At 32.9% G+C, this 102342-nt stretch overlaps 12 protein-coding genes, 1 long non-coding RNA gene and 2 other non-coding genes across 34 annotated transcripts; 6 read left to right on the forward strand and 9 right to left on the reverse strand.

Moving 5' to 3' along the window:
• Positions 1-15500: 15500 nt before the first annotated feature.
• LOC7463687 (U-box domain-containing protein 4) lies at positions 15501-17778 on the forward strand. The gene is made up of 2 exons (XM_002307860.4): positions 15501-17120; positions 17260-17778. Exons 1-2 carry the CDS (start codon positions 15747-15749, stop codon positions 17347-17349), a joined length of 1464 nt encoding a protein of 487 aa, XP_002307896.2. The 5' UTR covers positions 15501-15746; the 3' UTR covers positions 17350-17778.
• Positions 17779-20598: 2820 nt separating this feature from the next.
• LOC7458517 (inositol transporter 4) lies at positions 20599-23897 on the reverse strand. Of its 2 annotated transcripts, none has more exons than XM_024604413.2 (7): positions 23633-23897; positions 23046-23251; positions 22830-22900; positions 22388-22723; positions 22199-22306; positions 21439-22044; positions 20599-21242 (listed from the first exon to the last, which is right to left on the reverse strand). In XM_024604413.2, exons 2-7 carry the CDS (start codon positions 23179-23181, stop codon positions 20760-20762), a joined length of 1740 nt encoding a protein of 579 aa, XP_024460181.1. In that variant the 5' UTR covers positions 23182-23251; positions 23633-23897; the 3' UTR covers positions 20599-20759. The 2 variants fall into 2 exon arrangements, with proteins under 2 accessions (XP_024460181.1, XP_024460180.1); XM_024604412.2 differs by having other exon boundaries at positions 23046-23235; positions 23633-23896.
• A 1400-nt stretch (positions 23898-25297) lies between these two features.
• On the reverse strand, positions 25298-28454 carry LOC7463688 (inositol transporter 4). The gene is made up of 6 exons (XM_002308762.4): positions 28102-28454; positions 27925-27995; positions 27503-27838; positions 27302-27409; positions 26236-26841; positions 25298-26028 (listed from the first exon to the last, which is right to left on the reverse strand). The coding sequence occupies exons 1-6, from the start codon at positions 28238-28240 to the stop codon at positions 25558-25560; spliced, it is 1731 nt and encodes a 576-aa protein (XP_002308798.1). The 5' UTR covers positions 28241-28454; the 3' UTR covers positions 25298-25557.
• A 5177-nt stretch (positions 28455-33631) lies between these two features.
• Positions 33632-33712, reverse strand: TRNAL-CAG (transfer RNA leucine (anticodon CAG)). The gene has a single exon. It is a non-coding gene; the product is annotated as a tRNA-Leu (tRNA).
• Positions 33713-36755: 3043 nt separating this feature from the next.
• Positions 36756-39915, forward strand: LOC7463689 (ras-related protein RABA5a). 5 transcript variants are annotated; one of them, XM_024604564.2, is made up of 4 exons: positions 36761-36976; positions 37997-38061; positions 38322-39076; positions 39303-39915. In XM_024604564.2, exons 3-4 carry the CDS (start codon positions 38737-38739, stop codon positions 39638-39640), a joined length of 678 nt encoding a protein of 225 aa, XP_024460332.1. In that variant the 5' UTR covers positions 36761-36976; positions 37997-38061; positions 38322-38736; the 3' UTR covers positions 39641-39915. The 5 variants fall into 5 exon arrangements, with proteins under 5 accessions (XP_024460333.1, XP_024460332.1, XP_002307897.1 ...); XM_002307861.4 differs by lacking the exon at positions 36761-36976 and adding an exon at positions 37477-37707; XM_024604565.2 differs by lacking the exon at positions 37997-38061 and having other exon boundaries at positions 36756-36976.
• A 530-nt stretch (positions 39916-40445) lies between these two features.
• Positions 40446-41921, forward strand: LOC7458518 (putative yippee-like protein Os10g0369500). Of its 2 annotated transcripts, none has more exons than XM_052454197.1 (3): positions 40446-40767; positions 40874-40982; positions 41581-41715. In XM_052454197.1, the coding sequence occupies exons 1-3, from the start codon at positions 40592-40594 to the stop codon at positions 41629-41631; spliced, it is 336 nt and encodes a 111-aa protein (XP_052310157.1). In that variant the 5' UTR covers positions 40446-40591; the 3' UTR covers positions 41632-41715. The 2 variants fall into 2 exon arrangements, with proteins under 2 accessions (XP_052310157.1, XP_024460335.1); XM_024604567.2 differs by having other exon boundaries at positions 40529-40767; positions 41657-41921.
• A 9078-nt stretch (positions 41922-50999) lies between these two features.
• LOC7458520 (heterogeneous nuclear ribonucleoprotein 1) lies at positions 51000-55231 on the reverse strand. Of its 7 annotated transcripts, XR_008059478.1 has the most exons (7): positions 54898-55231; positions 54673-54792; positions 54500-54570; positions 54172-54394; positions 51988-53182; positions 51427-51546; positions 51101-51276 (listed from the first exon to the last, which is right to left on the reverse strand). XR_008059478.1 is itself a non-coding variant. In XM_052453863.1 (6 exons), the coding sequence occupies exons 4-6, from the start codon at positions 54391-54393 to the stop codon at positions 51263-51265; spliced, it is 1431 nt and encodes a 476-aa protein (XP_052309823.1). In that variant the 5' UTR covers position 54394; positions 54500-54570; positions 54673-54792; positions 54898-55228; the 3' UTR covers positions 51000-51262. The 7 variants fall into 7 exon arrangements, 3 of the variants coding, with proteins under 3 accessions (XP_052309823.1, XP_002308799.1, XP_052309824.1); XM_052453863.1 differs by lacking the exon at positions 51427-51546 and having other exon boundaries at positions 51000-51276; positions 54898-55228; XR_002982569.2 differs by lacking the exon at positions 54500-54570 and having other exon boundaries at positions 54898-55230.
• Positions 55232-62657: 7426 nt separating this feature from the next.
• On the forward strand, positions 62658-65296 carry LOC18099758 (thymidine kinase). Its single transcript, XM_006380835.3, has 4 exons — positions 62658-63143; positions 64118-64262; positions 64542-64663; positions 64824-65296. The coding sequence occupies exons 1-4, from the start codon at positions 62827-62829 to the stop codon at positions 65077-65079; spliced, it is 840 nt and encodes a 279-aa protein (XP_006380897.2). The 5' UTR covers positions 62658-62826; the 3' UTR covers positions 65080-65296.
• A 519-nt stretch (positions 65297-65815) lies between these two features.
• Positions 65816-69894, forward strand: LOC18099759 (pentatricopeptide repeat-containing protein At5g64320, mitochondrial). 4 transcript variants are annotated; one of them, XM_024602734.2, is made up of 4 exons: positions 65816-68732; positions 69208-69271; positions 69556-69584; positions 69656-69894. In XM_024602734.2, the coding sequence occupies exon 1, from the start codon at positions 66174-66176 to the stop codon at positions 68346-68348; it is 2175 nt and encodes a 724-aa protein (XP_024458502.1). In that variant the 5' UTR covers positions 65816-66173; the 3' UTR covers positions 68349-68732; positions 69208-69271; positions 69556-69584; positions 69656-69894. The 4 variants fall into 4 exon arrangements, with proteins under 4 accessions (XP_024458502.1, XP_024458499.1, XP_024458503.1 ...); XM_024602731.2 differs by having other exon boundaries at positions 69556-69894; XM_024602735.2 differs by lacking the exon at positions 69208-69271.
• A 328-nt stretch (positions 69895-70222) lies between these two features.
• Positions 70223-70312, reverse strand: LOC112328060 (small nucleolar RNA SNORD96 family). Its single transcript, XR_002982711.1, has one exon. It is a non-coding gene; the product is annotated as a small nucleolar RNA SNORD96 family (small nucleolar RNA).
• Positions 70313-70355: 43 nt separating this feature from the next.
• LOC112327851 (uncharacterized) lies at positions 70356-73120 on the reverse strand. Of its 2 annotated transcripts, XR_008059507.1 has the most exons (4): positions 72725-73120; positions 72399-72619; positions 71671-72303; positions 70356-71552 (listed from the first exon to the last, which is right to left on the reverse strand). It is a non-coding gene; the product is annotated as an uncharacterized LOC112327851 (long non-coding RNA). The 2 variants fall into 2 exon arrangements; XR_002982261.2 differs by having other exon boundaries at positions 72399-73120.
• An 844-nt stretch (positions 73121-73964) lies between these two features.
• On the reverse strand, positions 73965-77250 carry LOC7463691 (uncharacterized). 3 transcript variants are annotated; one of them, XM_024603352.2, is made up of 7 exons: positions 76995-77250; positions 76193-76586; positions 75961-76119; positions 75677-75784; positions 75506-75610; positions 75280-75383; positions 73965-74267 (listed from the first exon to the last, which is right to left on the reverse strand). In XM_024603352.2, exons 2-5 carry the CDS (start codon positions 76542-76544, stop codon positions 75519-75521), a joined length of 711 nt encoding a protein of 236 aa, XP_024459120.1. In that variant the 5' UTR covers positions 76545-76586; positions 76995-77250; the 3' UTR covers positions 73965-74267; positions 75280-75383; positions 75506-75518. The 3 variants fall into 3 exon arrangements, with proteins under 3 accessions (XP_024459120.1, XP_002308801.1, XP_006380899.1); XM_002308765.4 differs by having other exon boundaries at positions 76193-76547; positions 76995-77244; XM_006380837.3 differs by lacking the exon at positions 73965-74267 and adding an exon at positions 74642-74988 and having other exon boundaries at positions 76193-76547; positions 76995-77244.
• Positions 77251-77927: 677 nt separating this feature from the next.
• On the reverse strand, positions 77928-82091 carry LOC7463692 (scarecrow-like protein 13). 2 transcript variants are annotated; one of them, XM_002308766.3, is made up of 2 exons: positions 81977-82091; positions 77928-80026 (listed from the first exon to the last, which is right to left on the reverse strand). In XM_002308766.3, the coding sequence occupies exon 2, from the start codon at positions 79777-79779 to the stop codon at positions 78139-78141; it is 1641 nt and encodes a 546-aa protein (XP_002308802.1). In that variant the 5' UTR covers positions 79780-80026; positions 81977-82091; the 3' UTR covers positions 77928-78138. The 2 variants fall into 2 exon arrangements, with proteins under 2 accessions (XP_002308802.1, XP_024459119.1); XM_024603351.2 differs by having other exon boundaries at positions 81968-82035.
• Positions 82092-92759: 10668 nt separating this feature from the next.
• On the reverse strand, positions 92760-93736 carry LOC7463693 (NADH-ubiquinone oxidoreductase 20.9 kDa subunit). Its single transcript, XM_002308767.4, has 2 exons — positions 93190-93736; positions 92760-93093 (listed from the first exon to the last, which is right to left on the reverse strand). Exons 1-2 carry the CDS (start codon positions 93482-93484, stop codon positions 92930-92932), a joined length of 459 nt encoding a protein of 152 aa, XP_002308803.2. The 5' UTR covers positions 93485-93736; the 3' UTR covers positions 92760-92929.
• A 6690-nt stretch (positions 93737-100426) lies between these two features.
• On the forward strand, positions 100427-101346 carry LOC7463697 (glucan endo-1,3-beta-glucosidase 4). The gene is made up of 3 exons (XM_002307866.4): positions 100427-100593; positions 100677-100928; positions 101038-101346. Exons 1-3 carry the CDS (start codon positions 100521-100523, stop codon positions 101070-101072), a joined length of 360 nt encoding a protein of 119 aa, XP_002307902.2. The 5' UTR covers positions 100427-100520; the 3' UTR covers positions 101073-101346.
• Positions 101347-102342: the final 996 nt, after the last annotated feature.

Consider the following 102342-nt stretch of genomic DNA (forward strand, 5'->3'; position numbering starts at 1 on the left):
TGTTGTCAGTTCTTCTTAAGACCATTAATTTTGTTATTAATTTAATTCATAAAACCATGGAATAATTGTTCTTCATGTATAGAAATATGGTAATGTGAGCATGATGTTAACCTTGCGTCACAAATTAAGCATGGAGAGGTCACCATTAAAGCAAGGAAAAGCTACTATAAATTGTTTCCATATTTAATAACATAGCTAGCAATCCTGCCAAGATACTTTAATTTTACATGTTTAAATAAATTTCAACCGAATGAGAACAACTGCATGTCTTTGCCTTCAACAAACACTTTGATCATTCTTTATAATTTGCTAGACTATATACTATATATTATTTTGGGAGAGTGACATATATCGATCGATCATCCATGGAATTCTTTAATTACTTTAAGGTGTGAAGTTTGAAAAGAGATGCATACCATCATCTCTTAATTTAAAGTTTTATATCATGTAGTCACAATCACTTTCCTTATAATTTATTACTTGTCAAATCGGTGCATGGACCTTCTAGGGTTTTCAAGAACAATTAAAGTTTAAATAAACAATAGAAGAGACATATAACACTTTTTTTTTTTTTTAGAAAAACAAAGATAAATTATGGTTTACTTTTTTACATGAAATTTCAATGTACATTATGTTATGTTTATCAGAAAACTCTATTTATAAGTTTCAGAAAATTTTTATAAATCCTCTTAAATATAAATTCTAAAATTTGAATTTAAAAAATAAAAAATAATTTATAAGTTAAGATTGGCTAAAATTGTACGAGTGGTCAACCACATTAATACTAGCTAGTGGTTGGCATGGGTTGAAAATTGAAGTATGTATTTAATATGGTGGTTGTATATAAAATAAATTTAGAAAAATAGATCTTCATGAAAAATAATTAGCTAACCGAATAATATTTAGAAAAATAATTTGCTTATAAAATAAATTAAAAAATAGATCTTCATGAATAAAAAGAATATGTTATTTGAACTTTTAAAAAGTCAAAGTTTGAAACATAATTACATGTAAAGTTATAATTAGCTAACCAAATAATATTTTCTTTATAATTAGATAAAAAAAATTAAAAATTATTATAATATCAAACATTCTCTTAATCATGAAAAAAATCATTACAGGGACAAGCGGTTTAAATGTCGACGGTTCAAATCATTGTAGTTTTTATAGTAAAATGAATTGATTGTATTTAATGTTTATTGTAGTATATTTATTTAATTTGGCTTCTTTTATGTTCCAAGAAGTATGATACTTAATTTGAAGTTTGCAAATCTAAATTTTTAATTAAAAATCAACTAATCAAATTTTAATTCTTCAAATTAGTAGGATATATATATAGGTGGGTAGAACATTTGGTTATTCTATATTCACAGCCCATTAATTTGAATTTCATAAATATGATATAATGTCTCAATACAGATAAATCCACTTTCAAATTTTAATTTTAAGAACAATTATAATTGTATGAGTCATATATATATATTCCTTTCTTCCTTTAAAAAGAACAAGTTGTTGTGGTTAGATAAAATTGGAGCATGTTAGTAGTTTGGTTTGGTACGTAGTGTAGTTATGTTATTTTAATACATGAAGTTTGAAGGATCAAATAGAGTTTTTACATTTTTTTATAAAAAAGACCTTTATTTCTTTTAATTATATCATTTTTATTTCTTCATCTCTTAATTTTCTTTTTAAAAAGTTGAAATTCTATTTTTATATTTAACGCTAAAATATTTAACTTTAACGGCAATGGGAAAAAAATAGACCACACATATTTAAACATATAAAATCATGAAAACATTACACCAAAGGATAAAACTAAAAAACAAATTGGTGATTGAATTGTAAGCTTTGCAAATTACAAGAACCAAAAGGTAAAAATAGGCAAAAATGCACTCTCAATAGCATGATTGTAATTAATGATCATTTATTTAATTATTTATTTAAAAAGAATAAGATGATGTGGTTAGATAAAATTTGAGCAAGACAATAGTTAGGTTTAGTACGTGGTGTTGTCATGTTATTTCAAGACATGGACCATTAGGGAAAAGCCTCGTAGGAAGATACCAAAATTGACAACTTTCATCACACTTGTAAAAACACCATTATAGAAGAAGCAAAGCCTCCACACAAAAGCAAAATAGATTGATGAGTTCATCAGATTCACAAAATATTGACTGAAATATTTTTAATTTTATTGTGTGGTGGCTTACACACCAAATACAAACACAATCTTTTCAATGTAATATGTGAGATAACGTGTAAAACTATGCATATACAAAATTGTGAGGGTTAATCTTTTGGCATTGGTGCGTCAATCTTTACCAAGGTTGGTGAGATCATGACTAATGAGAGTCTCAATTAAACTAATCTATAGGTTAGATATACATTTTAAACATAGTACATATACAAAATTTCCCTTATTATAATAAGTGGGTTTGCTCTCCTATTATTGAATTCAATAAAAAAAAATTACAAAGAAAAAGATTCTTGTAAACATATCTATTTAGATATAATTAATTTGGCAAAAACTCAAAAGAAAAGCATTTAGTCTTGTTTTATGAAGATTAGTTGTGAGTTGTAATATAGATTGAAAATTAGATATTATTTAGTTACCGTTTCATAATTAAAGAGACATAATTAAAAAGTGTAAATAAAAAAAATATATTTTAAAAATTACAGAAACTCATTTAAAATTATACAAGAATTATTTTTAATTTTTATATTTATTTTTATCTCTTTAGTCAAACATATTTCCTCTCTTTTATATATGTCTCTTATGTTCTAAAATACTACCAAATAATTATATTTCTAAAATGATAACATGTGTACGTGGTTGAAAAGCCAAATGACTCATTATTAAATAATTATCTCATCCAAAGTTTAAGCTATTAGGTGAGATCTCAAGATATAATTTATATAATTCTTTAAATATATTCCTTCAAGTGAAAACCTTTTAGTTTGAAACTTTCACATACACATATTATCTTGTATTTAATTTTTATCAAATAAAATAGGGGAGATGAGATTCAAACTCGTGATCGTTTTATCAGCAAGACTCTAATACCATGCTAAAAAACCAACTTACCAGAAAACTTAAACTATTAAATAAAAATTCATGATATAATTTATATATTTCTCTAACACTAATGATGTGTGTTACGTAATGAATTTTATAGCTAGTGGTCTCAATATATATAGATATAAAATTAGAATTGGGTTTCCGTACAAGTAATATGCAAGTCTTCAATTCTCTAACTCTTAATCTAAACTAGATCCAAACCCTTCAACAACCTCGTCTACTCTTTCTTATAAAGGTCAGCCTTACTTTTCCATTATTATTTTAAACAGGTCTAGAAGCTATTATGGAAACATTAATTTTCATTGAGATTACTTTTAGGTCCGACCTAACCATGCATGCTTGCATATATTTTCCTCTAAATTGCTTAGCATAAAGAAGAATCCATGAAAAGAAGAAAGGTCCAAAAATTGCATGCTTGACTTCCTTGGATTATGCTTGACGGGATTGACGTTAGATGATGTAAAAAATTCAATTCAATTCAAAATGGAATTGAAGATGGAATATCATTATACAAAGGTCAAAACACAAGCAAACCCAGGTCTATTGTGCACAATACAAGCTTTTCAAAAAGCTGCAAAACCAAACCCAAAGGGCAAGGTGCTTGGTGGATGGGCTTGAGCAAAGCTTTTCCATCTTTGTCGGTTGTGCAATATCATTGATTTTATTTTTATATTTATATGGGGTGTTTGGGCTAGTTTACGTGTATCTTGACTAATTCCTACAGACCCTGAAGTTAACGACCAGGTAAGCTTTTAGTCGCCATCAATATTAGCAACCTCATGGCTCAAATCTAAAAATATAAGGGAAGCAAACCTTTTAATTTCAAGTTATCACTACTAAACTGACTACTAGATAGTTGGTTGATTTCTCTTTTAATTGGAAGGAAAAGCACCGTCATTTGTTAATATGTAAAAAAGGGGAAAGAGATAGAAATCCTTAATCTCTTAGACGAAGGAGAAATATGGAAGTAAATTCAGTTGTAATTGCGGGCATAGTTACAAGATTTCATTCCAAAACAAATTCAAAAAAGGATATAGGTTATTGGATCTTTAGATTAATATGGGTCAATTATTTTTATTCCACGGCATTTTGTTCCTCACAACGTGATCTCCATCAATAAGTGATGCGTCTACCAAAATAATCAGGTTTTGCTCCGATAACTGTTCTTTTTTTCCTTCCTACTCTCTAATTTTTTCTTTGATTTTTTTTTTTTCAGATTTGATTTTTTTTTTCCTTTTTCTATATTAAATATTATATTGAATTGAAATTTTCTTCTATATTTTTTTCTTTCAATTTAATTTTTTTTTTGCTTTTTAAATTTAGTCCACATTCTTTTAATTATTAAGGTTTTTTTAACCACTCTCTTAATTAAATTATTTTTTCAATTACACCCCTTGATATTTTATACTATTTTTTTAATTGAATTATTTTTTTAGTTGTATCCTTTAATATTTTAGTTCATTTTATTTTATATCAGATTTAGTCCTTATTCTTTTAATTATTATTAATTTATTTTTTATCTATTTTTATTGGAACTTTCTTTTTTTATTTCATCCTTCAACATTTTATTTAGCTGGATTTTGTTAACTTTTTGGGTCACCGGTTTAAAAGATTGGACCGGGTTTGCTTAGGTCTTTTTTTTCAGGTCTTTTTTTACAATTGATTTTTTCTAATTCCATCATTCTATGGATTTATCCCCAATCTAATGTGTCAGGTCACGAGTTTTGCATATTAACTCATCTTAACCATGCCCAATATTGTTTTATTTATTTATTTATTTATTTTTGTTGTCATTCCTTATTGTTTTTTATCATATTATCAAGTTAATTGACACTTACTTAACTCTCGGGGTCCTCTTATTTCTATAAAACACAATCATCACCCAAATTTTTTTCTGTGTTAAAAAAACTTTAGCACACCAATCTAGTCCAGTGTTGATTTACTAAAATCCATCACAAATCCACAGGCCCACCCATAAACCAATTAATTTCCCAAAGCCCATTCTCTATGATTTAGTGAGAAGCAAAAGCCCAAATGTACTGAACATACTGTTAAAGTTTCCCAGGCAAACATGATAAGCTTAGCCTAGCTTGATCCAACAGTGCTAATGGCAGCTACAGTAATAACTTATATAATTGGCTTGGCCCTAACATACTCAAGAATCTTATCCTAAGAATTCGATCCAATAAGAATGATCCAACAAGTCTTCGACCCCTAATCCTGATAAGAGCCAGCTTTAGACAAGGTGAGTCTAGTGGACCCAAGCCAGCAATGAAAATTAATGATGTCTCTTATCATACAGTGCATTAAATGTATACTATATAAAACAAATTCCACGCAAAAATATTTAAATGCAAACGTTTACAACTTGTTCTTTTAACATCTAGAAAAAATCATAATCTCAAAAAATAATATGTACATATTTAATTAAATAAATCAAGAATTATTAATAATAATAAATGTAAAAAAAATCATCGATAATAACTAAATATTAAATTAAAAAATTAAAAGATAAATGTGTATCAAGATATACTAATAAGAACAATAGACTGGATATATTGAATAGCTTTATTCTTTAGAATCGATTTTTTTATTGAATCAGATAATCATAAAAAAATATGCAAAAGAAAACATGTCAAATTAATCTTTTTTTTTTCAAACACAAAAAAAATATGCAGACATTGTTAATGTATTTAATAAGAGAACAAATATCTAAATATGAATTCCAAATCTAACATATATTGGATGATATTTATATAAAAATCTTGAGACAACTATATATTGTATCAAACTAGGTAAACCGAAGTTAATCATCTAAATTTATGACTCAAAATATAAAATCATGATAACCTTATAAAAAGCTAGCCGAAACAAATTATTATGCTCAATTTCCAATTAACTTAATATCGAATGACAAAATTAAAAATAAAAATATTCAATTATAAAGGAAAAAAAAACTCAAGTTAACTCGGATTAACTTGTTAAACCCGCAATTCGAGTCATGCACCCCCATTGATTAACAACTTTTTATTTTCAAAATTATTTTTTATTTAATTATATACCCACTATGTGCATGAGATCTTTCTATATCAAACAAATTTTTTTTCAAGAAAACAGTTTTCTTCAAGTAGGAAAAAAAAGCTTTAAAAACATACAAATGATGAAATGATGTATATATAATTTTTTTAAAAAAACAAGGGGTTGAAAATATATTAAAAAAGAAAAACCAGGTAAAAAACGTGGACCTATCCACGTGTTTGACCCATACAAAGGTCTCGCTCACACGTTAGGTCCATGAAAAAGGCTAAGCTCGCGAGCCAGGCCTTTTCCCAATATTAGAGAGTGGACGATGTCATCCATCCTCTTATTAAAAAAAATTATATAGATAATGCGTTGTCTGCTGTCATAGTTTTCTACAACGTTTAGTCACTAAAAAATCTAGCCTTAGATTTGTTTTCTCAAAAATTCTATTTTTAATTTATTTTTTATCCAAAACATCTAGAAAACACCATTGAGACCTTGATAAACTCATATATAGCCTCAAAAAACCCAAAAATCCAAAATCAACCAACAAATAAAAAAGTTTTTTAAGCTCGGATCTACCATCTTAAACAAGGGGAAGAGAAAAGAACACTTGGACTAAAGTTATATCATCAAATGAAACTCGTAGATAAAAAAAATTAATTTTTTTATGGTTGGAATCGGTATCAAACAAGATTTTCTCTCTCAATCACTAGAATTTAGCCACTTTCTTTTTCCTCTCTCATACTAGGGATTAAATAAAAAGAAAAATGGAGTTTTAGATTAAAATTAAATTTTCAAAATGTTGAAAGACTTACAGTGCGTCATTTAAAAAGTAGAATGACCAAAATAAGCTATTCAATTCAATTTCAAAACTATCACTTTTTTATTATTATTTATTATGATCCTTTCTTTTTTTAATCTTGTCATTTCTATTTGAATAAATTGAACTTTAATTTGGCTTAAAAAAAAACTAAATCACGTTTGAGGACCAAAATAAAAATAAACTAACACAGTAAATTATGTCATTGTCTATAGTGAATGGTGACTATGGTGTTTTGGCCACACAATTTAGAATTTCGTATTATAATATGATTAAAAATCACAAAAAGAAAACATTGTAAGCATCGGATATACTTTCCTTGTTCACGCATGCTAAAGCCAGCCGAAAGGTAGGTGCCAACTGGGAGTTGTCGATGGAAAGAATTGTGTGCTCCTCGTTGTTCATCACCGATATTTTGAACCCAATTAAGCATAGAATTATGCACCAACTTATCCTTTATTTCTTTTTCCATGTAATGTGATCCAAGTGTTTGTGTCCCCAGCGCTGCCCTACATCATCACCATTTCTATTTAATAATTATTAATTCTCATTTTCATCTCCATCACCTCTCTTTGAAAACTATAGGCTACGAGAAGTACCTCTCAAGTCACTGCTCCTAGTCCCACTATGAATGGAGCCACCAATTTGCCTAGAATAGCACCCCATGCAAAGTTCTAGGTTTTTCCTTTTCTTTTCTTTTCTTTTCTTATATATTTTGGGTTCAACTAATAGGGTAAGAATCTTACTCATAACATATTATTTATGTGGTGTAAGGTTTTTTTTAATTAAAAATATATTAAAATAATTTTTTTATTTATTTTTAACGTCAGTACATTAAAACCATAAAAAAAAAACATTTAATAAATCAATTTAGTAATTTCTCATGTAAAAAAGCAATTTAAATTAAGACATGATTAAATCTCATGCACAAGTTGCTGTCAAGAAAAGAATTTTAGCACCACACCAAAAAGGAAAAAAGAAATACAAAAAGAAAGAAGAAGAAGAATTGTAGCAAAATAATGCATCTTAATTAGTATTTGCTTTCACTTCTACTAGCTCGACTAGTAAAAATTTGTCTTTGAAGTGATACGAATCTGGTGACAAAGAATCCTGCCGACAAAGGAATTGTTAAGATGATATATTTAGGTCACGTATTTATTTAGGAATGAGTTTTCGGGGAAGAAATATTATTGATGCAGAATATATAGACCTGCCGACAATATATATATATATATATATATATATATATATATGCCAAAATATATAGTGTTGAATGCCTATGCCAAGAAATTAACTTTTTACACTAACATGTAAATATAGTTAATTACGGGATATGAATAAAATTGTGAAGTCATTCACCAAAAAAAAACAATTGATGGCAAATTTGTTAGAAGAAAATGAAGACGTAACAACGAAATTTTTTTGTGGATTTTGGTATTGTTTAAACAAAATATTTTTTTATTTGTTAATAAAAAGTATTTTCAAATTAATCCATGCATTGTTAATCAAATTTTTATTTTTTATATATGATTTTAAAAACGTGTTAAAGAATCATCTCAACCCAAAAGTTTAAATTGTTAGGTGAGGTCTCGGGATATGATTTATATTATTCTCTAACACACCCCTCAAGTGAAAGCTCTTTGGACTTGAAACTTGCACAGACTCACATTATCTTATGCTTAATTTTTATTAAATAAATGGGGGATGGTGAGATTCGAACTCGTAACCGCTTGATCATCAAGACTCTGATATCATGTCAAAGAACTATCTCAATCTTATAGTTTAAGTTTAAGTTGTTAGGTTAGGTCCCAACATATAATTTATATTATTTTCTAACAAAGCATATCTCTTATATCATCTATATCATCCTACTATATTTATAAAAGTTTAATAAAATTTCTTAAGTGTTAATCTCAAAATTTAAATCCATAAAAACAAAAAAACAAATCCTACCTTCTTAACAACCTTTTATATTAAAATGTTGAATTATGTTTATATGTCTTGAATTCGATTTAGATTTATTTGAAAACACGGTTGCGTCTACAGTGTTTGTAATCATCCCAAACATGACCTAACACGCGGTTGCATCAACACTGTAACCCCAAACATAATCTAACTTTTGTGATTTGACAAAAAGAAAAAAATGGCATTTCTCTTTTAAATTATTAACACATTCAGCAGCAGCATTATTGTTTGAAAACTATTTTGGATTCAAACTATAGCTGATCCATGTCTCATTCAGTGCATGAAAAGAAGTGACAGCAAATTCAATTCTTTTTTTTTTTTAAAGTGTTATTACACCCAACAGTGAAAATACACAGGACCACAGACATTGCCATATGCATCTGGTATAAAGTTGAGTCTAAATTCTAGGTTGCTTGCATCCAAAGTATATGCAAAAAAGCCTCTTCACCCATTAAATGCTAAGGTGACACTTGTTTGGTGGCTACCTTGAGTATTAGGTCATGGGGTCTAGTGAAATTGGAGGACCCAGAAGTGGATCTAGAAATTAATTCTGTTGAAAATGACCTTACCCAATTAAATTCAATAATGTAAGATCAACCCTAGAGAAGTTTTGATTTGTCAACCCTTTTTAATTCATAAAGTCCATTTGGTTGGTTTGGCATTAGCTGTGGATTGCGAGTCTTGACATTGAACGTATATCAAAATGTGAGGTTCATAATGTAGATGCTTTGAGTACCGACACAATATCACGATAACTAATTTTGAAATTGAAAAAAAATAGAAACAATGTGTTTAATGGTTTAGATTGAAGTATTATTATACAAGTCATCATGCCAGCAATACCGGACCTAAAACCTGACTTCCCGTCTAGGTAACGAGTTAGTCGAGTCAATTCATTAGTTGTTTGGTTATCCTAAAATTATATTGTTTTGTAATTGTTTTAAAATAAAATAATGTTGTTTTTATATGAAAAAAAATCTAATTCAAAATAAAACCGATTCGAGATAGGTTCTAAAATCAACGAATCACCAAATTAACATGAATTAGAATATGTTTAGCTCAAGGAAATAAAGACCTGTCATTTTATAAGCATCCACTTCTTAATTTCTTCAATGATATTTACGTTGGGGACATTCCGTAGTGCTAGTTAGAATCTCGAACACAAAATTATGAGGGTGTGTTTAAAAAGTCAAATTATTGCTTGCCAAGCGAGATAAATCCACCAAACAAACACCAAATGTGGTTATTGTGGATGCCATTAATTCTCTTCAAGCTTCAAGCAATTATCTAGAAATGGAAACTGAACCATAAATGATAAATCCCTGGATCTGCGAACATTGCAGAGCAACAACTGCAAGATGTTAATGAATCGATCGACAGCTTGTCTTCTTCATGATCACATCTTGAGCCCGGCAGCCTCATTGCATGATGTTTATCATTGCAAGTCACATTCTAAATTCACAAGTCCCTGAACCCATCACGAGTCTCATGAAATTTAACCTAGAAAGTAGTGAAGTAGAAATGAAATCCACTGCTTATCTTAATTAATTAATTAAGATTATCTTTAAACTCCCACTCTTTAGGATATTAAAAAGGGCCTACAAAACTATTTGCAAGGCTTTACATGAACTTGCAACGAAGTGGATTGCACTCTGCTGAGGGTACCTTTCCTTTAATCCTGTCAAACGCGTGATCATGAAACTTGCATTCTTAAACCTGAGTTTTCCATATATAATGATACTTAATGGAGTTAATGAATCCCAGTGTCATTTTGTCTATCATAAGAAGGAAAAAAAAACCTAATTTCATAATCAATACCTTAAAAATGTGTTTGGTTAATGTCTTATAACATAAAAAATAAATATATAAAAAGTAAAAACATATTATAAACTATCTTCCTATGTTTTATTCTAGGACAATAACTAAATTCCATCTAAAAATATAAATATTTTAGGATTTTGGAATCATGTGGATGTAAATTACATGTACGGAAGTTGAATCTAGTTTTTTGAAAAAAAACTAATAACCTTAACATACCACCAAGTTGAATCCAGGTTCGAGTCTCTATGTGCATGTTTGTCATCCCCGCGGTGCCTTACCTGTCTATTGAGCTTGCAGGGTGTTCAGTGGGTTCGGAAATTAGTTGTGTTGCGCGTAAGTTAACCCGAATACCCCGGGTTACACACACGTACTTCTATAAAAATAAATGGGGATGGCCCTTAATTAACATTTATAAAGAATGGTGTGAGATGTCCTTCATTGAATCTATTATTCACTCACCTAATATGTTGAAGGTTGTTCCTTAGGAGGGACAAATACGATATTTTCAAATTATTTTAAGGACAGTTAGGGTGCTAAACAACTCAGCTTGTTGCTTTATAAAAGAACGTACGTAGCAAACATTAATAAGAACGTACTATAAAATATTAAAAATAACATAAATATATTGCTCTAATTCCTTGTAAGTATCTCCATTGCTTGGCAGTTTCCTTTGGCTTTACACATTTCTGGTTGTACGTGGAAATTAAATCATCAATATTGATATCATAATGTATGGAAAGAAAGTGTATGAAATAAGAAAAAATCATGATCAAGAGAAAAAAAAAATCCATTAATAATGATTGCATATCCGTAAAGAAATTAAGAGATCCCACAACCTTAATTCATAGTTTTAAAAATTGATAATGGGTGGATCCAGATTATGGTTAGAAAAAATCAGCTTAGGTTAAATTGTTTTAAAAAATAAAATTAAAATGATATTATTTTCATTAAATATATTTTTTAAAAAAATTCAAAGAAATTTTTATTAAATTAATTAGATTGCGGTCGAGTAGGTCGAGGCAAATCTAAATTTTTAACATAGTCAAACAAAATCATTTTTTTTTTAATTTTTAGCTAGAGTCGAGCTGGTCTAGATCCTAGACCGCGGATTTAACTTTTATAATTATACATTATATTACTAGGAAGCCAAAAATAACACACACGTCTCTCCCAAATTATTTGCACCTACCTACCTAACTTTAACCTTGACATAACATATTTTGATTAAATTATGATTATAAAAAAGACTATGATTAGTGACTGAAAAAAAGGAGTCCATGGGAATAGGAAACCATAGAATATGACACTTTCAAGTTGAACTTAGTTGACCAGATAGAAACTTAGAAGAAAAACAATGCTTTCGAAGGGAAGCATTTTTTTAATTTGACCTTTCCCTAAAGTCTATACCAACCCACACTCTCTAATGAATTTGTTAAATGTTTGACGACAAATAATTGCTTAGAAAGTTTTTTCTAGAACAAATCTAAAGTAAGTTTCTTCTAGCTAGGTGGATTAAAATGTTGATAATTTTAAGAAAAATGTTGGATAATTAAAGAGATGTACTCTTCTAAATACGTGGACAGATAACAAATATATGTTTTTTAATTATTATTTTTTTAAAATTTTTGTTAATATATAAATTAATTTGAAAACAAGTATATCTATCAAATAATAAAAATAATCCAAACATAGATTATTGGGTTCAAGTCTCAACTATAACAAAATTAGTGTTGGTACATGAAATTTGGTTTGAAAATACTTTTCAACATATAATTATTAAACTCCATTTGGTTTAATGAATTATTCTAAAATTTAAAATTTAAAATTTGATTTAGTTTAAATCAATTTTGGTATTCATCTAGCTAAACTCCTTAGATCAAGTTGGATTAATATGTAATCTAATTAACCTAATCAAACTCACATCAACACTATTTAAAAAAAAATATTAAAACAATATTGTTTTTATATAGATGATATATTCTAAATTCAGGTTTGACAACTATGCTTTAAAGTACTTTTAATAGGTTCGTCTCCCAGCACGTGCGACTGATGTGGCTTTCCATGCAAATGTTTCAGGTTTTTAGAACATGTTTGTATTTGCGGTGGAAAAATATTTTTCTTCAAATTAATTTTTATTTAATATATTTATATTGTTTTAATATGCTGATATTGAAAATAAATTTAAAAAAAAACATTTTAATAAATTTTTAAGTAAAAAATATTTTAAAAAATAATTCCTATATAATAACAAACTGTTCCTTAATAGCTTTAACTGTTTGATCACCAATCCCGCCAATAGAATCCTTTGTTGAACGTTAGATATTTGATCGGACAGATGATAATCAATAATGAGCATTGGCTAAGCTTTTTTACCGCACGTGTGGTCTGTATTGGAGACCTACAATATAAAATTGTTTAAAGAAAAATCACATAAATAAACCATTATTCTTGCCTTGATCATTTAGGATATTTTATCTTTGAAATAATAAAATTAAAAATTAAAAAAAAATGTTTTTTTATGATTTTTTTAATGAGATGTAAGTAGTCTTTGCTATTTTTAAAATTATTAACTATTTTTTTTCTAAAAAACCAAAACAAAAAACAATTAAAAAAATAAAATTTATAAAGTAAATCAATAAATTTTTGTTATGTTTTCTTCAAATAATAATTAGTGTTTCTCTACTTTAATCCTTCTAAATACACTAAATTAATTTAGGTTAATATAAATTCCAACCGATGTAGCTAGATTGAAAGAAAAATGAAGGTTCTAGATAGTTAGATGGAGACTTATCATAGGGATATGTTATTAACAAATCACACAGAAAGCCTAACATATATATTTATAGATTAGTAAGACAAAGTTAAGCTTCATAAAAGCTTGATTGTGTCATACCATCTCAACTCAATAGTTTAGGTTGTTATGTGAGGTCTCAAAGTATGATTTATATTATTCTCTCACACACCTCTCAAGAAAAAGTCTTTTGGGTTTGAAACACGTATAGCCCCACACTATCTTGTGCTTAATTTTTATCAAATAAATGGGGATGATGAGATTCAAACTCGTGATCACTTGGTTATCAAGACTTTGATATCATGTCAAAGAACCATCTCAACCCAATAACTTAAGCTGTTAGGTGAGGTCCCAAAATATAATTTATATTATTCTTTAACACCAACAACTTGGAAATAAAAGGTTATTGTTACCCATCTTGGGACCTCGCATAAATATACAAAAAAAAATAAAAAAGGGTTCGAAAAAAATACATTAGTGAAAAAAACATGAAAAATGTCCAAAACAATTGTTAAAGATTGGTTGAAGAAAATCAAAATACCCAAAGTTGAAAATTTGATAGCTCAATTTTGACCTATAAAAGCCCTATTAACAAGAAAAATTTAATTCGGGAAGAGAAATTTAAAATTGGATGTTTAATAACTTAATTGAAATTTTGCATGGTTTAATTAAATTTATTAAGGATTTAATTGCAAGAAAAATTGGTTTTCAAATTCCATTTAGGCTCTAATTGGAAAAAAAATGAAGTTCAGGGGTTGGATTGCACTTTTGAAAAGGTAATTTAGTCAAATCGGAGGCTTAATTGCATAAATATTAAAGTTAAATAGGCAATTAAAGACTTGATTGAAGAAATTCAAAATCAATGATCAAACCATAAAAGACACGAGACTTTAGAGACTTAAATCAGCAAACTTAAGGGCCAAATTGAAGACAATTAAAAGTTTTATGGTCAATTGAGAGTCAATTTGCATAAATAAAAAATCAAGGACCTAATTGAAAAAGATGTTGAACTTTATGGCTGATTATTAAGTTTGACAGGTGCGAAACTGCATGAGATTAAAAGTTTTTTGGGGTTTTAATATTATGATTTTGGTTTTTGATCCGAGATCCATTTTGATGAAATCGTAATTTGTGAGTGCTAACCGAAGTGAATGGATGTCAGATTCTTTATCCTTAAATGATTTCCAACCTTTTTATGCTTTTGGTTTCTTGAAATCTAGTCCGGATTAGAATTCTTGTTGCTGGAATTGGTTTGAATGTTCTTCGGTGTTCTTGATTTTTTTGTATTTAATCTGTTTTTGGTATAAAAAAATTGTGTTTTTTTATTTTTTAAAGTTTGATTCATTTTAAGCTTTAATTTCAGTTTTGGTTTGGTTTTCTAGTCAAATCAATGTTTTTTGTTCGGTTTATGGTCGAGCTAAAGATTTCAGGTCAACCCAATCAGGTCAAAGAGCTTTTAAAATTAATTTTTTGTTTAAAATTAATTTTTTTCTGCTTTTAGATCATTATAATATATTAATATAAAAAATAAACTTTAAACAAATAAAAAAATATTATTTTAATATATTTTAAAATTTTAAAAAAATTAAAAACAATTATTACCACAATTTTAAATTGTAATATAACAATATAAAAAAAAATTTCAAAAATAAAAAAATTATTATTTTAATATATTTTAAAATTAAAAACTTTAAAAACAATACCACGATTTCAAAATCCTAATTCAAACTCAACGTCATTAATGTCCTGTAAAAAAAAAAAAAATTTAATAAAAATAATTCACTCGAATCGATCGGATTGATTGCTTGTAGATATTATCCATCAATTTAAACTCGATCAGTCCCTATATCTTGTCTGACAACTCTGCAGCAAAAAATTAAGAAATTTTTATCATCAAGTAAAAGCCATTCTTGATTCTACGTTACTTCGAAAGTTAAGAACTCGAATTGACCCGATGATGTATGAGTTTAAACCGAGTAATCTAACAATGCCCTCTAAGCTATGCAACAAAGGTTGTATAAGCGCTCAAAGCGCGTCCCCCTGTGACCATGCAACTTTATCATCATCCCCTGGACAAAGCAAAAGCGATTCTCCTTCATCACTCTCTCTCTCTCCCTCTCCCCACCATGAAACTTTCTTGAAACTCCAAACATCCAATTCCATGGCAATTTAATTTCATTCGAGGAGGAATTGAAATAACTCAAAAAGAAAAAGAAAAAGAAAAAGAACAACTCTTTTTCCAAAATATGGTTTCCCTTCAAGATTCCCACTCTCAATACTCCACTCCAAATCGCTTCCCTTTAACCTCAGCCTCTCCTTCCCCTATCAAAATCCACCGACACGCCGGCCGTTCCATGCGGACCATCCGCTCTACTTTCTTTCAGACAAGCTCCAGCTCCTTCGCTTCACTTCCCAACAACTCAGCTGCTTCAACTCCCTTCGATTCTGAAAACTTAACTGAGTCTGTCATTGACATGCGACTCGGCGAGCTCGCGAAAACCTTAAACCAAAATAGCAATGGCAATCATGGCAGTTTTAAGAAAAAGTTGTTGTCGACGTCGTCTTCCTCGGAGGAGGAGTTTCTTGATATTGCAGAAGCTTTTTCTGATTTTTCTGGCTGCAGCTCAGATATTTCTGGAGAACTGCAACGTCTTGCATGCTTGCCATCGTCTCCAATGCGTGATGGTGAAGTGGAAGGGTGTAAGGAGAAGAACCCATCAATGGAAATTGTAGCTGAGCCTTGTCATGGGTTCTTACAAAGGGAATCTTTTTCCACGGAAATCATTGAAAGTATTTCTCCGGAGGATCTTCAGCCGACGGTGAACATCTGTGTTGACGGGTTACAGTCTCCGTCGATTACTGTTAAAAGATCTGCTGCGGAAAAGTTGAGGTTTTTGGCAAAGAATAGAGCGGATAACAGGGCGTTGATTGGTGAATCGGGGGCGATTTCTGCTTTAATCCCGTTGCTTAAACAAAGTGATCCGTGGGCGCAAGAACATGCGGTGACGGCCTTGTTGAACTTGTCATTGTACGAGGAGAACAAGAAGAGGATTACGAATTCGGGTGCGATTAAGTCTTTTGTTTATGTGCTTAAAACTGGGACTGAAAATGCTAAGCAAAACGCGGCGTGTGCGTTACTTAGTCTGGCTTTGATTGAAGAGAACAAAAACTCGATTGGAGCTTGTGGAGCGATACCGCCATTGGTATCGCTTTTGATTAATGGTTCAAACAGGGGCAAGAAGGATGCACTGACCACATTGTATAAGATTTGTTCGATAAAGCAGAATAAAGAGAGGGCTGTGGCTGCTGGGGCAGTTAAGCCATTGGTGGGGATGGTGGTGGAGGCAGGGGCAGGGATGATGGCGGAGAAGGCAATGGTGGTGTTGAGTAGTTTGGCTGCGATTGAAGAAGGGAGAGAAACAATCGTTGAAGAATGTGGGATTGCTGCACTTGTTGAGGCTATTGAAGATGGTTCTGTTAAAGGGAAAGAGTTTGCTGTTGTCACTTTGTTGCAATTATGTAATGATAGTGTTAGAAATCGCGGCTTACTTGTCAGAGAAGGTGCAATTCCTCCTCTTGTTGCGCTTTCGCAGAATGGGAGCATTCCCGCCAAGAACAAGGTAAATTCTTGTTGATTCTGATGGTTTCAGTACTAGTTTTTACAGCTTTTCAAGTTAATTTTGATCCCAGTAGTCATTAGTTAGAGTTATTAATGTTTTGATTGGAGTGGTATTGATGGTGGGGGTGGTGTTGGTGCAGGCTGAGAGGCTACTTGGGTACTTGAGAGAACCAAGGCAAGAGTCTGCTGCTGCTTCATCTTCAAGCCCTCAAAGAGGTGGTGGATTTTGATCTTTTTTACTATTCTTAGAGGTAATTACTAGTACTGATTAGAATGAGTGGTTGGCTGTTCTTGGTGTGTATATATATGTAGTGTTTTTTGCATGGTTTGTACAGTGTGGATGATAAATTGGATGGAATGATTAGTAAATGGGAAATTAGGGGAAGCTAGGGAGAAATACTCATAGACTGACTTGGTTTAGATGTACGAGTTTGACTTGAACTAAGTTTTGGAAGTTGGGGGGTTTGTGATTCTGATGGAATTTCCACAGGAGGATTACTTGTTTGATTTGCGGGTTTTGGTTGGTTGATGATGGGAATTTGGGCTTGTTCCTTGTGTATTGTTTGGATGACCCAAATTCTGTTTACTGATTGTTCTTGTTTAATTAAACTAGTGAAGATAAAAGAGCGTGCTCCTTCTTGCAGCATGTTTTTATTGCATCTTGTAGCTTGGATTCCATGTATGTTGTGTTGATTTCAGCTTTGCTAGTGGGCAATCTAGATTGACTAGATCTGAAGATTGTGAACATTTTCTGTTCTCTTGATCTCTCTCCTCGTGGCACTAGATCTTCTGGGATTTTCACCCAGCATGGTGAATTCTCCCTTAGAGATGTCTCTGGTATCAGAAAAATGCAATCTTGTACCTTGTATGGTCATGTGCTTTCTGTCTGATAAAGAACAGGCAAGAAATCTTTAAAATCTTATAATGTTGATAAGGCCTCGTGCAAGTTCACTCAGTCAAGAATTACCCCAAGTGAATGATTTTGCATCGGCAATCTGTGTTCATTTCCTCCTTTGATTACCATTTTTGTTGCTCAGAATTTCTGCTACCAGAAGGAAGGCAATGGTTTCATGCCTTCACCATTGTTGAAGGGTTTGAATCTAAGGTCAAGAGAAGAGTTAATATTTATTTGATGGAAGCGCATGAATATGTATGTCATGCATGGTAGGCCCCTTTGATCTCCTTGTCTTTGGTGTGGAGTCGTTTTTTGTGCTATGTGCTTTCCATCCCCACCTATGTGTCTGCTGTACTTCCTTTGATGGGAGTACACTGTTGTGTGGTTAAATTGCGTTTTGCTGCTTTCACAGTTTTAAAATTGTTAGGTTAATCAATATGAATCATAGTTTTTAAAACTATCTTTTCAAATCTTAGAAGAAATCTTTATTTGTATTTGCAGTTGAAAAGTGTTTGTTTTTAAAAAAAATTGATTTTTTTTTGTTTTGTTGATGTTAAAAATAAATTTTTAAAAATAAAAAATAAAAAATAATTATTTAAATATATTTTCAAATAAAAAATATTTTAAATAATAACTATTATTATAATATTAATCGAGTTTCATTGTTTGATTGTTGTGATAGTGTTTATTGTTTGAATTGTTTTTTATTTAAAAAAATATTAAATTAATGCTTTTTATATGAGTTTGAAGAGCTTATATTAACAACAAAAAAAAAATCTTGAAAAATATAATTTTTTTATATTTTCAATTCAAAAACATCTTTAAATATCACTCTCCAACATAATATCAATATCAACACTGTCTTTGGGATAAAATTGTTTGGGATAACAGTAGAAGTAGTTTTTTAAAAAATATAAAAAATAATAATTTTTTATTTTTAAAAATTTATTTTTTATAGCAATAAATATTTAAAAATTAAAAAAATATATATTTTAAAAAAGACTCCCCTCTCAAACACCGCAAAGTAAGTAGGATGGCGGTGCATCGCAACAAGAGCATAAAAATAAGCCTCGGAGAAAGCCACCAACCACTGAAATCGCACCATGGATTTCCTTGCAGCATTTTATAAACTTTCCCTGTCGTTGTTCAATGTGTAGCAGCTGGCAGAGCAGTTATGTGTTGTCCTGCTACTTCCTAGGGTTTTTGATATTTTATAGAAAACGGGCTCAAAGGGACCAAATTCTGGGCGCTCACTGACATGATTTTTTGTTTGTTCTTCTTCTTAATGAACAACTTGCTTATTATGGAAAGGTTAGGCAGGCAGCCATCCTCTCACCAGCAACAATCCTTTGCTGTTGAAGTATATTTCCCCTCGAGAGTAGCACAGCTGAGAAAAAAAACTTGGGAAAATATCATACAAATAAGAGCAACAAGTTGAAATTCAATACATTATTCTCAGCAGTGTAACCTTAAAAGAAATCAAAGGGTTGCATGCAACCTTTAAATCCTTTTTTTTTTTTTATGATTTTAATATACTAATATTAAAAATAAAAGAAATTTAAAGAAATTATTTTAATTTATTTTTACATGAGAAGTAATTTTAAAAAATTTCATGCGCTAAATTACCAAATACCGATAGAACTTAAATTTTACCAGCTGTGTTATTTTTATATATAAAAAAAAGCCTCTGGATTTGGACCAATATATGTGAGAGTAGTGAAAAAAATTTCCTGTGTGTTTTGACCAGCTAATCAATTGCTAGATGATTTCTGAGGAAAGGGATGCTCTTATCCTATCAGTTTCTGCTGCCGCCACAAACTTCCCGGTCATGGCAAAATATAGGTTTTTAATGAAGGGAACAGCCGAAAATCAAGACCCTTTTTGGGCTTCAAGTATTTCGTTGCCAAGGTTGGCTCCCATGTCTGCAAAATGGCAGTTTGTGAAAATGAAAAAGGATATTATAGACCTGGAATTATTGCTGGATAAGGACCTGGAGAAATTTGATTGAGTATATCGTTTAATTAACATTTATATTATTTTTTTCTCTCAAAAGATCTCAGTTCAAACCGAGCTCGATTTAGCAGGTTGACCCTGAAAATCCATAACTCAAAGCATTATCCATTATCCAGGTCGAGTTAAAGTTAAACACGAAAAGATATTGACTTGGTTAATCTGGCTAGATTGACTCGTGATCATTGACCTAGTTGAGTTGATTGTGAAACTAGAATGATTTAGCTGCAAGATATCATTTTAATAAAAATAATCCAGCTATCTGGACATTTTTCTGAATCAAACCCTCTATTTTCGAAACAAGAAACGACAAGCCCACTTGAACATTCCTATCTTCACTGACCCAAGTGTGAACTTCCCGAGGTAGTCAGCGAAGTTCATGTCCAGCCGTTTCATGGCCGCAATCTCAAAGCTAGTCCAAGGTAAGTGAAGATTGAACGTAGTCAAAATAATTAAGTGTCGGTTCCTCCTTCTTATCCTTCCACGCGGTTGTTTGCTGGGTTGCGAGCCGATTTGAAGCTTTGTAAAACACGAAGGGTTAGTACTTTAAGCAAATAACTAACTCCACAGGAAGTTGATCGAGAAAGATTCATTGTTATAGCTACATGGCTCATGCATCATTCAGTCAATTGGCAACAACATGCTGCCCTAGTTTTATTCATTAAAGTAACAATAGAGCTGTTTAATTGTAACTAACATATGTAATTGCAACCTAGGGTGTTAAAGGCAATTCTTTTATGCAGATTCAACTTGGTACTTGGATTTTTCTTTCTTTCCTCTAAATAATCTTGGTTTGTAGCCATCCTCTAGTAGCTTTTCGACCTCCTCAAATTGCAGGCCTTTAGTTTCAGGCACTAAGAAGTATATGAACGTGAGGCTAATGGTAGAAATTCCGGCAAATAAGAAGAATGTGCCACCGGCACCAAGAGCTTCGGTGAGAGATAAGTATGATTCGCTGACAATGAGATTTGAACACCAATTGGACACAGCAGCAATACCTCCACAAACACCTCTATATCTCAATGGATAGATTTCTGAGTTCACAATCCATGGCACGGTTCCCATTCCAGGAGAATAGGAAATGATGTATAGTCCGAGGAGTATGACGGCAAGAAATCCGAATCTGCTCGGGCAACCCTTCTCGAAAAAAACACGTTTTTCTGCACGGCAGTCACCCCTGATAGCCTTGGTTGAATCCAGGCATGCTCCAGGATGGATCTGTTCATGTAAAAAAAATCATTATCGGTGTCAGGTTGATAAACTTGTACACTTCAAAATGTTATTAAAGGATATTATAGTATGATCAAATTAACAGTAACAACTCACTGAACGTAGCAAGGGTTCGTGTAGAAAAATTAAGTAATTCAGCATGCACAATGTATAGCCAAACAATTGAGAAAGTGAAAGAACTAACTTCACTGACTGCATTAGCACAGAACCCACAATCAGCTTTCAAACAAGTCATGCAGCTCCACCTTGATGCATCCGAGGCTGTCAAGAAACGCGGACAAGTAGAGTTTGTTCCAAAGTGGGCTGTCTCAATCCCACTAACTTTAGGAGCATGATTAGAAGCTTCAATAAACACAACAGATAAGATCACGAGGAAGGAGATGATTCCGATCATTGAAATAATCATCAACCTTCTCCTTCCATATCTGTCGACAAAACACATGCTAACAATGGAGCCAACCGCATTTAGGCCAGAAGTAATGAGAGAGAGTGTCAAGGCAACTGAGTTCGAAGCAAATCCGGCGAACTGAACTATAGTTGGGGCATAGTACATGACTGTATTTATACCCACAAACTGCTGAGCAACTTGAACAGTGATACCTGCATAGAGTCCCCTGCGAACTACCTTGTTTTTAAATGCACCCATCACTTTAGTTATCATGCCCTCTCCAATAGCAGCTTCATCAGCCTTCTCGGCTTCAACGGATGATTTCAAGGCATTCAACTCCTGTTCAACTTCATGAGCAGGATAGATTTTCTCCAAGATTGCCCTTGCCTCATCTACCCTGTCCTGAATATCAAAAACACATTGCAGTAGCACAAAACATCTTAGAGTGGAATGACTGGTCCATGAGGACATCATCGTTTTTGCGAGATAACAAATTTCAGTGTTTTATAATAGATTTAAACATGTGGGGAGTTTCTTTAAGAAGCATGATCATAACCTTTCTGTAGAGCCATCGAGGAGATTCAGGAAGTGATAGCATCAACACAAATTGAACCACAGCTGGGACTCCAGCAACTCCAAGCATCCATCGCCAGGTTCCAGGAGCCTGAAACATGATTTTGAGACATTAAAACTTTGTTTGACTTCGAGAGGTTAAGGAGCAAGTAGTGATTGTCAGAACACATACCTTGGTGAAACCAAGATTGATAAGATAAGACAGAAATTGTCCTCCAGTAATTAGCAATCCATTTGTGCTAACAAGAGCGCCTCTAATTCTTGCAGGTGAAGCTTCCGAGATGTAAAGAGGAGCAGTCATGGATGCCATTCCCACTCCCAAGCCAACAAAAATCCTTCCGATAACAATCACCCAAGGTTTTGGAGCTACAGCCATGACAACTGCACCAAAAAAGAACACAACATCGGCACCTAAAATTGCCACTCTCCTGCCCCACCTGTCATTAATATATCCACCAAACGCAGCACCAACAATAGCTCCCGCGACAGCCATACTCACTATGGTTTCCTGCCGATATGAAACAAACTTATCAAAGCGAGAACATAGATGATCCCAAATATCTCTTATCTCTTTCTCTCAAGAGAACAACATAGTAAAACATATTTTAACTCACCTGCAGCCATGTTTTTCTGTCAACATCTTCGAAATCGTCACGAATGTACAGCAATGCACCAGAAATAACTCCTAAAAATTGCCATAACAAAAGACTCATTACTATGTTTTAATAAATCACAAAGACCACAAATTAAAGCAAACTTATAAGAGACAGACAGTCTTGAAAACCCATCCATGCTACTAATAAAACCTATCCAAGAGTTGAATTTTTTACCTGTATCGTAACCAAACAGGAGCCCTCCAATGCCAGCTGAAAGTGCAAGCCTCATGATATAAGGAGTCTTCCATACAGTCCTCCAGCACTCTGTAAACTCTGTCTTGTCAGCAGTGGCAACACCTCCTTCCACCATTTTTGCTGATGGAAGTAAATTTCAGAGGAGCTAACTGATAAATTGAGATACAATCTGCAAATTCACAGCCCTGAAAATTATCAGAACCTCATAAACACCTCTTTACAGTAAAGTCAATCGACGCTGACAACTATTGACACAAAGCATCAAATTCCTATGAAAAAATAAGATAAAACCTCGAATAGATCAAATTAAGAATCTTCACTATCTATAATGCCAAGCAGACTATTAATCCTACATCAAACAACAGATCAAATCTATCTAATAAACAAATGTAAATCAAGAATCCTTCATATATTTACACTCTCTCTGTCTTACTTCCTTGTCTCTGGGAAAAAAATTAAACACAAAGATTCTTTCAAATTATGCTTTGATTATCTTAATTATAACCACGCAGAGTACATTCAAAACAACCCAAAAAGAGAAAAAACAAAATGAAACCTGTTACTACCTTCACTATAGACTGTTTATCTTCTTCTTCTAAACCCTTTTCTGGGTGCAAACAATGATGCCTTCTGTTCAAATGGATATGCCCATAGTACTAGTCCTAAATATACACTATACTTTCATGACACGACACGGAAAGAGATAAAATTTGGTAATGTTGATTTATCAAAAAATAAAAAAGAAGAAGGTGATATTGACTTGGTTTTCTTGATTTTTGGATCATGTAATTAATACAGTATTTAAGGATTCCTAGAAGAAGTCTGACACATGTAAATTTTTTGACAGGGTGATGTTATCTTGTAAACAAATTCCCTCCTATAAATGGATAAATTATGTGTGTATGTGAAATTATATCCTTTTTTGTGAAATTACCTTCCAAAATCTCAACCGTTAAATTTGTGAAACCTACTACTGCAAAACAAAGATAAATAGGTGAGAATCAAAATAAACGCATTGAATAACCAGGGGTTTTTAAAAAATCGAGTAACCAAAAAAAAATTAACTGAAAAAATCAATCGAGCATAAAAATCATGAAAATTAATTAAAAAATATTATTAAAAAAAACATCTTGGTTTAATTTGGTTTGGTTTATATCCAAACTGAACTTTTCGTGTCTTGAATTTTTCTCTGTTGTAAGCCTAGAAATGCTTTTATTTACAGATATGTCTAGTATTTTGCTCTCACCATGTAAAAAAACTATCATTTCTAGGTTTGATGTAATTTAAAAAAAATAATAATATATGAAAATGACATTTGAAAATCACATCAACTTTTCTGGAGATACCTCCTTCCGTGTTTGAATGGTCATAAACTTTCTTAAAAGGAAAACATGTGTTCTATAAATATTCTCTTGATTAAATAATTTTAAGAGAAGAATCTTCTCATTCATGACAAACAAAAATGGCCCCACACCAGCATCAAGTTTGGCCGAAAGGAACGTTTCCTTTTCCCCCCCTCTTTTTTTCTCTCTTTTTTTTTTGGTTTCCACGCATGAATCTTATGGATAAGTAGTATTGTGGAAAAATTGGTGTTTTAGTCAAAATAATAATATTAGTTATTGTGTTATATCATGGTTATTACGGTAATAAACAGTGTTATTGACCTAGAAAATTACTGTATTTGTTTTTTATAGCCCCACATAACCATGCATTAGCCATAGAATAAGTTGTGGAAACAAAGCACTGCAAATTGTTATCTTTCAATTGAATATTATATCAAAAGAAATCAAAGAAAATTTCAATGAAAAATATGATAGTTCCTAAAGGGACTTCCTTTTATGTGCCCTAAAAGTGCTGTGAGTCCAAAGTTGTGTGTTCTTCTCAATCTTCTGCAGATAGGAGGCAGTGGTCTGCATCAAGAACTTCCTTCTCTTTACATGCATACAGACCATGGAGTTGAACCTGCCTCTCTGCTTTCTTTGTTGGCACCTTGTCAATGGATTGGGATGAGAAAAAGTAATGTCAGAGCTTAATTGAGATTTCAAGGATGCCCTTTTCCCATCTTTAGAAGATTTTTCTAATTTTGTGCTCATGCTTCTCTCTTATCTATCGATTTTGCTGATTCAAATTTAAAACCAGAAATCATGAGGTAGCTTTTGCACCAAATTGTGAACAATACTAGTAAAATCCCTTCATTTTCGTGGAGACAAAGGACATAATTCACATGGAAATAATAAAATCTTGTTTGGGCTGTGCTTTGATAATAGTAGAGCTCATCAGCATGTTCATAGTAGCAAGAACTTAAACTAACATGGAAATTAAAAATGATTACAGAACAGGAGGAAACCATTATTACAGATACCCAATGAGATACAAAGAAATGCATCAGCAACATTAAATAATGTCGATGGCAAAGCACTGTCTGAGATAATGTGGCAAAGCAGTCTAGCTATATAATGCTAGAAAAGGGTGTTTTTTTCCCGCGTTAAATTCAGACAGAATCGGCTCCTTTTGTGTTTTTACCGAATAGTTTTGGTCTGAACCCAGACTTTAGCATCTTCTCAACCTCCTCGAATTGTAGACCTTTGGTTTCAGGTACCAAGAAGAAGATGGCGATAAGTGCAAGGAAAGAAATTCCAGCGAATAGCAGGAAGGCTCCGGCAACGGTGAGGGTTTCAGTGAGTGTTAAGAAGGTTAGACTCACAATCAGATTTGAAGTCCAGTTCGCCACTGCTGCTATTCCTCCACCTACACCCCTATATCTCAGTGGATATATCTCCGAGTTTACGATCCACGGCGCAGTTCCCATTCCAGGCGAGTAGGAAATAATGTACAAGCCGAGAAGTATAACCGCAAAGAATCCAATTTTGCTTGGGCAGCCTTCCTCAAACCAAACGCGTTTTTGCGCAAGACATGAACCTTTTAAATCCTTTTTTGAAACTAGGCAGGCTCCAGGATGGTACTATCACAGAAGAATACACATCAAATTAGTGTTAATAAATCTTAATCCAAAAACTTTCAATTTGTAACCGTTTATTCAACAAGTTTCTGATAATTAAAATGTTAACCAGTTTAGGTGAGGTTCTAGGAATAAGTTTATATTACTCTCTAACATTTAGTATCAATTTCAGAATTGGCCAAAAACAGGGCGAGGGATGAATAGACTTACTTGGTTTTCAGCATTGGAACAGAAAGAACATTGTGCTTTCAAGCAACTCATGCAGTCCCATTTATTTTTATTTACATTAGAGAAATAACTTGGACATGTAGAGTTGGCACCAAAATGTGCAGATTCTACTTGACTAATCCCCGGAGAATGGATGGAAGCTTGTTGAAACACGATCGCGAGAACCACAAGGCAAGTAATGATGCCGAACATTGAGATAATCATCAACTTTCTCCTCCCATATCTATCAACGAAAAGCATACTGATGATGGAGCCGAGAGCATTGAGGCCAGAAGTAACCAGAGAAAGGGCTAAGGCCACTGATTTTGAAGCAAATCCAGCAAACTGAACTATGGTCGGGGAATAATACATGACAGTATTGATGCCCACAAATTGCTGAGCAACTTGAACTGTAATGCCTGCGTAGAGTCCCCTGCGGACAACAGGGTCTTTGAAAGCACCCTTTACTTTAGAGAGTGTGGTTGTTCCAATAGAATCTTCAATTTCCTTTTCTTTTTGAACGGATTCTTTCAAGGCATTTATCTCATTCTCAACTTCATCAGGAGGATATATTCTCGCGAGAATAGTTCTTGCCTCATCAACCTTGTTCTGTAGGGGGGGGGGGGGGGGAATGAAGCACAAACAAACGACTTTTTTAACAAAAAAAAATCATATATTTTAATTTAATCTTTGTATCGAGCTAAGAGTTTGCTATAAAGGTTAGCTTGTTTTTGTCGGCTAAGGCTGTTTTCATATTCAAGTTCGGTTCAGAATTTAATGTTGATAATTTTTCTTTATTTTCCTATTTATTTTAATAATTATTTCTTAGTTAGGTTTCAAAATTTTAATTTTAATTGGTTTTAATTAGATATATCGATTTTAGCTTCTATTTAAACATACTCATGTCTTATTTTTGTTCATATTATTCAAATTTTATAAAACATAGAGATTTATTTCTATGTTTGAAAAGCCCTGCTTTTCCATTCTTTTGCTAAAGACTATGTCAATTGCTGTCTAAAGATTGAAACAAAGTACAGACAAATTTTGTTGAGAAAGAAGGAATTATTACCGCTCGGTAAAGCCATCTAGGAGACTCAGGAAGCGACAGCATCAGCACAAATTGAATTAGAGCAGGGGTTCCGGCCACCCCAAGCATCCAACGCCAAGTTCCAGGAGCCTGAAACATGCATGAAGCCATGACAGATTATAACTTGTTATCAGTTTCAGAAAGTCGAAGCTAGCAAAAAGGTTGTGCTTCGAATTACGTCACCCTAGTGAAAGCCAGATTGATAAGGTAAGCCAAGAACTGTCCCCCAGTAATCATCAGGCCATTCATGCTAACAAGAGCACCTCGAATTCGTGCCGGTGAAGCTTCTGATATATAAAGAGGGGCAGTCATGGATGCCATTCCAACTCCTAAGCCAACTAGAAATCTTCCAACAATAATAATCCATGGATGTGGAGCAACAGCCATGACTATTGCACCGACGAAGAACAAAAAATCTGCAACTAAAATGGTTTTTCTCCTCCCTAAACTGTCACTGCAAAATCCACCAATTGCAGCACCAAAAATTGCTCCTAAAACACAAGTACTTACAATCAATTCCTGCAGAACAAGAACATGAACATAAAATCAGCACAACAGGAAAAGATATCCCTTTTTTGTGATTCAGAAAATGGAGAGAAATTCACCTGTAGAAAGGTGTTTCTGCCAACAGCCTCAAAATCCTCTTTAATGTAAAGCAAGGCACCAGAAATAACCCCTACACCCCATAAACAAATACATGTTAGTACTGAATTTTCTATGTAACCAGAAACAAAACACAAAACGTTAATCTGATTCAAAATCAAATGAATCTATATATGTACCTGTATCGTAGCCGAAAAGAAGACCTCCAATTCCAGCGGAGAAAGCAAGCCTCATAATATAAGGAGTCTTCCATGTTACCTTCCAACATTCTGTGAATTCTGTCTTGTCCGCTGCTTTCACAACACCTCCTTCCACCATTATTTTATTTTTTCAGTTTTTCACACGCCTTAAAGTCTCTTATCTGAGTGAGTATACAGTGCAAAGAAACTAATTAATGAAATTTTTTCAGTTTTTCAAAAGGGTTTTGACCTAGTGAATTACCATTGATTTATCAAAAACACTACTACTTTTATAGGAGGAGATAATAAACACTTATGGAAACCATATGATTTTATTCTAATATTAATTATATATGATTTATAGATATCATTATTTTTATTTTCAGATTTTAATTAAGGAAATTGACATAAGGGAGTCGCATTATATTTTTTATTAGTCATAATACATCACCTTTCCTAATCAGAAAAGTAATGGATAAGTTTTGCTATCTTTTTGGGAATGATATTTAAGGTAGCTTTTGGTGAGGGATAAGATAGACATTTTTTTATGTTAAAAGTAAATCAGTTTTTGATTTATCTGAAAATAAGAATTGGTTGACCAGTTAAGTTAGCAGAATATATTTACTATTTAGATTAGGATTTTCTTTTAGTAATTTAATTCATTGTTTATCTAGGACCTGAGGCTTATAAATAGACTTGTAATCAAAAGCACAATTTAATGTGTGCAGAGAAAAATACACAAGAGAAAACACTTCATAAGATTGTTTTCCTCTCAAATCTTCTTCTTGTTCTTTAGTTTTACTATCCATAAACACCTACCATACCTAATTTTCTTCCAACAAATGGTATCAGAGCTTGTTTTTTATTATTCGACATGGCCAATACAAACTTTCCATTTTAATGTCCTCGTTTGAAAAGGAATAATTATGAAATTTGATGTATTGATGTGAAAGCTTAGCTAGGTTCCCAAGATGTATGGGAAACGGTTGAAAAGGGCTTTGACGAGCTTATAAAAGGAGTAACGTTGATTTTAGCCCAAATAGAGGTTGTGCAAAAGGTATAAAGGAAGGATCAACAAGCACTCACAATCATCCACCAATGTCTAGATAATGTCATTTTTGAAATAGTGGCTAATACAACCACCGTCAACCAAGCATGAGAAGTTTTACAACACTCAAACCAAAGAGGTGACAATGTCAGAAAGGTATGCCTATAAAAGTTATGAGGTGGCTTTGAAAAGTTACATATGTTTGAATCGGAGAGTATTTCAAATTACTTTGCTAGAGTACTAACTATATACAATCAAATAAAAAGATATAAGGAGAAGATTGAGGAAACACGTATGGTATAAAAGATTTTACGCTCGCGACAAAAAAAGTTGCATTATGTTGTGGTCATGATAGAGGAGTCATAAAATATGATTTTTCTTACAATTCAAGGACTCATTGGAAAACTACAAACCCATGAAGAAAGAGTTAATGACATTCAAGAAGATAAAGGGGTACACACACTCTTTTCAATACACTATTCAAAAGAGAAGCAAGATGGTTCTGGATATATCCAAGGAGGTAGAGGGTGTGGACAAGATAAAGGAAGATGAGGAAGAGGTAGATTTGGAAGAGGAGGTCGAGGCAACATCAATAGGTCAACTGATCGACCGAATAAAGCAAATCGGTTGACCGGTTCATCTGACAGTAGCAATTTAAGATTCGAGTTTGACAAAACAAAAGTTAAATGTTACAATTGTGAGAAGATATGTCATTATACCAAGGATTGTTGGAATCCAACTTGAAGGATTGAGGAGAATACCAATTTTGTTGTAGAAGAATAGAAAAAAAGCCGCCTTATTACTAGTCCATAATGAACGAATACAAGTCAAAGAGAACATAAGGTATCTAGATAATGGTGCTAGCAATCACATGTATGGAGATAGAGACAAGTTTATAGAGCTTGATGAATCAATTAAATGTAATGTCACTTTCGCAGATCATTCAAAGGTTTCATCAAAGAAAGATGTATAATTCTAATAAAATTGAAAAATAGAAGTCATCAATTTATTAGTGATGTCTATTATATTCCTACTATAAAAAAAAAAGCAATATATTAAGTTTGAGACAATTATTGGAAAAGGGTTATCAGATTAAGATGAAAGATCATACCTTGACATTACTTGATACTCATGGAGCTATAATTACAAAGGTAACCATGACAAAGAATAGAATGTTTTTGTTAAACATAGAGACTTGTCTTTGGCATATGAGACTTGAACATGTAAACTTTGATAGCTTGAAGATGACGGCATAAAAAGAGATGTTGAAGGGTCTACCACCTATTATACATCCAAATTAGTTGTGCGAAAGATATTTAGTAGACAAACAATTCCACAAAAGCTTTCCAAATGAGTTTACATATAGAGTAAGTCAACCTCTACAAAAGATACATGCAAACGTATGTGGTTCTATTCAACCATGCTTATTTGGTGAAAATCTGCATTATTTACTTTTTATTGATGATTATAGTAGAAAAACATGGGTATACTTCTTAAAAAAAAGTCTAATGTATTTAATTATTTTAAAAAATTTAAAACATTAATTGAAAAAGAAAGTGATTATCTATAAAATCACTTATAACATATATGAGGGATGAATTTTGTTTTAATGAGTTTAATTAGTTTTATGAAGGTCAGGGTATAAAGAGACTCTTAATAGTGCCTCGATCACCACAACAAATAGTGTGGTAGAGATAAAGAATAGAAGCATCTTCAACATGGCGATAAGCATGCTCAAAACCAAGAAGATGCCAAATGAGTTTTGGGTTTTAGCTAGAGATTGTCTTGTTTACTTGTCAAATAGATGTCTTACAAAATACTTGAATTGCATACTCCACAAGAAGCATGGAATGGAACAAAGTCAAGTTTTACTCACTTGAAAGTGTTTGAAAGCATTGGTTATGTGCATGTAAATGATCAAGTAAAGATCAAACTAGATGACAAGAGCAAAAAGATGATCTTTGTGGGCTATGATCAAAAGTCCAAAGGATACAAGCTTTATAATTCCAATGAAAAAAAAGACGATGATTAATAGAGATGTAAAATTTGATGAAGAATGAGTATGGGATTGAAAGGTAAATGATGGTGAGAACTATGATTTTTTATCAGTTCTTAATGAAGAGAATGAGAGATATGAAGATCATCAAGAACCTATAGCTACACCTTTATAATCACCAATGAACTCAACTTTATCTTTATCTTTCTTTTCTAGTGGAAGTTCCAGTAATGGCAGCTCACATAGTCCACCAAGAAAGATGAGGAGCCTTGATGACTTATAAGAGGTAACTAACCCTATTAATGATAATGTAACACTATATTGTCATCATGCTATATGTGATCCTATAGTGTTTGAAGAAGCAGTAAAGGATGAAAAATGGAGAATTACTATGGATAAGGAGATTGTATCGATTGAGAAGAATGACACATGAAAATTGATTTCTAGAAAAAAAAAAAGAAGAAGTTAATAGGTGTCAAGTGGATCTACAAAAAAAAAAAAAAAAGGCTAAAGGAGAAATGAAGAGGTACAAGGAAAGGTTAGTGGAAAAAAGGTTATAGTCAAAAGCATGAGATTGACTATGATAAAGTGTTTGCTCTAGTTGTTAGATCAAAGACTATTAGATTAATCATTGTCACAACAACTCAACATAATTGGAAGATCTAGCAAATGGATGTCAAGTCATCCTTTCTAATTGTTTTTTTTTTAAGAAAAGGTCTACATTGAACAACTTATGAGTTATGAAGTGAAGGGACATAAAAAAAGGTTTTTAAGTTAAACAAAGCCTTGTATGAATTAAAGCAAGCTCCAAGGATTTGGTATAATAGTATTGATGATTATTTCTTAAAGAACAGATTTGTAAAATGTCCCTATGAATATGTTGTCTATATAATAAGAGCATCCACATACAAACAATTAAATGAGTTGGTCGACCAGTTCAGAAACAGTCGACTAGTTAAGTTGGCATAATACGTTTACTGTTCAGATTAATATTTTCTTTGAGTAGTTTAATTTCTTATTTATCCAGGACTTGAGACCTATAAATAGGCTTGTAATCAAAAGCATAATTTAGTGTTCTTCAAGAGGAATACATAGGAGAAAACATTTAATAAGATTGTTTTTCTCTCAAATCTTCTTCTTGTTCTTTAGTTTTACTTATTTTTTTTTGTTATTCATAAACACCTACAACACCTAGTTTTCTCCCAGCACCTTACATTTTTTTAACTAAAAATGTTTGTCGCTCATATATTTGTTTTTATGTTCTCAAATACAATATATATACATATCTATATATTATTAAAAAAATTCATCTATAATATTTTTTTCAGATACAAATTTCAAAGAAAGTTGAAATATGGAATATGGACCACATGGTGTTATACTTAATTTTGAATAATCATTACATATCAGCTTACAAATCAGAAAATTAATAAATTAGTTTTTTTTAGAGGATAGAGACTTGTATTTATAAATTACCAAACATACCAAAAATTTGGTTTGAATAATATATATCTGATTTCCATTATATTAAATTTCTCTTCTAAACTAATTTATCTTTAAACCTTTATAATCTCTTTTCACCTCAAATTAGGAGTGCAGTCGTAATGGAGATTGGCAAAAATTCAAAAAATATTTTTTGTTTTAAATTTTTTTTATGTTTTTGGATCATTTTGATGTATTGATATCAAAAATAAATTTTAAAAAATAATTTATATATATTATTTTGATGCATTTCTAAATTAAAAAATATTTTAAAAAACAATTGTTACTACAATTTCAAACATTCTATTTATATAATCATTTCATTGTCGGTCCAAAACATGCCATCTATGGTATCTTTAACTATCTTGTTTATGTAGCCCTATGTTATTTTGTTATAAGACTAGATGTAGGTAATTAAGTTGAATATCTTCAATTTAATAACGTTTAGCACTTTTTTCTCCATCCAGTCTCTATCAAGTTAACATATTTAGTACTTTATATATATATATATATATATATATATATATATATATATAAAAGTTAACATATATATATAATGATGCTATTTCTCAAATATATTTTATTTTTAAAAAGAAAAAGAAGAGTCTTGGTCATTAAAGAGTGGATAATTGGTAAAATCTATTAGCGTGATATATCTTAAATATCAATAGTTGATATTATAGGATAAATCAATAAACTTATTTGGGTAATAGGATTATAATTGATCATGCTTCATTAATTAATTATAATCTCTTGTGGACATGAGATAGAGACGATCATTTCACATATTTTAATGAATGGATAAATAATTGATTATGTTCCATGATTTTATCATTAATTTTAAATTCAATAATCTAGACCCAAATATAAATTAATAGTAGTAAATGTTTTTACTTTTTGAAAAAAAAAAAACAGTTTACATGTTCAAAAATCATTAATTTTACATGAAATTAATTTAAAAAAATAAAGAATTGAAATGTTATTATTATGAAATTAAAAAACAATGTCAAGAATGGGATTCGAACCCATGCCCTTTCGGACCAGTACCTGAAACTGGCGCCTTAGACCAACTCGGCCATCTTGACATTTGTTGTGAGGCTTCGTGGTGCTTTTAATTTATTAAATTATAAATTAAATGGGCTGAGCAGCTTCAAGCCAATCCAACCTTCTTGGTGACATGCGCTCGTAGCCCATATCTCAAAACCAACTTGGTTAAGAGTTTTTAATTTACTTGATTTTTGGTAGGGGAAATTGATCCATATTAACTCCGAAAATAAAATCTTAAAATAATATTTAAAAAAATATATATATATTCTTTCATTAAACCAGCACAAACCAAGCCTCACTGCATTATGTTATTAAAGACCTGTTTAAAAATGTTGCAACTATTATATTTAAAAATATTTTTTGTTTTAAAATGTATTAAAATAATATAAAAAATTAATTTTAAATAAATAGCATTTTAGCCCAAAACATCCAATAGTTCATGATCTTATAACACAGCATACAGCAGCTCAACAAAGCAAACCTAATTATAACTCTTTAAAATTCCTGAATAGTCAAATCAAACATTGAGGTCTTCACCTCGAAAATATGTTCTCTCCTGTACTTCACAAGTTTTTTTTCGTGCGATCAATCATTTATGTTGGAGGATTCTTGAATGTTTTTTTATTTTAAATTGTATTAAAATAATATTTATTTTATTTTTTAAAATTTATTTTTAATATCAAGAAATTAAAATAATTTTAAAATATTAATTTAAAATAAAAATAAATAAATTTTAATTAAAAAAATTCAACATCACGCAATCTAAGAGAGGAAATATATGGAAGGTGGGGTCCTTCTTTCTTTGGATTGTAGCTATACCTAACCAGAAGCTCGTATAACCCTTCTGCTAATGCCTTAAATGCTAGAGAATTGACAATGCAATATCAATACCATAAATTAGGTATAGTATATCTGTCAAGAGTTTTTTTTTTTTAATTCTTTTTTTCCATTTTTGTTTTCTGCATTCAAATTCAAATTCATGATGATAAAATAGAGTATATTCGTTTATTGATGGAGGTAGGGATGTAATGAAGGGTGAATTTCGGTTCAAATAATTTGATTTTTTTATTTGTAAAATCAGAAATCAAAACCAAAACCTAACAGAACTTATTTTTAAAATATTTCAATTAAAATTATCTGGAATTTGCAGAAAATCATTTGATTCGGTTTACTTTAAATTAATTTTATGAATATTTGAATAATTCAGTCAATTTCATCATTTCTAGAGTGAGTGTATAACTTATTAGGGTTTCAGTGAAAACAAGATAGAAAATTAAAAGATATCTTGACAGTAATGGTTCACATTTATGTCTATGGCCCGCTTTATGCTTTTCAAGAATTCTTATAATTTGCTTGTTTAGCAGTGATGGTAATATTAATGGCGACATGTTGATAGGAAAGGCTCACCATGTAAAATTAATGTCTTCAAAATAGGGTCTCGAAAGGGTTTAGAATCACTAAATTATTGGATCAACCTTAGGGTTTCGGGTCAATCTGGATACTTCATTTCAGTTTTTTAAAATTCCTTCAAGTTTTTACCTAATCGATATTAGACCAGATTAATCAAATTACGAGTCAGTCCATTGAATCACTTAAATTGATAGAATTAATATTAAAATCAATTCAAAATAAATATTAATTTGAGATGAATTCTGTATCGTGGGTTATTACAAGGGAATGAATTTAATAATTATGGAGTTTTCATGGAACATGATTCAAAATGATACTATTAATTTTGATTTTTTTTAATGGTTATTGTATTATTGAATTCGTTTTTATACATCAAAAAAATATATATTTATCCAATCCAAGCTAATTCTCTATTAAATAGGACAAAGGTATCCATAAAAGATTTATTTCTAGTTTATTGCAAAGTACACTCAATTGCACACATTTTGTTTGAAAATCTAAAAATGGTTGAGGTTGTTACATCAAAACATACATGAGTTCTGGTATGTTTGGCAGTGTGGTAGTGGTTGTTTTTCAAATAACTTTTCGTGTTGAAATATATATCAATGATATTTTTTTATTTTTTAAAAATTATTTTTAATATTAACACATTAAAACGATTCAAAATATCTAGAAAGTGTTTGATCTAAACACATGTTGTATGATCCATGTTTATGGTTCATCAATATGTTTTTTGACAAAATATGCACGAAGATTAAGATCTTGTTAGGTCTTTTCTTGTTTCTTCTAGTCCTGTCAAATCACATTAGGGCTATGATGTGAATGCTATAAGATTGTCTCATTAGTGAAAAACATTATAATCTATTTATATTTATATTTATAGTGAATGCTATAAAAATATATAATTTTTTAAAAAATATATTTATATTTTAATTAACAGTAACATGCATGTGAGTAGGGGAATAATGACTTCACCTCGTCAATTCATTATTATTAATTTCTTAAAAAAATATTAGATATATTAGAAGTTGTATTTTATTATGTTATTAATATATAAAACTCATTATAAAAAATTATTTTTTAAGACAAGAGAGAGAATGAGCATATTTAATACTCAAATTCCTCAAAATTAAAGAAAATCAAACTTGATTAAAAAAACCCAAAATAGTTTTGGATATTTTTATCAACCATGCTCAAATCAAAATTGCACTAGATAAATAATTTATTTGTATAATCTCATGAACTCTTTTTTTTCTTCACCATACAACTCTAATCAAAACGGCACTAGATTAACAAAAGTTACAAATATTATATATTTATTTATTTATTTATTTTGGAGAATAATATTCACAATCAAATAATAATATTCTTTTATGGTGAAAAAATGGGTGTATTTATCATATATTCAATGAAAAAAATTATATATTTTTAAAGAAATTTAACTACCGAAGTCAAAATTTATAATTTATTTATTAATGACACTAATTAAATGGAAATATATTATCTTTCTGAAAAATCATTAACATGACTCGAACTTAAAATCTCAAATAGATTGGATATTCTTAAGTCAACATTTACACATTAAAATTAAATTCATCTCTATTTATCACATTATTATTATAATTAGCTCATTAATTACATGGCCTAAACGGCTAAAACTAGACATAGACAGACACTCTGAACAAAAAAAAAAGAAAAAGAAAAAAAAAGCCCCCCCCCCTCTCTCTGCCTGTCTCCTGCCGCGACTCTCTGTCGTTTGCTTCTCTTTCTAAAATCGCTTGATTTTTCAAGTAAACGAACGCCATTGTTAAATAATTTATTTTTCTTAATATCCCACCAGATCCATTTCGCTATTCAATTTCGTGATTTGATCTTCGGAAGCCATAAAAAAGGTACTTTTTTCTTATTCTCTTTGTTGGCTCTTTTTTTGTTCAATGTTAATTTTTGCTGTGCTTCATTAATTAGTAGTTGCTTAAAGAATTTAGGATTCTTCATTTTTTGTAAAGTTTCCATCTGGGGTCTCAATACAAATCGAAAACGTGGTGGAAAATCGTATTTTTGATGTTATTACATGATCTGTAATTTGTTGTAATGTTGTTTTTTGGGTTCAACTTGGTCTAATCCTTAATGGATTTTTGTTTAAATTTAAGGTGATCGTGTTTACAGCTTAGTTTTGCATGTTTTGTTTTGCTGTAATGACTGCTTTTGTTGACTATGAACATCACTGTGCATAAAAATGTTGACTTTATGTGCAGCTTGTAGTGCTTATTGTTTACAATTTGACAGGATTGGAAAAAATCACGGCGCTTGTCTGTGGAGTCTTTAACATTGAAATTACTTGTCTATGTAGTCTTTAAAGGTTGATTGAGTGGAATTTTTGTTTTGGATTTCTTACAATGTTTTGAGTTTTAAAGTTGTTGGGTTGTGTGCTTCTTTTTTAATATGTAGTTATCGGCCTCTGTAGTCCAGAGGTTTTCTTTCTTCCTTGCTCTACCTTATGGATCTTAGGCTTGTCTAGTGCATAATTGTATGGTTAATGAGATCATCAAGCTTTGATTGTACACAATGACAATTGGTTCATTTGTGCTAGCCATGTATTTATGGCTTCAGACGAATGGAAGCAGTAAGTTTTTGTAGAGCAATAATGCAAATAATTCTATGGCTATTTAGAAAACATAATGCAGAAGAGAAGTAGGTACCAGGAGACAGTAACCTTTGAGTGACGAGTAACAAGAGTATCCTTAGGTTTCTTCAGGGAAGAATTGCAACTTGTCCAAAAAGATGACATTAATTTTCTCTTTTGATTTGAATTTTTTTTTACCCGTTTTCTTCTGATTTCCATGTCATATCTGTGGTTAATATGGTGTTACGAGATCATAATGTGTTAACTCCATGAAATTTTTTTTGGGTAGATTGCTAGAAGGATCTGGCCACAACTGTGTGGTCCTGTGGTGAGCTTAGAAGCACGAAACAGGAGGTGAGATGCAGTTGGATTAATATAGAGGGAGAAAGGCTGTTAATGGAGTCAAACAAGGGATAGAGGAGAAAGGAACCCCTTGTTATGAAAAAAATTATGGCCAATAGAGTTAGCTTAATGCCAGAAGAGAAAGTGTTGCTTTAAATTCTCTAGCTTCTGGCTCCATTACACTTGATCTTCTTCTCTTTACTTTCTTTTTATAGGGGTACATTATCTTAAACTATGATAAATTAGATGCTGATGCTTTCTTGATATTGCAGGGACTGTAATTCTGATTTTGAAGAGCAATACTGGATTCCACTAAGAAAAAGCATCTGGTAGAATTACACAAGTGGCAGGAAGCAGAGGATGGAGTAGATGTTACTACTTACTACACTTTCATGAGGCCCGCCAACTTTAGCTTCAGAAGATAGATATTTCCTTGGGTGCCAACATGTTCTATTTAATTACTTAACTGTTGCCCTTGTCCTGTTATATTCCTTCCCTGCCTTTCAAGTTTCCTTTGTATTCTGCCCTCATTTTTGGATATTCTAATTCCATTTCCTCGTCTTGTATAGGGGAGCTTTTGATCCTCCTTAGGTAAATATATAAGCTCCCCAGAAAAGATCTGCACTTCAGAAGGCTAGTCATTATTGATATGCTTCTGTAGATTGGCAATTCTGTAAAAGCTGAAAGATGGCCTTTTACTCTGAGGATGACAAAGCAGATGATTACCTTTTTAAGATTGTTTTAATTGGTGACTCGGCTGTTGGGAAATCAAATTTGCTTGCAAGATTTGCTAGAAATGAATTTTACCCTAGTTCAAAGTCAACAATAGGGGTAGAGTTCCAAACCCAAAAGATGGATATTAATGGAAAGGAAATTAAAGCACAGATCTGGGACACAGCAGGTCAGGAGAGATTTCGGGCTGTAACTTCTGCATACTACAGAGGTGCAGTTGGAGCTCTACTGGTTTATGACATCAGCAGGCGCCAAACATTTGACAGCATTGGCAAATGGCTTAACGAACTTCATAGTAAGTTTCATAACAACATTGGCTGAATATTTGGATCTTGTTATCTTTCCTGTACAGATTGATGTTTGGTTTGACCACTATTTGGTGATAGTCCTTCTGTAAAATTATGATTATGACGAGCTTTGCATACTGATTTGTTGTTTGAACCTCTATGCCTACAACAGTTATTTTGGTACTTTTCCGTTCAAATGGAAGATTGATTTTTGATTGGTTTTCATTTGCGCAGCTCATTCTGACATGAATGTAGTAACAATTCTTGTCGGGAATAAATCTGATCTCAAGGATGCCAGAGAGGTATCGACAGCAGAAGGCAAGGCCTTGGCAGAGGCGCAGGGTTTGTTCTTCATGGAAACTTCAGCGCTCGATTCCTCCAATGTTGCTGCTGCCTTTCAGACAGTTGTTAAAGAGATCTACAATATATTAAGCCGGAAAGTTATGATGTCGCAAGAACTCAATAAACCAGGTGCTCCCGAGCTGGGAAATGGGAAGACCGTGGTTTTAAAGGGAGATGGGGATCAAGAAGGCAATGCAGGGACTAAAAAAGGATGGTGTTGTTCATCTTAGCAATCAAACGATGCCCAATTACTTCTTTTTGCTTGTTTCTTTCTCCATAGCCTGAATTTGCCACTCATGTTCCATCCCAACTTCTTCTCCATCTGTTCAGTTCCCTCGTTTTGGTCTATCTAGCAGAATGCTTTTTACTTGCTCCTCTAAGCTAATGATGGTTCAAGAAGTTAAACTGAAGTAGCGAATGTAAATGGCAAAAGAATTACTACATCATACATGACAGCTCTTGTCTTCAATTTTTTATTCGTGACCTAAACCTTGGTTTCATGACATGATTTAGCTCTTGTTGTCTTAGTGGATTTTGGTTAAATTTTATTTTTAAAAAAAAAATTAATATTTTTTATATATTTTCAAATCGTTTTAATATTAAAAAATAAAAAATATTATCTTAATTTAATTTTTTAATAAAAATCATTTTAAAACACTGCAATTCTCATGTGTAATAAATACATGACAACTCTTGTTTTGGGCTTGGTCCGTTTTTATGTGCGTTCGACATTTCAGTACCTGGTTTCATATCAAAGAAATATCGGTCTCGTGCTTGGTTGCTTTATGACTTGGTTAGAAAAAGAAAAATATCGTTTTTTGAAAATAAAATTATTAACTCTATAAAATTTATTAACTCAATGATTCGAGAAAAAATCTAATAAACTCTAAAAACAAGTGTGGTGAAATTTATATTTTTGAAAAAAAAACAAAATAATTATTTAAAAAAAAAATGTCCGAGGACGGTTCCGTCTTCGTGGAACATAATTTTTCAACTGCTCACGCTGCCAATCAACGAGTCAGAGAAAGAATATTCCAAACGACGGCGTATGTTAAGCAGATCAGAGCGCACTCATTAAACGACACGTCGTCAAGTCCCTTCCCTTTTATATACAACACAACTGCAGTTATTTCTCTAGCCACGCCTGCCTGAATCATTTTTTCTTAAAAAAGATTAAAAAAATGGGGAGATTATACATAGAGACGGTGCAGAATAGCGGCGGAGAAGGAGGAGGAGAAGGAAGAGTAAGGAAGATCTTCAAGTGCAAGTGGTGTAAAGTTGAATTCGCTTCTTATTACGATATCCTCTCCAAAGATTTTCAAGGCCGCTTTGGCCGTGCTTATCTCTTCAGAAACGTGTATGTCTTCTCCTCTCCTCTCCATTATTATTTTTTTAATTATTTGGATGATTTTTAATTATTTATTTTAAAAAATATTAATAAATTGATGATATGGGGGATGCAGGGTGAATATTTCGCTCGGACCCAGCGAAGAGCGATTGCTAGTGAGTGGATGGCATACCGTTTGTGATATTTATTGTACTTCTTGCCAGCAAATTTTAGGTTGGAAATATGTGAGTATTTTTTAATTCATGTTCATTTTATTTTATTTATATTTCACTAGGCTGTGATTAAGCTGTTGATCAGTATTAATTTATGGATTCTTAGTTGATTGATTTTAATGGAATCAAGAGAGATACTTGCCAGCAGCATTTGATCATGGGGAGGTTGATGCAGGAACAGTCTGTCAGTTGCTTCCAAAAGCTTAGACGGATGGTCTTGGGCAAATTTATTCTCATATCCCACTAGATCTTAGTTGGAAATTAAATGGGCGTTTTGTGTGGGTTATCTTATCGTGGATCCTTAGTGGTTTTGTGCGGGCTGCCTATTATGGGTTATCTTATTGTGGATCCTTAACGCCTTTGTGCGGGCTGCCTATCGTTTGTCCCAACACCTAGGATTTCCATACCAAGAGGAAGAGGATGCTCAGGCATAAGAAGTAATGGCCTAGGTTTGTTTTGATTTTCAAAATAAAATCTTCTTTAATAGCAATCCCCATCACCTCCATGGATAGGTAGCAATGCATGATAAAATGTGGTTTGATAGAGAATGTATGTATTTATATATCTTTGTAAGACAATTTCTCATTTGGTTGATGATAATGCACCTCAGAATTCAGATTCCGCGAGTTATGTTTCGGGAGCCCTGTTTTTCTTGCATTGATCCTTGCTGATGGTAATGATTGTAGGAGAAAGCTTATGAAGAGAGCCAGAAGTACAAGGAAGGGATGTACATTTTGGAAAAGGAACGGATGTTGAAGGAGGGCTGGTGATGTTTTGAAAAGTAAGCATAGAGTTATTGGTAAGCATTAGTAAGAAATAGGATTTGTAAGAGGGGCATTTAACTGCTGCATCTTTGAGTAATTTCTTGGATTTTTGAACAACTCGATACTAGAACATGTAATTTGAACTCCGAATTATCTATCAATGAACACTCTTATTGTGTTTGTATCACTTTCTTGTTTTTCTTTGCCTTTAATATTTGTGTTTCAGGTTAAAGTTGTAGAGTTCATTCAGTGTAATTTGTGACATCTAAAGACATAGAACATGGTTGTTAATCCCACCAAAATCCATCCAAGCAAGAGCAAGATATATGGAATGGAATGCAGGTTGGGCTTCTATCTTGAAAATTGCCCTCCAAACTATTCCTGTCCTATAGTTTTTACTAGTCACGGTGACAGCAGTGGGCGGGATCAAAAGTCAATTTCAGCTATGGGTTTGAAAACGTGGCCTGTATGTTTAATAAATTTAATTAATAATTATATGTGATAATAAATGGTGAAAAAAGTCAGTGATGATAAACAAAGACTGTACCGGGATGTTAAGCAATAGATACAGATAAAAAAAACATGATCTCAAGTTGTATCATGCTATTTAACATTTTTATTTAATTGACAATTTTTTTTTGAAAAATAAAATAAAATTTTGAATCGAAAGCCGTTGGCTTGGCATGACTTACTCAACTCAATGGATCCAAATATGATTTCATTGACTCATTTAACACTCGATACATCTCAAAAAAAATAAAATTCAAGTTGTTATTGTTTTAACCTCTATCTAACCTAATTAGGCTTAAATGTGAAATGATGAATTATTCAAGGTTAAAAAGTTTTTTAAAAAAATTGAGAGTGAAATGAAAATACAACGATATATTAGATTGATTAAGGTTAATTTGTGAAATTTATGACCAACTTTATCAAACTGTAATAACCTTACAAAAAAGAATATAAAAACAAACTGTAAATGTAAACCTCAAGTTATAATTTTTCTAGGTTAGTATAAAATACAAGAAATTAACTCGATAGTAAAGTGGACTAAATTAAAAAAAAAAAAAACTTAATCATGATAAAAATGGTTAAATTAATGAAATGAAAAGATTGTAGATGACTAAATTGAAAGAAAGAAAAATTTTATGGGGACAAAATAAATATGTATAAGGAGGTTAATGTGTAAATAACAAAAGATTAGGGGTTAATGTACAAATGATTAAAAAAAAGTGAGGGTTAAAGTGAAATTAACACAAGGATGGCTCTATTAATATCCTTCTATTCTTTCTCTCTTGCCATGGACTTGTAAGAACAAGAGAGGGGTTAGAGTTCTTTGATTTCTTATTCTCATTTCTTGATGAAATCTTCACCAAAAGGTTAACTTAGAGTGATTAAAAGAGTCAATAAAAAATTAAAAAGAGATATTTGGGTTGTCTAGAGAGTTTAAAGAGCAGCTAGAGAGAAGACATATTGATGACATAAAACTTAGGCAGATAAATCTTTGTTGTCCACTGTTGGATTATGATGAGTTATGGGTATGTTGTTTAACTCAATGTCGTATACATTCTCATAGGGGGGACTTTCAATATTAGTCTCAATTGGAGAGATATCACCGAAAGAAAATTTCTGGAAAAAAACACTTATGAAGAGTCTCATTCGCTGACCATTTTCTCCTCCTTCCACCATTGGATTGGGCTAAAATGTGGATATGTTGTTTGTCAGGATGTGATCAAAATCCAAAAGGGTGGAGAGCAGAAAAAAACACTCCGAACAAAAAATCTTCTTGAATCGTAGGTCTATAATTTTTAGATTAGTTAGGTTAAACCTCATTTTCTAGTAATGTAACTGTTGGATGAAGATGATATTTGAATATGTTATGCTTATTATGATAACATATGATTTGACCGTTGGGAGTGTCTTGAATATTATTCTTATGTTAGTTATGGTTATTTAAAACGGCTGGCAGAATTGGTTCTATGTGAACCTGAAACGAGCTAGCCGTTTTGAGAAACGGCCAAACCAATTCAAAAAATGATCAAATTATTTCTCAAAATGGTGAGATTGTTTTGGCTGCTGTCTAATTTTGACTTAATTATGTGTTGTGGTCTTTTCTTAGGTTTCTTTGGTTCTTTTGAGGTGGTTACAAACAGAATTTGAAATGTTGTTTTTCATGAAAGATGTAGGTATAGATGTTACCTTTCAAATGGAACTAACCTTGCTTAATTTGGAGTTGTATAGCTCCATATATGATCCATAAACTGAGTGAAGGTCTAAATCAACGAAAATCTAGACATGTCTCGTATGCTACTATGATTGTTTAATTTGAACCTTAAAGAGATTTAATTTGGAGTTAATTTCTCTATAAAGATTGTAGGTGTAAATGCTATCTTTCAAATGTAATTGACCTTGATTTAATTAGAGCTATGTAACTCTAGATATGGCTTAAAAACTGAAGGGATGTCAAAATTAATCCTTGCTGAACAGATTTCATTAAGTATGATAACAGGTAAATCTAGGTATGTTAAAGGCAAAACTGAGTTTCTTGCCCTTCAGTAAAGTTATAAAAAAAATCTCGAGTCAACTTAGGTTAACCTGTCAAACTTATAACTTGGATCATGAGATCAAGATAATCTCATGGAAAGTAAATCAACAAAAATTACAAAACTCAATTCTCAACTAACTCACTTTTAAAGAATAAAATTGAGAAAAAAAAAATCAATACAAAAGAGTAAAAAAAAAAATGAGTCTAGGCAATTCATATTAACTTGTCAAACTCACAATTTGGGTTGTAAGATTGTGATAATTTAATAGAAAGTAAACTGAGAAAAATTACAAAACCTTATTTTCAACAAACCTAGCGTTAAAGGATGAAATTGAAAAAAAAAAAAAAACTAAATCCATGAGACCAGAAAAACTCCATAAAAAACAAGTTGAAAAAAAGTTACATAGACCAATTCTCAAACAATCTAATATTAAATGATAAAATTTTTAAAAAAATAACTAAAAAAAAAAAGAAGATTTGGTTGTTAAAGGATGAAATTGAAAATTGATCATTGGGCTCAGGCAGTGATGAAATCTTGGGAACTATCAAATAATCATTGTCCAAAGGAAAAAAAAAAATGACTTGGGGAGTTGTGTGAGAATGTTCACCATATTGGGGAGGTGCGTGCAACTTTCTCCAAGCTTTGATTGCGATCTTTCTTGGTACAATTAGAATTGTCTTGACAGGGGCTTCCTCTTAGAGCAGTGCATGGTGATGAAGTTATCTCTAATATGGCTCTGATGATCCATTTTTCTTTCCTTTCTTTTTTTCTCTCATCCTTTTTGTTTTTGCACTTATTTTATTTTCTTGTTCTCTTCAGGCATGAAAAAGAAATGCATTTTTTTTTCTAATAACAAATTAGATCCCTGCATCTTTAATTTTTTCTCAAGTAACAAAAATACCTTTTCTTATATAAAATCGAGGATAAACCAAATGTCAAGGTGCATCATGGCCACTCTAAATATCCTATAACAAGCCAAGCAAAACAATTACTTAGGCTCCAATGTGAAACAACTAACTATTCAATAATAAAATTTTAAAAATATTTAAGGGTTAAATGAAAAAAATGCAAAGCCTTCAAAGAAAAAAATATAGTATGGTGGTTCATAGTGTTTTACGAGGAGCCATTATGAGAATTATTTTTTTATAAAATATAATATAATTATAATATTATCAAAGCTATGATCGGGAGGTGTCTTAAGTTATTTGTAAGATCATCAATCGTTCAAAATATATATATATATATAAATAAATAAATAAAAAGAGGCTATTAGAATTACAAAATTGAGATAAGATTAGATTATCAAACCAAAATTATACAGACATGATTATAAGTTTATAAAAAAATATATAGTCTTTATTAGTACCTACCAACATATATAATCTTTATTGAAAGCTAAACGTCATGCATGGAGCTTTTTGTCTTGGTTTTAGCAGTAAGAATACTGTTTTTGAGCTATATATATATCTTTCATGGTTTAATTAATGGAGTTAAACTCTCATGTATATCCAAGTGAACCCTAATTTCCACAGAGATAAATATTTACCTGCGTATAAACTAGAGGTCAGGCAAGATGATAGCTATTGAAATGCGATATATTTTCTCACACTCTAGTTTTAAACTAGCCATCTACAGTACGTAATAATGCAATCATTACACAAAAATGGCGTATTCATATAATAATAATAATAATAATCTCACAGCCTGCTTTAAATAATAACGTGGAGAGCAAATCCACCTAGCAATGAAGCTAATCCTCCAATGATAGAAAGGTATAAATCTATATAAATAGTCGTTTACATCAATATTACCAACGTAAAAATTGTGATGAATTCATCGGAGGATTTTTTAAAAAGATGATCATTATATATATCCTTTTCTTGATTTTTGTTGTTTTTAATTAAAGTATTCTAGCAAGCCAGGAATTCTCAATAAAAATTGTGATTTGACTAGAGATTTTGATCATAAATCAATTGTTTGCACGGTAGGTCATCACCTATAAAATATAAATTGCATAAAATACTTGGAAGATATTGTCTTAAAAAGCATTAAAACACCAATAAAACTTTAATTATCAACTAAAATCCCATTGTTTTAACTTTTTAATTAAAACAATTATCCATATACATTATAATAATTATAAAAAAAATAAAAATATTCTTTTTTTCTTCTATTCTTGCAAGAAAGATGTGGAATTGTTTTATATCAACATATGTTACAAAAAAATATATTTCTAATTTTAAACATGCAGGTAAATAAATAGATGAAGTTTTTAAAAAAATTATTATTATTATATATATATATATATATATATATATATATATATATATATATAGTTTTTATTTCAATGCAAGTATATAAAATCTACTTATATGTTTTAAAAATAAAACAGACTGAAAATATCAAGTTTTATATAAAATTATCCATGGTATTTTTAAAAAATATATTTTAATTTAATAAATACCAATAACATTTACTTTAAAATAATTTAAAACAACCTATTAGAAATAATAATAATAAAAATATTATAAAATAATAAAATAACACGCATGCAGAGCATATGCCAAAAACTTAGTATTATAAAAATAAGTATAAAGAATGATGTGCAGTTTACATGACGGCATGTATACTTTGCCCTAATTTAGGGAATAAGTTCAAAACGACCTTGGTTTAGGAATTAACTAGCTAGTTGTGCCGTGCTTTGTTGCTGCAGGTGGGAGCAAAATAATATGTAGGTATTGCTGATGCATGCTAAATTATTAAAATAACTGAGATTACATAACAAAAAATAAATGCATGTGTTTACGTAAACAGAGAAATTAACATATGCATTAAAATAATAGTTTTTTTAAGTCATGTTATTTTTATTTCATTCAAACCTAAGTCGATGTGATTCAAGGTGATATTTTTTTAAGATTAACACGGTAACATATGAGACTAATCTTGAGCACCCTAAGTTAATCATCAAATCCGCAACCCAAGCATAAATACGATCATATTGCGCTAACTCGGTGGGCTAGCTATCTCTTTCCTTTTTTCTTTTCTTTTCCCCTCCCAATATCAAGCCTTCATTGAACTTGAGTTTGATGATATTCGAGATTAAATTGAATAATTATTAGGGAAGTATGGACTAAATTGAAAGAAGAGGTCTTAAGTTAAGGTGGAATTAAAATCATAACTCAATTGAGAAGTTATTATAGATTTAGGGACTAAAGTGAACAAAGAGGAAAAAAAAAGGCTAGCGTGTGCAAAACACAAACAAGAGAATGAAAGGTGGCATCACACTTTGAGCGGTATATGAGGCCTCATACAACCTTTAAAATGAGCTTCTTTGATGTTGTTGGTATTTTTGCATCGTCATTGTTCTTTCAAGGTGGGTCATGTCTAAAATGGAGGTCTATTATGGCTAGGACGATTATTTTTTCTTCTCTTTTTTCTTTTTTATTTTTCTTTTCCTTCCCTTGTTTCCCACACATGAAATTTTTTCTCCTTGAACGAAAAGTGACTTTTTTTTTTTGTTTTTTTGTTAATTTTCAATTGTAATCTCTTTAGTTCTGTTGTTTGAAAACAAAAAAATCAAAATAACTTTTCACAAAAGTGAGTGTTAATTCAAAATCAGTTTTCTTTTTCAAGGTAAAAACCCCATATTAATTTAAGTGAATCAAACTATAAATTCAGATCTTAAAATCAACGAAATGTGGAATGACGTCCTAATAAAAAAAAAAGACAAAGAAAAGAAAAGATGAAAAAAGAAAAAAAGAAAAGAAAAGAAGAAGCAAACAGTGAGTCTACAGTAAATAAAACAGTAAAACACCTAGTTAAATTAGTGTTTTGTAAGGATTAGGGTTTTATTATATAAATTAATAGGAAAAGGAGAAAAAATTTCTAGGTCTGTTTCCTACCGCCCACAAGCTGCATATATATACCTAGCTATTTCTCTATCCACAATTACTAAAGCAAAAACCTTGAGCATGGAGATCTTGAAGGATGGACAAAGAGACTGGACTCAGGTTCCTGCCGATATTCTAGAGTACATAGCAAGCAAGGTAAGTGTGGCTGGCTATCATCGATTTTTGTTGTTTTGCACTGCATGGAGACGCACAACATCAATGAGACCTCCTTTTTCTCATCTTCCATGGTTAATGCTCTCCAATGATAGAAATAAGAAAACTCGTGGATTTTTTTGTATTCATGATTCAAAATTCTACCAAATCCCATTACCAAGAGTGGTGCGTCGTAGTTGGTGTGCTAGATCATCTTATGGTTGGTTTATAATGGCTCATAAAACTCGAGGAGATTTCTTGTTTAATCCTTTTTCTGGTGTTAGGATTCCATTACCAACCCATTATAACCAACCTTACTCTTTTGTACGACCTGCCTCTAATCCGTATTTTATGACTAAAGCTATCCTATCTTCAGAACCCACGCCAGAGAATATTGCTGCCGGTCATTGCTTGGTTGCTGCGCTTTTTGAGGTAGATAGTTTAGGTATTTGTCGACCAGGAGACCACGCATGGACCTGCTTTACGATTAGGTCCCTTATGGCGAGGGCGAGGGCCAGGAAGAGGAGGAGGAGGAGGAGGAAGGCGAGGGTGATGATCAAGAAGAGGGAGAGGGAGAGGAAGAGAGGAGGAGGAGGAGGAGGAGGAAGGCGAGGGTGAAGATCAAGAAGAGGGAGAGGAGGAGGAGGATGGGGGATGTGCATGTGGATATCCCATTAATAAAGGTGAATTTAATAAAAAAGATGATGAAGATGATTCAGAACTGGAGGAGTATGAGTCAATTAAAGGAGATTATGAAGATGTCCAAGAGATAAATGATGATGGGCAGGCTGAGGAGGATGACAATGAGGAGGAGATAGAGGAGGGCTTGGATGATGAAGATGAAACGGTAACAATAATCACTGATATCACATTTTATAGAGGAAAATTATATGCCATGTCATATTATAATGCAATTTATATATGTGACGAGGGCAAGGGATGGTAGTATTGCATGGAGGAGATTAGACACATTACCTTTGAACCTAAAGAAGAAAGAGAGAGGGCGTTGTGATTTCAGGTATTTAGTAGAATCTAATAATGGTGAGCTTTTAATGGTTGTAAGAGTAAGGGATCATGGATTTACCATACAGTTCATAGTTTTTAAGCTTGATGATGAAACAAGTGATCCTGCTAAATGGGTTAGGCTGGAAAACATAGGCAATCAGATTATATTCCTGGGAAGAAATCACACCAAATGTGTTCCTGCCATTGATTTTCCAGGCTTTGAAGGGAACTGTGTCTATTACTCATGTGACCTATGGAACCATTTTCGTGTGCTTCCTATGGATCAACGTGACTATGCAGACATGGGAGTATACGGTTTAGGAAGAAGAGGTAAAGAGGAGTTTTTCCCGGAAAATTATGGAGCCTTCATGCCGAATTCAGAGCATTCATTCAAGTATCCACCTATATGGATTACACCAAATCCATGGTAAGAAGAGAGTGGGCTGTTGAAGGAGAGGGCCGGAGATGTTTTGAAATTGGTTTTAGAAGAACCAGATATATTAGGCCTTAATGATGGTCCATCCGACATTGATAATGATTCTATGCTAATATATCTGCCATTGATAACAGAAAAGTTGAATGCTTGCTGAACTTTGCTAGCATAATGTAAGTTCTTTTCTTTTTCTCAAAATATTTTACACTCTTTGCCTCTGAGAAGTTGGATTGCCTCTGATTTACTAGAGGTTTAACTGAAATTTCCTCCTCGGATAAGAAGGACAAGAACAACTCAACAATTTATTTGTTTCCCCCCTTTTTACATGAACTTGTAAGTTTTATTTGTCGTTGGTTGCTGCCAAATGGATTCAGCAACTCATGAGAAGCTCACCGAACCTGCAACGAAGAGATGATTCAGCTTTCATCATCATACATATATATGATCAAGATGAATCTGTAGGTGGAAGGGAAATTGATTGAATGCTTCTCTTCGGCATGATCAATTTGCTCTTAGCACTATTTCCATGGCCATGTGATATAATTTTCGGCATGTATTATAAAAAAGACAGATTCATAAGAGGTAAAAATATATTTAGTTGGGGAAGAAATTTAAAAGTGTTTGGTTGGAGGTAAAAAGACAAAATATTTTTTTTTACCACCTCATCATATAATAATAATAATAATATAATGTTATATCATTCTTAAAAAATATATATATATACAACGTTGTACTAATTTGGATAGTTGCACGTGATTTTCTTCAGATGTGGAATTACTTTAAGCGTGATATAATCACATAATCGAATAAGTTGTATATCCTAAGTCTAGTTAGATAGGTAAAGCATATTTATAAAGCCCAATCCAGAAATTAACATCCAAGGCTTGGATTGCAAGCTAATCTTTGTCAATTTAATTTATTTTTTTTTTTTAAAAAAAAAGGGTTTTTTCACCAACTCCTTCTAGGTCACCAAATTGACCCATATTCTCCTGTTTCCTAGTTTTGGCTTCTAAAACACTTCGAAGATCACTAGTACAATTGACTTAAAATTAATTTTTCTAGAGGAATCTTTTGAAATAAGCCAGGTTATTACTCACAGCAATCACAAAATTATAAACAACTATCAAGCCAAGATTTTCCATACTAGTTATCGTACACAATAAAAAAACCCTGAAAAAGAAAAAGAAAAATGAAGAGTTGACCCAAAAACAATACTAACAAGAAGAAGAAAACCCCAAAAATAATGCTAAAAAATTGTTTCCTTTTTTAATATAGCTCTCACCAAAGATGCATCATACAATCATGTTGAGTATACCCCACAATGTGATTTTACATCTTAATAAAATTCCAAGAAAGAAAACCTATATTAGAAAAATCTCAAAAGCTCAAACCATACACAGATTTCCTTGTGACTGCTCTATATGATGAGCAAAGTTGAAACATGATCATCTGGACAAGAAACATGTACGAAATTCACTTCACCGTCACCTATATCATAATCATCCTATGCAGCAATTCCTGAAACAGATGAAAATCAAGAAGACCATGTCAGTTCCATAGAGAATAGTGTTGCTAGTGTAAGGTTTTCCAAGAAAAGAATTTAATCAGCCTTGGTTACATGTACCAACCAAGTTGAAAGTAAGAACTAAGTGATAAAGAAGTACGGACTCAGACAATCTCCATCAGATAATTTGCACATGATAATCTGGATAAAGTGAATGTATCGAGTAACGTTCAGCAAAGCGCCAAGAAATTCGTCTCATGGGTTATTTTTATTCCTACACTTTTCTGAAACAGGATGAAATGCAATTTTCAGGACTGCAGGTAAAGATCAAGTACATGTTCAAGTATTTCGGCAATTATTGAAACAAGTGGTACATTTGAAACACATTTACTTCATACATGGCAATTAAGGAATATGTAAGCCAACCAAAATGACCACATTCCTAATGATCAATATTCATATCAATGACAGTGAGAATAGTTGTTGAATCAATTAATCAGAACAGTCCGTCGTGATGTTGGAGAGTTGGAGTACTACTATACAGTTGCAATGGGGAAATCCACTGCAAGAGACTAATGCAATTATATTCTGCAATTTTGCCTATGTTAATCATATTCTCCCGAGTTATGAAAGCTTGGTAATAATATAAAATGTAATGTTGTATGAAGATAGGCAGCGTGGTGATCAGAGAAGAAATCAACAAAAAGAAGGGGCAAAACACTTACCTCTATTTGATTGTCTATTAGCAACACTATAGCCACCAACATAACCAGCAGAATTTTTAGTCATAACATCAGAAGTTGCATTTCCAAGCCCAAAACCAAATGAGCCAGACACATCCAGTTCCGAAGGTGAAGATTGCCAGGTATTATCCCCGTATAATGAGCCCTTCTCATAAAAGTCTGCATAAGCCCCATCATAACCACCATTAGATGCAGCATGAGATGATGCTGGTGCAACACCTGTCCTACTGTTCCTTCCATACCCTACCCCTTCTAGACCAATATCAAAATCTCCACCACCAAAGCTAAGATTACTGCTATTGACTGCGCGAACTCCTCCACCTTGTTCAGAATTAGCAGAGGAACCCCAAAGTGCTCCCATACTGCTAAAAGAACCCATTCCTGAGCTCCCAGTTCCAGAACTCATAAAAGAACTGGAGTTTGTGGTGTTAGAAGCATGATTAATACTTCCATTTCCCCATAAAGAGTGGGCAATTGGATTTAAGACAGAACTACTTCCTCCATTGCCTCCACTAAATCCAATGGGGTTGCTGTACCTGCTTGCATTTCCACTATATGAAGGACTTACTCGTCCATAGCCAGCATTAGAACTGATGTTTGAATTTCCCCCATAAACTGGGTTCAACACCTGCTCAAAATTCAATCCCATCCCATAACCACTACCAAATGGAGAAAAGTTACTCCGCCCAGCAGTAACAGGACTAAACCTGCCATCCATTCTAACGCCATACCCTCCAACAAAACTTGGATTGTATCCCTGAGTGTAACCATTGAGGAAGCTACTGACTCTACTAGGACTATAGTTAAACCCCCCTAACTGGTTCCTAGCTGGTCCTGGAGATAACTCTTTGGGGACAGCCCGCTTGACCTCAACCATTTTACCGTTGAGTTCATGAAAGGTTTTGTGCAATACTCTATCCACTGCTTCCTCTGAATCGTAGGTGATGAATCCAAAACCTCTTGGCCTTTGAGTGTTGTGATCATACATGACCACCACATCTGTAATCACCCCAAACTGATCAAAGTACTTCCTAAAGTCACTCTCTGTAACTGTAGATGCTAAACCTCCTACAAATATCTTCTTTGTTCGGGCAGGGCCAGGTGAACCATTAACGCTGCTACTGTTTTTGTTCAGGGTGTTCTGATCCTCTCTAGGAACTGCCTTCTTTGCCTCAACCTGAATGGAAAGATTGATTAGGACTATGAAAGTTTACATAAGTAATAGTCCAATGTTTCATAACTCCTTAAAAAAATGATGAAGAAAAACATTTTCTGCTTGTCAAATGTAAGCAATGGGCACTTGGAATTGAGAAACTGGTCAAAATTTTTAACTCCGCTCTTTTCCTAACGATGTTGCAAGATTTTGCATTCCTCAGAATGCTCTGTTTGTATAGAAAGCAGGTACTTGCATGAGAACTGGGACAGTATATCGACAAATTTCATCTCTTTACTTTGTAAAATTTTTCGTTCATATTGCATATTATTTACAGCAGTCATAACTTTTCCACAGCACAACAAATTATCAAAACAAGTATCTAGCAGAGACTCGACTTTATTGTAGATAAGCTTCTCCTCCCTCATTTTTTTTATCAGCTTCAATTTTTGCACCAATGTTTTTTTCCCATTATCATCAGCGATTGATGAGGCATTAATTACAGTTTGTCTTTTTTATATCCTCCAATCAACCTCACTCTCATGGAAGCCATTTCTCATATCCCTAAGCATGTGTACTTTTATTCTAAAATAAAATTTTCTGAACCATCTAGCAGTGCTAATAATGGAATATTCGTATCATGCTGTGAAATTCTAATCTCCGATTGCTGTTTAAGTTTGCCAAGAGAAAAAAATGAACTATAACATCGAGTAATGCCACCTAGCTTTCTAAATATTTAAGCTCTGAGCCTTAACTGAATTGTTCAATATTGACACACAGAACAAAAAAATTCCCCATCTACCTCCCAAGGAAAAGAAAATGTTTATTTGTTTAGACATTACACGGAACAATCAACAATCCATTGTTGTCATCTACTCTACACCATCATAGATTCACGAAGATGAAATTTATTTTTCTCATAGCATAGAAATTTATGATGATCAGATTAAACCAGTAGTAAATCAGTACCGGTCAAAATCCAAATTATTGAGAATTAAAACGTAACAACTTACATTTCTACCATCTATAAGGTGCTTTTCCATCACAACTCTCTCAGCAACAGCAGGGTCTGCGAAAACAACAAAACCAAATCCTCGAGCACGACCCGTGGCCCGATCCTTCATTATGACAGCTTCTAAAACTTCCCCAAAAGCCCGGAAATACTCCTTAAGACGGTCTTCGTTCGTGTCCCATGAAATCCCACCAATGAACAACTTTCCAAGCTCCATTTCCATTCTACACACAAATCCCAACAACAAAGTCACCAACAAGCATTAAAAAAAAAATCAAAACATAAAACTAATAATCTCATCAAAAAATAAATCATCTCCAATCCTATACCAATCAAACACCAGATCTTAATTCTAACACAGAATTGGACACCACTACAGCAAAATACAATCCAATATTCACTGCCACAAAACATCTAAGTCAGCATAGAACACAATACTATGTTAATAAAAACAATCAAACACATGATGTCGTAATGCAGATTAAACAAAGAAAAACAATACCTTGTCAAAAATACAAAGCAAAGCTTGGATATTTACAACAAAAGGTCACTCTTGGATTTAATCCAAAAGTAGAAACAACCTTTGAGCAATCAAATATCAATCAAAAGCAATCCAGGAATCCTGACAAACAAACAGAAAGATACCAACTTTGATAAGAAAATGAGTACAAGATCCAAAACCCAGAATTCATTACAAAAAAGATTGCTTTTTTTATTGGAAATTTACCAGAAAAAAAAGAAAGAAGAACCCAGATAGGAAACTGAAAGAATCTAAGATCTGCGAGGAGACATAACAATAAGAGAGGGTGAGAGAGACCCTTTCTTTTTTGCTCTCTCTCCTCCCTCTTTCTCTCTTTGCAAGTTACTGTTGTCGTTGTTGTTGATGATTAAAATTTATCAAAGAAAGACACAAAGACAGAGAGAGAAAATGGGTTTGTTTCCAACAACAAAAAAATGGGTACCTAAGTTTGTGTCTTGTGTGTGTGTGTGTATATATATATATATAGCGAAAGATAGAGAGAGGTTTGGCTATCCTCTCGTGTAAGAAAGTTACAAAGGAGACGATGGGGAGGATGGTGACTTTCCAAATTTTGATTTAAACAACTAAAAGAATTAAATTTTGCCACCTTTACCTTTTTCTTTAATTATTATTATTATTAGTAAGTTTTCACCATTGTACTTTCAAGCCTTTTTCAATTAGGACCCTGCTGTTTTGGGGTTAACTTATTTGTTTTTGTAAATTTTTAGCAAGTTTTTTTGCGTGCGTGAGTGAAAAAAATTTTAGGGTTGGTAAATTGCTTGAGCCTTGAGGTGAGGTGTTTCTTTAGGTTATATTTGGTATTTCAGTGTTGCCCTAAAAGTATGATTTTTATATTTCTGTAGTGAAATTGTTTATGATGCCTCACAATAATAAATGAACACTTAAATAATTTATGGTTTGATTTTTATATTACTATATTAAGTTAAAAAAAAATTTATGAAGGGGTTTAAATTAAATTGGAGTTGACAATGAAGAAATTTTTTGTAAATATAGTTATTTGAGTGAGGATGATTTGTTTAAAACTTGATTGAGAAGGTACTGATTTGATGCGAATTTCTCTATTCTTTTATAACTTACTTTATTGGAGTAATTACCAGACTGAAACCGGGGTGAATCGATAAAAAACTAACGTTATTTGAATTTGAAATGTAAAAATGTTTTCAGTATTCCTAGTCTTGCTATAAAAAAAAAATATCTAACTATTAAAATGTAAGTAATGATTAAAATTGATTCCCTTTTTTTTTTTTAACCTTCTTTGTTATTTTCTTTTAATTGAGTTGTATTTTAAATTATCAAAAAGGTGAGAAATAGTTAAAGACTACCATTAATCATCCCATATCTTAGGCATCTAAGATCTTTATAAAGATGAGATTTTTGGCTACTTTACTTTTGGAGAAAGAAATGGTACTTTGTTGTGTTTTTATATTGCAAAACATGTTTTCTATATAAAAAAAAATTAATTAGATGAATATTTTGTAAAATTTAGAATTTAAAGGCTTCCAAAATTGAAAAAGAGAAGACAAAAGCTTATTACAAACATTAATTAACTAACAAAAACCAATTGAATAGGGAAATTTACTCATATAAGTACTCCCCATGCAAGTATTGTACATTTGAATAGTGCTTTATTTTTTATAATTTTAGTTTTTTTATAATTTTATCATTTAATATTAGATTTTTTATTCTGGTCTCATGACTCGGGTTTTATTGTTTTATTTTTTATTTTTTATGAGATTATCCATATCTCATTATTTAGGTTACAGATTTGGCGAGTTAAACCAGATTGACTTGGATCGTTTTTTTTTTTCTTATTTTTTTTTAATTTCATCATTCAACATTGGATTGATTGGAAAATAGGCTTCATAATTTGTTTCAATTTTATTTCTATGAGATTATCTCAGTCACATGATCCAAAGTATAAGTTTGGCAAGTTGACTCAGGTTGACTCGAGTTGTTGTTTTTTTCTAATATTTTTTTAATTAATTCTTTTTTTCAATTTCAACTTTCAATATTGGGTTGATTAGGAATTGAATTTCATAATTTATTTCAATTATTTTTTTTATGGGGTTATTATAATCTTATGATATAGGTCATGAATTTTGACAAGTTAATCTGGATCAATTAAATATGTTTCGTCTCAATATTTGAAAAAAATATCTTAGAAATTTATTTTAGTCAAACTATATTTTTAACAATTATTCAAATTATCTTTAAAACCTTAAAGTTGACCGGGTCATTAAAAAGCCAATCCTTACACTATTTAAACTTTTTTATATTAAAAAACATGATAATAACATCTAAAAATTCTTTTTACATGAAAAAAAATTAATCAAATTCACACGGGCAAATGATGTACCATATCCCTAAACCAGTGTTAGTTAAGAGGTGTTGTAAATTTAGTCCCTTCATAATCCTTTCAATTTATGATGCCAAAGAAACATCAAATATGGTTGTTTTGTTCCACGTAAAAGGATTGTTTGATGCAGAGGCAAGGGTTTGAACTATTCATCCTAATTCCTAACCCATTACATGTTCTTGGAAGAAAATATATATATATATATAAAGTGACTTTGAATATGTCCATGAGTTGATGAGTGATGCTTAGAATGAATGTTTCAATAGATAAGATGGCTATTTCTTTCTTATTTCATGAAAACAACTTTGGGCACAACTTTTAATTATAATATTCGATAAAGCTGGAGATGTGTGAAAGACAGAAGGGATCCCTTGTCTTCCCACTCATCCGAAGAACAGATGGATGCATCAACATTAATACTCATTTGGTGCCTACAGCCTACATATATATATATATATATATATATATATATATATATATATATAGGATTGGTGCACATGCATGATGTCATTGGATTGCAATTCCATTGCCTTACCCTCCACTTGCCTTTTTCCTTGATCAACAATATCACAATAAAAAACCACCTCCCGAGCCATTGATTATGCTTAGCATTTCCAGCACCACAACTCATATATATATATATATATATATATATATATATATATATATATATATATATATATATGTATTACATATTGCTATCGGTTATAGGTAGAAGATTGTGCATCTAGTGATCTAATCACTTGCAATTTCCAAGAACTTGGGTTTAATTCCTTACTGTTTTACCTAATATGGATAATAAAGGAACGCCGAGGTTGAAAATCTTAATCAACATTTATTTACTTTGGTGCCAAAGAGCCATCAATTGAGAGGCAATGGACAAGACAATCTTGGGCAAATCTCGGATACATGAAATAATTTTTTATTTATTTTTGAATAAATACATGAAACTCTAAGTTGTAAATGACATAAAAATGACTAAGATAGGATAAGTTTTCAGGACTGTTTATTTGGCTAAAATTGATTTTACATATATGGTTCCTCGTTCGATCGAACTGATCTGATATTTTTATTTTTAGTTTGATAAAATCAATCTCTACTTACAATTTGAGGTGATTTAAGCTCTTTTCTCCAACTCCATTACTAACTAAACAGCAAATTCATGCCATTTTCGCCACCTATTTCATGTTGGATAATCTCAAATTGCCTTTTATGGGTAAATCAGGGATTGATTTGATCAAATTTAAAGTAGAGGGTTTGATTCAGCTAAATATACAAACTAATAGAAACATGCATGATTTACCCTATAATTTGTGCTTAGGGTTCGCAAAATAGACCAAGCATAAATGGGAAAGGTTTGAACTATATTTACAATGAAATTAATGGCAAAGAAATACAAGTTTGCATTGTTAGCATCGATGTGAAACTACCAAATCCCAATCTCTCATATTTGGTTTGTTGCTATCATGGTGGACCAGATGATATAATGAAAGAGCTCTGCTATCTCTTTGAAAAGTCTCCACAAAGGGAAAGGGAAAAGTGAAACCAAAAGGTTATCTGATTTTAGGGGGGAAAGGGTAAGTGATTAGGGTTTCGTTTGATGCACAACTAGGTGATTGCAATAACAACAATGAAAAAAATTTAATGTGTTATGTTTTTTTTTTTTGTTCATTTTTAAAGAAGATCAAATTAATACACAAAGCCTTGTTGATATAAACTACATCTGGTTTAAATTTGATTTTAAAATATTTATTAATTAATTTTGCGAGATCAAATATATCTCTTAAAGCGTACATCAAAACGAACTGAAATTTTACAATGACATATTAGACACATGTAACTATATTTTAGTAAATTGTCAGGTCAAATGAAGTTCATAAACATATTATTTTAGAAGTTAAAGTTACTAGACAAATCTTGTCAAATCTATCAGACTAGATCTCTGTGTAATGTTAGGGGCATATATGAAGCTGCAGGTGGAATTTTGTTGCGATTTAGGTTGGTCTAGAAACTAGACATCTCAGGGTTTCCAATCATATATGGTAAGCCTAATAATTCATCCAGACAAGAGAGAACAACATGTTTGAAGTCGGGACTGAAAATCTACCACAAATATGCAAAAATTAGAGACTCAGGTTACATGAAGAAATTTTGGCATGAAGACTTTGTTTTTATTATTCCATTTTATTTATTTACTTAATGTTGAATAATTATTTTTTAATTTAGATTTTTTCTGGCCCATTAGTTATTGTTTAGGGGTTTATTTTATTATTAGACTAATGTTAATTAATTACTAGTTTATGACCATTAGCTTGCAGCCTAAAAAGAATCCATTATGGTTATTTAGAGGATACTATATTATGTTTTTTTGGCTGCGAATTTCAGTATCAATTTGAAGAATAAACGTGAGTTTTTTTGTTTATTTGTGGCAGAACAACTTTTATTTGCAAGGATAAAAATCGTACACTGACTTATCGAAAATTAACTAGATTCGTAGCATCATTCACATACTTAGGATTATTAGATACAAGGTTATCTCAGTATCTAAGTCTTTTTTCAATATATTTGGTTTTTAGATACAGAGTTACCTCTAAGTCAAGGCTCTATTAAGCCTTGTTTTTTATTTTTCGAGTTGTTATCTACTTTGTTGGTGATTGCTTAACTATATGATCAAGAGGTTTACATCACTTGTTTCTAAATTTAACATTTTTTTACTTTGTTAATTATACTGCTCAAGTTATAGTTATAAAATTCAACCTGGTTTATGACTTGATTCAAGGTTAGAATCACAAAGTAGATAAGTTAATATAAGTCAATTTAAAATAACATTGTGGTGCTTTTAGGAAGAAAAATAAAAAAACTTGGATCACATCCCACCCTAAATAATACTTGGTTAATTAAAAATAAAATTAGCAATAAAAACATCAACATTTAATGTTGAAAATGCTAAATGTTGATGGATGGCCGAGATCATACCTTGCATGAATGCAAAGAAAACCCAACGAATTTCTAAACATTCAATTCCTGACCAGCGAATTTAAGATAGAGAGATTGATCCGGTAGTTAAATGACGTGTTAATCTTGAACAATGAATTTCATGTTCAAAAATATTATTCTTTTAAAACATCAAATCAATATAAAAATAATATTTTAATATTAGTTGGAAAAAGTAACTTTGTGTTAATATTAGTTGGTATCTTGGTTATTATAATAAAAGTTAAACGGTGTTAAAAAATTATTGTAAATTAAAAGATATTTTATTATAAATTATAATAGTAGTGTTATTTTTTTATTTTTTTGTCTTTTTGCAAGATATTTTTTTAGCTTTCTTTTTCATTCCCACTGGTGTCCATGTTATTAAGGAAGCGCGTGTGATGCTTTTTTATGGTCAAATCTGGTCATTCGCCGTCTTACTGGATACACAGTTGTGCTCTCTTCACATAGTATGGCGCGTATAGACAGAAAATGATTGAATTGCTGTCGGTGATCGATTGTTTGCATTTTTTCTTTATTTTCTCTCCCCTAACAACTAAAATATACAATTGTCATTTTTGTCTGTTGTTTGTTAGATCAAACATGTGTGTCGTACCCAAGCACGTTGGATCTAACATGGCTACGTTGGGCCTGACATGACTGCTAGACCTAAGTATCCCGGGTCATGCATGACTGCCAGATCCAAGGCTAGACCAACACACCTTGAGTTAGGCATGACTGCCAGACCCAAGGCTAGACCAACGCACCTTGAGTTTGGCATGGTTTGCCAGACCCACGACTTTTAGGTCCATGCCAGACTCATGAGTCGGGGTCTGCCAAACTGCACGTCTGGGTCTGGCAACCATGTTAGACCCGGGAGCCTTGAGTCTAGTAGTCATGCTAGACATAAACAATTTTAGTTTGAGCAGATGATAATTAAAATGTTGAGACTTGTAATTTTTTTTTTCTAAAAAATACATTTAAACTATCATTGAAGTATCATAAACAAAAATTCAAGTTTAGAAATTATTTATAAACAACAAATCTTCATAAAAATCTAATTTAACATTTTAAATCTAAAAATTTAAATCATATTTTTCTATTGAAATAGTTCATTTTTTATGTTTATGAATTTGTTATTTCTTCAATAAAAATTCTATCTTCTCTTCTTTTTTTTTCTCTGTTTTTTTTTAACTTAATGTCTGGGTCTGACATAACCCAAGCGCCTGGCCCTAGCAACCATGTTAGACCTAAGCGAATTGGGTCTGAATAGGTGATAATTAAAATGTTGAGATTTATAAAATTTTTTATTTTTTATAAAAAAAACATCTTTGAAGTATCTTAAACAGAAATCCAAGTTCAGAAATTATTTATAAACAACAAATCATCACAAAAATTTAATTTAACGTTTTAGGTCTAAAAATTCAAATCAGATCTTCCCATTGAAATAATTTATTTTTTTTATATATGTTTAAGAATTTGTTATTCCTTCAATTGAAATTCTATCCTTTTTTTCCCTCTCTTTTTTAACTATATTTTTTTAACTCAATGCCTGGGTCTGGCATGACCTAAGCGCCTGGGCCTAGCAACCAGGCCATACCAAGGCGACTTGGGTCTGACAACAATGCCCAGACTCTTGGGCATGACATTGATTTTATTATTTTTAAATTCAAAAAGCTGTGCTGGACCCATATTTACTTGGGTCTAGCAAACAAGTAAGACCCAAATTACTTGGGTGTCAGACTCAAGACTCTTGAATTTAGCAAGACTATTAGATCCAATGCACTTAAAAACATTTTTTATACTGTTAATATTTTTTTTTACATTTAAAAAAAAATTAATATTGACCCGCTGCAAAGCATAGGTTAATATACTAGTAGTTATTAAATAGAGTGGATTCACTAAATAACTCATTAACTTAAAGCTCGAATCAAGATGAGTTATATTTTAATTTGGTTAGAAAGTTTGAACTAATTAAACTCGATTAAGTTAATTTTAATATTTTTTTAAAATTGTGATTTAAAATAATATCATTTTAGTAAAAAAAAAAAGAAGTTAATATTATTCTAGAGTTAACCTATATTAACTAAACAAAGCTTGTAACTTAAACTTTGACTAGGTTACTAATAACCCTTCTATTTAAGGTTATGTTTGAGATTATAGTGCATGATATTTTGTAAAATATTTTTCACTTAAAAATATATTAAAATAATATTTTTTTTTATTTTTGATATCAACACATCAAAACAATAAAAAAACACTAAAAATATTAATTTGGAACTTTTTCAAAAATAAAATTCAAAAAATTCAAAATATTTTTTTTATATTTTTTTTATTTTTTATATCAACACATTTAAACAATAAAAAAAATACTAAAAAAAAATATTAATTTAAAATTTTTTCAAAAATAAAATTTAATTTTTTTTAAAATATAATCCAACCACCCTCCAAAAGTATCCATGAATCTTGAGCCGGTCAAACTCAAATCGGATTTGATAACCATGGATATGTTTACCATCCGATAAAAAAAGAAAAGTGAGAAAGAATTTGGTCCGAGACACTCGATGATCATTGGGTGAAAAAAAAACACACGACACCACACTACTCGAAACCTCGAACTCTACAAAAATAAGCAAAACATTATTACGACTTTCTCTCTCTCTCTCTCTCTCTCACACACACACACACACACACACAGCAGAAAGCTTAAAACCTGTCTCTCTGAAACCCTTAAACCCTAAATTTAGCACAACCATGAAAGTCACAAAACAATTACTATTTCAAGAATGAAGTCACTAATCACCCCAACAGTCTTATTCTCACCTATGTCAATAAAGGCCACACCTTTAGCTTCCAATCTCTTCTCTTTAGCTTCAAAATCCAATCTTTTCTCGAAAACTCAAAACCCCATTTCTTCTTCGCCTCTAAAACGCATTATGCTTTCAATTGAGCCTTCAAATTTTCTAATTCAGACTCGGTGTGTCCATTCAAAATCCTCTCTTTCTACTTCTTCTGGTGAAATTCATGTGATTGTTGGCCCTATGTTTGCTGGCAAAACTACCACTCTTCTTCACCGTGTTCAAGCTGAAATCAATGATGGCAGGTTTGATTTTCTGTTCCTTGGCTTATTTTTGTGTTTTTATGATCTGGGTTTTTGTTAGAATTTGATTTTGTTGTTTGTGTGATTTTGGATTTTTGGGTTTCTTTTATTTCTTGTTCGGTTTGGCTTCATATTTTAGTTTTATTGTTGATATAGTAGCTGTCTTGAGACACATATTAGACAAAGTGAAACACGCATGTTATTGTACATTATGGACTTGATTTTAGTATGATACATTACAGATGGATTGATGGTGTAGTTTGAACTTTAAAAAGGTGGGAGTTTGACAATGTTTTTTGGATCGAAGGAGTGTGATTATCATGGGTAGACATTGCCAGCTTTCAGGCTAGGAATTTGCGTGAATTGGAGAAAACATTAAAGTTTCTTTGTATAACAGGGAGAATGAATGAAGCCATGTGGCTATTATGGCAATTGGGGTTGGAACTGGACCGTGGGAGCTGTGCTCTCCTGTTTCAAGAATGCATTTTCAGGAAAATGTATAAGGGGAGAAGAATCCATGCACAAATGGCTGTTGTTGGGTTTGTTCCAAACAACTATCTGAAGACTAAATTGACAATATTGTATGCCAAATCTGGGGATTTGAAGATCATGCGTGTGTTGTTCGATACATTGATGGATAAAAGCTTGATTTCTTGGAATACACAGGTTTCTGGATATGTGCAAAAGGGGCTTGAAGAATTCAGAATTGGTTTTCATTATAAATTAAGATTCTGTCCTGATGCTTGTCAATAAATAAATAGATAAATAAATAAAAAGATTCTGTTGGGATACTTAAAATTGAAATTTTACCAAGGAGATTACGCATATATCCAACAGTGTTTGGAATTTAGGACTTGCCAATTAACAACTTTTGGTGAGATGGTTTAAAGTAGAGTCCCATGGGGAATTAAACAATGTCATATTATCAACAGAATTGTTGTTTTGTTATTCATTCTTCTTTTCTACCTGTCATGCAGAAACGTAGCAATTATAAAATCAAACAAGGATAATAGATATGGATTGGATTCAGTAGCGACACATGATGGGGTCAAATTGCCATGTTGTGCGCTGCCCAATTTGTCATCATTCAGACAGAAATTAGGTCAGGATGCTTATGACCAGGTATCTCAATGTCAAAATCTGGTGATTTGTCTTGTATAGAATGTTGCCATAGCGTTTATTAAGTAACTTGTCTGAACTCTAATGTATGAATGCTAAGCAGTCAGTTTCTCGTACATCCTTTTGAAATTTTAGTTCTTGTCTTTAAAATGAAAGGTGAATTGCTTTTGGAAGATGTACACTGGAAAATACTTGAACACTGGATGATTGACAATATACATTTTGCAAGCTTTTTGCAAGTAAACTTGGTAATAAAGACTCACAACAGCTACTTGATGACAGCTAGATGTGATCGGTATTGATGAAGCACAGTTCTTTGAAGACTTGTATGATTTCTGCCGTGAAGTTGCTGATCATGATGGCAAAACTGTAATAGTTGCTGGCCTGGATGGTGACTATCTGAGGTATATTTCAAGCCTACCACTTTGTTTCAATGATTTTGTTTTTTTCTCCAGAATTCTTGCCCATTACTTTATTAATCATGTGTTTCACAACTTCATATATCATAACCTTCTTCTCAAATTCAATGAAGTCCCTTTTGACCTTGGAATAAAATATTCACAGGAGGAGTTTTGGTTCTGTACTTGATATAATTCCCCTTGCTGATTCCGTCACTAAGTTAAGCGCTCGGTGTGAGATTTGTGGAAAACGTGCTTTCTTCACCTTAAGAAAGACAGAGGAGACACAGACAGAACTGATTGGCGGGGCTGATGTTTATATGCCTGTATGTCGCCAGCACTATGTCAGCGGACAAGTTGCAGTTGAAGCTGCAAGAATGGTCCTGGGATCGCAGAACGTTCAGTGTAGCTCTTGTGTGTAGCTCATCTATTCTTACCATCACCATACTCTGATTCCGCTATTGTGCTGCTGGTCGCTGCAATATGTTCAAAACTGAATTGTTAATCTATCCTGTTCCCCCTGCAGGATTGTACATATAGCTTAGATCTTTTGAAAGGGGAAAATTTGTAATGTGATGAATGTGGGATCTTGAAGATTTGCAATCAGGAAAAAAAAAAAAAAAGGCTTCAAGCCACAAATGTTTTTGTTACTACTTTATGTGGATGATGAAAACGTATGGATAATGGAATGACCAAGTGCAGTATTTCGGATGGCAAGTTGCCTTTTGAAGTATGGAGAAGGACCAAACTAAGGTGTCCATCACTGTCACTGATATCTTTAAAAGAAGTCTGCTCATTTCTTACTCGAATCTGCCATGCAAATCATTGTAACCAATGCCCCTTACCTCGAATAGAAATCAAGTAAATTGTTCTGCCTATGCTAAATATTAAAAAAAATTATTAACAAGAAAAAACTTTAAAAATATGTTGGTACGAGTTTCATGTTGAGCTATGTGGGAGCCGACCCAGTTAACTAGATAAGTTAATCCATGATACTATCAATCTAATTTGATTTTAATAAAAATTTAAAATAATATTATTCTAAGTTATTTAAAAAAAAAACCTTAAAATAAAATCACTTGAATTAACTCAGTTAATTTAAATTAATCTTTCTAACCCATGAACTTAACATAAATCAGGTTATGTACAGGTTTAGATTTTATATCTATGGTTATCGATGAAATACCTAATAATTTTTCAGAATTCCAAATTTGAAGATTTTCAAGGAAGACCTAAAATGGTGTGAAGCTTAGGCCCAGAAGAACATATAGGCCAGGGCTAAAAACCCACCCACCTCCTCTGGCACTTAAAGACCGATAGCTCGGGTGAAAATTTGGCTCCATCTATGTTTCCTAGTTCTACTTCAGCTTCTGTCTCAGAAACAGAACATCATTTGATCTTCAGTTTTCTCTCTTCTTGTCTTTCTATCAAGGTACGTGATGCTCAGTTACTGTTCTCAAAGGGCTATCTTTATTAGTTGTCTTTAAAAGCCTATGCTAGTTTTTCTTGTTCACTAATGTTGAAGGGACCAAAGCTCGCCCCTGTGAGCAAAACCCTTCAAATTTTTATCAAAACCCAGTCTTTATCACTTTTTCCATCTGGATTTGTTAGAAAATTCAGTGGTTTTAACTCAAAAGATAATGAGTCGGCACATGAGACTGAATGGGAAAGATTACTCAAGCCATTTGACCTTAAAGAACTTAGAAGATCTTTCAATAAGATTACACCATTTCAACTTTGTAAACTTCTTGAATTGCCACTCGATGTGGAAACTTCAATGGAGATATTCAAGTGGGCTGGTGCCCAAAAGGGCTATTGCCACTCATTTAGTGTGTACTATTTGTTGATTGATAAGCTTGGGGCAGCTGCGGGTTTTAAGGTTATAGATAGGTTGTTATTGCAAATGAAAGAGGAGGGGATTGTTTTTAGAGAGTCCCTTTTTATTTTGATTATGAAATATTATGGAAGAGCTGGTTTGCCTGGACAAGCAACTAGGTTGTTATTGGATATGAAGGGTGTTTATTGTTGTGAACCAAGCTTTAGGTCGTATAATGTTGTATTGGATGTATTAGTAGTTGGTAATTGTCCTAGTGTTGCATCCAATGTTTTCTATGACATGTTGAGTAAGGGTGTTTCGCCAAATGATTATACATTTGGGCTGGTGATGAAAGCACTTTGTATGGTTAATGAGGTGGATAATGCCTGCTTGCTGCTTAGGGACATGACTAAACATGGTTGTGTGCCAAATTCGATGATTTACCAGACTTTGATAGATGCACTTTCCAAGAGAGATAGAGTCGACGAGGCCTTGAAACTTTTGGAGGAAATGTTCTTGATGGGTTGCCCGCCTGACGTCAATACCTTCAATACTGTTATTTATGGTTTCTGTAGGCTCAATCGAGTTCTTGAGGGAGCAAAATTGGTTGACCGGATGATTCTCAAGGGATTTACCCCTAATGACATGACTTATGGATACCTAATGCATGGATTGTGTAAAACATGTCGAATCGATGAAGCTCAGGCATTGTTGAGCAAAGTCCCTGGTCCAAATGTTGTGCATTTCAATACACTGGTTAATGGATTTGTGAGGAATGGAAGATTGAATGAAGCCACAGCTTTTGTTTATGACAAGATGATAAACAATGGCTATGTTCCTGATGTTTTCACATTTAGCACACTTGTTAATGGCCTTTGCAAGAAGGGGCTTTTTGGTTCTGCTCTTGAATTGGTTAATGACATGGATGCTAAGGGGTGCAAGCCCAACTTAAATACATATACAATTTTGATTGATGGGTTCTGCAAGAAAGGCCAACTAGAGGAAGCTGGTCTTATTTTACGTGAGATGTTAACTAAGGGATTTAGTCTGAATACAGTGGGATACAATGCCCTAATATCTGCCTTGTGCAAGCATGGAAAGATTCATGAAGCCCTGGACATGTTTGGTGAAATGTCAAGTAAAGGATGCAAGCCTGACATATTTACTTTTAATTCCTTAATTTTTGGTCTGTGCAGGGTTGATGAGATGGAGGATGCTTTGGCTCTTTACCGCGATATGGTTTTAGAGGGTGTTATTGCTAACAGTGTAACTTTCAACACGTTGATTCATGCTTTTTTGAGGAGAGGTGAAATCCAAGAAGCCCTTAAGCTTGTAAATGATATGTTATTTAGAGGATGCCCTCTTGATGAAATCACTTACAATGGTCTAATAAAGGCACTTTGCAAAACTGGGGCTGTTGAGAAGGGACTGGGTTTGTTTGAAGAAATGATCAGGAAGGGGCTAACCCCCAGCATTATCACTTGTAATATTCTGATCAATGGCTTCTGTACAGCTGGCAAAGTACATAATGCACTAGAGTTTATGAGAGACATGATTCATCGAGGTTTCTCGCCAGACATAGTCACTTACAATAGCCTAATTAATGGTTTATGCAAGAGAGGACGCATCCAAGAGGCTTTGAATCTCTTTGAGAAATTGCAGGCTGAAGGAATACAACCTGATTCTATTACATACAACACTCTGATTTGCTGGCTCTGTAGAGAGGGAGCATTTGATGATGCATGTTTTCTTCTCTATAGAGGTGTTGAGAATGGCTTTGTACCTAATGATGTGACATGGAATATCTTGGTTTACAATTTCGGTAAACAAAGTAACTCAGAGGGTCAGACCATCACCTATGCTCAGTTTTCGTGACAGAAAGGTAGCTTCTGCTCTTGAAAGATGGAATCTTGTTTGGCCTACTTTATAATCTAAAAGAAACATGTCCCAGTTGGGACATCAGAATTTCTGCTTGGATAGGCCATTGGCTGCTAAGAATCGCTGGGATTATAATTTATGGGCTCTGGAAATAATCTTTGGTGAAAGAAATGAGCGTTCGTTTTGTAGTGATCATATTGTGTTTTGTTCACTTTTGGATTTTTTTGAACGTCAAAGGGTTCATGCTTTGCCTGCTGGTGGGATTTTTGGCTGGATACAAGTAAAGGAGATAGGTACTAGTTTGAGCCAGTAATTATTGAGGTGGAAGGCTTCACCTTAATAATGTCTGCCAACAGAAATCTTTAATAGTCCAAACTCAAGGTGAAGATGCCATATTCATCTCTTTGTTTTATTTACTGCCAAACAATTTGCTTATCATTTTTGTCTTTGGTACTTGGTAGTCCCCCATTCATAATCCTTTAAAGCTGTGTTTTAAGTCTTAGTTGCGCATTCCGTACAAAGAAAGGAGACAATTAAATTTTTAAATATCAGAATAACTTGGATGGATATATTTCTATAGTCAAGCTGTTCTTACAACTAATAAATTTCTTTTATACTAGATAATTGTTTTATGAGCGCTGCGTGTATGCAATAGTACTGAAAGACTTTATATGCTTTGAACGTAATTTTTCTTTATTTCCTTGGTTATTGGACATCAGTTGGATAACAACCTCAACTTGCTGCTTTCTGAAGAAACTTGAAGTTATACTCCTTTCGTTTTGGTTCATTTCTTTTGCCTTAGATAGATTTCTTTTCTTTTCCTTTTCTATTTTAATTATTTGTTCATTTTTTGCAGTATTTATATGGACTACTGTCTAGGCTGTTTCAGCAGGATCTCTCCTTTCTCTGTGTTTTAGTTAGTAAGTGACTGCCTTTCTTGAATGCTCTATTCGCCTTTGAAAGGGTAGGCAGAATGCAATTCCTCAATTGCCTTTCCTGTTTTGCTCTACCTAAATACTTTGGAGAAGAAAAAAAGGCACCAAATATTGTAGGAGGAAAGACCCCTTTCTAAGGGCTCGTCTAAACCACTTATAACTAAACCTTTTGATTTGGCTAATGTTCATAATCTCTATTTTTGTTTTGTTCTGTTTTCCCCCTTCTTGTATGTTACTAAGTTTTCCTGTCTTCTCTTGTCTTGTAACAGGACACCAGATGAAATTCTAGGCACCAAAGGTACCAGACCAACCATTGTCTTGGAGAGGAACTGATCTTTATATCTTAGCTGATTGTTGAAAACATTCCAGATTTTGGTTTAATCAAATAAAGGATGCTCGAGAAGCTCAGATGCCGATGGTCTCTCGAATTGCTGGACAAGGCACTTCAGCCACAGGCCTCACATACACAATTCTCTATGAGGATGTTGCCCATCCAAACTCTCAAGTGTTGAACTCTCCCTATCTCCATTGATATAGCACATTAATATCATTGAATTAAATATTTGTTTAACCTTCTTCCATTATTAAAATTCAAAATTCAATGTCCAGTTTCAAAGTCATTGAATATTGCATTAAAATTCTTAATTCTTTTAGGTTCAATAGAATAGTTAAGTAGGTAGTCCATTTTGTTGTTGAACAAGACAGGTTCCATGAAACACATTATTACTTGTATGAAAGCCATGTAATAAACACATCTCTTCTCCGATTACAAAGCCGAACTCTGTCCTGTGCCCTTTTAAAATTTAGCCTCGCGAGCCCAAATCTCAAAATGATCCAAAGCAGTCTTATAATGGCAAATCTAAGATAACTTGATTTAAAATAAGGGAAAACAAGAGAAAAATAAAGAACAAAAACTGTTAATAAGTAAAAATAATAATGCCTCAGAATTGCAGAATGTCAGCAAGGCTTTAAAAGCCATTCAGTCCCGAAAGATGGTAATATGGTGTTAATTCTCATCATTGGCAACACACTAATTAACATTAAGTATAGAAAAAGACAATTATAAATATAAATGTTTGCCTCATGGCCAGTCCCAAATTGTAATGGCAGCGACGCCGCTACACAAGGCAATGGAATATGAGACCATCCCATTACACGGAGGAGCTCGCGGTGGAGGACCTCGACATGCCTGGGATTTTCTTTGTGACGTTTTACTTTGGAATATACAAACATTGATTTAAATCGTTTGCTCCAATTATATAGTAAGGATTTGAAGTAAAAATCCCCGTCACGTTTAACAAAAAAAAACATGATTAAGAGTTAAACAAGAATAATAAAGAATAGGATAAGAACACGACTTTGATTTACAAAATCAAATTTCATAAAACTAACAAAGATTAAATATTTGAAGTTTTCAAGTGCTAATCAACAAAAAAAAAACGAACTGGTATTTAGCAAACAGTAAAAAGTCTAAACCTTTTAAGTCTATCAAGCATAAAAGTCAGATCTTTGAACTCTTAACGTGCTAAGTAATGGAAACAAAGAACTGGGTTTTGTTTTGAAAATCAGGAAAAAAAGATCAGAACTTTGAAGTGTATGAAGCTAAAAGAAGTTGAAAGCAAGTGCGAGAGAGGCTGCAGCTGAGAGGCAGGCAGGCAGAGAAGGCAATGTAAAGATGAGTAGATGACTAAAACCCTAGTGGCTGGGACAACTTATAGAGGTTTGTGGATTAATCTGGACTGTTGGATGGATATCGTGCGGCTGATGGTGATGTGAGGGTTAGAAGATAGCCGACAGAGTGTCGTGAGGTTTTCTAGCTTGCATTAGCCAACGATGGGCCTGGTTATTACTATCTGGTACCCCTTTTTTCAGGGCCCAACTCATTTTTCATAAACAAAGGTCATGAACTAGAAAATACAGTTTTATACTCTCTAATGATCTTAACTCTTAAGTGGTGAACAAATGCTTGATTGCGTTTAAGAGTGTCATTTTTCTGTTCTTTTTCAATGAAATTAGATGTTCTACTTTCAATTTATGATAGCATATTAGTCTCATTTGCGTTTAGTTAGTATCTCGTAGTAAAAAAACAAAAAGTAAAAATAAAAGAGATGTATTCTTTTACTATCTCAAAAATATATTTATTTTGTTTTTTGTTTTCCTGTATCTATCGTTTCTATCATAAAACATTAATCAAACTCAACTGCTATGGAAGTTTCCTTGTGTTATGATTCCAATAGATGTGTTGAGTGCTGGTGTATGACATGACCTGTTAATTTACACCGTCAATTGGAATTGTAAAACAAAATCAGAGGATAATTGGATAGTATATGTGTTATCCTTGCATACAACTGTGCCATACTTTGTAGGACAGAAATTATTCTTACCTTAGAGGGTCTTGTGAGAGGTATACTCCATGGCTGCAGATGAGTTCTAGAAGTGCGTTCTTGTAGTAACCTTTGCTGTGGAGGATGAAAGGTTTCAAGGAGACACATCCTCGTTGATCCATTGCCAACTTCGGACAATACTCCATGGCTTGTCTAAATAGCAACTGTAATCATATTACGCAAATTGTGTTTTTGCAAAACAACAGTCAGACTTTAAGACAACAAACGACAGATCAAGGTGTTTTCAGAAAAGGGTGATGTGGACTGTTTAACATCAAATACACATAATTTTGTGCTAAATTCAGTATGCTGTCTGACAACGCGTAAGGGTTGTATTATGTTTAACATGAAAGTACATTTGATTAACTGGGAAATACTTGAACCAAGAGGAACAATTAGCTGCTAGTGTCCGAATGCAATCACACCATCACTGGCTCTTTTCATTGTAATTGTGGATTGAATCTGCTAAGAAGACTAAGATACAAGATATTGCAGGATCACATCTATTAAGTTTCAGCTTATATGTTCTATGTCATAAGAAGAAGACCTCAAAAGGAGAGCATCAATTTACCTCATTTTGCTCGAGTTGAAGGACATCTAGGCACTGTAATATAACTCCAAACTGCCTCTGACCTATCCAGATTGCCAAGCAATGAGTTTATAATAAAGATAAACATGAAAGACATAGAAGATTGTTTGTTAAAATGTTATGGGAATATAGGATTTACCCGACTCTACATATTGCTATGTCGAGAAACAAGTTGGAGTTTAAGCTGATCTTTCTTCAATAAGTTCAAGTTGATGATTCTTCCAAGCTTTAATCAATGTATAAAGGCGTGCCATCCATAACGGTCTTTCATTAGGGAAAAGATGAGACCTTTACAAATACATCTCTTATAATCCTAGGATGCTTTAGCTGCAGCAGGTCTGCAAGTTCTTCACTCATAACCTGATCAGTAAGAAAACCATAGCTTGGCAAGAAATCAATATGAGACCAAACATTAGAAGGCCCTGGTTGATTCGATGGACCAAAGAAAGGATTTTGATTACTGACTTCAAAGAAGAAGCATCTCCCTCTCGTTGTGGTGCAAAGTTAGCTTCATTGACCAATAATGAGTTTCCTTGATTTGCCAAACTATTCTAGGTGTAGTATTCGAAAGAAATCCTGTCCAGATTCATGAGTGCAGCTCCATATCTTGGTATAGCATCCATAACTTCTTGAGCTATAGTTGAAAAACCGCTCCAAGGAATTGTGATTCGAAGAGGAACCATCATCATGAATGCTAAGAACTTTAAAAGATATGGAAAGATTGTCAAAACCACTTGTTTTAGGAGTTCACAAAAAAAAGTTTGGCTAGGTTGGGTGGAGAGCAGCAATCCATGTCTACTAAAAGAAATTGTTTCCTTGACAAAAGTCGGAGGGAATCCTAGTTTATCTATCATTATTAAACTCAATGAGTTAATTTTGTGATATGGTAATTTAGCTCAAACTTTGGCCGGATTTATTTGTAAATCTTGAAAATTGATCTTGTCAAACCTAAATAATTTGACAAATCACACAAACTCTAATAATTTTTATTTTTTTAATTTTTATCCAAAACAATATCATTTTATTAAAGACATAAACTAGAAACGGCTTCGATTTAAAATAGATTCGGGTTAATTTGTCAACCCAAAAGTGGACTTAGCCAACCCGGGTTTTAGACTGCATCTGACAACTACGGGTCTAGCTTGTGCAACTATGTGGGCAAAGAATTTCGAATATGTTGAGGAGTTCATAGATGCTTGAAACGGAACCGCAAGTTCTTTGCTTCGATATCCTTGATTTACTGCAATAAAAAAGCTGCTGGAGAAGAGTTGGGATGTGCTAGTTAGCATAACAAAACTTCCTTCTTTATCATTAACCCTCAATAGTCAGCACAAGTGGTTAAAGTTTAGGATATGCGAAGGACATGGATTCAAGTCCTATCCTTGTGAGTCTCTGATTCTTTGGAATCACCAACTCTACCTGAAAAAAAGGGATGCCCCCTTGAAGTCATGAAGAACTTGCTGTGGTGGCTCAAAAGGACTCTCCTATGCTAATTGTAAATATCAAAATCAAAAATAAAAAATTTCATGGCCAGGGAAGTGCAATGGGTCATGTTAATGACAATTCTAACAGGCAGCTATCGTTTGTAAGAAGACTACCTATATACATGGGAAAATGAAGCTCTAAGTGCTATTTGTAGCCTGTACAAAGAGGGCAAACAAAGACATGCATCGCCTAGAAACAAGACAAGAGCAAAGGCCAAAACTACATGACAACAATATTTTCTTAAAAAAATCAATGCACCCCGAATTCGGGGTTTGCAAATCAAATCCTAGTACAGTAAAAACATACATGAAGATGGTGTTTAAGGCTTCTAGAACATTTTTCTTTCTAAATATCCTCAACCAAAAAAAAAGAAAGAAGAAATGCACCCCAGCTGCTAGGGACAAAATCCAGCTCCAGTTTTAAGCTTTTTATACTATCCTCTAATCTAAAATCCACCAACTCCATCTTAAATAGTTATCTACAATGCTCTTTTGCAGCGTCCTTTGCTTCCTCTGTCCTCGATCTACAGGATAACAAGAAAAACAGTAGTATGGTGAGTCGAGAAGGAGAAGAATTGATGAACTTACTATACTCACTATGGCACAAGTCTCTAACAAGAGCTGCCCAAACAACTACGGATTTAAAGAGATGTTGAAAATTAAACATGTAGGCGTCAATAATCAAGTTCATGGAACCACTAAAGAATTTTATAACAGATAACTTGCTTTTATATGATTGTTCCCACTCTCTTTTGTTTTTTCTTTCATTAACCCTCTATTGAATTTTTAGTATAATTTATCTGTAAATTAATTAATCCATTTTGCAATTTGAAAACTCAAAAACTACCAATCCTACTCAACACAGCAAGAGCCTTGTATCTGTAACTATATATGTGTGTGTAGAAAGGTGCGGTTAATCATTAGGTCATATGATCAATCACATGCAGAGAATGGAAAAGGGAGAAATCACAACCCATCCCTTCACCCTTTAATGTTTCAGCTGGCTAATTAATCCATCTCATCCTCACATAAGCTCAACCCTTATTCTTTGAGCCGGCACATTCATTTGATGGTTTTTGCGCTCGCAACAGACATGAACCATTTCAATGAAGGGCAGTCGACTTGACTAGTGTCTGTATGCGGGCACGTGTGTGCATGCACGCGCGACAAAACTCAAGATCTTGTTCACTGCATGGGAAGTACTACAAAGGCTTCACCATCCTGTTTTTTTGGTATTCTCCAGATCTTGTTAAGTGTGTAAGATAAATTAATAAACCATTTTAAAATTAGGAAACGCACTGCAAGTAAACTTTCCAGTAAAAATCGCAGCAATCATCCATGGAAAATTTTTCTGAGGTCCAAATGATCATAGATAAAAGAAAGCGGATATTAATAGCAAAATGATTGCATTATAAAGTATTGAGTCACCTAAATATGCACAACAAAAGCAAAGCTAGTCATTGTTCTTTTAGTTACAGCAAGACAACATCAAGTAGATACAAGCCTAATAAAGATTAGTAACATATTCTAACTCACATTATATTCGATTTGAGAAACTTTAAGGTGGAGCTTGGAAAATTCCATCCCTTGTGTGTGTGGCTGAGAAAAAGCTTCATTTTCTTCAATTCCCCGGGGAGAAACTATAGTGAAATAAATAGGTAAAAACTCATTAAATCTCTAGTCATTGTTCTCTTGTATATGAAAAGTGTGCCATAAGCTGCAAGTACTATGTTAAAACAAATCAAATATTCATGATTATTACCATTGGGGCAGAGTCATTCCTCTCCACCATTGACATTGTTAGTCTGAACAACTTTTGGCAGATTGCTGTTCATCAGATGTTCTCCCCTTGGCAGATTATGTTCTCCTGGAATAAAGAATTCCTTGATTCAGACTCAGAAAAAGATAGCTAACTTTAATATGTATTTCTTACCATCTGTTTCACGATTGTGATTTTGAGCTGTTGTCGTTGTTATATCAGAGCTTAACACACGTGCAAGATGCTTAACACGATTCAATCGTAATGCTTTTGGAGGTGTGCCTGAACCAAGGTTTCAATAAGAAGGTGGAACATACATAAATGTCTCTATTATAACCAACATTGGACACACTCGATTGACAAACAATTTGATTCACATGAGACACTCGATTAGCAAGCAATTTTGAACAAATATTTATGATACAGGATCAAATGAAAATAACAATATTTAAGCTTACAATTGGAAGCTGTCTCCCCCTTCATCGTCAAATCTGCTGGAATTTTGTGAGTATCACCAATATCCAGGGTATCAACCAGTGACCGAGCAAGGTGTTTTATATGGTTTAGACGTGACCTTATAGGTAATTTAGCTAATTTATGCGCTGGAACTTCTAAACCTGTTAAAAAAATCTATTAGTAAGTATCAAGCTGCCTTCATATCAAATGCATTACAAAAATGACAAGCCTCACCCACGGAATTTGCATTGCCTGCATTAAAACTTCCTTGTCTTTGATCCAAATCAGCATGACAAACACCATTAGATTGGACAGGAACCGAGATAGCTGTTTGATGATTTTCATCACTCAGGAGCATAGGCGATTCATCACTATCCACAAGACCGGATTGATTGATCTGAGGTTCTCTCACATTTTGTGCTCTTTCTCTCCTCAACTGATAGTTTCTACGTCGTCTTGCAAGATGATTCTCTCTCTCTTCAACACTCATTGATTGCCTTCTTTGTCTGTCTCGTAATCGCCGCCTTTCTCTTTCTTGCTCCTTTTGCAAATTCCTCAACACTGCTCTTTCCGTTAACTCCTTCATATTCTTCAATTATTTCATAAAAAAACTCAATGAACCCACAATCTGAACCAATAATTCAGCACTCAAAACACAAAATAAACCAAAAAAGATAATTTCTTTACCAACCCAGATACATAAAGCAACAAGCTTTATAAACCTATAATCAAAACCACCACCAACCCATTACTCAAAATCTCCTCGGCATCAAAATTCAAGCATTAAAAATCCAAAAACAACCTCAATATGCAACAAAAAATAACGTATTAAAGACCGTAACTTTCACATTTTCTTGCTCCAGATGAAAAACTGGAACAACACTATCATCTACAATTCATGAAAAACAGAACCCATAACTCATTTCATCCAATTAAGAAACCAATAGATCATAGTAATCTCATGATTAGCACTGTAAGGACAAGATAAACATTACAAGAAAACAAAAAAACAATGCAAAAAAATTGTCAAACTAACCTTAAAAATGTGATCTTTATAATGTCGGAGCCAAGATTTACTTGTCTTCTTGATTTGTAAGAGAGAGAGGAGAAGAGAGAGAGACGAAGAGAGTGGTAAATAAGGTTTGAGGTTGCTCTTGTTTTGTTTCGACCGGGTTGTGTGGTGAATTGTTAATACCAAATTTTGCCAAATCAGTGGGTAATTTGATGCATAATTTAGGCCTAATCAATCGATTCCTTTTGCATCTAATGAGGACGGGGTAATATGGGCCATTGTCATGTGAAACCATTGTTTTAAAATTCAGACAGGCCAGGCTGATCAGAAACTTGAATTTATTTGGGTTAAAAAAAAACACTTGATTAATCTTGTGATCTAATTAACTTAGACATGACATAAATAAAACTGAGACATTAATTCATTGATTTTTTAAAAAGAAATTGTCAAAATATTGTTATTTTAATTTTTTTTTAAGTAGACTTTTCTAATTCGTTATTCAGTTTTTGTCTTGATTCAATTCTAAATTAAATTTTAAAATAATTTATAAAACCCAAAACAATTTAAGAAAAGATAAAGTCTTATTCCAGTGTTCTCTTTGGATTTGGAATAGATGTAAATTCACGTGTAATTCATATAATATTTTAAAAAAAATTATTGTTTTAACCATTTTTTTTATGTGGTAACCACAATTAATTTTGAGAAGAGTTGTACAAGGGAATTGATCGGAGTGGCAAGTTGCGGGTTGGGATCCCAACTCGATTCGAAAAAAAACTTAGTCCGAGCTACACTTGTGATACCACCACCATGCCGAGTCTAATAACTATGAATTCAAGATTGGTCCATTCTTCATACCTGGACACTGAGAACAAAATGCATCTCAAAATGAAAAGTTAGTAAATTCATCATTTATGTTCTTAACAATGTTCAAAAAGTGCATACTTTGAACTCCGAGACTGCAAATAACACAGACCTACTCTTGTTTCATTCCATGGTGGACATGTACAATGATTTGAGGTTGTCTCAACACTAGCTGTATTCTCCCAAAAAAAGCTAATCCCATTTCTATGAGAATGATAACATCACTACTGATCGTTCTCTAAATGAGAAAAAAAAGGGTAAGATTACATTTACAGATTACATTTAAGGAGCTGAAGCTATTCGGTTTTCACCGCCAGGCAGAAGAAGTTGCCATGTCTCTATCTCGCCAGCGAAGGTAAAGAGCCCAGTCTCTCTCCTGAACACTATAGTCCCTGTGGTATTCCTTCAACAAATCTTTAACGGCAGTAGTCGCTGAAGAGCCCAGTGGGTACTGATTAAATCCTGCCATGGTAAATCGAGACCTCCACTTCGCAAGAAGTTCATGCCGTTCAACCCTCTCAGCTTCCTCACAAGCGATCATATTGACAATGTCTCGAGCCACACACTGCTGCTCTGCATTAATCCTCTGCTTGAAGTCCATAGAGCTACCAGCGGCAATAGATTCAAACATAGCTGCATAATAATCTAGTGTCTCGATGAATCTTGGAAAGAATGGTTTGGTGTTAGTGTTGGATTCTTGCTCGATGAGGGTCACGATCCTTGGTGACAAACTCTTCACCATCCTTATCAATCTATCTCTGTGATTCCATGTGTTCACACTCTCATCAGGCATGTGGTGCAACACGTACGGAAAATTCACAACCACAGCTTCCCCAGGTTGGACCCTAAGATGTTCCAGTTGAACCTCACAACCATCCATGGCAACATCATGGAACTCAAATGGCACATTGCAGGACTCGGCAACTTTTGATAGCCTTTGTCCCACAATATCAAGTCCTCCACCACGAGCATCAGCTGATTGAGAATCATCAACGCCAGTTATATGAATTGCTGGGGGTCCACCTGGCCGGCAAGCAAGCATCTGCATTAGAAGAATCCACTGGCTTCCCTGTGCAATCTGGAAGTCGATGATATGAATTCTGGGTTCGTATTCTACAGCTTCTCGAATGACAACATTAGCCGATGTGTATGCAAACTTCCAATAAGGGCATATCTGATAGAGAATGCCCATGTAAGTCATCAGATCTGAGCTGATTGGTGCTTCACACTTCAAGGCTCTGTAGATTTTACTTCCTGAGAGTTCCAACCTTGCCCTAAGCCCTTCCAACATATAAGCACCCAACCGCTGGATTGGCTCTCCAGAGACTGACACCATTTGGTCCAAAACATGCATTAGACCTGCTGATCTTTGTATATCAGCATTTGATACTGCATCAGCGCAGGCAAGGAGCACATGCTTAAGATCCAACCTAGGGATCATTTCCATCATTTGGTTCCAGTCCCAACTTGCATATGGTTCTGCTTGGTATCCTCCACTCACAAAGCAAAAACTGCCGCTGTCAGTAATATCAGATTCAGGCCCAAGCAATGAAATTTCCAACTCCCTCAATTTCTGCCTCAGTATATTGCCGTCATCAGCAGAGGAAGATCCACTCAAAGGAGATCCATACATATTTTCAGGGGAATGACGAGGATCAGAAATGCATGAATGTGAACCCTGGGATGAAAAGGGGCTTCTGTTGGATGAGATGCTGGCAGCAGGAGAATCATAGACAACGAAACCAGCAGTCGCTGAGGATGATTCCAGGGTGAAGAATTGTCCTAGACATGTCTCAAAGGAAACACTGGTTCCTTGGCTTCCAGCATCTGAATACAGAGTCTTGTCTAAAATTTGGATATGAGACAAACCATATGGATCAATCTCTTGCACTGGCTGGTGGTAAAACCCATGGATGCCAGCTGATCGGTGTTTCTGAGAGGTTTGCATCTAGAACTAGTTCACTGGTGGGCTTAGCTCAGACAAGAGATCGTGGAATTGATAACTAGCCTTTTCTATCAGAACTGTCACCTTCACTTGGCAACGCAATGACTTTTGGAATGCCACATGCTATAATCACTGAACACTTATAAACAGCGAGGCAGCTGCCAAGTCTAAATTCACTCGTCACCACAAAACTTTTTGCTGTCCAAAATGCATCCTTATCCTCGGCAATGCATTAAAAGACCACCACAATCTGTTACAAGGACACAACACATGATCAGTGCGTATTGACAACAGAAAAGTTAATTAAAAAAGAAGCAGACAAGTGAGAGCAGGTGATAATCACTATACGTAGAAAGACCATCCAAGAAAATTACGAAGGGCCCAAATTAACCTGGTAAATGGTACAAATAAGTGACCAGATTAAACAGAAAATGAAACCCTAGCACAATCATGGACTTGGCAACAAGGCAACCTGTACAAGCAGGTACGTGAAAGAAGTGAGGAAGTCCTAACTTGGATTGGGGCTGATAATACTAAGGAGCGAAGTCGCTTTGTGGGTCATTGCATCTCCGGGATGACCTGATCCGTCAACTTTTAATAAAAATAATCGAATTTGATCATCAATGACAACCAGAAAAGAGCAAAATCAATGCTCTGTATCATTTTTTCCCTTCCTTTTGACTTCTAAAGTAGATGGCCATAGTCACTTAAAAAAGTACTAAAAAATACAAAAACAATTGACCATAAAGTCAGTCAATCCTCGAGGAGTATGAACGAGCAAGAAACAGACTTGAGAAAAAACAGATCATTGACAGTTTCGTTGACGGAAACAGCAAAGAAAAAAGATTTCAAGAAGCAAGAAAATTACATCTTTGTTTCGAAATAAATTCTAGCTTTTGGTATATCATGTCCAAGAAATACGAATGCAAAAATTTCTGGAGAGAATTAAGTAATGACTATTCTATCAGTACAAAATAGGATAATTGAGCAATCAATTTTTTTAAAAAAAGCTTTTCGATCAAACTCCGTAGAAAACAAAGTGGAAAAGCAAAAAAAATCTGAGAACAAATACAAGATCTACCATTTAGAAGTGGGGCTTATGAATCCCTTCTCCCTAAACCGGTTTCTGCTATCAATCAACCTATGCAGTTCAACCCACTATTGCAGAATAATTTAAAAGCAGCAACGAAGAAATACGCAAATCTTGTAAGAACAGACATCGAGTTTGGCAGAAGCATGATCAACTACATGTAGATCCAAAAGAAAATGAAAACTGATTCATAAACACATGCTTCTCCATATCGAAAAAAATAAATAAATGGGAAAAAAATATATTCCATAATGATAATTGATCATCAACAACCGCTAAAAGTGACCATCCTTAGAATCAGAAGCTATATCGTCAACCGAAAAAAAAGATTCCATTGTGTTACCTAGAATTTAAACCGTTACTTTTAGAACTAATTCAACTCACTCAATGAAAACACCGAAAGCAACCGAGTATGAAGAAGAAGAAGAAGAAGCAGAAAAGGCACTTTAAAAGCCAAAAAGTGCTTGTAGTGGACAAACCAACACACAAACCAGAAAAATAAAATGAAAAAAAAAGGAATAAAAAAATCCATTCCCAGATGACAAAGCATAAAATCAAAAACCAACAAAAAAGGTCACAAAATTAATAAGCCATAAAATTTCCTGTGATAACAAACAGACTGAATGCATTCTGTGACAAATCTAATTAATCTTTCAACAATTTAAAGCACTAATTTCCAAGCACAATCAAGCAACCTAAACATGCCTTTTCCACTCCTTAAATAGCTAAAATCCATGGTAGTCAATACATATCTACAAGTAGTAAAACTTTTCAAAGGATGCGTACAGCTATACCACAAGAACTAAATTTTATATCTCCCCTTAAAGATGCTAACTTTCAATTCAAACAAGAAAAGAAAAGTCATTTCCATGAATTCTAACACCAACCCACATCCTTAAACTCATAAATTCTAAAAAATAAATGAACTTGGACCTCAAATTCATCCAAAACATCAGTTAACAAACAGGAACCTCAAAAAGAACCATAACAAGCTCAATTTAAGACAGAACCCATCAAGAAAATCATACTTAATCACCACATTTAATGAAATGACGAGTATGTATATATATATTTTTGGTGTGAATGAAATGATGAATTTACTTTGCACACCTTAAACTCTCCAAAGCTTTCTCAGGTTTTCAGTTTGTGTTTGATTCTTTCTTGTACAGCTAGCAAAGAGCAGCAACCGCGGTTGAAGGAAGAGGAAATCTATTGGCATTTTATGGTCCAACGTGAATAACAAATGCCCCTCGAATTTTATTTATTTACATTAGTACCAACCAAACGTGTAAAGACTAAAGAGTGATGATTGGACTGCAAGAATTCCTTAGAATTAACGAGCTTATATTATATTATAATATTATATTATATTTATGGCTTGTAACAACCCACAATTATTTTGTATTCAAATACAATAAGTAGTTCTCAAAAAAGAAAATACAAACTCGGATATGATCAAGCTGTTAAACTTGAAAAAAAATATTAATTTTAATATAGGAAAACAAATTCTAGAACATCATAAATGTTACAAAAATATTATAACTTGTATTTTCTAACGTGAAGGATTCAAGTGGCTGTCGTACTTTAGAGAATGAATGAATCCTTACAACTTGGTCAAGAATGGTGGTATACATGTACAGCATGGTTAAAAAATACGTATTGAAATGGGAATATTCTTGGGATTTGTTGCCGCCATTGGGCATATGGAAGTAGATATCTGAAACTTCTTCTCTGCGTGTGAGTTAGGGGAGCTTATGGGGTTTTGTTAGCTTTGTTTTGTTGGGCATATATATGGACTGAACCATCCTGCCACAAATGTTGGCTTGTTGTGCTTGAGGTTTGCACCGCATGCCCACTTCGATAAGCACACATACTATGATACTCTTTGTCTTCCTTGTCTTCACTTAGATTCCCTAGGGGAGGCTGTCTTCCTGTCGGGTTTCAGAGCGAGTAGAGTTCTTGAAATGGAAAATTAGGTCGTGCTTGTCAATATTAATGTCTAGCGTTACGTATTCTACCGTCTAATTGATCAATTTTGATACCCATTTTACATTGTTCAACATCGTACGTAGACGTTAAGACTCAGTAGTAGAAATAACGTGAGTAAGGGTACGAGTAATTCAAACAATTATTGGTGTTAAACTGATTAGGTATCATGAAAATTACTTCATCGTTGAAAGAAAATTATGTTTATTTGCATGCATATATATAAACCCAATTCAAATCTAATAAATACTAACGTGTTATTGAGTGTTGTCAAGTCTCACCAACTCGAGATAAACCAGTCAAGAAAATCGTTTGAATTCACTAAAATTATATCTTAAATCTTCAAGAGGAAGGAGGGAACGTCCTTCAATGCTAACTTGCAAGGTGACATATGAATTGATAGGAGGAAAAACCCTAGAATTAAGTGCAATCAATATAATCATGGGTTTTAATTAGACTAAATTATTTATTTTCAACATAATGATAACATGGTCAAATAAATATATAAAAAATTATGAGCAAAGTTGTTGAATTCTTCTACGGTGCTATGAGTAGTTGTTGACCTTAAAATAATTAATTCGCGGGTATATAACTAAGGCTTAGAACTTGTAAGGTATTTAAGTAAATTAATAATTATGTTTTCCACAAAAAAAAAATAACATTATTAATTGATTGAAGTAAAGATTTAACGAAGAGATCATTCTGAGATGGATTAGGGTTTGGTTGATTGAATATTGATTGTTGATAACATGGAATCAAGAGACCATAAGAACATTATTAATATTAACGTTCTTTCTTCTTTAAAAACAATTCCTGTTAAGACTTTCCATTTATAATAATAATAATAAAAATCATGAGTTAGAGATTAAAAAAAAAAAAAAAACATGGACTTCCCTTGATTTTTTTTACTAATTAACTTTTTTTATAATACTTCCATGAGTAATATTTTTAATTTAAGTATATCAATATAAAAATTAAGAAGTTGCCTATTAAGTAAAATTGTAATTTTTTTAAACTTTTAGAGTTTAAATCTTAAATCTTAAATAAAATAAATGATAGAATAAATTTACTGATTTATTTGTATATAGTTGATAGTATGACCAATCAATTGATTAATCAAGCTATGGGAACAATGTTTAAATTTTTAATTATATTAATTATATTATCAAATTATGCTTAATTTTATAGTGAAAAGACATGTTTAAATATAATTTTATGAATGATACAACCAATGTCACATTCAACATTTCTCAGATTATGTAAGATTTCATGGTATTTATTTTCTTCAAAGAGTTGAATGCTAAACTTTTCAAAGTTCAAGAAAATAAAACTTGTATTCAATAAATTATTTTATAAAATAAAGTTTTTTTTATAAAAGAAGTAGTTGACATTCAAATAAATGTAGCGGGAGCAGCTGCCGTCATGCGTAACCATCAGCAAAACGAGGAGCGCGTCAGGAGACGCGGCTTCATGGCATCTTCAGTAATTTAACAAGTATCCAAGGGCAGTCGTTTAAAGGGTGCATCTACCTGGAAGGCCAACAATGCTTCACATTCTTCGAAGCAACAGCTACTTACTTTTATTATTCATTTTTGGCAAACCTACTTTTATATATTTATATTTGAGCCTACATTTTGCCTTCTTTTATTTATTTATTTCCCTAATCCCTTTGTTGTACGCTCTTTTTACAGATTATAGAAAGCTATAAAACATAGAGGTGATATTTTTTATTCGATTTAGTTTTTATAAAACAAAATAATTGAATTGAAATTTTTTTTAAAAAAGAAACCAAAACGAAACCAGTTCAAATCGATCGGTTTTGATTCAAATAAGTTTTTTTGGACAAAAACCGGTTCTAACCGGTTTGGCTCGGGTTTTTTCGGTTTGAGTTCGGTTCGGTTTTTTTTGTTATTTTTTTTTCTAATTTTCTCGGTTTAATCGGTTTTTTTGCTCATCCCAAATAAAAAGTATGGAATTATGTTGTAGGGATAAATTAATAAAAAATATTTAATTAAAAAAAGGTAAATAACAACAAACTTATATTTACATTAATTTTAGAATGAATTTTTATTTTTTTCCAGACATGAAATATAAATAAATATATCTCATATGTGTTAATTATTCTTCTTTTATTTAAAAATAGTAATGTAACACTATTTAAGATATTGGAGTTACTCGTACTTGAATTTATTTTATTAAAAATAAATAGCATACTATTTGTTTTCCATAATTATTAATTTCTAATTTAAAAATATGTTGAGTGTTTTTTCATGGTTCTTAATCCCTAATTTAGAAATTATTTATTCTAATAATTTATGTTTAAGAGGTGTTTAGAAAAGGTAGGATAGATTATGATGATGATATGACAATTAGCATCTCCTCCTACTCCACTCCACTAAAAAAAGATAACGTGTGGACTACGACCACGACGTTAATGTAGATCCTCATCAATCATTTTCATCAGGCATCACATCACATCACATCATAAATATTACACAAAACGAGTAAATTGATTCTAGCCTTTGATCAGTAAACGAGTAAGAAACCAACCAGTTACAAGACGGCATTTTTGTAGCATGTGTTTAATGTTACCTCGTTCTTAGGTTAGTGCCAGCCAGGGGTGGTTATTTTCCGGTTTGATTTTTATAAAAAAAAATAATTAAATTAAATTTTTTTTTAAAAAAGCAAAACTAGTTCAAACCGACCGGTTTCGGTTCGATTCGGTTTAGTTTTTTAGGACAAAAACTTGTTCAAACTGATTTGGCTCGGTTTTTTGGTTTTTTTGCTCACTCCTAATGCCAGCGATGTTAAAACCCCATCTAGAGGGTTGAATCTCAATTTTTTTTTGAAAAAAATAAGTTAATATTGTTTTGATTTAAAAAATTAAACTAACTGATAACTGGATTTTAATTCAAACAATTGAAGTTATCAATTCATGTCTCAGTTCAGTCGGGTACTAGAATAACCTGGTGAACCATTCCAAGTTTTAAAACTATGTTCGGTGTCTTGTATTTTAGACTAATCTTGTCCGGTCTGAATTTTAAGTTTGAATTTAATTAAAAAAATAACTTGATTAAATCTTGTATTTAAAAATACAGTGAAATTTTTAATTTTACAATGAATGTTTTCATCAAATATATTTTATTATTATGTAAAAAGCTTCAGGTAAATTATGGAGACTCAAAAGGTTCTTACAATCACGAATGCTAAACGTATATGGCTATAATTATTATTTTTATTTATAACTAAAGGATTTTTTTCATCCTAGAAAAAAACTTAATTTTAAAAAGATACACTAAGTTTTTTTTTCTCTCCTTATTATTTTTTGTTTTTCAAGGGTAATAATTATCTTCAAATCAACTAACAAGTCAATTAAAATTAATTTTTTTCTAAACAATTTTAAAAACACATCCTCCGCCTTGATATGATGCCAATGTTTTGATGATCAACAAATGATGACCATAATGGAATTAAATCAATTTTCTAGTTTGGTATTTAAAAGACAATATTGATATGAATTTCAATTGCTAAAAAATAACAAAAAAATAAATCAGAGTGAAGACAATAATTCTTTTAAGATTAATATTAAAAATAATATTTTAAAAAAACACTTAACAGCACAAATCTTTTTTTTTTTTTTTTCAAAAGACTCACAGTTTCTCTTTTTCCAACCCCCACTCTAGCAGCTTCTTGCAGACAGGGACACTGGGACGATGATCCTGCTGTCCTGTGTTTGGAATATTCCTGCTGGAGTTGATTTTAACCCTTTTGTTTTTATTACTAATATTTGTCTTCGGGTTATCTCAAGTCTTGGATTTTCAACCTTCCTTTTCTCACTGGGTGAAGCTTGCTTGTTCTCATCCTCTGTGTTTTAATATTTTATTTTAAATATAAAGATTTTATCAAGATATTAATTGAATTCAAGTGAAATATAAAATTAAATTAAATTTAATACATTATTTGATTTCAGAGAGACCATTAAATACTAATAAAGTGTTGGTCCAGCGGTTGCAATACTACTATATCCCTGCAAGGGTGAGAACATAAGTTCGATCCCTAGAAAGAGCACTTATTGGAAGGAGCAATCATAAACCCTGAACATGACTAGTCTTACTCTTTAAAAGAATTTGAGAATACCCGGGTAAGAATAAAAAAAAATAAACCATCAAGTATCTAAATTAAAAACCTGTTTGGAGCATGTTCGAACTAGAATATTAATAAAATATGATTTTTTTTTTTATGTTTTAGATATGTTGGTGTTAAAAGTTATTTTTTTTAAAAAAAATATTACTGAAAAACATCTTCTTATCCCCTATCTCCCGTTTAATTTAATGAATTTTTTTTTTATTAAAACATAACGATTTTAACTTCTTGTTATGTTGATGATCAGAGCATCGTCACCTCATCAACAAAAGGGTGAAGAAAAGCTGAAAACAACAGGTGAAGAGGAGACAATATAAGAGATTTTGGAAGGACAGATACAGTACCCAAGGACGATTTTTATTCGTGTGAAAAGCTCGAGTCTTTAGGATTTGGAGCATGGAGAAATCAGACCTTTCTCTAGTAATCTCTCTGTGGGCAACTTCGATACAGAAATCAAGCTGATAAAAAAACAGAAAAGAGAAAAAAAAGAGGAGAACCTTTGGTGATAAAAAGAAAAATAAAAGGCCCACTTTCTTATCCTGAGTACCTCTTGATGGGATTAAATTTGTCAATTTATAAGTAGAGTAATACCCAATATGTTATTCGTAACACCATTAATTCTTATATAAATTAAGAAACGCGTTTTCTATATCGATTTAATGCATTTAAAATAATTTATTTTATTTTATTATCAAATACCAATTCCAAAATTCAAACTAAAAATAACCAACAATGAAAACAAAACCATCTCAACTACAAAAAAGTCTAAATCAAAACGGTTGCAAGCAGCTTTCATGCACACTCAACCCCAACTCAATCATGCTTTAGAGCCTGTACATGATTACTGCATAGACTGTTTTTTGAAAAAACATTATTTAAAAATGCTTTAGAAGAATTTTTTTTATCTGTTTTTGACATCAACGTATCAAAATAATAACAAAAATATTAATTTAATTTGTTTTAAAAAGTAAAGAAAATTAATATTTTTATTTGCTTTAAATTAATATGTTTTTATATTTTCAGATCATTTTAATACGTTGATGTTAAAAATAATTTTAAAAAAATAAAAAGTATTATTTTAATATATATTTTAAAGAAAATTATATTTTAAAAATTAATCACTGTCCCAGCCACAATCATTCTAATTAGTAATTTCTACGCTGAAACGTGTTTAGGTTGCATCATAAATACTATGAGGTTGTTTGGCATTGTGTTTGTAATTGTGTTTCGCCAAATTTTGAATATTTTTTTTTGCTAAAATTGAGTGCGGTTTGTACTTTTTGGATCGTTTTGATGTGCTAATGTCAAAAATAATTTTTAAAAAATGAAAAAATATTATTGACATGTATTTCGACACGAAAAACTATTTAAAAAGCACCCGCAACCACACTGTCAAACACGTTCTATAAAGACGTTGTCCAAACCCTCAAACAATTCAGTACAAAAATCAGATGGGAACTAAAAGAAATATAATCAAATCTGTACTCCATTATCATGTATTTATTATTATTATTGTTTCATTTCCATCTAAATTGACGTCAGCAAAATGGGACCTGGGCGAGTCATCAACTACGTCATGCAGGGAAAGACCATATCAAAATCTCATGGCCTTGAAAATTTGGTGGTGGATGTTGTAAGAGACTTTATTATATATAGGACACATGAGATTATCTTTAATTCTATGTAATCTGTTCTTCAACCTTACCTAACCCGACTCAACCTAGGTATTTAAATCGAAAGAATCTCAATTTAAATAAAAAAAAAACCCATGAATTCAGCCAAATTTAATTGCCCTATAAGTTGATAACCCTGAGAAACATAATCAAGTGATTATTAATATATTTTTTTAAAAAAAATAAGATGTCATCATGTAAATAACAAAAAATAATTAATCTTGATATTCTATAATTGCCTCGATAATTCAGTTATCCAAAAATAATTATCAAATTAGATTACAAGTTGAGTTAACAATTATATTTATTTTAGGTATATTTATTTTTATAATTGGGATTGAAATTTATGCATAGAACCCACCAAAAAAAAAAAAAAAACTAGAAAAATACATGACCGTGACTCTTCGCCTTTTCTTTTTCCAAGGATTTGCGTGGGGATAGTCTCTTCCTTTCTAGCTAGAAGAATAAAGGGCTAGAAAAGCTTTGAAACAATACTTGGTGGGATGAGGTCACTGGCTTCTTTTACCACTTGACAAGAAAAGAAAAGAAAAGTAAGTTTTACAGTTGAACAAAAAGTGAGTCAAGGAGGAGAATTGAATGAATTATTGCTGCGTCCATAGCTATTTTTCGTCTCCAAGCATATCCATGAAATTGCTTCCACTCTCTGTTCTTGGATACACTACAACAACTTGACTGACTGAACTATATTATATATTAGAAACATTAGAGTATTGATTGGTGTCACACAACACACGGATTTAGACTAGCGAGATTGTTACCATCTAATTTGATGTGCAAGTTGCTTTCAACTACCACTACATTATTTTTCTGGGATGTGAATCCTGTAAGGATTTGTTTGTTATTGCGGCCGACAACGTTAAAAACAACAATATCGCGGCCGATGGTCGGCCGCGATAACAAAGGGCTCCTAATCCAGCAACTCCAAACCCAATCTTATGTTCTTGGCAATGGTGCTTTTTTTTGCAGATTCTCCACTTGAACTGCCCACTTCACTACCTGCTAAGCTGCAACCACTGGGAAGCTTTTTCCATTTTGTTTCCCCCCCCCCCCCCCTAAGCCTGAACAGCAACACCTGCACAGCACCGCTAATCCATCAGGACCATTGTTGCTAACATGGAAATACTCCTGCCAAGTTCTTTCCTTACCCTTCCTTTTTCACTCCCTCGATAGCAAAACTTCCCAGTCACCAAAAGGTTATCTAACCCTGTCAGCTACTCCCTCCATAAAGTGCTCTTGACTGGAGCACTTTGCTTCAGGGCCCAAAGCTAGTGTTAAAAGGAAAGCAACACAATCCCACTCAGTGCACACTTTCTGGAGCCCATTACCCACAAGGATATCTGCTAGCTAGATAGCCAACAGCTACCAAATTCTCTACTCTGCTTGACCTCACACGGTAGTGGCTCAGCAAGCATAGATTGAGATTAGCCAGTTGATAAGGCCAACAATCTTAATCCCCATATTGCATAGCTACGCAGTAAGACTACATGATTGGAGACACAAAAGATTTGGTAAGACTGTGACCCATGAGACAGGCTACTCGATCTCTCTTCATAGTAGCAACTTATCAAGAAAAACATATCACATTCATAACTAAAGGCAATAAACCATGAAGTTTTGTGCGAGACAGCAATGTGTACCAAAGGTCTTTCAGGTTTCCAATTCATAGACAGCTCTGACGGCATGTGCATCAAGCCACCAACAACAACCGAGGATACATCAAAATTACTACAGCTGCTGATAGAACCAGAAAATGCAAAGCAAACCACTCTTCTTGGCCGAATATGATTTCGTATGGGAGCAGAAACCGGGGAGCCACAATCAGGTTGCGGATGCACTCAGCAGACGCGAGGTAATTGCTACTGTTCTTGCTATCGTTCAGGTGGAGTCGGACATGCTGTGTCGACTTCGTCAAGCTGCGGGGGAAGACGCAGCGTACAAGAAGCTGGTTGAGCTTGTACGAGAAGGGACAATACGGAGAATGTAATTGATCAAATCTAGGAACTTCTAAATCCGTAAAAGATCGCTAACCAGAACTGTAACTATTTATCAAACTGCACAAAACAAACCAATCTTGTCAGCATTGTTCGATAGAAACATCATAGCAGTCCCCCTTTATAATGTAATGAGTAGGTCCCCAAAATTCCAAATATGGTCCTAACTTTTCTCCCTCTACCTATTCTTTTGTTTTTTTATTCATTCCCCAGGATCAAAAACTAAATTGACAATTACATTAAGAGTTTTATGTAATTCCCTTGACCCTGTTAAAGACCTAATACTTGGATTTCGCAGACAGATTCATATCCCAAAAGAGCAGTATCTAACACGCTCCTACCAACAGATTCCTTAGAAATATACTAAACTTTCCAAAGCAATGAAGGCAACATCAAGATTGATGCACAGCTTCTGTGAATGCCTACAAGGAATAAGACCATTCAACACTTTTAAGCTGCACCACGCATGACTTCCAGTTAACAACACCAGCAAAGTCATGAATTGTAGGCGGCTGGAAAGTCACCTTTGTGGAGGGAAAAGCCACTCCACCAACACACTATCGGCTTGGCTGGAACCAAGTTTAGCTAGGAACTCAACACAATAACATCCCTCTCGCAGAACACGAGATAACCAAACTTGCCAATTCCTATCAAGAGTTTTCAAATGTCAGAAACCAGATTCCAGCATAGGCGAAAGACAGCAGCATGAAATATAAGATTTACAGCATCTAAAAGAATTCAACTTAGCCCATAATCGTCTGTAACCCATCTGCCATGCCATGGCCAAAACACGTCGATGGCCATCAACTATACGCCTATCTTTGCTTGCCAACAAACACAACATGACAGTGTACTGAACCAATACCCAGGCTATTTTGAAAAATACCAACATAACACACTTATACTTACCATTCAATTCTATCGATTTGGTTCATCCACTGTTTTTTGGCTGATACAATCTGTCAATATCTATTGTTTGACAAATCCTATCTCAGTGCTAATATTGCTGTTATCAAAGAAGACAGCTTACGGGTCCTGACTTAAGTTACATGGCATCCATCCATTGTCTTCCTTTTCTTACTACAATCTCTCCGCCACTATTGTTTGGCAAATCCTATCTCAGCGTTAACACTGGTGTTAGCAGATGCATACATGATGGAGACAGCTTCCATGTCTTGACAGAGGTTATCATGGCATTCATATTTTCAAGCTGATATTGCAACATCAGTATGATTGTCAAGTGAAATTCTACAACATCTATACCACTTTCCGATAGGGATAATAACTAATAAGTCCTATACAATGCATGATAAATAGTCCAGACTGGAAAAAATAATAATAATAAATCAATGCAACATTTAAGAAACCTAACAGAAACTACACATACTGAATGGCCCAACTCTTAAATTAAGCAGCCTATTCATGTATAAAGAGAAATTCTTGAGGTCTTTGCAGCGAAAAGCTGAAAGTAAACATCCAAATAACAGCACTTGATTGGCCAGATTTAAGCATTGAACAAAGTAGTGGCTGAATACTAGCACACCTTTAGCATGCACCGAATAAATCATCATATGTCGAAGATATAGCTAGCTAACTGAAATATCATCATCTATCCTAGAACTCCCACTAGATTATCTGGCATCAAGTACCCTTTTCTCCTGGACCACCTAGACGTGACATTTCAGACAAGATGAAAAAACATCTGCCCCTGAATTTTTTACATGCCAACTGCATAAGCTCATTGACAAAGAAATTGAGCAAATACCCTAACAAAATCAGACAAGATGACAGGCACCCATGAAAGCAAAAAGAAGCTTTTGTTAAGTAGATAACGCACAAAATCTTCTAAATGATGATGAAACATCAATAGTTAAATTCCAAATGGTGTCAAGATCTTTGCTTTCATTTAAAGAGAGCTTAAACAAATGAGTCAGGGACACCTAACTCACATAGCAGTTCAATCCTTCTCAAAAAACCCCCACCAAATTGCATCAAACACACAGAAATCTCAACTCAAGGAACAAAAAAAACCCATCAAGGTTCAACATTTAGCCACCAATCTTGTTCCAAAAACACACATTTGAACTCTAAATCAATCAAAGCTGTCATTAAAATATACCAAAAGTAGAGCATAAAAATGCAATAAGTCCTCCAACGTTCCAATTATTATTAATCGTCATCATTCGAGACGATTCAAAACATAACAAAGATGCCACATTCCATCGAAGAACTTTAAAAAGTAGAAATCTTTAACTGCTAAAACCACGTTTCTGGTAACGAGCAACCTCACCCTCATTAGGGAAAAAACCCATAAGTCTCCCAGCTGAGTTCTGATATGCATACATAAAACCACCCATTAAACCAATCAATCCTCCTGTCACCATTGATGGTCCCTTAATCCCTGGCTTTATCCCTATTAGAAACAAACAAAAAAACAAAAACCCATTTGCATATGAGTAATTTCGACATAAATAAGCTAAAAGAAGAGCTAAAGATGTGAGATTTGTACCTGAGAGGTAGCCAACAGTGACAGAGACACCAGTAAGGGTGATGAAACGACAGTAATCAAGGGTGTTGAAGTTGCCAACAACCTTAGTGAATTCTGGGTTTCGATCTATTACCGGGTACTCTGGTTTTGCTGATGCTGTGATGTCTGTGTTCATTTTCCGGTCTTGATTTGTTTTTTCTTTTACTTTGCTCGAGTTGTTGTGTGCTGCTCCCTCTCTCTCTATATGCAAGTGTGTTTGGGCAAACCTAAGAATGCCCCCAACTATATAGATAGTGTCAATTTTAATCCTAAACATTTTTTTAATTAAATCTTATCCCCCGATTTTCCATTCATACTTGTAGGATTACATCCCAATTGTATCTTTTAGTGAGAAACAACGTTTTTTTTTCTTCCATGAATTAACATTTTATGTTAATTAATTCTAAAAAAATCCCTAATTAAGAAATCAATATCTTTTAGGAATAAAACTGATATAAAAAACTTCTTTAAAGAAAAATTTATCCGTATATTTTTAACTCTTGCTAGCATATCAACAAAACTCCTCCTCACAAATAGCCAAATCTCACAAGAATGCTTGCGTTCTAGTGTTTTTTAGACCTAGGCCTTTGGGATGTTAACAGTGTTTAGAATCAAAGAATGACTCAAGTACTTAATAGGGCCATTGTAGACATGGTGGATGAGTTCATCATGTAACTAGGCCCTTCATGTGTCAAAGGGATATATTCCGAACATGGTAGGGCTACCTCAGGAGTTTGAATAATAAGAAAGACCGAGAGAAATGATTTTTCCTTTTAATGTACCCATTTAAGTTTCAAATTTAATTTTAATAGCCGAAAGCTCAGCTTAAGATTTCCTTAGATTAAGTTTATTTTCATTCTTCAATCCTTTAAAAATCATAATTTTCAAATTTAATTAAAAAAGAAACTTGGAAAAAAATTTAAGTAGTTATAAAAGTCATTGAGTTAATTATTTTAATTTATTAAAATAATATAGTACATTTGCTCTTCTTGTTTTGCTTTAATTTTAAAAAATAAAATAAATTAACCTGGTTAACCATGCATGCCATTAAGAATTTAAACAAATCAATTGAGTTTTATCAAGTTAATATCTTATCTGATTTAATTAAAAATTAACTTAGTTCGGAATTAAAATAAAAAATTGGTTATAATTTTTTTTACTTTAATATATATGTTGTGGTATTTAATATCATGTGCATATTTTATGTTGGAGTTTAAATATATTTTATGGATATATGTTTGAATTTAATGGATAAAAATAAAATACAAAATGTGTAATTAATTGTTTATTTTATCAAAATTTCTAACTAGAAAAGTCAATGATCGGAGGAATTTCAAAGATCGACATTAAAAGAGTGCTCGAGCAATTTATATTGTGATTAATTTTAGCTAATAATTATTGATTAGAAACTCAATTTTTCTCTACTTGACTTTCTTTTCCTTTTGTCTTGCACGTTGATGTAATTCAGAATATCAAATTCCACTATTTCAAATTTAATCATATATATTAAGAATATCATGTTGGGAAGGGTTCAGAATGTGTATAAAACTCTTCGATGAAAGTAAGCTAGTGATCATACTAATAATAATATAGCAGTAACTCTTCTAATATTACGTTACTAAAAAGTTTACGAGATTAATGTTTACAAATGAAGAGAAGTATCAATATCATCATCATCAGTTGCAGAAGCATCAAATTTATCTAGTACACCAAGCTTAGGAGGAGTTTTCGTAGAAGATAAACTCATCAAGGCCGGGGTCTCCTCACACCGAAAGCCGGCCTGCTTGCTCTGTGGGTTTGGCCAAAGAGAGAGACATACATGGGGTGGTGACCTTGGTTGAAGGATCAATTCTGGGTGAAAGAACAGCCTGTTGGCTGCTGCTGGTTCATGATATTGCATGGTGGGACTTGACTGCTTGGTACTCTCCACATGTATATTTCTTGATAGCTCCTTTTCCTCCCTCATTGCTTTCACTCTTTGTAATTGCCTAAATCTCTCTTGCAATAAAGCGATAGAGGATTGAATGACAATAGGATCAGTATTTTCCTTGCCCATTTGAGAAGAAAGATTGTTTTTGGCTCTCTTAGGGGTTTTTTAGCTATCGAAATGTGTGGTGACGATGGAAGTGATGAAGTCTAAGGAGGCTTGAAAAGCATTACGTGTGTATTTATAGTATGTTGGCATGGTTACTATTGAGATGTATAAATTAATATATGACACATTTATTTTTTCAATAAAATTCTAAATGATTTAGTAAAGGAACGAGAATCGGCAGCCAAGTTGCAAAATCCAAAAAGAAAAGGTTGCGAATCCAATCTAAGAGGAGGAGTTTCTTGGTTAAGTGTAATGAGGGTAGAGGCAAAGTAGAAAAGGCTAAAAAGAAGAGTCCAAAAGCATGTTGAAATTAGCAAATGGAAGGGTATGTTTGGAGGAATAAGAGGCTGTATGATACCCTGTCAGCATGCCCTAGAAACCCTTTTTAGCTTTGGAGATGATGGAGCCTTTTTCTCTTTTGTTGATGGGGTTTTGGATGTTTACCATTTGGGTTCACAAGCACTTCTCCTACCTTTTGAATGCTTCCCTTTGTTGAAGGAAAGAAATGGGAGGGGTGTGAAGGGTACAAGACAAGAGTTAGAGGAGGGAATAATCTTTTTAGGAGCTTGTAATTTCTTGATTTGAACAATAATGTGTTGACAAGGAACAAGGTTCCCAACATTCTCACTCTTTAGATATATTTTTTTGTCTTCAATTTGTTGGATTGGCATGGCATGCAAAACTGAAAGCTGCAGATGCTAATATATATTAGTGATAGATTAGATGCTTCTTTTTTGCAACATCAAGCCTCCCACCTTGAATTATTTTTATTTCTTTTGGTGTTTCGAAATTTGAAGGGTGAATCGAGAAGACAAAACATTTTCTAGAGTTTTTAGCCAAGGCGTGCAAATGGGGATTTTTATTATATGCTTGCATGCCCTTTTGCATCAGGAATAAAGAAATGGAAAGGGCACATTGTAGGTGGATTTGTGGCATGTCTTTGTTGTCATCTTTTCAGGTGACCGGGTAAGCATAATCTGTAAACATATCGATGGATGATTTTTTTTTAATTCATGGGTAATATTGAGAGATTAAAAGAATGATTAACAAAGATGAGATGTAATATCATATAAGATTATACATTAATTTATTACAAAGATTGGTCTAATAAGGCATGCATCACCTCTCAGAAAAAATAGTTGGTGACAATTATTGATGAAACATTATTGCATATGCATGATAGTACTCCAAGACAACTGAATTGGTGTCGTAAGAGCTTGTCCTAATGATATTGAAAAGATGGTAGCAGTCGATAACCTGGAAACAATCATGGCTAGCTCTGGTTGGATGAATTTCTGAAAGTTTTCGGAGGCGCATCGACTGCATTTTATGATGTTCGGTAATGGGCTCCAAGTTCCATCGCATAACATGAGGTCTAGGTGGTCTCTTGCCATTCTTGTTCCCCAGTCTGCCTTTACAAGGCCATTGTCTTCTTGTCTCAATGCTGGAGTGTCATGTAGATTATTAGCTACAATCAGTGCAACCACATCTCGTTTCTTCTGCAAGCACTGCCACAGAAGAAGCTTATCAGATGGGAGACAGTTGCCTGTTGCAGTGATTTTGATGCAGCAGGATCTGAACAGATGTATTGAAAAAAAAAACCACATGGAAAGCCTAGTAAACATATTTATGAACTAGATGAATCTGTTATGCCAAATGATCTGCATAATGGAAATAGATATAATTTTTTATTTTATAGTTGCATCGTGCTCAAAATTTACTAGTATATTTTCCAAGCTCAGTTTATGTAGTGATTAGTTTTAGTTTTTTTTTCTCTTTAATTTTGGATTTTAACTTCTATTTTCTTACATAATTAGGATTTCTATTTCTATCTAGTCCAGATAGGTTACATACCTATTTAAATTGTTGTCATCATAATGATACTTTAAAATCTAAATACTTAAAAATAAAGTTTTTTGGTAATTAAATTATGTGTTAATCAAGTATTTATTCAATTAAATTCACTCTTTATAATAAATAAAGATGATCTATTAATGAAAAAAATCTTGATATCTAAAAATAAAATTCTTTTTAGGTGAATTTAGGGAACTTCATATTCTAAGTTAATATTTTTATAAAGTGAAAGAGTAATAAATATGATAAATAACATTAAGTTCTAAAAACAAAATTGTTTGTTCTTGTTCTTGGTATGAAATGAATACTCTACACAAAAAAAAAAATAGTATTGCATTGAGAATGAAATTTGTGAACTCCTTACTTGAATTATCCATAAAGTTTTTACACCCTTATAAATCTTGTGTTTTTGTTACAAAAAAGAAGATAAAGAGTCGTTTTATCTTTGTAATATTAATAAAAGATAAATATCTATAAAAGACAAATATCATTTATATATGTATTAATAAAAAATATGATAGAACATAACAAACTCTTATACACTTAAGGTTGCACATTAAATAAGGTCTAGAAAATAAAAATTGTGCTTGATTAAAAAAAAACCCTCAAAAAATAAGTGTTGGTCCAAACCACATAATCAAGTCTAAAATATTGGTTGCATGTCATATCCAAGAATGTTGGGTAACGTGTTTGGGTTCGGGCACGAGACATGAGCCAATGAAGCATTGGTGTGCATTTAACGCTTGGGCCCGGGCATGTTGCCCTAGCCTATGGGGCGCTGGACTCGAGCATGCTAACTAAGCCCACGGGTGCTAGTGTGTGGCCAACAACTAGAACTAGGCCCAGGACCTATGTCTGGGTCAAAAACAGAACAGGCTTGAGCCATGTAAAAGTTGTTTTTTCTAAAAATACTTGTAAATCCTGCCCATCACATCGTTTTCTTGAGGAATTCTTTTTAGCAGATTATATCTTGATTGAGAATAAAAAGTGCGGTTTGGGTTTATCCAACCCCTTTTCATGAATTTCTTGTCAGATCAGTGCAGAATGTTGTGACAAAGCACTAAGACAAGCCGAGGATTTCTGGACTGTACTCTTACCGCCTCTCGACATAATCTTCATTTTCCAATAAGCAACACAAAGAGCCATTAGAAATGGCAACTCTTCCTGCATTCCCACCAACAATACAGTAATTGATGCCATCCGGAAGCTTACCTTTCCTCTTGGTTTTGTAGTAATTCTCTCAATTGCTTGAATGAACTCCATGGCCAGTGTTGCTTATCTTTCCTTTTAGACATGTAGCGAGGAAAACGTTACTGTCAGGATCAGCAAGTTCCAGGAATCAGGAATTGGAAACTTAAGTACAAATATCAGACAAAAAGAAAATGACAGGATTTTTGTAATGATTTTGGATAAACTCTAAGGTGACAAGGAGCTCATCACCAATTAAACTGTATCCAGTGATCAACTGAGTAAACAAGATTTTCCTTGGACATATGAGAAAATGATTGTACTATAATCATCACTGAGGTATCAAACTAAAACATTGCTCACAAGTTTTTAAACCAATTAAGTCCTTGTTGAGTCAGATTGTTGTGACCCTTGCCAGAAACTGGTAGTATTGCATAGATAAACTTGTTAAGGATGACTTTCTTGAAGCTTTTTGAGAGAAGTGGCTAATATGCAGAGATGCATATGCCTTCTTAAAAGTTAAAATCAACATTGCTAGAAGTAATCAAGAAATCACTGGAGAACATCTTAGAGGGGCAAATAGAGAAAGATATTGAGAGTTTTTGTTGATGCCTTTAGCTGCAGAGAACACCACTAGGTGAATTAGTTACATATTGTTTCTAACTTATGGAAGTTCATCTAGTTTATTGTTGATTGAGTAATCATTTTCAAACTTGATTACTGAATCGATGCCATGGCACTTGATTGTATAATTTACGCAAAGGTTTGGTTTTATAACTTGGGCATTGTTAACAGAAAAATCTGCTTTCCCACGGTTTTTGATTTCGATCAGCTGATTCTCAAGCCCTGATGGAACCATGGTCCCTGTTGGAAAATGATTCAAGCCAGAGAATGTGAGTGGCATTGGGATTGAGTGGCTGAGCAAGAAGTCTTCAAGGTGGTCTGGTGACATCGAGTGCCTCGTCAATTCTTGATCAATTGGAAGGAAGAAAATCAATCCAAAGAAATTCTGTGACCTAATGTCAGTCATTGCTGCTTGTACATCAGTGAGGTTAAGACAGGTTGTGATTGAGAGACTTCGAAAAGAGAAACAAGGTTGAACAAAATACAAAGATCCATTTGAGATTAAGAGTGTTTGCAGAAGTGGAGATGGGGCTGGAGGTGTCTGGCCCCAAGTGGGGTAATTCAAGACATTCCTTACCACAGATTAGTTTGAAAGTAGATTATACATGAGTCCAGTGCTTAAAATTGAAATCAAAATTTAATGTTTCACCTTCCCTGTGTCGAAATGGCACCGATAAAGAAATGGTATTATCTCTGCTACAACGTAAGCAAACAGCAAAACCTGCTCATGCAAGTGGCCTGCACCTTAGCCAACTACCTGGCAGATTGATTTTAGAGCTAAGAAGTTGGAATGATCATGGAATGTCTATGATTCACACCATTCCTGTGCTGCAAAAATACAATGATCTGATGAATTTGTTTCAAGTTGACACTCCTAGAAGGTTAAAGTTCTTTGGCTTGCTGCATCAGTACACCAAGAACCTGTTGGAAAAAGAGCTTGACAGGAATTCCGACAAGGGAATCGCCTGATTGCCTCCTTTCACTTTTATTTAGTTTGCTTCACCAATACAGTCTTCTTGTTGTCCACATGACAAAAGATTAAAGGCTCGGTAATGCACATTGCATGCCTGTAGCTTTTTGAGCAAAAAAATAAAAAAATAAATTTCCATGTGAGTATGAAGTAAGTTTTGGTTAAATGTTTCATGCAAAATCCCAATAATTAAGCTAATCAGATTGTTATATTGTTATTGGATCACTAAAAACTAGCTAGCAACTTGCTGGCCATTAAATTGTGGTCATGCTTATGGGTATTGCTGCATGCATAATTACATATTATTCCGATCCTCTATCAGAATAATATGGAAGAAAGTACTGCAGAAAATGTAACAAGAACAGAAAAAAAATAAAAATTCAGGGTAATATAGGTATTCTAAACAAATCCTGAATTCTTGCCGTGAGATCGAAGAAATGTAGATAGATTGGAATCTCGACTTTATAAAAAGTGGATATCATCTTTGATCTGGCAAATTCACTTCATAAATATAAAGGACTAATCAGAACTGTTTGTGGTTATATGAGTTTTCACTTCAAGGGATCGATATAAGTTTCTGTCATGATGTCACCAAATTTTCCAAGGATTCTTCTCCTAGCTCTGTCCTTCCATGCTTTAATGCTGCAAAAATCAGGTAAATCATTGATAAGGCTATAGTTTTTCTCCCTGATAGCAAGGAAATGTCTGTTTTAATTGTGATTTTTGGTGAATTTATAGAGGGTCAATTTGAGGAATGGTGCATAGCTGATGAGCAAACACCAGATGATGAGTTGCAAAGGGCCATGGACTGGGCATGTGGGAAGGGAGGTGCAGATTGCAGCAAGATTCAAATGAATCAACCTTGTTATATGCCAAATACAATAAGGGATCATGCCTCTTATGCCTTCAATGATTATTACCAGAAGTTTAAGCATAAAGGAGCAACTTGTTACTTCAACGCTGCTGCTCTCATCACCGATCTTGATCCAAGTAAGATAATTTTTCTACTTGAAAACTTCAAAATTAGTCCCCCAATTCTGTATTGATACTCAATGTAATCCCCAAGCTCTGATAATCTTTCTTATTGAATTAATGGCAGGTCAGCACTCTTGCAAATTTGATTATCTTCCCTGAGCGAAACAATTCAAGGAATTGAAGGTTTTGGATCAAATATATATTTTGTGGATTATTTCATGGCAATGAGACCAGCAAAATTTGGTTTGGTCATAAAAAGACAGGTTTTCCAGTACTAGTTTTGGATTGTTGCTTTTCTTTTTTCCATTTTGAGAAAGTGTTGTTACTTGTTGCATCCAAATTATGTCCCACATTGATCTTCATGTGACCTTAGGAAAGCAATGTTGAAATGAACACCTTAATTTATATTCATAACGGTGTGATGTTTGTAACATATATAGTTGTGCTCCCATATTGGTCTAGCGGGTTAACTTATAACTCGAGAGATATGGGATCTAATACAAGATCTGATCTAGACAAACTATATAAATGACTTAACATATATTTTTATAGGCTAATGATACAAATCTAGGCTTTAAAAGAGATATGATCACGTCAGACTGAATTAATAACTTAACACGAAGATAACAAAAAATTTGATTGTTGAATCAGACTCAAATTTTTTCAGATGATTAAAGAAGCAACCACCATATACTTCATTTTCATGGAATAAAATTGTGAATCTAAGATTCATATTTGTAATTATTTCCGTTTATTAAATATTATATGTTGTTGTTAATCTTATACCATTTTACATGTATCAAAAACATAAAATAAATCTATTTCTATAATAATTTTAGAATGAATCTTTGTCTTTTTAAAACAAGTCAATAGAAAAATTAACAATTATTACTATACGTCACCTATAAATTGATATATTTATAATGATTTTTTCCCTCACACCTTCTTTTTATATAGATGAATTGGAATTCTAAAATTGATAATCGGAATAACAAATCTACCTCTCAACAAGAATAGGGTTTTGTAACCTTTTTTCTTTTAATCAATGGTGCCAAGTGAAACTACATTAATTTTAATCATGTCATTGGGCTAGAAATACAAGACACAATTATAGTTTACGGTAACGATCTTCATTCTGTAGTTTCTTTCTTCCCATGTAAAAATAGCAAGAAATGGCAATAAATGACTTCTTACAAATCAAATTAAACAATGACTTTTCTCATCAATTAATATATTATAACATGAATTCTGAGCAGAAGGGTGCAGAAGAAAACTTTTACAGGAACAAATTCATTAAAAATGAAAAAATAATAATAATCACATGACATAATTTAGTTATATATATATATATGGATGTTGTCTCTCGGAATATTATGAATATATTCATAGCTGCATGGTTATATATAATCATGCAGATACACCATGCATG

Source organism: Populus trichocarpa, chromosome 6 (genome assembly GCF_000002775.5).
Source record: "Populus trichocarpa isolate Nisqually-1 chromosome 6, P.trichocarpa_v4.1, whole genome shotgun sequence".
Taxonomy (NCBI): domain Eukaryota; kingdom Viridiplantae; phylum Streptophyta; class Magnoliopsida; order Malpighiales; family Salicaceae; genus Populus; species Populus trichocarpa.

Bases quoted from the DNA above. Each gene is read 5' to 3' on its own strand.
- LOC7463692 (XM_002308766.3), bottom strand. From the start codon at position 79,779: ATGCAAACCTCTCAGAAACACCGATCAGCTGGCATCCATGGGTTTTAC.
- LOC18099759 (XM_024602731.2), top strand. From the start codon at position 66,174: ATGTTGAAGGGACCAAAGCTCGCCCCTGTGAGCAAAACCCTTCAAATT.
- LOC18099758 (XM_006380835.3), top strand. From the start codon at position 62,827: ATGAAGTCACTAATCACCCCAACAGTCTTATTCTCACCTATGTCAATA. The intron at 64,263-64,541 runs GTATCTCAATGT...ACTTGATGACAG, and splicing joins GTCAGGATGCTTATGACCAG to CTAGATGTGATCGGTATTGA. The intron at 64,664-64,823 runs GTATATTTCAAG...AAATATTCACAG, and splicing joins CTGGATGGTGACTATCTGAG to GAGGAGTTTTGGTTCTGTAC.
- LOC7463687 (XM_002307860.4), top strand. From the start codon at position 15,747: ATGGTTTCCCTTCAAGATTCCCACTCTCAATACTCCACTCCAAATCGC. The intron at 17,121-17,259 runs GTAAATTCTTGT...GTGTTGGTGCAG, and splicing joins GCATTCCCGCCAAGAACAAG to GCTGAGAGGCTACTTGGGTA.
- LOC7463688 (XM_002308762.4), bottom strand. From the start codon at position 28,240: ATGGTGGAAGGAGGTGTTGTGAAAGCAGCGGACAAGACAGAATTCACA. The intron at 27,839-27,924 runs GTGAATTTCTCT...CTTGTTCTGCAG, and splicing joins GCAGAAACACCTTTCTACAG to GAATTGATTGTAAGTACTTG. The intron at 27,410-27,502 runs GTGACGTAATTC...TGCATGTTTCAG, and splicing joins TCAATCTGGCTTTCACTAGG to GCTCCTGGAACTTGGCGTTG.
- LOC7458520 (XM_052453864.1), bottom strand. From the start codon at position 54,393: ATGGAAATGGAGCTTGGAAAGTTGTTCATTGGTGGGATTTCATGGGAC. The intron at 53,183-54,171 runs GTAAGTTGTTAC...CTTTCCATTCAG, and splicing joins ACCTTATAGATGGTAGAAAT to GTTGAGGCAAAGAAGGCAGT.
- LOC7458518 (XM_024604567.2), top strand. From the start codon at position 40,592: ATGGGGAGATTATACATAGAGACGGTGCAGAATAGCGGCGGAGAAGGA. The intron at 40,768-40,873 runs GTATGTCTTCTC...TGGGGGATGCAG, and splicing joins GCTTATCTCTTCAGAAACGT to GGTGAATATTTCGCTCGGAC. The intron at 40,983-41,656 runs GTGAGTATTTTT...TAATGATTGTAG, and splicing joins AAATTTTAGGTTGGAAATAT to GAGAAAGCTTATGAAGAGAG.
- LOC7458517 (XM_024604413.2), bottom strand. From the start codon at position 23,181: ATGGTGGAAGGAGGTGTTGCCACTGCTGACAAGACAGAGTTTACAGAG. The intron at 22,045-22,198 runs GTTATGATCATG...TTTGATATTCAG, and splicing joins CTCGATGGCTCTACAGAAAG to GACAGGGTAGATGAGGCAAG. The intron at 21,243-21,438 runs GTTAGTTCTTTC...TTACATGAACAG, and splicing joins GTGCTAATGCAGTCAGTGAA to ATCCATCCTGGAGCATGCCT.
- LOC7463693 (XM_002308767.4), bottom strand. From the start codon at position 93,484: ATGTTTAGGATTAAAATTGACACTATCTATATAGTTGGGGGCATTCTT. The intron at 93,094-93,189 runs GTACAAATCTCA...TGTTTCTAATAG, and splicing joins CACTGTTGGCTACCTCTCAG to GGATAAAGCCAGGGATTAAG.
- LOC7463691 (XM_024603352.2), bottom strand. From the start codon at position 76,544: ATGAAGGAGTTAACGGAAAGAGCAGTGTTGAGGAATTTGCAAAAGGAG. The intron at 75,785-75,960 runs GTAAGCTTAAAT...ACCTTGGTTCAG, and splicing joins GGGGGAGACAGCTTCCAATT to GCACACCTCCAAAAGCATTA. The intron at 75,611-75,676 runs GTAAGAAATACA...TCTTTATTCCAG, and splicing joins TCACAATCGTGAAACAGATG to GAGAACATAATCTGCCAAGG.
- LOC7463697 (XM_002307866.4), top strand. From the start codon at position 100,521: ATGATGTCACCAAATTTTCCAAGGATTCTTCTCCTAGCTCTGTCCTTC. The intron at 100,594-100,676 runs GTAAATCATTGA...GTGAATTTATAG, and splicing joins TTTAATGCTGCAAAAATCAG to AGGGTCAATTTGAGGAATGG. The intron at 100,929-101,037 runs GTAAGATAATTT...AATTAATGGCAG, and splicing joins CATCACCGATCTTGATCCAA to GTCAGCACTCTTGCAAATTT.
- LOC7463689 (XM_024604565.2), top strand. From the start codon at position 38,737: ATGGCCTTTTACTCTGAGGATGACAAAGCAGATGATTACCTTTTTAAG. The intron at 39,077-39,302 runs GTAAGTTTCATA...TCATTTGCGCAG, and splicing joins ATGGCTTAACGAACTTCATA to CTCATTCTGACATGAATGTA.